Below are 144,179 nucleotides of genomic sequence, written 5' to 3'. Positions count from 1 at the left end.
AGACATATTTACCATGATGACTTTCTGGGGATAAGAATCTTGAACCTCATTTTCTGCTGGGGATCATTTCAACTACACAGAGACCACCACAAGCCAAATTGTAGCACGTATATTATGAGAGCACAGTCATTTTTGAATGTTTGCAGCTGTTTGGAAGCTTTCATTTTCCAACAGCATGTACTTTTTATAGTTTCATTTCAGCTATTAATTTTCTATACCTCTGCTTTTCCAATCTCTTTATTGTATTATTAGGAATACTTAAATTCTTTGTTGGGTAGAAATTCAATTTTTGTGAATTTGTTCTGTATATTCTTTGAAGAGTCACATCTTTAGGTTTAGAGCCTATAATTTGTCTATTAAGAGACAATGGACACATGCATAGAGCTATGATCAATTGCCATGGAGATGAGCATATCACCATAGCAACTTGCATCTTGTATATGTGTGTGAAAAATGCTAAGGGATGAGGAAGGAAGATATTATGTTCATGTGAGTATGTATTTTGAATTTTTAAAGGCTGAAAAAGAGTAATTTATCTTATCCTAATTAGTATCTTACCAATTCATTGAAGAAATAGATTTACATTCATCCTGCCAATTCTGGTGTTTTGCTGTGTCTAACACACACTCATTCTGTGTATGTGGTAAATTAATTCTTCTCTTGCGGATCCACTTATATTTCTGGTATTTCTGAGTTCATAGATAGCATTTCAACTATTTGAACAATAGGTCAACTTAAATAATAATAAAAATTACTGCAGGGCATTGGGAACACCATAAGGCAAGAGGAGATGGTAGAGATTAGGCAATTAAGTTATTTAGATAAAACAGAGACAGTGATATAAGCAGATATAGGCCAAAAACTCGAAATTTTCATTATATTTAATTTTTATATTTTATTGGTCAAAAAATTAGGTATATATCTAATAAATAAATATATATGTATATATATATACATATATATGTATATATATATATTTGATATTTTGTTTGGTTTTGTTATTTTCTTTTTATTTAAAAGATTTTATTTATTTATTTGACAAAGAGATCACAAGTAGGCAGAGAGGCAGGCAGAGGGGTGGGGGGGAAGCAGGCTCCCCGCTGAGCAGTGAGCCCAATATGGGGCTTGATCCCAGGACCCTGAGATCATAACCTGAGCTGAAGGCAGAGGCTTAACCCACTGAGCCATCCAGGTACCCCTTGGCTTTGTTATTTTCTAAGTAGGCTCCATGATCAGTGTGAGGCACAAATCCGATCTTGAACTCATGACGTGAGATCGAGACGTGAGCTGAGATCAAGAGTCAGACACTTAAACGACTGAGCTACCCAGGTACCCTAACAATTATTGTTATATTAAGATATATGAAAGGGGTAGACCTTCTTACTATTTACAATTAATAAGTGCCGCCCTTCCCTGTCAGAGGATTGATTAGACATCCTACCCACTGCCATGTGACTTCATTGCTGACACATATACATTCCATCACTTTGACCGTGGGTTAAATTTTTTTTAGCCTGCTCTGACCAATGAAATGTGAGGAGTTCATCTACATTATGTGTGAGCAGGAACTTTAAGAAACATTGTAAATATCTACGAGTTCTTTTATTCTTTTCTCTTTTACACAAAAATGACATGTCTCAAATAGAGGCTCTTCCTCAGCCTGAATTTTGGAAAAAGAAGATATATGGATCAGAGTAGCTGCAACTGATGCTTAGTTACCATTATATAATGTTGTCATAAGCTACAGACTTCTTTCTAACTTTTGCAAACCTGACAAATATATCAATTAAAATGCACCTTTTTTTTAGTCATTTATTCATCTCTCATTCTCCCTCTGTTCTTTTTATTAGTATTATTTTTATTATTGTAGTAAGAATACAACATGAGATCTGTTGTCTTAATTTTTAAGTGCACACAGCAGTATTGTTAACCATAGGCACAGTTCTGTACAGATCTCTAGAATGTATTCATCTTGCATAACTGAAACTTTATACCCACTGAACAATTCCCTATTTTCCCCTTCCTCAGCCATTGGCAACCAGTGTTTTACTCTGTTTCAATTAGTTTGTTTGTTTGTTTGTTTTTTCAGGTTCCACATAACAGTGGAACCATGCAGCATTTTTTCTATGGCTAATTTTACTTAGCAAAATATTTTCAAGATTCATCCACACTCTTGCTTATGGCAAGATTTCCTTTTTTCTTTTTTTTAAGCGGAATAATATTCCATTGCATGGGTACATAACCACATTTTCTTTATTCATTTATCTTTCAATGGAAACTTATGATTTCCATAAGCTGTTGGGAATAATACTGCTACGAACAGGGGCACCTGGGTGGCTCAGTGGGTTAAGCCTCTGCCTTCAGCCCAGGTCATGATCCCAGGGTCCTGGGATCGAGCCCCGAGTTGGGCTCTCTGTTCAGCAGGAGCCTGCTTCCCTTCCTCTCTCTCTGCCTGCCTCTCCGCCTACTTGTGATCTCTGTCTGTCAAACAAATAAATAAAATCTTAAAAAAAAAATACTGCTACGAACATGGCATTGAGTATATCTCTTTGAGTTGCTGCTTTAAATTCTTTTGAATATTTACTTAAAGTGGGATTGTTGGATCATTTGGTAATTCTATTTTATTTTTATTTTATTTTATTTTTGAGGGGATCTCCTTATTCTTACCATGCTTCCAGTAGAGCTGACTCTACTCCAGCTCTTTGGCTTATGCTGGATCAAACAGAATATGGCTTTTTTCATGGGGTTCATTGAGATAAGGGTCCCATCCAGAATTGTTATAAGAGAGTTACTACATCCCCCTACTGCCTCCTGGGGACCTAAACTTGGCAGAGTACAGGCTGCTTCTAATATGGCAACATGCATTAGAAAGAAGAGATTCAACCTAATGAAGGTTCTTGGATCAAGCAGCATTTTTGGTCATTAACCTTCAGTTAGGTAAAATAAATATTTCCTATTTTTCAATCCTGTTTGTTGGAGGTTTTGGTCATTTTGCTATAGAAAATCAGTAACAATTATATTTTCTCCAATTTTTTTGTTCTGTAAGAGTTTGAGTAATTATATATACTAATGCTATACTTGGCACATGATAATGACTCAGTCTATCTGGGTTTTGATTTATCAAATGAAAAATTCCTACTGTTGTTATTTATTTTCTTTTTACTTAGGGTTATTATTTTGAGTTCTATTTTGTTTGATGTAGGCAGTGCTACACATATTATCTCTATTATATTATGTTTTGTCTCATCCCCATGTCTTTTTTTTTCCTTTCATTTAATTTTATATAAGTTTCAAAAAAAAAAGTAAAAAATTGAGTTTTGTTTTTGAGTCAAAATGCAATACTTATCATGTCTTATCTTTACTAAGAACTTTTATTTAATATATATTTATATATTTATGAAAATATAGCATTCTTTTGTTTCAAATTTTTACTTAAATTCCAGTTAGTTGACATATAGTGTAATATTAGTTGCAGGAGTAGAATTTAGTGATTCATGGCTTGCATATCATACCCTGTGCTCATCACAACTTATGAGAACTTTTATTTTTTTATTTTATTTTAAAAAATAATTTACTTATTTGAGAGAGAGAGAGAGAGCAAGAGGGAGAGAGAGCTCAAGCCCAAGGTTGGGGGAGGCAAAGGGAGAGGAAGAAGCAGACTCCTCTCTGAGCAAGGAGTCTGATGTGGAACTCTTTCCCAGGACTCTGGGATCATGATCTGTGCTGAAAACAGATGCTTAACCAAACACCCAGGTACCCCTACTAAGGCCTTTTTAAAAGTGATCATGTGTTGTGGGGTTTTATCTTTTTCCTTCTGTTTTCATCTTTATGTTTCTTAAATTATACTATGTCCATGATTCTTTGCAATACTTTTTACCTTTTGAATAATTTGAATTATCTAGTTTTAATTTTTTAGTTAATTTTCTTGTCATTCTTTTCTTCTTCTTCTTCTTCTTTTCTTCTTCTTCTTCTTCTTCTTCTTCTTCTTCTTCTTCTTCTTTTTCCTTTACAGAATTGCTTAAGCGTTTATTTGGGATATATTAACAGGTGGAATTTCTGGGTTAAACAATGTTTGTTTACTTAATATTTAAATTTTTTTTTATTTTTTAAATTTCTTTTCAGTATACCAGAATTCATTGTTTATGCATCACACCCAGTGCTCCATGCAATACATGCCCTCCATAATACCCACCACCAGGCTCACCCAACTTCCCACCCCCGGCCCTTTCAAAAGCCTCAGATTGATTTTTAGAGTCCATAATCTCTCATGGTTCATCTCCCCCTCCCATTTCCCTCAACTCCCTTCTCCTCTCCATCTCCCCATGTCCTCCATGTTATTCCTTATGCTCCACAAATAAGTGAAACCATATGATAATTGACTCTCTGCTTGACTTAATTCACTCAGCATAATCTCTTCCAGTTCTGTCCATGTTTCTACAAAAGTTGGATATTCATCCTTTCTGATAGAGGCATAATACTCCCTAGTGTATATGGACCACATGTTCCTTATCCATTCGTCCATTGAAGGGCATCTTGGTTCTTTACACAGTTTGGCGACTGGCCATTGCTGCTATGAACATTGGGGTAGAGATGGCCCTTCTTTTCACTACTTCTGTATCTTTGGGATAAATATCCAATAGTGCAATTGCAGGGCCATAGGGAAGCTCTATTTTTAATTTCCTTTTTTTAAAAATTTTTATTTATTTATTTATTTGACAGAGAGAGAGAGAGAGAGAGATCACAAGTAGGCAGAGAGGCAGGCAGAGAGAGAGGAGGAAGCAGGCTCCCTGCTGAGCAGAGAGCCCAGTGTGGGGCTTGATCCCAGCACCCTGGGATCATGAACTGAGCTGAAGGCAGAGGCTTTAACCCACTGAGCCACCCAAGCACCCCTCTATTTTTAATTTCTTAAGGAATCTCCACACTGTTTTCCAAAGTGGCTGCACCAACTTACATTCCCACCAACAGTGTAATAGGGTTCCACTTTCTCCACATCCTCTCCAACACATGTTGATTACTGTCTTGTTAATTTTGGCCATTCTAACTGGTGTAAGGTGGTATCTCAATGTGGTTTTGATTTGAATCTCCCTGATGACTAGTGGTGATGAACATTTTTTCATTTGTCTGATAGCCATATGTATGTCTTCATTGGAGAAGTGTCTGTTCATGTCTTCTGCCCATTTTTTGACATGATTATCTGTTTTTGTGTGTTGAGTTTGAGGAGTTCTTTATAGATCCTGGATATCAGCCTTTTGTCTGTACTGTCATTTGCAGATATCTTCTCCCATTCCGTGGGTTGCCTCTTTGATTTGTTAACTGTTTCCTTTGCTGTGCAGAAGCTTTTGATCTTGATGAAGTCCCAAAAATTCATTTTTGCTTTTGTTTCCTTTGCCTTTGGAGACGTATCTTGAAAGAAGTTGCTGTGGCTGATACCGAAGAGGTTACTGCCTATGTTCTCCTCTATGATTCTGATGGATTCCTGCCTCACATTGAGGTCTTTTATCCATTTTGAGTTTATCTTTGTGTATGGTGTAAGAGAATGGTCGAGTTTCATTCTTCTACAAATAGCTGTCCAATTTTTCCAGCACAATTTATTGACATTCTATTTTTAAATTATATTAGTTAACACTATGAAAAGTGTTCTTCATGGTAGTTGTTAGCTTTAGAAAATAACAGAGCTGTTCTTTTATATTGAAAACTTAGGAGAAATATCTACATAATCATTTTTATAATTTCCTAGTAAGCTGGAGTTAATCATTCTCTCTTTTTTGGACATATGTCCTTTTTCCATTAATTTATTTTTAAAAGCAATGCTCCAATGAATATTTTTGTGAACTAATATTTCCTTAATGAAACTCCCTAAGAGTTTATTTTATGGGTTAAACAGAATCTTTGATACAAGGGTGCCTGACTGCCTCAGTCAGTAGAACATGCTGCTTTTGATCTCAGGGTTGTGAGTTTGAGCCCCACATTGGGTGTAGAGATTAATTAAAAATAAAATCTTAAAAAAATAATAAAATCTTTTGTACATATTGATAGCTCACCCTCTAGAATGATTGTACCAACATATATTGCCACTATTAATGCACATAAAAACCTTTCTCCTCACACATATCATTGCCCATCTGATGGGTGTAAATTATCTTAATGCTTAAATCATGTTTTCATTGATAGTTCTTTTATCTAAGTTATTGATGAGTTTCCACTAAAACTTCATTTGAATAAAGGACTATATCTAGAAAAAAGGTATAAATCTTGTGATCTAGTCTGATCAGTGTATGTTAGAGATGAGGAAATAGGACCCTTTGAAGTTAAGGATCATATATAAGGTCATAATGCACAATAAGACAATCAGAATCAGAGCACTGATGCCCTGATATCAGATCAATTTCTAGTTGTTCCATTTGTCAGAATGTGTCTGGGAATACACACTTGCTAGTTTCTGATGGGAAGGAGTTTAAAGTGTCGTCAGTATGGGAATAAGTATCACATGTGTTTAATATTGGCCTGCCTTTTTTGTTCTACAGGGTATAAAATATAGCCACTAAACAAATGGTAAGAAGGCAAGAAATTGGTGATTTCTCTATCAGTCTTGAGACTATGTGCCCAGGGACTCAGTGTTTAGGGAAACCATCTGCTTTGTATCTTTATTATTGACTAGTTGGGTTGTCTGGGTCTATTACTATCTATTATGTACTGGACTTTGTAAAGCAGTCATACTTAACATATTTTTTAAATATCAAAGTTTTTTTTCTGTTGCCTTTTACTTATATTATTATCTATAAGATGGTTTAACTGATTTTATCATGTTTATCTTTTACTTCTTTTATTCAGACTCTTCAAATGTATCTCTGTCTCATCTGTTATAATGTTATTTTACCTATGTTATATCTCATCTAGGTGATATTCTTAGTTATGTCTATTTTATACTGGTTTCTTATAATTTTTACAATTTCACCTTTAATTCATATTGTTATTTTAGTTTTACTCTGTCTTTTTAAACCTTAATGATTTTATTTTAGTTTTATTTCATGGTTTGTTATTCAAAATATTTTTAGCTTCCCATCCATTTTGATTACTCGGCTTTATAAATGCACAAGAGGAGGCAAAGCCCTAGAAAGAACTTCTATGAGAATCAGTTGGTTTCCATTGATTCTCTTCCAGCTTTGATTCCGTGACCCCACGTTGTCTCTAATGTTGAATCCCTCATCATAACAAATTTAAGTGAATAAATCTGGATTCACTCTCTCTTTTTAAAGTTTGTTAACAGCTGTATTGAAAGTGACTCATATGCCATGCAATTCACACATTTCAGCTCACACTTCAGTGGCTTGTTGCGAAGTTGTACATCCTCAACCATAATAAATTTTAAAACATTTTCATTATGGCAAAAAGAAACCTCACATCCCATAGCTGTCACCCCTCAGATCCTCCCTCCCTCTAAACCATAGGCAGCCACTATTCAATTTTGTTGTTTCTGTAGATTGCCTATTCTGGATATTTCACATAAATGAAACCATGCCATATGTGGTCCTTTGCAACCAACTTATTTTACTTAGCATTCTGAACTGTTTGCAAAGTGAATCTGTGGCATATTTCATTTTCTTTATTGTCAAATAATATTCAATGGTGTGAATATATTACATTTTATTTATCCATTCAGTAGTTGGTGGACATTTGGATTGTTTCCACTTTTTAAATAATGCTGCTGTGAACATTCATGTACAAGTTTTTGTATGGATATATGTTTTCATGTTTTCTTGGGCATGTACCTGCAGATGAAATTGCTGGGCTTTACGGTAACTCTATGCTTAACTGTTTATTTTTTATTGTTTTTTAAAGATTTTATTTATCTATTTGATGGAGAGGGAGATCATACATAGGCAGAGAGTCAGGCATAGAGAGGGGGAAGCAGAGAGCTCCCTGCTGAGCACAGAGCCCAGTGCGGAGCTCGATCCCAGGACTCTGAGATCATGATCTGAGCCAAAGGCAGAGGTTTAACCCCCTGAGCCACCCTGGCACCCCTATGTTTAACTGTTTAAAGAACTCCCAGAAAACTTTCCAAGTGTGTATATCATTTTACATTTCCACCAGCAGCGTATGGGGGTTCTGATTTCTTTATATCTCTGCTAATAGTTATTATTATTTTCTATTTCTAGTTTAGTCATCCTAGTGGGTGTAGAGTAGTATCTCATTATTATATGTTCTGATATACATACTCTTGATGGCTAGTGATATTGAGCATCTTTTCAAGTTCTTATTGGCCGCCTGCATATCTTCTTTGGTGAACTCTGTGTTGAGATAATTTTCCCATTATTTAATTGGGTTATGCTTTTATTATTGAGCTTTAATACTTCTTTATGTATTCTAGATTCTTGAGATTGCACAATATAGTCCCTTATCAGATATTTAGCTTGTGATTTTTTTCTGGTATGTATAGTTTACTGGTGCTCTTTGTGTTTTCATGTAGGTTTACTTGCTTTCAACCTCAAGAATATCCTTGAATATTTCTTTTTTTTTTTAAATATTTTATTTATTTATTTGATAGACAGAGATCACAAATAGGCAGAGAGGCAGGCAGAGGGAGAGGAAGAAGCAGGCTCCCTGCTGATCAGAGAGCCCGATGTGGGGCTCGATCCCAGGACCCTGAGACCATGACCTGAGCTGAAAGCAGAGGCTTAACCCACTGAGTCACCCAGGCACCCCTATCCTTGAATATTTCTTATACGGTGACTTTGCTAATATCATATTCTCTCAGTTTTTCTTTATCTGGAAAAAATTTTTTCATGTCTTTATATTTGAAAGATCATTTAGTCTATGGCCTCCCATTGTTTCTGATGAGAAGTCAACTATTGATCTGTTTTGGTTTCTTTGTATGTAAAGGTTATTATCACTGTTTATTTTAAGATATTCTCTTTTCCTTTAAAACTTTTTATGTGATGTGTCAGGATGTGGACACTTTTCCCTCTGCCTTAGCTGAAGTTCATTGAGCTTGGATTTCTGGATTAACATTTTGGTTTTTTTCATCAAATTAGGGAAGTTTTTAGCCATTAATTCTTTAAATTTTTTTCTTTTCCTTTTTTTCTTTGATACTTTCATATGCTCATGTTGGTATGCCCCTCGTGGTGACATAGAGTCACACTTGGCTGGAAGCTGAGGGAAGCTATATTTCTCATCACACCCAATGAGATTTGAACTTCTATCAACCTGAACTATGGGGATGGGCGAGAGTAGGTGGGTTGTAACTCAAATATCACAGATGCTAGCTATTGCTACTGAGTTTTGTTAGACTTTCTCGAATGCATATTTATTTGCTATATGCTCTCATAGTGATTTCCAGAAACTCTGAATTATATTTTTATAGCTTGTAACAGTTTCACTTGTGTTGCTGACAGTGAGTCCATAGAGCTCTTCATGCTACACCCCAGAAGTCTGTTTCACATTCCAACACTTAGCACAATAATGAGTTCACATTTAGTGATGAATTATTTGCATTATTTGCATTGCTGGATCAGCACATGAATCACATGCCCATTAACAAAAACCCTATTCATCTCCTCAAAGAGTTTATAAGCAACTACTGTACTATATGCCAGATACTCTTTAAGGGATGTAGTAAAGAGACCAAAACATTTGCTTCCATGTAGTTTATATTCTAGATAATTTTTGTGAGATATATATATACATATATCTGTATATAATGATATATAGAGGTAGATACACATATATAGATATATAGATATATAGGTATATCCTGTTTTTCATGCTATCATAAAAATACTTTCATCCTGTCAGTGAGCTCCATAATGATTGCCATTGTTTCTTCATTACTCATATGATGGTATCCAAAATTACTTTCCATCTCAAGGATTTCTATTTTCAGGTCCTAAGCTGCCTTTCCAGGTAAACTTCCCACTTCTTCCTGTTATGAAGCCTTCATGATAATCTCTTTTTTTAAAAAATTGAAATTACTTTTTCTTAATCATAGCAGGATAATCTTATTTGGCCATGTTCATATATGTAAACTCTTTGAAGGAACACAGTCATCTGTATCTATCTTAATTCTTGATTCCTTTCATCTTGCAAAAAGTAGCTTACCAATAACTTACCTGTAGTCCGCAGGAACTAACTATAGTCTCTTCTAGAGAGATTATACTCTCATGTTTTCTCCAAGAAGTCTTCATAGAATCATTCCTTTGATACTTCTTTGGAGCTTTCTCATATTCTTAGCCATTCCATTTTCATTGCCAGATTTCATCAAATAAAGTTAAGCCTCTTGAAGATAGGATTAGTTCTTACTTATTTTTTATTCTCTAATACAACACAATTCCTGTTCCGAAGATGAAACAATGTACATAATAATGAAAAGTGGTGATACAAAGGCATAAGGAGTAAATAATTTTCAAAAATTTAAGTTTTGTATATTTTGTTATTTTCACTTGCTACTTTATCAATAGGTGACTCAGTTTTTTATTGTTTAATATTTAAGAGAAGAAATTAAATTCATAGATTACTTAAAAACAGTTTTTGTGATATTAATTTGTGTTTTTATTTTTAAGTTTTATTGACTAATTCCCAAGATACCATTGGTATCTGAAACCCTTCCAACCTTGGTATTCACCCAAATATTTACATATTTTCTCTTACCTTATACTCAGGAAAAATGCATTGCCAAAACCAAATCTACATGGTTTATAGTCTTCCATAAGTTCTAAACAAAGCAACAGTATTGTCTGATTCTGAAATTAAGAGGTAAAACATTAGAAACAATTTTGATTTGAACCAGAAGACCATAAATCATTTTGGAGATATATTTTTGGGAAAGAATTATGTTGGAATTTCAGTAACTCAGACATTTATGGGGACAATGTGGTAGAAATACAGACTTTCTAAGAAAACTCAGGATAGATGTTCAAAATATTTATTGATCCTCTCCACTTTCCCTCCTTCCCCCAAATAATCTGATATGAGTATTTGTGTTGATGTTTAGAAAGTCAGTTTTATTCAAAGTAACTTTTTTGCTGAAAGAAATCTTTGTTACTTTCCACCAATATTAAATGACATTTTGAAATATCAATAAGATGCAGGCTTCTGGCAAATTTAATTTCAATCTGTACTTTAATTCAGAAAAAATATTTAACACACTAAGTCATGATTGTTTTTATTTTTATTTTCTTAAATCATTGATAAAAAGACATAGATATATACAGATAGAGGTATACAGGTACAGGTATATTTTTGGAAGTCACAGGGTCCTTTGGAAAACACTTTATGCTTCTTGATTTTGAAGAGATGTTTCCTGAAGCTTGACTATGTCAGAACATTGAACTATTGACAGACTATTTCAGGACAAGAGGCTATAATGCATAGTCCATGTTTCAGCAGGCTAAGGTCACTAGTATAGGAAGGAAGAGACATTAACATCATCAATTCTAAAAAGGTCATCTAAGAACGAGAAGAGCAACCTAGTTAACCTGTAGATGTCACAGTTCCTTACAGAGAAATAGACCTCTAGGATGACACTAATATTCTCAAAATCATTAGTGCATGGAATGGGGGTGAGAACCAGGTGTGCTGTACTCAATGCTGGTGGAGGTGAGGGTCAAACTGAAAATCCATAGGAGAATTTGCATTGTCAACCAATGAAAAGACAAACTTTGACACTCACTCAGGCATATCCTATAGCATGTACAGCAGGCTAGCTAAAGCAGGTTATACCCAAATTCGTTTTAGATGCTTGGCATTTCCTCAGCGTAACTTCAGGCTTAAACAATCAAGATAAAAGGAAAACCTTGCATCTGTTGTAGATTCCTTTTTCCCTTCAAATTTAATAAAATACATAATTTAATTATAAGTAAAAATAAGATACATGGAGGTATATATGTATTTCTGGCTAAAATGTCTGAAAATTAACTCTCAAAGTTTTATTTTTTTAATTTTTAAAATATTTTATTTTATTTATTTGAGAGAAAGAGAGGAAGAGAGTACATGCGGTGGGGGAGCAACAGAAGGATAGGGAGAAGCTGGCTCTCCATTGAGCCATATGCAGGGCTTGATCCCAGGGCCCTGGGGTCATGACTTGAGTAGAAAGCAGATGCTTAACTGACTGAGCCACCCAGGCGCTCCTCAAAGTTTTAATCTCTTTCAGTTCCCAGTGACAGGCAAACTGTAATCTCCTTGTAAAATTAAGACAAGCAATGAAAAATGTTAATAGAAATAAAAAAGATGGAGTCCCCTTGTAAGTACAGAAATCTGCATGGTCATTTAAGTAAAAAGTTTCCACATAACAGATTAAACATAAGATATAGAAGATGATTTGGGTATTATTTTATTATTTTAATTGATGTTTACATATTCGTTTATTATTACCACAAACGTACCACAACCCCTGTTCATTATTTCAAGGCTCTGTAGGTCAGAAATCAGGGCAGGCTTTATTGGGTTCTCCGCTCCTAATCTCGCAAAGCCTAAAGGTCTTGGCTGAGGTGGTCTGTTATCTGGAGCCTCTGGGGAATAATTAGCTTCAGGATAATTTGGATGTTTTAAGAATTCAGGTCTTTAACTCTACTGGCTTGAGGTTCAAGTTTCCTTGATGACTGTCACCAGGGACGACTCTCCACTCTTAGTAATGGCTCACATTCTTATGTGCTTCCTGCATTTTCAAAGGAGGAAACAGCCGATAGAATCCTTCACATGCTTCCAATCTCTCTAGCTTTCCCTGTCCCCACCTCCCCACTCCCCACACTGCTCCCTGCCAGAGAAAATTCTCTGCTTTTGAAGGGCTCATGTGATAGGATTGGGCCCATCCGACAATCTTTTTCTCCTCACAAACATGCTGCCTTTTCCCATTGGACTTCACTTATAAATACAAGTTGTAAGGTGAAATTACTGAGTTAAAGAAAGTGAAGACACAACATCAAATCAAACACAAAGCCGTTCTGAGTCTGGGACTCCGTTCAACGGCACTGGCATGCACTCCCATGAAACTGACTTAACTAGGAGAAATAAAAAAGCACTCTCTAAATTTATGTAAGAATATTAAAATTGTAAATTTGGATGACTGAATTATAAGTATCAAACTAACCAACAAAGAGGGTTGTGGAAGGGTAAATGAAGCAGTTTCAAAATAATTATAAAGCAGTATGGACTGAAATGATTTATTCCACGTACATAGTAGTTGTCGTGTCTAGAGTTTACAAGGTCAGAGTTGTGACTCAGATGAATTTAAAATTTGTCATTTTTTTATTTCTCCAATTAGAAAAATATGAACAAAAATTTAAAAATAAAGTATTTATTAATGTAAGTTGGTACTTGAATACTAATAGTCTTTATAACTGTATACAGATACATGTGTATAAAAAATTAAAACAAGTTTAAATCTCTGGTGATGGCCATTAAAAAAGAAATAAGAACAATCTCAAATATAGAATTGCTATACCAAAATTAAAATGAACAATAAAATCAATTAATCTTTAATGCATAATTTCATGTTATTGAGATGTTGAAACATTGCCAATGTGGTGAATAAATCCTAAAAGTTTTACGCATAATGCAAAAAATATACTATTAATTAACTGAACTCCACATTTTTCAGCATTTTTAACATAATAGTCCCGATATATTAAATGTTATCCCTCATGATTGTAGGAAATTTTTATAACATTTAATAATTAGATAAGGTTTAAAAGTAAATCCTGGCAGAATAGAAATAGAGGGAAACTTTCTTTTTTTCTTAGCTTACTGAGATATAGTTGATATATAATACTGTATAAGTTTAAGGTGTATAGTGTACAGTATAATGATTTGGTATACATATATTACAAAATAATTACTACGGTAGGGTTAGTTACTATCTCTATTACCTCATTACCATTTCAGGGTTTTTTTTAAAAAGATTTTATTTATTTATTTGACAGAGAAAGAGATCACAAGTAGGCAGAAAGAGCAGGGGAAACAGGCTCCCTCTGAGCAGAGAGCCCAAAGCAGGGCTGAATCCTAGGGCCCCAAGACCATGACCTGAGCCGAAGGCAGAGGTTCAACCCACTGAGCCACCCAGGTGCCCTACCATTTCAGATTTACTCTCTTAGCCACATACAAATATATAGTACATTATTATTATTTTTAAATTTTTAAAAATTTATTTGATAGAGAGATAGAGAGCACAAGTAAGCAGAGCAGAAGGCAGAGGAAGAGAGAGGAGCAGGCTGTCTGCTGAGTAGGGAACCTGATGGGGGCTTTCCAGGACCCTGGATTCATGACCTGAGCCAAAGGCAGCTGCTTAACCAACTGAGACACCCAGGTGCCCCATATATAGCACATTATTGTCAACTACAATCACCAGCTTTATTAGGTCCCCAGAACTTATTTATCCTATTATAGCAAGTTTGTAGCCTTTGAACAATATCTCCCCATTTTCCCCATCTTACTACTCCTGGAAACCATTCTGCTATCTTTTCTTATGATTTTGGCTTTTTTAGATTCCAGGTGTAAGTGAGATGTACTATTTGTCTTTCTCTGACTTATTTCACTTAGCATAGTGCCCGCAAGATCCATCCAAGATGATACAAATACCAGGATGTTCTTATTTCTTGTGGCTTTATAATATTCCATTGTATAGATATACTACATTGTATTCATCCATTCTTTCATAGACAGACACTTAGGTTGTTACTGTATCTTGGCTATTTGAATAGAACATGCGAATGCAGATAGCTTTTCAAAATACTGATTTCATTTCCTTTGGATATATGTCCAGAAGTTGGGCTGCTGGATCATATGGTAGTTCTATTTTTAATATTTGAGGAATCTCCATACTGTTTTCCATAGTGGCTGCACCAATTTTATTGGTAAATGATGCACAAGGGTTACCTTTTCTACACATCCTTGCCAACACTTATTATCTATTATCTTTTTGATAACCAGTCTAACAAGGTGTGAAGTAATATCTCATTGTGGCTTTGATGTGCATTTCCTTGAAGGTTACTCATGCTGAACATTTTTCCCTGTACCTGTTGCCCATTTGTATTCTTTGGAAAAAGAAATGTTGGTTCCTCTGCCCAATTTTTTAATTGCATTTTTTTTTAATTTTTAATTTTTTAGAAGCATATAATATATTTTTATCCAGGGGTACAGGTCTGTGAATCACCAGGTTTACACACTTCACAGCACTCACCAAAGCACATACCCTCCCCAATGTCCATAACCCCAGGCATTGTGTTTTTTGTTTGTTTGCTATTGAGTTGCACGAGCTCTTTATATCTTTTGAGTATTAGCCTCTTACCAAATATATGGTTTGCAAATATCTTCTCCCATTCTGTAGGTTGCATTTTCACTTTGTTGATTATGTCTTTTGAAGTGCAGAAACATCTTAGTTTGAGGCATCTTAATTTTTGCTTTTGTTGCTTATGTTGTGCACACCCAAGAAATCATTGCCAAGATTGATGTAAAGGACTTTTTTTTAAACGTTCCAGGAGTTTGTTCTTATGTTTGTTTTTAATCCATTTTGAGTTATTTTTTTTTTTGAGGCCCAATTTTATTCTTTTGCATATGACTGCCCGTTTTCTCCAATGTTGTTTATTTTAGAGATAATTCTTTCTTCTTGGGTTTCTTGTGAATGACTTATTGGCTGTATATGTGAGGGTTTATTCCTGGTCTCTTGATTTTGTTCCATTGGTCTATGTGTCTGTTTTTATGCCAGTACTGTACTGTATTCACTATAGCTTTATAGTATAGTTTACAATTATGAAGTGTGATGAGTCCAGCTGTTCTTCAGAATTGCTTTGACAATTCCATATGAATTACAGGATTTTTTTTCTATTTTGGAGAAGAATGCCATTGGAATTTTAACAGAGATTACACTGAATCTGTAGATGGCTTTGGGTAGTACAGACATCTTCATAATATTAATTTTTCTGCTCACACACATTGGATATCTGTTTGTATCCTCTTCAATTTCTTTCATCAAAGTTACCCAGTTTTAAGTATACAGTTCTTTCACCTACTTGGTTAAATTTGTTGCTGTTGATGATATTGTGAGTGGGATTTTTTTTTCTTTTTCATATTGTTTATTGTTACTGTGTAGAAATGCAACAATTTGTGTATGTTGATATTGTGTCCTACTAGTTTACTGGATTTATTGATTAGTTCTAACAGTTTTTTGATGCAGTATCTAAGGTTTAATTTTTTTTAAAAAATTCTTTTTAGGATTTTCTTACCTAGGAACATGGCAGCTGCAAACAAAGATAATTTTACTTTCTCCTTTTTAATTTGTAAGATTTTTTTTTTCTTTTTCTTGTCTGGTTACTCTGTATAGGTCTTCCAGTTCTTATGCTGAGTAGGGGTGGTAAGAGAGGGCACTCTTACCTTGTATTTGATCTTAGAATAAAAGCTTTGAACAGCCAACGCCTGTAATGTTAGTTGTGGACTTGTCATATATTGCCTTTATTATGTTGGAGTACAGTGCTTCTATACCACATCTGTTGAGAACTTTTATCAAGAAAGGATGGTGAATTTTGTCAAATTCTTTTTCTGCATCTATTGAGAGGATCACACGATTTTTGTCTTTCATGTTATGGATGTGCATATCACATGTTAAAGCATGCTTGCATCTCAAGGATGAATCTTACTTGATCATGGTGTATGAGTCTTTTAATATGCATTTGAATTAAATGGTTTGCTAGTATGTTGTTGAGGATTTTTACATTTTTATTTATCAGGATATTGGCCTATAGTTTTCTAGAGTGTCCTTGTCTGTTTTTGGTATCAGGCTAATGCTTACCCCATAAATTTAGTTTGGAATTGTGCCCTTCTATTTGATATTTTGGAAGAATTTTAGAAGAATTTGTGTTACTTCTTTAAATATGTGATAGAATTAATCAGGGAAAACAACTGGTCTTGGATTTTTCTTTGTTGGGAAGTTTTTGATTATTGATACAATTTCCTTAGTAATCTGTTCTGATTTTCTATTTTTTTCATGATTCAGTCTGGCTAGGTTTCATGTTTCTAGAATTTGTCCATTTCTTCTAGGCTATCCAACTTATTCGCTTATACTTGTTCAAAATATCATGATCATTTGTATTTCAATATCATTTTGTATTTCATTTGTAATATCTCCTCTTTCATCGTTGATGTTATTTATTTGAGTTTCCCTTTTTTTGTTAGTATAGCTAAAGGTTTGTTAATTTTGTTTATCTTTTAAAAATAGCTCATACTCTGTTGACATTTTAAATTATTTGTTTTTCTTTACTTCCTCTCTTTCTGCTCTCAACATCTGTTGAGAACTTTTATCACGAAAGGATGGTGAATTTTGTCAAATTCTTTTTCTGCATCTATTGAGAGGATCACATGATTTTTGTCTTTCATGCTATGGATGTGCATAGCACATGTTAAAGCATGCTTGCATGCTTGCATGCTCTGATCTTTGCTATTTTTCCTTCTGCCACCTTTGAGCTTGATTTATTCTTCTTTTTCTAGTGTTTTGGTATATAAAGTTAGATTGTTTGAGATCTTTCTTTTTTCTTAATGTAGTCATTTATTTCTATCAACTCCCCTCACAGAACCGCTCTTGTTACATCCCATATTCTATGTGTTGTATTACCATTTTCATTTGTTTTGATATATTTTTTTATTTCCTTTTTCACATTTTCTATGACTCATTGGTTTTTCAAGAATGTATTGTTTGAGTTTCACTACTTGTGCATTTTCCCAATTTTCCTCCTGTTTGAATTCTAGTTTCATACCATTGTACAATCAGAAAAGATAATTTGGTATGATTTCAACTTTCTTAAGTTTATTAAGACTTGTGTTGTGACCCATCACTGTCAGGAGTGTGACAGAGGGCTGGTCACAAAGAGGGTGTGTATGTGGGTGAGACACATGGGGCACTAAGGGTGTCCATATGTTATTTGGGGGATCCACAGGTGAGGCATCCCTAGTGCCTCATGAGTGGGTTTCTGGATAGAGTCCACAACAGAGTTACTAAGATCCACACCACTTTCATGCTTCAAGACTCTTGTCTGTGGCTCTCTCAGATTCTTCCAACCTCCCAATCATGAAGATCACAACCTAGACCTTTGCATAAGAGAGAAGTAGTCCTCTTTGGGACATCCCACACAACTGGGGAGGTCAGACACTCACTCCCATGTTCTTACTTCTCTCTATAGGAGATAACACAGGTAAGGCCTCATTTGGCACTGAGCTGTGCTGTGCCAGCAGTGCTGCCTTGGGTAAAGGGTGATATGGGTAAAGCCATACTATTCCTTTTACCCACTCCAGTGCATCCAAACTCATATTTTTTAACTCTCATGGTATGCTGGAATTTCTCTCCTGAAAACCTATACTTCCACAAAGGCTCTTACCTCTGCATGGTTGTCTAAGATGGTGTTCTCCAGGGGTTCCCAGACTGTGGCTGGGAGGACCTAGAGCTGGTTAATGGGACATGGAAGTGTTCACAACTGAGACCAAGTTCTGTATGCTTATTACCTGATACACAGGTGGGCAAGACTCCCTTTTGGTGTACGTTTTTGGATCCCACAGCTCCCATAAAGACACCTCTGTCTGTGGATGGATGCCAGATTGTTGTCAGGGAGGTATGATGAGGGACAGCTTGTTTAGCCATGTTGCTGATATTACTTTGAGGGAAATTTTCCTAACTTGTTAACTGCTATTTATTTAAATAATATCATACATGAGGGTAAACCTTAGGATTAGAACAAGAGAATGGTGCCAACTGTCACCACTGTGACTTAACATATGGTCAGTTCTGTCTAATTCTGTAAGAAACGAAAAGGAAATAAGAAATGTCAGAATTGAAAAAGAAAAAAAAAAACCCTGCCATTTTACATCTAATATGCTTATCTCCTAGAAAAAAAGTAATAGAATCAATAAATCATTAGCACTTATAAAAGTGTTTAGTATAAAGTTTCAGTTAAAAATCTTTTTATAAAAATTAGTTACTATATGGGTGCCTGGGTGGCTCAGTGGGTTAAGCCTCTGCCTTCAGCTCAGATCATGATCTCAGGGTCCTGGGATCCAGCCCTGCATTGCATCCCCTCTGCTCAGCAGGGAGCCTGCTTCCCTTCTCTGTCTCTGCCTGCCTCTCTGCCTACTTGGGACCTCTCTCTGTCAAATAAATAAATAAACAAATAAATAAATAAAATCTTAAAAAATTAATTACTATAACAATAAAAAAAGAACTAAAAATATTTTTTGTAATAGCAACAAAACCTATAAAGCCTTTTATAGGTTACAGAAGACCTCTTTGTATAATAAACATACAAACAGATCTAGAGCAAAACAAAACCTTTTATACTTTTATGGGATGAGTCAGTATTAAGAATCACCATTCCATTCCAATGTTTAAAAAGAAGAACTTAGTAAAAGGGTTGGGGAATTTGCCTACCAGATAGTTAGGACGAGAAAAGTAATAATAGACCAGTGTCTGTATTACAGTTTGGTTTATAACTGAGCAGAAAGCAAAGAGAAAGAGAGAGGGAGGAAAAGACAAAGGAAGGGAGAAACAAGACATCAGTGGGGGAAAGTGAATAATTCAATAGAATATTTTCCAAAAATAACCTCAACAATATCTCCTATCCCACGTGTTCTTCTGCATTGTGATCTGTGACTGAGTGGATAGTTAAAACATCACCCAAAGGGACTTCAAGCATATGAAGAGATGTTCAAAATCATTAGTAATTAGAGAAAGTAAATTAAAGTAATAATGAAGTATCACACTGTACCTATCAGATTGGCATTGAGAGCAAAGTTGCATAGCACCACTTGGTGGGGGAGTGGGCACAGAGGAGCCCTCGTTCAGGGTGAGAGGCTGGCACATCCAATGAATGTGGCAGTCCAGGGTCAAATTAACAGTAGAGGTACTCTTCTGACCCAATAATCCTGCCCCCACACAAGGATTCAAAAGAAAACAAGTACAAAGATGTTTATTGCAGTTTTATTTGTGGAAATGGGCATTTGAAGGCACTTGGTAGAATACCATTAGGGCTTAGTTTAAGTAAAATGTGGAGGGCACAGTCTATGGAACATTAAGCACCAGCTGGGTGCATGGCAACATAAACAGACCTAAAAACAGTGGAGTTTTTTTCTTTGTTTTTTTGTTTTTTGTTTGTTGTTGTTGTTGTTTTTTAAGAAACTGAATGGGGTTGTAGGCAAATATCATTCATGTAAAATAAAAATACATGCATACAAAGCTTTGTACCTTTTACAAAAATATACTGTAATATTAATTATGTTAAATATATTAGAATGTTTACACAGGGATATTGAAGTAGAAAATGGCAATTTTGACCATAAATAAACAAAACAAGACTGAACCATGATAAAATTTAGATACAAGGTGAGAGGTTGAGTTAACGATCTACTGCTTATGAGATCAAAACCAAATTTATGCATTTCACTCTAGGCTAAACAAATATTAATTAGTAAAGAAGATATCCACTCAAACCTTTCTGACCATAAAATTTTATCTATTTAATTGCTAAGTTGTGCTTCATTTTCCTGTTGTGATCGCTAGATCAGGAAGAAAATATATTTGTGTTTTGAGATTGCAGACCTAAGGTGACCCAGCACTGTTTGCAAGGTATTGGCTGAGGCAAAAGTTCAGATCTCCCTACACTACCCAGGCCAGGGCCTGCTTCTTAGGTGTTTTTGTCTTCCTTGTGTAGCAATTGCATTTGGCCCAGCACCTAGAGCAGAGTGGAACCCATTGCTCTTGTTCATTCATTTATTTCACCTCTCATATTATTTTGAGAATGAGGACATCCATAGCATATTAAGGAAATGAATTCTAGTCACCTTCACAGAATGCTGAAGTTGGAAGAAACATCATGGACACAAAATCAGAGCCAAAGCTTTTCAATCCGTAGCTTCACAGAGGAACAGGGAGTTAGTTCAGTAGCCCTCCTACCCCAGCTGCGCAGAGATTAGTTTGGCTTTCTATATTGTACCTACTGGATTACATGTACAGTTTTGCTAAAAAAATTTTTAAAAAACATCTGTTTCTACAAATACTTAGGCACATCTACTTTGGGCTGGAAACTCTGTAAGTCGGCATAATACTTCCTATTTTGAGAGAGCGTTTAAAAATTTATGTATAGTCTCTTCCCCTCTCTCTTCTTTTCCCCAACATTTACTGAGTATCTTTAATGTGCCTGGCTCTTTATTAAGTAGTAGAAACACATTTTTTAGTATTATACAGATTTTTGGCCATCAATACTGAGAAAAACACATGAAAATTATTGTTTTTAAAAAGACTTCATTTCTTTTTTTTTTTTTAATTTTTATTTTTTTTTCTTTATTTCCAGCATAACAGTATTCATTATTTTTGCAGCACACCCCGTGCTCCATGCAATCCGTGCCCTCTATAATACCCACCACCTGGTACCCCAACCTCCCACCCCCCGTCCCTTCAAAACCCTCAGATTGTTTTTCAGAGTCCATAGTCTCTCATGGTTCACCTCCCCTTCCAATAAGTCAAGCAGAGAAAGACAACTATCATATGATCTCCCTGATATGAGGAAGTGGTGATGCAACATGGGGGCTTAAGTGGGTAGGAGAAGAATAAATGAAAGACTTCATTTCTTTATTTTGAGAGAGAGAGAGCGAGTGCCAGCATGTGAGAGGGGACAGGGACGAAGGGAGAGGAAGAGGGAGAGAAGCCCTGTTGTGCGGCTCAATCCTAGGACCCTGAGATCACGACCTGTACTGAAGTCAAGAGTCAGATGCTTAATTGACTGAGCCACCCCAGCACCCCTATGACTAATTTTTTGAATATGTCTGGTTATAGAGATACAGATGTGGAAGTGCAGGTCTGTGGGTTTCAGATCAGGGGGTTGATACCACTCAATTCTTTTTTTTTTTTTTTTTTAAGATTTTATTTATTTATTTGTCAGAGATAGAGGGATAGAGAGCGAGCGAGCACAGGCAGACAGAGAGGCAGGCAGAGGCAGAGGGAGAAGCAGGCTCCCTGCCGAGCAAGGAGCCCGATGTGGGACTTGATCCCAGGTTGCTGGGATCATGACCTGAGCCGAAGGCAGCTGCCCAACCAACTGAGCCACCCAGGCGTCCCAATACCACTCAATTCTTGATAATAATAAACAACTGCAGTTCTCATACATTCTCTAACACAATGATCAGAACTTTATGGAAGAAGGAACAAAAAGAAATAGAGATAGAGATTAGATAGATAGATAATACATAGGTAGGGAGGTAGATAGGAAGAGAAGTGGCAGGGGAGAGAGGACAAAAACCCAACTGTTATTAAATGTCTACCTCATTTCAGTAACCATGTGAAGTTTACGCTTCTCTTTTGTCATACATGGGGAAATCTTTAAGATTCTAGCGGGTTCAGCCACTTCTGGAGAGTTAAAAAACACATGAGTGGAAGAACTGTGATCTCCAGAGCAACTTACAGCTTTTCTCATGGGCCAGCAGCAAGATCATCATCTGGGAGATTGTTACAAATGAGAATTTCAGGGGAGCCTGGGTGGCTCAGTGGGTTAAAACCTCTGCCTTCGGCTTAGGTCATGATCCCAGGGTCCTGGGATCGAGCCCCACATCAGGTTCTCTGCTTGGCAGAGAGCCTGCTTCCTCCTCTGTCTCTGCTTGCCTCTCTGCCTACTTGTGATCTCTGTCTGTCAAATAAATAAATAAAATCTTAAAAAACAAAACAAAACAAACAACAACAACAACAACAACAAAAACCAATGAGTTTTTCAGGCTTCATGCCTAACCTCTCAAATCTGAATCTGTGCGGTTGGGTCCAGAAAACTGTTTAAACAAACTCTCCACATGATTTGAATGCACATTAAGTTTTGAAATTCTCTCTAAAACTATGCTGATTTTCCTCTTTTATGTGGTCTCTCCATAATGCTAAAAAAAACAAAACAAAACAATAACAACAAAAAAACCCACAGGACTCCTTTGTGTTCTTTCTAACAAACCTGTAGAGCATTTTGGGGATACAACAGATCAAGAAAGACTTGAAATATTTTATATGGTATCATTTTGTTCATTGATTTTTCTGAAGAGGGAAAAATGCTGCTTGAATAACTTTATTATGCAGGGAAAGTCCAATGCATATTTGTATTAGAGAGCATAGGAAATTATATCTTTTAAATGATTGTCATTTAAGGAGAAATATCCTGAATCCACTTAAGCCAAAGTTGGGAATGAAAATTAAGTATGATTCTCATATGAACTGATGTGGTTGCCCACCTCTCATTAGTCCATTAGTTCCAGGATTAATTGTGTCTTTAATTTCTCTGTTAAGTAGTGAATGTTTAATGTTCAGCTGCATGTGAAGTGTAATTCCATTTGCAGCAGTTGCCAGTGTAATATTAGTCTTCTTGTTCATGAATTTCCCTTCAGCTGTAGTCATATGTTTAGAGTGATACATTGAATTTTTTTCTGCTCATGTAGGATCCAGAATTCTTTAACAGATGCTTACTGAGAATTTGCCCTAAGCGATTGTAGTTCACACAGTGGCTTCAACATAGTGAGACTGCAGCACTGGTAAATTTGGGGGGCTGGTTATGATTTTTAAAGACTTTCTCAAGGTAAATATAGAGAAACAAAAACATTGTAATTTGAAACTATTAAAGATGGCGTGAGGCCTGAAATTCTCATTTGTAAAGTCTTACAGATGATGATACATGCTGGGTCCTCTCTTTAACATCCTTTAATGCATATCATCCAACACTTCCCAAGACTAGTCCAACTGACTTTGTACTCCATTCAAGTTTTGACCAGTCCACAAATCATTACTAAGTTTTAATTATGTTGAGATATTATAGGCATTGCAGTTTTAGTGAGTGGTGGTCTATATAAAGTCTTTCACAATTCCAAGGTTGTAATGCCAAAAATTTCTTTGTATGCTTACAGATTTCAAGGTCAGTTCCATGACAAAATATAGTCACAGAATCTACTTTATAGCATATGAATATTCTGTAATAATAATATATACATATATAATATATTTATATATGTGATCCCATTTTCTCAAAACCTCTGCTTGATTGAAATTGTGTGTGTATGTATCTATGCATCTATTATCTATCTATAAATAACATCTCTGTCATAATTCAAAAATATATGTCACAAAATATTCATATACATATATGTAGTTTTCTTGTCTTGTTTTATTTTTCTTTAAAAAGAAATTGTATTTATAGACTTGAAACTTGACTTTTTACATATTAGTAAGTCATAAAGATTTTTTTCTAGCTTAATGAGATATGTTTGACAAATTTTTTTAAAGTGCACAATGTGATAATTTAATATATGTGTACATTGCAAAATAATTGCAACAATCAAGCTAATTAACATATCTATCACCTCACATAGTTACCATTTTTTTAATGGTAATAACACTTAAGGTCTACCCTCTAAGCAAATATCAAGCATACGATGCCATATTATTAAGTATAGTCACCATGATAGATATTCGATTCCCAGAACTCATTCATGTTACTACTGAAAGTTTGTATCCTAAGATTAACATCTCCTTATTTCTCCTACCTCCCAACTTTACAGTTATAGTTTTAATTCTCTGGTTCTGTGGGTTCAACTTTTTAGATTCTACATATAAGTGAGATTATTCATTATTTATCCTTTGAGTTTGGCTTATTTCATACAGCACAATGAAGAATTTTTTATACCAATATATTTAAGTTAACTTACAGGATAAAATAGAAATTATGTTTTAATTTTCCTTTCTCACTGTCTGATTATAGAGGTTAGGATTTAAAAAGTAGAATTGGTAATAGTCCATCCACTTTTTTTTTTCTTTTTTTAAATTAAATGTTGCTATAATTTTTCTCCCCTCTGAAAAAGTTCAGAATGAATTATGTTTTCATTTTTAGGGTTTATATTGTATATAGAATTTTGCTCAGAGATACAGTGAATTGAAAGATACAGTTGTATTAGTCAACATGACTTAGAAGATGTTCTGACTTATTATATTTGTCTCTCTATGATATATTAGGTGAGTACATTATAATTAGACTCCATCCCTTTGCCGTTGTATTAATAAGGTGAAAGATAAACCTCTACTTCTGATTACTGCAAAAGAAAAAGACTAATGAAAAATTGTTTTATGTGTTAAATAGATAACATTTGGAAATAAGGCACTGTTTGTGTTCTGATAAGGTTATATAACACATTCGACACGAGTATATCATAAACTCATTAACTTATACCTTGAACCTCAATACCTGTTTTGTTTTGGCAGCTTTTTCTGAAGTCCTGTTTGTAAAACCCACAGATTCCTGCCACGGTCAGAGGGAGGCATTAACATAGTATCTGATACCAGTCTATTTAATTAAAGAGGAAAATGATGAGATCTGAGAAAATACTTTATGCTAGGACAAAGTATGCATGTATAGAGGAGTAAAGATGATTTATTTATGCCATATCTGTATTTTTCCCTTTCCTGCACATCAACAAATGGGCCTCTTATGGTGTTCAGTGTAAGTACTTGATTTGATTGAGCAATATGAATCACCTAGGATAGTGGTCAGCAAACTTTCCATTAAAGTCTAGAGGGTAAATATTTTAGGCCTGCCAGGCAGTATCTTTGGCAACTATTCATCTCTGTATTGTGGCGTGAAAACAACCATAGACAATATATAAATAAGGAGGCATGGCTATGTTCCAACTTTGCTTACAGATGCAGATATTTTAATTTCATATAATTTTCTAGTGTCATGAAATATTCCCCTTTTGAGTTTTTAAAATTATTTAAAAACGTAAAACCATCCTCAGCTCATGGGCCATACAAAAACAGCACTTAAATAAGCTTAAATATGTAAAATGATTTTAGCCCAAGGGATCTATTCTGAAGGAAACACAACATATGCTTTGAAAGAATTTATGTCTCAGATTGAAAAACAGTGATGCATATCTAATAGGTATGGTAGGTAAGATATAGGTATATTATGTTACATACAACATTTTTTCATGAAACGTTTACTGATATGGTAAACGTCCACATGGACTGTGGAGGAAAAACGTAAGATAAAATTGCAAATGCCCTCAAGTTTTTCGCAGTTTGTTAGTTGAAGGTCAGTGATAAATAGGAACACAACAACAAATGTGACACATATTATAAAAGACATACAAATTATTTTCAAATACAAGAAAGACAAATTTGGGTTAATTTTGATTTTGTAAGGCAATGTTATATAGAAGGTAGCATATTACATAATTTAACAAATGCATAAAGCTTCAAAATAAAAAAAAGTATTTCAGACAGATCAAATAAGAGAAACAAAAGCTTTGAGGTATTTGAAATGTGTAGATACTACAAGCTAAATGAAGTAGAGTGTTGTTTGGAGTGTTGAGAATTGAAGACTAGAGAGTTTAAAATAATCTGAAATGAGTCATTGCTATTTATGAATGAAAAATTAAATAAAGACATAAGTAACTGGTGGGTGCATCAAAAATAAATGAGGATTGTGATATTTAACAAAGAAACACAATTAGAAAAATACTAATGTAGTGTTGGCAAGAGATACATGCTTATACTAGAGCAGTGCCAGAAGAAATAGATAGGTCAGCTTAAAGAAATGCTTTAGAGATACCATTTATTCCATAAAGAGACAAAGGAGAAGTAAGTGGAGGCAAAATCAGCTTTCAACCTTGGTGATAGGAAATATTAACACCATTAATTGCAGGTGTTTCAACTTTGCAGGTAAAATGCAGTTTTACATATGCTATCTCATTTAAACTGTAATGGATTCAGCAGACTAAACAAATCAAGCATATTTCCCTTTTCTTGTAAGAAAATTTAAGTTCAGTTAAATAAAATTTTGGATGCAAGGTACAATAAGGGCAGATAAATAAAAACAGCATGTTAAATCTAACTCCACTATCTTTTCACACCATTTGAATGTTCCCTAACAATATAAACTTCAGGTACATTCAGCTTAGCAGTTTAATGAGAGTTCCTGAAAGTTAAAAATGTGGAAAATCTGAGATACCGATTTTAATGCATGTTATCATAGAGATGGTAGCGGAAGTAAGGAGAATGAATGAAATTTCCCCTGGGCAGAAAGCCTAAAGTTATAAGAATACTAAAAACTTTAATTTTTTTTTTCAATGTTTGTGATGTGAAGCAAAAATGAAGTGAAAATATAGAGTGATGAGTGCCAAGGCAGTAGCTTGTTTATTGGCTTTGGGGCACTGCATGATAAAATCCCTGATGAACACTATATTAACCAAGTAGCATTTATGTGATCAGAGGAGATAGGCACAAGCCAAGCAGGAGACTAAGAAGAAACAACCACAAGCAAAAACAATTTAAAACAATTTTCTGTAGCTGTAGGGAACTGGAGAGGGCAGGAGCAAGCCAGTCAATGCTGCCATTAGCGACAGGGGAAGTTCTCAAAGATAGCCCCATGTCTCAGATAATACTATAAATATCTGTATTTTACCAAATCTAAGATAGCGATTTTCGTAAACTAGTAAAATAATTTAAAAAAAAAACTGCTGCTAATTAAATTCCAACAACATTGCACAGTGAATTTTAAACTTAATGAAAGAAGTCTTTTGATGAACCTTGATTTATATATCTTTTCTGTGCATACATACATCAGAAATGTCAGCACAGTAAATGTAAATATCATTAAAATGATTTCCCATTCATAGTCTGATCTGCAGAGTCACTTTTCAATTTAGAATTATCGTTTGTGGAAATAACAGCCCCTATTCTATTATGAAAGTTGATGATGCAGTGTTTCATTGAAAAAAAAAAAAAGTGTTCTTTTATTGTTTTTTAAAATTTTCTTCAAAACTGTTGAATAATGTAGCATATAGGATATGATATATGTGACATTCTCTCAGATGGCTCAGGAATAGGTAGAGGATGATAGATAAATAAGTAGGTAGATAGATAATAAAATGACAAAATAACTGTGGCATAGGGTTACCAATGCATGAATCTGGATGAGGGGAATTTGGGAGTTCTTTGACAATACTAGCCCCTTTTGTATATGTTTGAAACTATACCTTTTGAAAAACAGATGAGCTCAGATTTAGTAGAATTTGGGCAGGAGTATGGTTCCTGAGTTTCATCATATCTTTTTTTTCTTTTCTTTTCTTTTGTCTTCTCTTCTCGTTCCCCTTCCTTCCTTCCTTCTTTTCTTCCTTCCATCAATCCTTCCTTCCTTCTTTTCTCTTTCTTTCTCTCTCTTTTGAGTTAGAGAGGGGGGAGGGGCAGAAGGAGAGGGAGAATCTTAAGCAGACTCCATGCCCACCACAGACCCTAACGCAGGACTCATCATATGATCCTGAGATCATGATCTGAGCTGAAATCAAGAATCAGACACTTAACTGAGTGAGCCACTCAGGTGTCTTAGCATATCTTCTAAAAAATGTAGAAAGTAATGAGGAAAGATAACAAAACCACACATGGATCACATCTTCAACTAAATAATTAGGTATGTCTAGGAACCTCAAAATATGTGTGATTTTTGCCAAGGCACCAATAACTACTGAAGAGCTGTGAGTCATCACTATATGGACTAAGTAGGAGGATGAAAAAGGGGGGAGGCAAGAGATGCTATGGGCTATAGGAAGTAGATCCCAGAAATCACTAACAAATATTCAGGTCCCCAAGCCCAGGGAAAAAATGTGGAGTAGATGGTGTTTAGATCTGAGAACAATTAGTAAAACTGAAAGGAAATTGTGTCTTTTCTCTAACTGTGGATGACTAATAAAGCAGTTACTAATAATTCACAAGGGCATAAAAAGTATGTAATTCTAATTACTTGAGGATCTAGAAATATCTAAAAAATATATATACTTTCTACTAGAAACTCAAAATCTCACCCTTAAGAAACACTGTAGGAAGACTTACTTATCTTGATCAGGACAAGAAAACTGAGATCAATATAGTATGAAGGACAGGAAAGAGAGGAATGTGTTAAATGATAAATATGTAATATAATGCAATATATAAATATGTAATATCATATCAAGGAATAAATATGTAATGAATATCTACTATGATTAGTGAGTATGTTTGAAATATATCATATTTTCTAAAAATTTTTTATTTATTCATTTGAGAGAGACAGGAACAAGGGGAGGGTCATGGGAAGGGACAGAAACAGACTCCTTGCTGAGTAGGGTGGCAGACATAGGGCTTGATCCCAGGACCGCAGGATCGTGACCTGAACCAAAGACAGATGTTTAACTGCCTGATCCACCCAGGTGCCCCTGAAATATGTCATACTAAAAAATTTAAAAATAAGAAAAGAAAGTTCTCCATTCTCTGGAAATTCATCATCCAAGATATTTCCAAGAGCAGATGAGATTTAGGTAGTTTGAGACCTCTATATTTCTTTCTGTCTTTCTCTTTTTTAATGATTTTATTTATTTATTTTAGAGAGAGAGAGCATAAGCAGAGGGAGCAGCAGAGGGAGAGGGAGAAGCAGGCTTCCCACTACGCGAGCAGTCACACAGGGGGCTTAATCCCAGGTCCCTAAGATCATGACCTGAGCTGAAGGCGGACAATTAACTAACTGAATCACCCAGGTGCCCTGACACCTATATATTCCAAATGTTTGGAGAAATGGGAGAGTGCATTGAAAAATTGAAGACAAAAAAGGATGTTTCGTGCAGATTTGTAGAAGAATTAAGAAGTGAAAACTCTGGGAATGTAAACATTCAGTGGTTTCAGGGTACCTGGATGGCTCAGTTGGTTGAATGTCTGCCTTCAGCTCAGGTCATGATCCTGGAATCCTGGGATTGAGCCCCACATTAGGGTCCCTGCTCAGTGGGGAGTATGCTTCTCCTTCTGTTCCTTATTCCACTCGTGCTCTCTCTCCTCTCTCTATCTCTCAAATAAATAAATAAAATCTTAAAAAAAAAATTCAATGGTTTCAAAGGCTCCTAGGGAGAGAATTAGGGAAACGGTGAGAAAACTGAAGAATTTTGGTAATGAATGCAGGCAAATAGAAAGAAAATATGGAAGGAAAGTCAAATGTTAGAAAGAGTAAAAGGAAAAGATTTAAAATCAATCTAATAAGAATTATAGAGGAGACAAGATGGTGGGGGTATTCAAATAATGCCTAGAATTTTTCCAAAATTGGTGTAAGATGTGAATTTTCGGATTCAAGTAACATTACTAACCACAATTAGGATAAATGCATAGCTAGACACAGTGTCATAAAACAAACACCAAGACAAGGGAAGCCAATAAATACAATTTGCTTTTACTTTTTGGTTTTTTCTTCCAAATTTTTATTTAAATTCTAGTTAGTTAACATATAATGTAGCATTGATTTCAGGAATAGAATTTAGTGATTCATCACTTACAAATAATACCCAGTGCTCATCATAACAAGTGTCCTCCTTAGTGCCCATCACCCACATAGCCCATTCCCTACCCACCTCCCTATATTAACCCTCAGTTCATACGATTTCCTTTTAAAGGAATAGCAGTTAGTCTGGCAACTGAATACTGAGTGTAACCACAAGAGCAGGATATTGAACAATATCTTCAAGGCAATGAGAGAAATTACTCCAAAACTAAAATTATGCAGTTATCCTAGGAACCATTAAGAATTCAGAAAATTAAAAAAAAATTATCAGAAAAAAATGAGACAAAACAAACCTTAGACTTTAGTATCAATAGATTCTTAATTAAGGAACAATATTTCATTCAACTTAAGATTTAATTAATTTTAATATTGTAGTATGCACCAGTATTTTATGTTCATTATGAAAGAGAAAAGCTGCCAATTAAACTGTGACATATAAACAATTGCAAAACTAACTGTGATTTAAGTATTAGAAGGTTGTCTATGGGTATTAAAAAATACAGTATTCTAAGTAAAAGAAAAAAAATATCTCTGAAGGATGATTTGAGATATAAGAAAGAATGGTGCTTATTCCAAAAATAAAATATTTGTTACCTAATAATATGCATATCCTATTATTTCATTTTTGACTTTACATATATATGTAAACATATATAAATATGTATACATTTAAAGAGGTCATATAAATATGTACATGTGCATACAGTTATAGGGAGTAATATATGAACATATGAATTATTACAAAAAATCACATGTTTCTACATATTGTTAAAAAAATTTAACATTTAAGTTTTAAAATAGTTTCAGATTTAATTAAATATTGGAAAGATAGTACACAGTTTTCATTTATTCTCATATCCATTAGTCTCTTCTCGGTATCTTACATCAGTATAGTATATTTGTGATAAATAAGAATACAAAGAAAACCAATATTAAATTATTATTAACCAACTCTATTTTTAATCCATATTTTCTAAGATTTTTACTTAATGCTTTTTTTTCTTTCCACCTTCCTGTCTTTCTATTTTTCTTTCTATCTTTTGTTGTTCTTCTAGGATCCCATCAAGTGAAACACATTATATTTAATTTTTGTCTTTAGTCTTATTTTTCTTAGACTTTCCTTGTTTTGGCAATATTGACAGTTTTGAGGAATACTGGTCAGATATTTTTGTACAATGTTCCCGAATATGGGTTTGTCTGATATTTTTTTTTTAGGTTATACTGAGGTTATGTGTTTTTGAAAAGAAAATCATAGAAGTAGGGGTGCCTGGGTGGCTCAGTGGGTTAAAGCCTCTGCCTTCAGCTCAGATCATGATCCCAGGGTCCTGGGATAGAGCCCCACATCAGGTTCTCCGCTCCGTGGGGAGCCTGCTTTCTCCTCTCTCTCTCTGCCTGCCTCTCTGCCTACTTGTGATCTCTTGTCTCTCAAATAAATGAATAAATAAATAACCTTTAAAAAAAAAAAAAAAGAAAACCATAGAAGTAAAATGCAATTCTCATTACATCATATCCTGGGTACATACTGTCAACATCACTTGATGTTGACCTTGATTACCTGGCTTAGTTATTATTTGTCAGATTTATCTATACCATTATAAAATTATCCACTGCACCCCCCTTCATACTGTACTCTCAGAAAGAAGTCACTGTGTGAAGCTCACAATCCTTAGGTGGGAGATTTGCCCATCTCCTCCAGGACAGATTATCTTCATAAATTACATAGAGAGCTTTGAGATCAGAATTATGTTTATTCTTATTTATTTATTTAAATATTTATTTTATCAGTATGGGTTCCTGGGTATTAATTTTATAATCTAGATTGTAATGAAATTGCTATTTATTATTACTATTATTATTATTGTTCAAAATTTTCCAGCTTTGGACATTGAGAACACTTTCAGTTGACTCTTATCTTTTTGACACACCTCCCCTTTGCTGTGTATGCCTGTGTGTGTGTGTGTGTATATGTGTGTGTATGGTATTTGTTTTTTGTTTGTTTTGCAGTTCCTTTTTCCTGGCAGTATAAAATGCTCCAGAATCAGCTTGTGAGTTTTCTTCCCAACCTTAGAAGCAAGTTATTTCTCTAAGATGTCCTAGTTCCCTTTACTGGAAAATGGTATTAGGAATTAAGATCTGGGCAGTGGGTCTCCTCATTGCATGGCAGGATCTTTTATAACTCATTTATCCAATGTAATTTTTTTTTTTTTTTTTTACTCTTGGGCCCTTTCTCTCAGTTACTTCAAATTTCAATTATAACCAGACTTCTTTTTCTTTCACCTCATGGCATCTAGGCTGAGTACACAGCATATATTTGTATATTGATCATATTGAAATATTTGTCCATTTGTGGGTATGGAGTTTTTTTCTTCACTCCAAAGTTGTTTTCAACGTACATATGCTGAGTACTCCATCAGAATCCAAACCCTGGGAGAAAATGATTTCTTTACTTGGATATTCCTACAGTGTAATATAAATTTGAACTCAACACCCGCATGTGGTTAAGTAAGGATGTGGGCCTTTGTTTGTTTGTTTATAGCAGATTTAGCCAGCAATTTTTCTTACTTTCACCTCTGGTCTTACTCCCCAGAACCACTGATTTCACTCTGAACACCTACTTCCTTGCAAACCTACTTTCCCTCTCATTTCATCTCTGAATTTATCTTTGTTTAATTTAAGAACAAGTATACTCTTTTTAATACTTCCCTCTAAACCCAGCATAGTTTGAAATTTGTAATGAGGAGAATTTAGAGTTCCTTTAGCTTGCTCTATTTTTAGAACCAGAAGTCTATTCTAATAATTTATAAATTCTCATTGTAATTCAGTAAACTGATATTGTTACTAATGAGAATGACAGAGAATAGGGGAAAAATCCATCTTAGCTAAAAAACATGGAAATGTAAAGTAATTGTGAATTACTTTGGGCTCAACAATTCTAAAATCAGACTAAAGACTATGTCCCTTTTTTTCTATATAATAAACCATCTAATTGTTATTTATTGACTTGTTGAGGAGGTCTTTAGTTTTTTATTTAGATATACAAAAAATAGTGAAATATGCATCACACAGAATACAATTCCATTTTCAATTACAAAGAACATTACCAAATTAATTTTCAAATCCAGAAAGTTTTTGTTGTTGTTGTTGTTTTTAAAGATTTTATTTATTTATTTGATAGATCACAAGTAGGCAGAGAATCAGGCAGAGAGAGAGAGGAAGGGAAGCAGGCTCCCTGCTGAGCAGAGAGCCCGATGTGGGACTCGATCCCAGGATCCCGGGATCATGACCTGAGCTGAAGGCAGAGGCTTAACCCGCTGAGCCACCCAGGTGCCCCCAAATCCAGAAAGTTTTTAAAGTGAAAGAGGGGGATGCCTGGGTGGCTCAGTTGGTTAAGTGTTTGTCTTAAGCTCGGGTCATGATCCCAGGGTTATAGGATCAAGTCCTACATTAGGGTCCCTGCCCAGCAGGGAGCCTTCTTCTCCTTCTCCCACTGCCTGACACGCCCCACTGCTTGTCAATAAATAAAAGCTTTTAAAAAATTTTTTAAAAAGTGAAAAGAGGACAGTATAAATGATTAAAATGTTAGATATATGTATAATTTTTAAAAAAATTTTTATATGTATAGATACATGAGTATAATGTATATATGTGTGTGTATATATATATGTGTGTATGTGTGTGTATATATATATATATATAATATGTGTATATATGTATGTGTGTGTGTGTGTTTGTGTGTGTGTGTATATATATATATATATATATGGTTTACTGATAAAATATTTTATTATGAGTGCCTGCATGGTTCAATTGGTTAAGCATCTGCCTTTGGCTGAGGCAATGATCCTGGAGTCCTGGGATCTAGTCCAGGATCTGAGCTCCTTGCTCAGCAGGGAGTCTGCTTTTGCCTCTGCCCTTTATAGGGCTCATGCTCTCTCGCTCACTCACTCTCTCTCTCAAATAAATAAGTTTTTTAAAAAAGAAAATATTTTATTATGTTTGTAGACCAATAAAATACTTCTTATAAAATGTTTTAATACTTATTTTATTTTTTCCTCAAAAATATGCATTAAAAGACTAAAGTGAAATAGGTTCTATTATTATTTCCATCATACCTGATACTTTGAAGAAATTATGTAACCTTACCTACTGTGTCCTCACTGTTTTCCCAAGTACTGCATAGACATTGAAAAAGAGGTTTTGGTGACACAATCTAGAAGGTATTAGAAAAGAAACAAAAAGTTGTATCTGTTTATCTTTATTTAACTATGCATTAAAGTAAGAACTTGCTTCACTCCTTATGTGTTTCTTTTCTTTCTTTCTTTCTTTCTTTCTTTCTTTCTTTCTTTCTTTCTTTCTTTCTTTTTTTTTTCTTTTTTGTAAGATTTTACTTATTTATTTGACAGAGAGAGATCACAAGCAGGCAGAGAGGCAGGCAGAGAGAGAGGGGGAAGCAGGCTTCCTGCCGAGCAGAGAGCCCAGTGCGGGGGCTCAATCCCAGGACCCTGGGATCATGACCTGAAGACAGAGGCTTTAACCCACTGAGCCACCCAGGTGCCCTGCTTATGTGTTTCATATGCAAACAAGTGAAACCAGAGCAGAGGCATGAATTAAGAAGAGGTTCACCAATCAGTGATGGCTTAGCTTAATGAATCTAGCTGTAATAATTCTTATTTAACATGTAAAAATCTCTAACTATATGCAATATTAGAACAACAGGCATAAATGGATCAGTTTTAGGCAAATGAGGAAATAGGATCACATTGATTATATATTTTAGACTTTATTTACTGTTTCTGTACTTTTTTTTTTTTTAAGATTTTATTTATTTATTTGATAGACAGAGATCACAAGTAGTCAGAGAGGCAGGGAGAGAGGAGGAAGCAGGCTCCCTGCTGAGCAGAGAGCCCAATGCTGGCCTCGATCCCAGGACTGAGACCATGACCTAAGCCGAAGGTGCCTCTGTTTCTGTACTTTTAAAAGGTTTTTTTCCTTGAGAGTTAGCTTTCATATCAACTTAAGAACAGTTACATTTTATCAATGAGGTTATATTTTAGAATAAAATGTATATTCCTTTTACTTTTAAGTTTGTAGCTAATCTTATGTGTGAAGAAGAATTTGTTTTAAATAGTATTTGACTTTTTATGAGAGGGACTTTCATTTGTGATGGTGAATAATTATAGTTAAAAAAAAATTCTTCACTTAGGCTGAGATCTCAGGTTGGTAGGGCTTTAATGATACTTTCTTTAAAATTCACTCAATAATTTCATTCACTTGATGATGGAAAGGTAACTACATTACATCAGTGGTGGAAGCAAATGACATCTATTTTAACATAAGTGATTTGAAATGAAAAAAGTGTTACTCATTATGGCTTTTAGGAAAATGTGATTTTTTGTGAGGTACTATTGTCAATTTCCAAAATGCTAAGCAGAAATCAATAAATCATAGAATGGGATTTGGCAACAAATCAGTTAATCTTTCATTCCAAAACATCCAAGAAATGTTTTTTGCCTGTATACTTTTTCTTTACTTTTCTAGGTTATTTTTTAAATACCTATTTTAGCAAGATATATAAACACACAAAAATATATTTGTACACTTTACTTTCCTTAAAGGTTTTTTAAAATGTATTTACTTGAGAGAGAGAAAAGGATCAGAGGGGGAGGGAGAAGCAGACGCCCCACTAAGCAGGGAACCTGACTGGGGGCCCATCCCAGGACTCCAAGATCATAACTGGAGCTGAAGACAGACACCCAGTTGACTGAGCCACCAAGGCACCTTTGTGCACTTTTTCTTAACCCAGTATCTGAATTTAATATGCCTGCAGTATTTTAATTCATTTACAAAATTGTGATAAATCATATTTTGGATTTTACATATCTCCTTTTATGGATTAATTACAAAATCTTGCTATGTATTTTGTCATACATTTTAACATACGGACTATTACTTTGGTATTGTTTCTTCTTATGTAAATGGATTAAAACAATACACTTATCTTAATTGATGCTAAAGGCATTTGATAAATTTAAATGGACATTTCTGATGAAAGGATGGGAATTCAATTGATCAGCATATAAATAATAGTTATCATTAGAAGCCAAAAGCAGCAAGTATTTATTGAAAGACTTAAAAAATGAAGACCTTAACACTAAATTACAGAAGAAAACAAGGGAATTCAGTATTATAATATTGTTTAGAATCATTTGGAAATATCTATCTAAAGCTGGAAAATAGTTAAAAGAGAAATAGTTTGTTGATAAAGAGCAAGTGTCAGAGATGTGCATAAGGACAGGCAAACATGCCCTGTGGCAAGAATGTTCATAATAAGCCCTCTTTGGAGGCCAGTGATCTGGAGAATCAGCTTGACCAGACCAAAGATGAGTTCTATCTCTACTTCATAGGGAGTAGGTTTAAGAAATTTTTACCAATAACAGAGTATTTCAGAAGTGCTTCAGGATTCATAAACATTTAATTAAATTTTTAAAATAACATATAATTATTTTAAACTGTGTTTGAGAAATTAAACATACTACAATATTTTTTTATAAAGCCAATCATTTTTTTAAAGATTTTATCTATTTATTTGATGGAGAGAGACACAGCGAGAGAGGGAACACAAGCAGGGGGAGTGGGAGAGGGAGATCCCAGGGCTGGTCTCTGGGATCATGACGTGAGTGCAAGTCAGACCCTTACCGATTGAGCCACCCAGATGCTCCACACTAAAATATTTTTAATACTAAACTATGTAGCAGAATCTTCAGATTTATTGTGCATTTTCCTCACTGGTTAACCTGGGTTGACTTGAATTTAGTATAATTTGTCTGCCACTATCTCATGACATTTGCTCAGATTCTTGTTCATTAGATATTTATTAGAAAGATTATAGTTCTTTACAGAAATTTTCCTAAAAATCATTTCTGTTTATATTCATTCATAGAAAATTGGGCCACCTGAGTGACTTAGTTAAGCATCTGTATTTGGCTTTTGTCGTGATCCCAGGGTCCTGGGATGGAGCCCTGTTTTCATAGGGCTCCTTGCTCAGCAGGGAGTCTGCTTCTCCATTTCCCTGTCCCTTCCTCTCTGCTCATGCTCTTTCTCTCTTTCTCTCTCAAGTAAATAAATAAATAAAATTTTTTTTAAAAAGAACATAATGCAAGTCATTATAAACATAGACCCCATGTGTGCAATGCTCAAATCAAAGCATCATATTTGCTTGTTAATGTTGCTTTCCAGGTTTCCAGAATACCATTCAGTAAATACTTGTGCTCAAGAAATATTTGTTCAAAAAAGAATGAGGAGTGCCTGGGCAGCTCAGTCCTTAAGCGTCTACCTTCGGCTCAGGTGATGATCCCAGGGTCCTGGGATTGAGTCCCAGGAGTGGGACTGAGTCCCTGGGATTGAGTCCCTGCTCCGCAGGAAGCCTGCTTCTCCCTCCCCCACTGCTTGTGTTCCCTCTCTCGCTGTGTCTTTCTCTGTCAGAGAAATAAAATATTTTTTAAGAAAATGAAATTTGGGGCAAGGCTTAGTTTCTCAAGTTATGAAGATATCTTCTTCTGGTATAATAGAAGTGCAGTGAGTCGATTCATAATGCATTGAGCTATGATAATATAAAAATACAGATGTTGTAAGAACTTGTAACATTTGGTGCCACTGACATAACTTTTATATTTATAAATGGTATGATTTTAATGGTGGACTAAATGATTAGAGAGAAATTTGGAGAAGGATGACTTAGTACAAAATTTAAAAAGAAACAAATTAGAAACTGGAAGTATGACTTAAACAAGCTCAAGATAAAATGACCAGTCATACTCTACCAGGATTAATTATTTTTTCAGCTAGTTCAGATGTGTCTGATAAGGCCTTTCGATATTAAAAACAACGTATCAAAACTTCTCACACAAAAAGTAAAGATTACGAGAGTATAATGGTAACTAATTGGTCTTTCTTGTTGTGAATATGTTCCCAAGTCATTACAGTAATCCAGCTGAATTTAGAATTTAAGCTTAAAGTCAGAAGTGGAAAACAGGAATAAATGCAGAAGCAAAACTCCAGGAGGAGTTAGAGAATTTATGATGAATTGTGCAATCAGGGATTTTTAGATTTTGAGTTTTTAAAATTTTCATTGTATTATTCTTTTTCTTAGGAGAGATATGATGGGTCTTTAAGAGTAGCACTGAAGGGGCGCCTGAGTGGCTCAGTGGGTTAAAGCCTCTGCCTTCAGCTCAGGTCATGATCCAGGGTCCTGGGATGGAGCCTGCATTGGGCTCTCTGCTCATTATGGAGCCTGCTTCCTCCTCTCTCTCTGCCTGCCTCTCTGCCTACTTGTGCTCTCTGTCTGTCAAATAAATAAATAAAATCTTTAAAAAAAAAAAAAAGAGTAGCACTGAAGGGGTGGTTGTAGGCAAATGCAATCATCTCTGTGTCTGGACTTAGTGAGTCCTGGGGCTTCAGTGGTAGAGTGGATCATTGCAATTCCCCATGGATAAAGGAAGCCTAGCCTTGCTTTATATGTATGGCCAAAGAAGAATACAGAACATGGGGAGGTAGATCAGCCCCAGTAAAGTGAATTCTATTGAGTTATGGTGTTGTGAGAGAAGATTTTTTTTTTAATTAAAATAATTTCACTCAAAAAAGTTCAGTGTATTTTTATAGCCTGGTGGTGGGTATTATGGAGAACATGTGTTGCATGGAGCACTGGGTGTGGTGCATAAACAATGAATTTTGGGACACTGAAAAAAAATAAAATAAAATTCAAAAGTTAAAAAAAATACTATATTCATCGTATGGTACATGGAAATTCCCAAGTGTAAGAAGAAAAAAAAATTCAGTTGTTTCTCTACATATTTTTCCCTACTAAAGTTTCTCTACATATTTTAAATGTATTTCAACTTATCTACACAGAGAATTTGCTCTCTTTCAGACAACTTAATATGATATCAGAGACAAACATGACACACCCAACTGAAATGTTGATTCTTACATTAACTATAGATGACTATATTAGTAAGCACTTTTCTCAGTTTATCATTGGTGCCTTGGGAACTTTTTGTATCTTTATATGACTTATAATTGAAGTCTTGTATTCCATGGAGGCAATTTTGTTTCTTAATATCAAGTTTCCCTTTTTAAATTTTTAACAAAATCACTATCAAAGACACTAATGGGTTATTATCTTCTCTTTTCAAACTAGTTATGGGGCTTTAATAGCTTCTTCTTCTTTGACAGTATCATTTTTTTCTTCTCCCTGACAAGGAAAAAATTCAACCAATTATTTGTGAAGACATTTCTCTCTCTCCTTCCAGTTTCCTATTTAGAATGTCCTCTAAATTTAAATAAAGGGCAATCTTCAAATTTGAATTGGTTCTCAAAATCAATTTATTTCTCTGCTCCCCTCCTTTTATAATTGCTTCTACTCCCTAAGCACAAGAATTCTTTATAAATATTTTGATTTTAAACACTTTAAAAAATCAAGTTAAAGATTGATACTTTTGGGACAAGACATTTGACTCCCTTGAATATCTAAATTTTACTTTGAAATAACTCAATCAATATCAAAGGAGTCTGTATCATCATAAAGGAGTGTTTTCCAAAAGAAAAGATGCAGGGTGAATTGAGAAAAACGGAGCACAAACCAAATATATTTCATTGGGTACCAAAGGGAAATCCACTAGGATAATGAGTGAAATCTTCCCATCATCTTTCAAAACACTCTCTAGAATGCTATCCACTTGCATTCCATCAGAGCAGGAACCAGAGATGAGGACAGGGTATGGTGTGCTCAGTGGAGAGAAGTAAATCTTAACTATTGTCAGAACTTCCATCCCGTTTCACTGACTGTGGCAAATGGTCACCCCAGAATCTGCACACAGCTTGTTATCCACCCCCACTCCCACACTACATGGCCTTTTGTTCTGTCATTTCCTTCTGTTCCCTCTGCCATGCAAAACAGGGCTTCTTCCTTCTCCCTTAGCTCACACTTACTACAGATCAAAGCCATCTGTCATGTAGTCTAAGAGCATATCGCATCTCCCCTTAGCAGCACTGCTGAGAGTTACTGTTTGTTTGCATAATTATTTGATTAATGTCTGTCTCTTGCTAGAATGAAGCTTCATGAAGTTAGGGTTTTCATGTGTTTTTACTCATGACTTTATAACCAACCCAGGCTGTTGGATAGACAATGGACAATCAATAAATATATGCTGAAGCAAGGAAAGGTAGAGATAGGTTTTGAGATAACGAGGGTGAATGCGCAATAGCAAACAACTTGAAACTGAGAATTAGAAACCACTTCCTTAAAGTCCACCAGTAATTCCTTGCCACAGGCAATATTTTCATTGTGCTATTCTTAGACTGTGGATTATTGCAAGTTTATTTATCTTCTCTTCCAACTGCTACCTTAGGTTTTAGTCTGCCAAATCCTATTATTTTTCTTGCAGAGTAAATAATCAGTGTTTATTTTACTTTTTGTTGATTTTTTACTTTTGGATCTTCATTGTAGTGACATGGCTGTTAGGTGAGTAGTATTTCTTTACATTCATGATCATCACAAACCTGTTTCTTAAATTTAGTCCTATATTTCCCTGATGTAAATAAATAAAACAGAAAGCCAGAACAGTCAATATTTTTGTAAACAGAATGCATATACTTTTTATAAATATATTTGTATGTATAAGTATGTAAATATATAAAATATATCTTATATAGGTATGAAATTAAGAGCAGTTATCATTGACTGGTAAATATTTTATTATTATAGACATCTACAGTTTTAAAAATTTCTATGATGTGATACTTAAGTAATAATCAAAAAGTTACATAAAAAAGGGAAAAGCTAAGCTTTGATGATCTCTTTTTCTTCTTATTGTTTTTCAACAAACTAATCCAAGTATCTAATTTGATACAGATTTTTAAACATGACCTCAAATTATATCAATTTTGAAGTTGATTTACTTATCCTGAAAATTAACTCACGCTATTAAATTAGAATGGTCACATTATATCTTATTTTCTCCCAACCAGAGATTTAATTTACTATCTCTCCACTGTACATATGATTAGAAGAAAAAAGGCACTGATATTCCCATGCACTTACAATTTTTCTACTGACAATTGAAACATTAAAGGAGATAAGACAGGATGTTTTCCCATCCTCTGGTTAGTTTATTCACTAATGAAGCCATTCTGTAGTTCATGCTAACTGGAACCTCAGTTCTTTTGCCTTATCTGAAACAGAGAGGTCATTTTCTGTATAGATCCCATATGGAGCAGTGGATTATTCATGTTTTATTATGTCATTCACGAATCTGCACCAGATCTTCTCTCTATAGCGCTGGCATTAAGTAGACTTCACTAGCTTTCAAACAGACCATTCCATGTAGGGATGGGGGATGCAGTGTGGGGGGGTTGCATTTCTGCTTCAAAGATAAATTGTAATGAATAAAAATACCATGTGGTGAAAGCAGATGTCCTAAACTAGGTATTATAAATAACTAATTGTTTTTTTTCAAGCAATAAAATGAAATTCCTATATTTCAGAAGGAAAATAAAAAGGAAAGGAAACTAAAGAAAAGAGAAAACACAAACTAGAACAAAAAGCAGACTCTAAAGCTAACCTCAGAAAATAGGAGTATTTAATTTTGATGACCATTAGGGAGATAGAAGAGAGGGCTCAGGATTTGCAATACAGGTTTAGGGTTCAAACTGTATTATCCATATGGTCTGAAAAGCCCCAAATTGAAACATTTATCTAAGATTATCTGTGAGTAGTAATTCTCCAAGACATACTTATGTAATAAAACTATAAAAATAATTGTTTGGGAGAGAGAAACATCAAACACCGAATTCAGGAGTGTTTACCTTTGGCTGCATTGGAGAGGAATACAATTGGTAATATATTGGTGGTATTTTCTTAATCCACCTAAAATGGCCATAATGTTTTTTGTTAGAGTCTTTCAATCCTTTTATATATCTGGAGTGTCTTTTAATAATTTAAGTTTTAAATAAAAATCTAACTAAACAGTTTGTGTGGTTATACTCTAAATGCATCAAAAGACATTAAGAGAAAAGCTATTACTTTCCATAAAAATTTAAAATAATATTTTGTCTTTTAATTAAAAAATGAATGACAATCGGAAGAGTCTTTGTGCCACATAAAGAAAAAAAGCTAATAAGCATGAATTTATTTTATGTTTTTTATTCTTAACTTTATTTATATTCAAATTCTGTTAATTTATTTTTCAAATTTGTAATACATTTTTGTGGTACAAAGTTCAAAAAGTACAAAAAGAATAGTTACCATAAAAGACTGTAAAATACAAAACTGATTTATGGAACTAACCAATAATGAAAGGGGAAATGTAATGAACAATTTGCAAAACAAGTTATAATGGCTGATATATTCATGAAACTGGCATGCAGATTGGGTTTAAATAGGTAAACCTTTGTCCTCTCCAGTGAATTTAGAAAATGACATCATAATAAATTATAAAAATTAGAATAAGTGCTTGATGTTCAGTTTAGTATTTAGGGTTTAGCATTGTGAATTCAGGAGGTGCTTGAAGTTGCATTTAGCCTAAAGCAACAACTCACAGTTGTGGCCCTATCTAGTTCTCTTTGACCCTGTTACAAATTCTGTCCCAAAAGAGAAGCATGCCTATCTTACATTGCTTCTTCGTTTCTCATTATTTGTTTGCAAGGTCTTTCAAGGTTTCTGGCTCTTTCTATTTTTACATTTCTAGAATTTGAAGACTTATGTGAACATTACTCTGGTACTGCAGAAGCTACTCTGCCTGTTGCTTGAGGTTTTTCTTTTCCTACAGATTCTTGAGTATTAGTGCATCTTTCTGTGTTGAAGTTGATTACTCCATTCTTCGTTTTTCAAAACGTTCTTCTTTTCTCGTATTTCTCTTGGTGCACAGTCTAAGAGACTACCTTCCCTGCCTGCTTGCGCAGAAAGTGGCATGGGGAGAGCACAGTGGATGAAAATGTGAATGCTGGGGCCAGTTTGCCTCCAACGAGTTCTACCTGTGTCTTCATTTCTTGATACACAAGAAACATATAAATTGACACTTATAGTATGGTTTTGAGGATTAAATTTGCCCAGTTAAGAGTTAGCTAGTAATAATAGTAGCAATAGAAATTATAACGGTATTTCATATTGACGTAATAAACTCTTTAGTGCCCACGTCTAACTATTCTCTTCCCAATCACCTTGCATAAACTAGTTTTATGTGGTGAAGATTAGGCACACAGTGAATAGATTATTCATTATTTGTTTGCAAGGTCTTTCAAGGTTTCTGGCTCTTTCTATTTTTACAAACAGTGAATAGAGGCAGAATGGTGCTTCCACCGATTTCAAATAATTCATTTTTACATTGCACTCAAAGGAAGTATTGTTTTCTCATTTTATTTTTATTTATTTATTTTTAAAAACTCATGTATTTATTTTAGAGAGAGAGTGAGAGTGAGGGGAGGGACAGAGCAAGAGAAACAAGCAGACTCTGTGCTGAGTACAAAGGGCTCTGTCTCATGACTCAGATCACCACCTGAGCTAAAACCAAAAGTCAGACTATCTGAGCCAACTAGGCACCCTTCTCATTTTAAAAACAAAAAGAAGGGGTGCCTGGGTGGCTCAGTGGGTTAAGCCTCTGCCTTCGGCTCAGGTCATGATCTCAGGGTCCTGGGATCAAGCCCCGCATCAGGCTCTCTGCTCAGCAGGGAGCCTGCTTCCCTTCCTCTCTCTCTCTCTCTCTCTCTCTGCCTGCCTCTCTGCCTACTTGTGATCTCTGTCAAATAAATAAATAAAATCTTTAATAAATAAATAAATAAATAAAAACAAAAAGAAATGGCCTGTGCTAAAATTAAAACTTTGGAGTTACATAATTTTATTCTTTTGTAGTTGATTAATATTTTAGCATGTTAATAAGTTAAGAGATATTTAAACACATTACTATGGTGAAGATTTTGATTAATAGGGATGTCCTTCGGGACATATAAAATTTGGAAGGATCAAATATTAACATTTTTCGTAACTACTATTTTGTGGAATATTTTTTAGTGCATGTTTCTCTAGTTCACATAATATTAAGCCTATTTCTTAATTTTGTAAAGTTTCAGAAAATATTTAAACAATTAATATTGAAAGAATAGGAACATATGTACAACTAGTCCATTTAAGGTCAAATGAAATAAAATAGATTTAAAATATAGGAAAGTTAAATACACACACATGTACATACATTTTTATTCTCCATTATGAACAGAACATATATTCTTATATTTTATATATTAATATACAAGAAAATAACCAAACTTAATATTTGTATTATGAGTACCATTATAAATTCTAAAATTTAGCTTGTAGAACAACATTGTTTATGTTTGAAGACCAAAAAAAAAAAAAAAAAGATAAACTATGTCTGCCTTTTTCCTTAAGGCATCTTATAAGATCAAGATGTTTTATTTCCATTTCCCCCTATTTTCTAATTCTTTGTGCTCAAATTACTTTTCTCATTAAAATCAAATTAAATCATAATTCCTTCCAGGCAAAAACACATATACACATTAAAAAGCATGATTTGCATTACAATTAGAATTCTTCCCACATTTAGTCAAAGAAAATGAGAGTTAAAGGATTTGCACACTGGATAATACTTGAAATCATAATTCAAAATATAAATCAATATATCCAGTGAGTATTAAACATTCATTTTAAATATCAGCCCAAACTGTCAGGTAATTAAGCTACCATTTTATTACATGACATGATGATAGAGACCTCTGCATTCTTTGTTTTTCTGGCAGTAATAAAATGTCTTGACAACATATTTACTGAAAGTAATTGCCAGCAGAAGAAAAGTTAAAAAAAAAGTCTATTAAAATTAAAAAAAAACAAACACCTTTATCAACTGCACCAAAAATCTCTCAGATAATAATTTTTAAAATGTTAAATACTAAATTTGTTGTATGTGTGATACTGTATAGTTTTGAAAATATTTTTATGAGCATTAATTGATTTGATCTACCTAGGGACCATGCGTTAGTAGCAACGTGACCATCATTATTTGTAGGAAGATGAGTAAACAGATAACTAATTGAACATTAATAGATATAATAAATTAGATAAGTAATAAGCTGTCTCATGACAAAATTGCAAAAAAAAAATGCAGTGAAAATGAAGCTCAATAATTCCGAGACCAAATTGTTTACCATGAGTCCTTTTTAAATGCATATTCTTAAGTCCATTTCATTTGAGGCTTAAAGTACTTGTAGGTAAAAAAAGGAATAGGCCATCTTGACCTTGAATCTAACTTTATTTTTTTTAAACTGGATTAATATATAGAGGATTCTTAAATATTCTGGGCCCATTAATAATGTGTTTCAGATTTTAAATGATAAAATACTAATTTCAGTCAGTTTTTTTTTAAGATTTCTTTATTTGAGAGAGAGAATGAGAATGAGAGAGAGAGAAAGAGCATGAGTGGAGAAAGGTCAGGCGGGAGAAGCAGACTCCCTGCCGAGCAGGGAGCCTGATGCGGGACTCCAGGATCGTGACCTGAGCTGAAGGCAGTCGCTTAACCAACTGAGTCACCCAGGCACCCCTTCAGTCAGTTTTCAAATGCATTTTTTAAAAGGAGGTGAGATTTATCAGATTATGATGTTTGGAAGGCCAAGGGCATGAGTGCTAATTCAAAATATGACTGGGTTTAGACCTCAGGGACTCATCTACCCCGGGTCTTTCTCTCTACTCTTAATTTATCCTTACATAGAAAATAAACTTCATTCCCAGAAAGACTCTTCTATAAGAAATATAGTCATCACTAGCATTTTATTTCTTGTAATAGAAAATTATTTAAAAACACTCAACTCTCCCAATGATCCATGGAAAATCACAAGGAAACTCTTTTTGCCTCTGTTTTTACTTTAACCATATTTGAAGTAAACATTAAGCCATGGACTCTAATAATCTGATTGGCCAGCTTGAACCAAATCTCTTTTCTGTCGCTGCTGCAGCAGACATCTCTATATGATGACCATCTCCCTAAAATTATGATAGTAGAGGAAGATGAAAATATCAGATCCACTGCTGGACAAATAGTATACCAATACCACATTCTTCTGACTGGGAGCATATATAAAATTTTCTTTCTATGTATACATGTATACACCTAAAATTCCACCTCCTAAATGGTATAATAGGTACTGTCATCAAAAGAAGCTATCTTCATCAAAAGAAACTGTCTTCAAGTTTTTCAAGTAACTCACTCAGTTTCAAATCTAAGCAGTCTGGGTGGTGTCTGTCCTGGTCAATCTTGCTTGTCAAGTAACTGTTAAGAATGAACAAACTATTTATATGACAGATATAAAACATATATTTAATAAGAGGAGGAGGAAAACCCTGGATGGGTATGTATTTTAATTTACAAACATGCGTTTGTAAGAACCTAGCACATTCTTTATTTTCTATGAATCAAATTAATTTTTATTTCAAGCCTCCTTCACCTCAGAAAGGTAGGAAATCTTCCCACAGGCAGAGCTATGCCTCTTACTAAAAGGCATGGGATGCATAGGGTACCAAGACATTGGGGATGAGGGAGCCGACTCCCACTGATGATTAAGGAGAAATACAATCTTCTTTGCCTTTCCCCCCAAATATTACAAGTTCGTATTCTAACCACATTTTGTTCCCAAATGGAGATTCTGTTACCTTTTTTAACATGCAATGCAAACTTAGATATTTTTGATAATTCTCCCAAGATGCCAAAATCATAGGTAACTGAACCTATACAAAGGTTACTTTGTAAAACAAAAGGTGAGAAATTTCTTATTTTTGGAAAATTTTCTCTACCTTTTCTTGTGATTCATCTTTCTAAGAACTTTAGTTCTTTATTTCTTTAGAGATTTTATTTATTTGAGAGAGAGACAGCATGGTGGGGAGAGGTTCAGGGGGAGAAGCAGGGCTCCATCCTGGGACTCTGGGATCATGACCTGACGGAAGGCAGACACCCCACCAACTGAGCCTTGAGAATTTTACTTATTGTTTTTAAGGTTGTTGTTTTTTGTTTGTTTGTGTTGTTTTCTCTGTTTTGTTTTTTGAAGATTTATTTATTTGAGGGAGACAGAGAGAGTGAGCATGATTGTGTCAGGTGGGGCAGAGTGAGAGGAGAGGAAGGGATCACCAGCAGACCCCCCACTGAGCAAGGAACCCCATACAGGGCTTGATCCCATGACTCTGAGATCATGACCCAAGCCGAAATGAAGAGTCAGAGGCTTAGTGGACTGAACCACCCAGGTGCCCCAGATCTTTACTTCTTTATTGTATTTTGAAAGGAGTATTTTAAGATTGAAGGCTAATTTTCAAAATAAGTATCAGAGGAATATGGGAACTACATTGTTTCTTGTAATTATTTTGTAAAAGAAAAACTTTAATAATTGCTCATATTAAAGGACGTCTGGGTGGCTCAGTCATTAAGCATCTGCCTTCAGCTCAGGTCATGATCCCAGGGTCGAGGGATCGAGCCCCACATATGGTTCCCTGCTCAGCAAGAAGCCTATTTTTCCCTTTCCCACTTCCCTCTGCCTGCCTGTGTTTGTGCTTTTACTGTCTCTCTCTCTGTCAAATAAATAAATAAAATCTTAAAAAAAATAAATAATTACTCATGTTAAGATACATATGGATTTTGGAATTTATACCTTAGTTTTACGTTCCTTCCATTATTGCCCAATAATTCTGAACCCAGTCTAATTTTATTTTTATTGATTTTTTATTAACATATAATGTATTATTTGTTTCAGGGGTACAAGTCTGTGAATCATCACTCTTAAACAATTCACAGCACTCACCATAGCACATACCCTCCCCAGTTCCATCCCCCAGCCACCCATCCCTCACACCCACCTCCCCTCCAGCAACCCTCAGTTTGTTTCCTGAGATTAAGAGTTTCTTTTGGTTTGTCTCCCTCTCTGGTTTCCTCTTGTTTCATTTTTCCCTCCCTTTCCCTATGATCCTCTCTCTTATTTCTCAAATTCCACATATTAGTGAGATCATATGATAATTGTCTTTCTCTGATTGACTTATTTCAGTTACCATAGTACCATCTAGTTCCATTATCTTTGCAAATGTCAAGATTTTTTGTGTGGTTTTTTTTTTTAAAGATTTTATTTATTTGACAGAGATCACAAGTAGGCAGAGAGGCAGGCAGAGAGAGAGAGGGGGAAGCAGGTTCTCCACTGAGCAGAGAGCCCAATGAGGAGCTTGATCCCAGGACCCTGGGATCATGACCTGAGCCGAAGACAGGGATTTTAATCCACTGAGCTACCCAGGCACTCCAAGATTTTGTGGGTTTTGATGGGTGTATAATATTCCATCATAAATATATACCACATTGTCTTTGTCCATTCATCTGTTGATATACCTAGGCTCTTTCCATAGTTTGGCTATTGTGGACATTGCTGCTGTGATCATGCGAGTGCATGTGCCCCTTTGGATCACTACATTTGTATCTATAAGATAAATACCTAGTAGTGCAATTGTTAGGTCATAGGGTAACTCTACTTTCAACTTTTTGAGGAACCTCCATACTGTTTTTTGGAGTGGCTGCACCAGCTTGCATTCCCACCAACAGTGTAGGAGAGTTCCCCTTTCTCTGCATCCTCGCCAACATCCATTGTTTCCTCACTTGTTAATTTTAGCCATTCTGACTGGTGTGAGGTCGTATCTCACTATGGTTTTGATTTGTATATCCCTGATGCTGAGTGATGCTGAGCACTTTTTCGTGTGTCTCTTGGCCATTTGGATGTTTTCTTTACAGAAATGTATGTTCATGTCTGCCCATTTCTTGATTGGATCATTTGTTCTTTGGGTGTTAAGTTTGATAAGTTCTTTATAGATTTTGAATACTAACCCTTTATCTGATATGTCATTTACAAATATCTTCTCCCATTCTGTCAGTTGTCTTTTGGTTTTGTTGACTGTTTCCTTTGCTGTGCAAAAGGTTTTGATCTTGATGAAGTCCCAATAATTCATTTTTGCCCTTGCTTCCCTTGTCTTTGTTGATATTTCTAGGAAGAAGTTGCTGTGGCTAAGGTCAAAGAGGTTGATGCCTATGTTTTCCTCAAGAATTTTGAAGGATTCCTGTTTCACATTGAGGTCTTTCATTCATTTTGAATCTATTTTTGTGTGTGGTGTAAGGAAATAGTCCAGTTTCATTCTTCTGTATGTGCCTGTCCAATTTTCCCAGCACCATTTGTTGAAGAGACTTTTTTTCCATTGGACATTCTTTACTGCTTTGTTGAAGATTAGTTGACCATAGAGTTGAAGGTCTATTTTGGGGCTCTCTATTCTGTTCCACTGATCTATGTGTCTGTTTTTTGCCAGTACCGTACTATCTTGATGACTACAGCTTTGTAATAGAGCTTGAAGTATGGAATTGTGATGCCGCCAGCTTTGGTTTTCTTTTGAACCCAGTCTAATTTTAGAATTTTGTAACATCAAAACCATAAAATCTGTGTTCAGTAGGACAGAGGCTAGACCTTACTGTGTAGCCAAATGAGTTAAGTCAGTAAGCAGAAGTGTTAGTTCAATATGAGTGTGCCACAAATAAGTTTTTTCTTAGAGTACTCTCTTATTCAGACACTCTTTACAAGAGGTTGGATGAATTATAAAACAATATTGCTTTCTTTTAAAAAAAGGTTTTACTTACTTATTTGAGAGAGTGAGAGTGAGCACGAGCAGGGGGAGGGGGCAGAGGGAGAAGCAAACTCTCCACTGAGCAAGGAGCCCAATGCGGGACTTGAGCCCAGGACCCTGGGATCATGACCTGAGCTGAAGGCAAAAGCTTAATAAATTTAGCCACCAAGGCACCCAACATTATTGCTTTTAAGAACAACTAATTAGAAATTAGATTCTATATTCTTGTACTTGTTAATCTAAATTGTGAATAATCAGAAACTTAATGATGTTAGTGTGAAGGGTTGTGGTTAACTCAATCTGAACAGTCAAATCATTATTTCTATCAAATCCAGCTCTTGTCCATACCTTTATTAATTTTTTTTTTTTTTTTAATTTGGAAGTCCCTGTTGAACACCTTCTGCTTGGAGAAATAAAGCGACATTATTCTCCATTCCACTCAAACATATGCTGCTTCATTATGACCATTGAGGGGAATTTTTCAACTGTCAAGGGAATTGTTGTAGGTATTTAATAAAAATGCATGTTAGATTTTTGGCAGAGTCAAGGAATGGGAAATACCTGGGGAGGATTTGTCATGTGTGATTTATGGTTTCTCAAGTATATTTTGTTGATGATACAGGGAATTACACATAATTAAATTAGTCTTGGGAAATGAGAAATTAAAGAAAGACAGATTCTGTTCCATCATATTTATTAATGTTTTTAATAGGCTGAAGTGTAACTTGAATCTTCAAGAGGAGCAAATGGAATTTCTGTATATCTCAGAGTATTTGACAGTGAGCCATATTTGATGACACACTGTACTGAACAATCTTGGGAAATTTCAATATAGACTTGTATTATATTATATTAGAGTTGTAAGTATCCTTAAAAATTATCTGACTGAACACATTTATTTTACAGATGAGGAAATTGGGGCCCAGAAAGAGCTCTAAATTTTCCTAAATTCTATTTAATGGTAGATAGAGTAAGGAATTCATATTCATGTTCCAGGTCAGAGATTTTTTTCCCCAATACATTATGCTCAGTTTTAGTAGTTAACTTCAGTGCCTTAAAATATTCAGTTATTGGCCAATAGTGAATTTAATAAAAATTAGCCTTATTATTCAAGTAAGGGTGACAAATGAAGCAAAATATTGAAGACCCTGTTGTCAAAGATTATAGCCTGCCTATAGTCTGGGGAAAGGTGACCTTTACATTTTCAAACCTTGAAAGAATTTCAGTCAGACATGTAACAGGTGAGGTAAGACTAGAGGACACTTCCTGTAGTGTTCATTCTCACTTGGGAAATAAGGGAATGGAATTTTAGTAGAACTCCAAAAACAACTCTAGCAGAAGAGAAGAACTGCTAAAAGGTACACAAACAGTTGAAAGGGAACTGGGTAGCTCAGTCGGTTAAGCTCCTGCCTTCAGCTCAGGTCATGATCCCAAAGTCCTGCATCCAGATCCTTGCTCAGCAGGGAGCCTGCTTTTCCCTCTGTCTCCTGCTTTCACTGCTTGTGCTCTCTCTCTTTGGAAAGTAAATAAAAAAAATTTAAAAATAAAAAAAAAGGCAGGGGGTGGGGAACTGATTCCTCTAGACTATGAATGATGTATCACCAACAAAAGCATTCATTGTTGTGAAGTGAGGAGAATTCTTGCTTTAACTAACTCTTAATGAGGGTTAATTTACCAATCTGTAGTTTCAGTACTAGGTAAATAAACTCTTTATGTCTTTGTCCTAGAAAGAATTTGTCAGAAATCTAGTATACAGAACCCTAAATTCTATGCCCCCATGGCCATTGATCTACGTGTTGCCACCAAGATACAGCACTGAAGAGAGGTTAGACATTTCAATATTTCTATGAAGGTGAACAAGGACAAGAGAAAGGACATGAATTGATTTGCTTTTCTGTTCTTTCTAATACAATATGTAGTGAGGCCCAGAGACTACCAGAGATATTTCTGTAATCTCTTGGTTTTGCCAGTGATTTCATGGTACAACTTCCCATAAATCCACCTGGTATAAATTCAATTGAAAATTGAGTCTCTCTAGGCCATTACAGAGTCTCTTTGATTCTTCCTCAAAAACCTCTGAAATGCATCAACATTGGATATTACTTTGATTCACAGGTAAGCCAGCTATACACTAGGTCAATAAGCCAGTCACCTTACTCTTTTTTTCAAATCCCAACCATATGTACAATGCACATTAACATGACTTGCTGTATATGCATTTACCACAATATCAGTGGCAAAAATTCCCCAAATTTTCTGTCACCTTTTATAAAAACAAGTCCCTTGACTCCCACAAAAAATAGCCTTTTTCTCAACGAAATCTGTCATTCATTTTTGCAATCTGTCATTCATTTTGTCATTCATTTTGCAAAATATATTTCTCATTATTTTCCCAGAAAGGTCCTTGTTTGGAACTTTCATCAATGGGAACTAATGAAACTTTTTTAGCATATGTGTTTCCCTGAACCAAAACATCTTAAATATAATGATTTCTAAAGATCTAGAACTCAACACATTGTTAGTCCCACAGACCCTCAACTAGAAAACAAAGCAAATCCTTAGCATCAAATGTGAATGTCACAGCAATTGATGCTCTACTAAACCTCATACAATAGCATCATCCTTAAAGACAAGTTATTCCAAGAACCAGTCCTTAGTATAGTACACATGAACAATGCTCCCAGTCTAGATATGGTATTATTTGGGGAGGAAAAAGAGAAGAGAAAGATAAAGTTTATATTCTCAGGCAATACATGCAAATTATCCAAAGTCCCACTAATGAACATAGTCTTAGATGTTAATTGTGACATTAAAAGTTCCTTATACTAGGCAAATTTTGTGATAATTATACTATTTCTTTCTCTCTGAAATCAAATCTTGCACAATTTAGAAATTTGTAAAATGTCAGTAATAGTTTGCTGATCTTTCTTGAGTGCACTTTCTTCATTTATTTTTCAATCTTTAAATATCCCTTTTCATGTCCATTTTGGGGGGTCCCTCTTCCATGAAGGAACTAAAAAAAAAAATCCCTATCACTCATACCTTTTCAGTCCTGGCTTTCTTCAGATCCAGCATTGCTAATGAAAAGTCTGATATTGATAAGATTCTCCTGTCATATTATTTTCTTCTTTATATGTTTTTATGATCTTCTCTTTAACCTTGTTATTTTTGTTCCTTACAAAGTATTTATTTATTTATTTATTTGGTATATATGTGTATCTTCCATCATCTCCAGCACATTTGCTTGAGTGATTTCTTTAATAATTTCCTCCTCTTTGTTTTCTCTGTGGTCTCTTTATAGAATAACTAATAGTTCATTATTAGACTTTTTACAATTTTTCAAAAATCTTTTATCTTTTATAGGACTTTTATCTCTCAGACTTCAGTTCTTTAGTTTTGGACTGGACTTTCCCGAATTTAATTTTTCAATAATTTGTTGATTTAAATAATGGAAATCATATTAATTTATAATAATACCTCTTGGTTTAATTTTTTAAATTCCTTTTAGATCTCATTTTGGTCAAGTTCAAGAGATGTGGTAATACTTTTAGTCTTCCTTTATTTACCAATAAGAAAGTTTTATCTCATTTTTCCCATCGTTAGCTAATTCTTTTCTTTGTTTATCTAGGGTATTTGTTTGCCATAATTTCGGCTTTTCAGAAGTGTATGATGATTCATGGTTCTCTATTCATTCTTTAAGAAGTGGAACAGGAAATCTGCCTTATATTTTAGCTGGAATTTTCACTTCAGTAGACAGAAATCATTTGCGTTTTTTTTTCCCCTGCCTGAAAGTCTGTGTTTTCATCTGCTGTTATCTCATTTTAAAACTGTTTCTTGTATTATTTTTATCTAACATGGATTTTTGGTTTCTTGTTTTGTCCTCTATTTGTCTTTGTAGCTCTCTGTCTCTTTGTGCCTTGTATAGACACACTTGGCTTTTGTATTTTACCTAGCCACCAAGTGCTCTCTTGTGATCTCACTGTGGTCTGTGTGTTTAATTATGTCACAAACTTGTATTTATTGTTATGGAGTAAGTGGATTTTATCTCTCAGACACCTTTTGAGCTTCACAATGGTGAGTCGGTATTGTAGAATCTCTTTCTATCACCTAAGTTACTATGATTAGTGAGTAGGGATTTCAGCTGTGAAAGTAGACCTGAACCATGATCTTCCCCTTGAATTTTTACTGAAACTCATACAACAGAACTCATTCCGTCTTAGTGGGATGTATTCTGGGGGATATGATCTTACTCTGAACTATTCTCAGGCAACAATCAGTTTGTTTTTCATAACTGAACTAATTATTACTTGAAAGCTGTTCCCATTTGTGACTCTTTTGGAGAATAAATAAGGAATTTTGGGGGACATGGTTGGGGGTTTGATTCTAGTGTCATTACTGGAAAGGTATAAATGTTGTTTTAAACAAGTAAGACAAGAATTTCTTTCTGTGTTTCATCTATGTCTTTTTCACCCATATGCCATTATTTCATAAAATCTTAACTTACGTATATTTTTGCTATTAGCTTAGTTACTTAATTTTTTATCAAAGTTATTACCTCTAAATAATATACTCTTTCTGCTTTTCCTTTCTATGTTTGCTCCTGTCTCTTCAGTTTTTATTTCTGTCTTTGAAGAGCTATTGAGGGAGAAAAAAAATGGACTTTTGTCCTCATGGAAAAAAGTTTTCCTTGATTTTTTCTAGATTTAGACATTTACCTGTTTTCCATTAACAGAGGCCATGGTTTTTACTTCCGGTACTTTCCATGGGGAGGACCAGGAGTGAATTGATCTTAAGCGCTTATTTCAGCAGTCTAAGGTTTTTGACTCATTTAAAGGAAGTAATAGGATTGTCTACTTCATGAGGTTGTTATTCTGATTAATGGTTCATGTATTATAATATAATGTCAGAATTTAAAGACATGAGGCCAGGGGTGCCTGGGTGGCTCAGTCAGTTAAGCATCTGCCTTGGGCTCAGGTCATGATCTGCCCTGGGCCTAGGATGGAGTCCCACAATGGCTCTCTCCTCAGTGGGAAGTCTGCTTTGGCCCCTCTGTCCTTCCCCCCACTACTCTGCTTGTGCTCTCTGCCTTCTTTCTTGCATTCTCTCTCTCTTTCAAAAATTTTTAAATTTATTTATTTGACAGAGAGAGAGAGATCACAAGTAGGCAGAGAAGTAGGCAGAGAAGGGGCGGGGGAAGCAGGCTTCCCGCTGAGCAGAGAGCCTGATGCGGGGCTCGATTCCAGGGCCCTGAGATCATGACCTGAGCCGAAGGCAGAGGCTTAACCCACTGAGCCACCCAGGTGCCCCACTCTTTCTTTCAAATTAATAAATAAAAAATATTTAAAAAAACGTGAGGCCAATGTAATTTTATTTTAATTTACTCATTTTTGGTGGTAGGAACATGAGGATTTCCTGTATTCTTATATTTATATTTTTAAACTAAAAGAACAGATGCATCAAAACCTCTGAGTGAGGGGTTAAAAATAATATTCAGTGTCTATATCTTAATATTTTTGTGTGTAGCATATATTCTATTTCTGTCAGAAAACATAATTAAATAGTACTGATTGCCTATTTTACTATTCAGTAATATACCTCAGCACAGGTATATGATATACCTTTTGAAGGTAGGTATGACTAAAAAAAAAAAGCAACTATTTTTAAGCAAAACTTATCTGAATTAATTATCAAATCAAAAACATTTTCCTAAAAAGCTAGTATCAAATATTTTATGGTATAGGGGATATGCATTAAGAGCATATCTCTTTCAAAAATTAAAGAAAAAAATAAAAAATTGAAATTATTTCAAATGAAATGCTAGATTTCATTTCATAACTAAAATTCCACTACCCACAGCTTCCATAAATTTTGTTCAGATTATTCTGGAGATAGTTAAAATGGGAGGCCTTAAATTAATTTCCCCCATATAGTATCTTTAGTATATTTTATAAGCATGTTTCTTTCCAACTGTGTATGAAACTATTTTATCAATTTTTCTTGTGTTGTATCCAGTGGAAGTAGAACATTATATTACAAAATGAATTTTTAAGTGGGAAAGAATAAGAAAAATTTGTAATCTTTACCATTTCTGCCAAGCTCATACAGGGAAATCTTAGACAATAGATAAAATTTTAGAGCTAAAGCCTCCTGATCTTCTAGTTCTTCTGAATCTCACTAACTTCAACTGAACATCCTACTAGTACAAAGCTCTGTGCAATGTTGCATGACATAAAGGTTAGCATCTGTTACCCTCCCCTCACCTTTTCAGGAAGATTTTTATTATCCCCATGTAACAAAGGAAAATGGAGTAGTTTGGGTACTTAATCAAATTACCCGAGGAATTATAGTACAAAGGTGTAAAGTGGAGAATGTCACCCCAAACCGTATCCTGTGATCCCAAGATTAGTGCTGGTTTTATTATACCTTGATACTTCTATTTTTATAATATATGTTCAAGAGAGATAGGTGACTTGCCTAACATGTATTTTAAAAAGAGCAGGTGATATTGAAACAGGCACTCTTCTCATTCCCAGGCCAAGTTTACTTCACTGTGTATCAAAAAACTGAGCCTCCCTACATGGCAACTGAGGCAGGGGAATGGTAAAGGAGGCCGGCATTGAAAATTAACTATAGGAAGTCACATCATACATGCTTTGAAATTAAGTGCAGTTTAAATGCTTGGTCACAAAGCCAAATATTTTCAGTTCTATGCATTGTAGCCAGCCTGTTTGTGGTATTTTACTGCAACTATAATAGGAACTGTAACAGATGGGATGAAAAGTTGATAACCAAGGATGGCAGATCCAGTTATCCCTAAGGAAATGTGATTTAACAAGCATCTTGATAAAGACAGGAAGACCAACTGAGCTAAAACAGCTGCAATTGCAAAGCAAAGTAACAACTCAGATGTATCTTTTTTTTGATGTGAGTTCTCTTGACAATATAACTGTCCACCGAAGGAACTGAAGGGAGTGTGTGTGTGTGTGTGTGTGTGTGTGTGTGTGTATTCTGCAGACTTTAGGCAAAGTGTGCACAAAGGGTATCTGCAGCGACTATTCTTCTTAAGCTGAAGAGTAAGGCTTTTTCCATTGTTCTTCCTTCTTCAAGTCTCCCAGTCATACAGACAACATATTGGCTAACTTTATTGTGAGCATATGGTTAAAGAGTGCCTCTTCATGAGGATGAATTAATTTATGTCTGCACCTGGTAAGAGCAGCTAGAGAATCTTCTGTTTAACAAAAAAAGTTGGCTAGACTAATGGAAGTGGAAATTAAAGTTCAACATTATTTTATAAAACATTGTTGTTATTAATAGATATTAATCAGAACCTTAAAGAGAAGCAACATTTTAGCTACTTAAATATAGTAGATTAAAAATATATAAAATAAAATAAAAACAACCCCCCAAACACTCTTTTCTTCATTGCCAGCACTTTGCAGAATAAAATGGCCAAAATACTGGCAAGGAAATTTGCCAAACTTCAAGGTCTGACTCCACCAGAGATATATCTATATCATTTTAATTGATGTCCTCCATAAACATCTTTTTCTCCCATATGTTATTTTACAAGCCAATACACCTGACCTTAGATCAGGCACACTATAGCAGAATTCTGAGAGACAAGGGCAAACTTGCAAAGTAATCTTGTCAGCAAATAACCCGTAGGGGATCTTGGAGATATGTTGTCACTGAACTTCCAGATCTTTAACTTGCTACTAAAGTTTGTCTTGTGATTAGAAAACCCAGTAAAAGGTAGAGTGGCATTTTACTAGCTGATTATGGATCAAAATAGTTCTATTTCAAGGAATCTAAGCTGAGTCAACAATTGTCAGAAAATTTATATCCAAAAAATATAATGTGAAATAGAAGGGGAGGCATAAAATGAATAAACAATATAAGAAAAATGCTTTGCTTCACACATTACCCAGGAGACAAGAAGTCTTGAAAAAGTTTTGCATCTGTCTGAAATGTAGAAAATGCAAGGATATTTTATTCACTACTCTTAGAACCTCTTCAGTGTCACTCCCAAGTCAACATTTCAAATCTCTCTGTGGAATTACACTGTCGCATTTTTATATTTGCTTTTCCTTTTGCTAGAATTAATTTAAAACTTAGAAGAAGTTGCTCTATATTGTAAAAGTAAAGGACATTGTAATTGAGAGCAATATTCTAAACTTAGCTCTTGATGCTGAAGATAGGTTCAGGGCTAGTGATTGAAAGTGATGGCCATGGGGCACCTGGGTGGCTCAGTGGATTAAAGCCTCTGCCTTTGGCTCAGGTCATGATCCCAGGGTCCTGGGATCCAGCCCTGCATCACATTGGCTCTCTATTCAGCAGGGACCCTGCTTCCTTCTCTCTCTATGCCTGCCTCTCTGCCTACTTGTGATCTCTGTCTGTCAAATAAATAAATAAAATCTTTAAAAAGAAAAAAAAAAGTGATGGTCATGTATGTCCCTAACAAAATGTGGTGATAATATTTTCATAATTCTTTATTTTAATAAGTATTACTTCAACCAAAAAAAAAAAAAACACCCAAAACAAACAAAAAAACCAAGCAAAACAAAACAAGAATTCTAGGCTTCAGTTAATAGAACATTTATTTCTTTATACAACACTTTTTAAAAACTTTTGCTTTTCACAGAAGGTATAGTTGTGAGTTATTTTCTAGGTTAATAACTTGTACATAGAAAGTTCCTTGGGATATTGTTATTAGTTGATATATATTTTTAAATTTATTAGAAAGAAAGAAATACACACATTATGTCTTATCACTTGTTTTGGAGACCACTGAATTCTATAAAATTCGCAGTATTTATTATATACATTAAACATAATAAGTACCTAAAAACATGCTATCAAGATTTCTGTTTGATATATGAAATAAAACTGATGATATGTATTTATTGAAAAAGTAATACCATAGAACATATTATACAAATCATTGGAGGTGGATGAAGCAAGTAATAATAAGGACAATGATAATAATGATATAATTATAATTGTTAGGCTTCTCAGTAAAACTGGAAATCTGAACATTTTTTCTCTTTACAATTTCCCCCTAAAAGCCAAAGGGAATATATTGAAAAATTAAATGGCACACATTGCTTAAACCAGGTAGGCATGACTGCCTAATAAACATCAAGGCTTTTCTACAATGTGTTCTGTAGGTATGATGGGTTAAAAGTAAAAACAACACACCTATTCTGTTTGACATGTAATGAAAATAATTACAGTGAAATTAAGTGGAGGGAAACCCATTAAAATGGGAAGGTTTTAGGCTCAAATTCTTGCTCAGAAACCAAGAAGGATACATGGCATGGATACAGAGGGTCAAATTCAAACAAAGGTTCTCTTGTAGTGGTGCTTCCTGGCTACTTTCTGTATACTCATGACAACAGTGGTACCATTGGAAAAGAGAGTTTTGCGTTTCTATCATGCTGTTACTATCAACATTGAAAATCTGAGGGAAGTACAACATGAAAGCGCCTAGTGCTGCACAAGTAATTGCACAATTATATGGAGAAGAAGAGTTTGTAAGATATAAAGGTGCTGGTTAAAAGGACCGCATGTCAGGAAAGGAAGAAAGTGGTTACCCAAGGACTTGGGTCCAGCACACTGCTCTTCTTTATCCTAACACAATGACAGGTTTTAATTTATATCAGAGTAACCCAAGATCCTCTTCAAGATTTTTCTTGATGATTGATACAAATGGAGATGCTTTCTAAATTTCAACTAAGGAAGATAAGACATTATATCCCTTAACAGGGGAGAATGGCACCTGTACTAAAAGTTATCAAATAAGAAAGATGTTTTTGATGTTTTATTTCCATGAATAAGCTTCAAGACTTTTTAGAACTTCAATGTTATACCCTCTTTGTTCTTAAGAACAAATACTGTTAACTTCCTTTATTTTCACATATAAATCTGACCTCTTCTGAAATGCATAGCTGACCCTTTTAATATACGTTATCAGTATACCTTTCAAGAAGACTCTTTAAAGTTTCATAACTTGTGACTGTAAGGTCTATTTCCCACCCACCCTGAAGATCTATTCATTTATGTGGAAGTGGTTTTTATCACACTCTATAACTTATTAAACTAAAATAACTACAGACATAAAATCTCCGTTCTTCATCTAAAAGATTTTAATAGGGATGTTCATAGACTGACAGAACCCATAACAACTCAATTCTGGCAATTATATTCATGTCCCTAAGAATAAGCAAAGAGAAAAATAGCATTAGAGATATGAATATGAATACACTAAACTGTTAAATATGTGTAGAATAACTTGAAATTTTAGAACAGATATATCTCCATAAAACATTCTGCAAAGTATAAGTTAAATCTTTTGAAAATACTTAACTTCTGCTTGCAACTGAAATCTTGAGAATATTTATACTGCATATGATACCAATTTAAAATAATTATGATGTAGTATAAGTGATTATCAGAATAGAAACTATAAAAAAATCAACTCACAAAACTCAAAGACAAAAAATTTTTTCCAAGAAATCATATGAAATAATTCAAACATTAAAACTAAATCTGAGAATAGCCAAAGGCAGAACTGAATATAGGGAAGGAACCAGAATAAGTACAGATGCTAATAGCTATGAATAAAATTTTTAAATTAAGAAATAAAGAATACAAAAACCAAACAGTGAACACTGTAAGAAGTGAACAATGTAAAAGAAGGAACTAATCCTGAACTAAAACACAGTGGGGAGAAGGAAAATTTTCATACACATATACTTGAGAAAAAAGTATATTGCACAGGTAGGGACATAGTGAGAAAATCACAGAAGTTCCAGCACAGAGTAAAAAATAAGTAAATAATAAGGTACTAAAATAAATGAAACAGATTATTTAACCCCTTTCTTTCCATCCCCCAAGCCTCAAAATAATCTGGTGGGCAACAGACTTGTCTATAATATTAAATATTTTGAGGTAATTGTCTTAACTGATTTGGGCTGCTATAGCAAAATAGCGCAGACAGGTTCAGATCCAAGAAGTGGACATAGCAACTTTCTGAAAACCAGTCTTCCCCTGCAGGCACTTTGAATCTACAGCTATACACACAGCAACTCTGTGTGGAAAACAAAACAAAACAAACAAACAAACAAACAAAAAAAAACAAGCGCAAACTAGCTGAGCAACTCCTACATATTAGGCATGTGGGAATATACTCATATCACCCACTTTGAAATGGGTAAGAATGGCCGAGAAACACTCTTACAATAACCCACAAGCCCAGCATAGAGCCATACAACCTGGGGAGAATCCCAACTCCCAGCTTCTCCTTGGGGAATGAAGTGTTTGTGTCCAACATCTAATATTCCAATTTTTAAGATTGGGGATGGGCTCCCAAAACACCCAGGTCTGTAAGCCAATGGGGCTATGTCTGTGAGAATAACAAGACTAGAGCAAGCACAGAAGTAATTTTAAAAGACTCCTGAAGACTATCCCCCAGGCTTAGCACAGAGGGAGCAGACAAAAAATTCCTAGCTCCCAGTCTTTTCCTAGTAAAGACCTATTTGTGTACTTTAAAAAGAACAAAAATAAAAAAGAAAAAGAGTGAAGATAGCTTAAGGGACTTAACAGGATATATCAAGCAGACCAGTATACACATTACAGAGAACCCAGAAGGAAAGAAGAGAAAGGGACAGAACATTTATTCAAAGAGATAATGGATGAAAATTTCCTAACCAGGGAAAAGAAACAGACACCCAGATCCAGGAAGACCAGACTATTTCAAATATGATGAAACCAAATGGACCCACACAAAACACATTATAATTAAACTGTCCAAAGTTAAGACAAGGAGACAGTCTTACAAGAGAAAAACAACATCTTATGAGGGATAAATAAGGGAGCCCCCATAAGACTATTCCCAGATTTTTCAGCAGAAACTTTCCAGGCTGGAGGAAGTGGCATGATGTATTCAAAATGCTGAAAGAAAACAAATGAAAAACTGCCAACCAAGAATGCTTTACCCAGTAAAGTTGTTCTTCAGAATTGAAGGAGAAATAAAAAGTTCTCCAGACAAACAAAGAACTTCAGAGGTTCATCGCCACAAGACCAGCCTTATAAGAAATGTTAAAGTGAATTCCTTAAAAAACAAAACAAAAGGGTGCCAAATAGTAACAGGAAAACATACAAGAGCAAACATGTATACTCTAATGTTGGCACACCATCACTAGGAAATCTAGTATGAAGGTTAAAAAATAAAAGTATTAAAAATAACTAAACCACAATAATTTATGATAACAAGGTAAAACAATGTATATTGTGACATTAAAATCATAAAATATTGGAGAAGTGCAAAAATAACTGTGTGTTCAAAATTAAGTTCTTATCAGTTTAAAATGGGTTTATAAATATAAGATGTTTTATGTAAACCTGATGATAACCAAGAAGCAAAAACATATAATAGATATACAGAGGATAAAGAGAAAGGAATCTAAGCATACCACAACAGAAAATCATCAAATCACAAGGGAAAAAAGAAAGAAGGAAAAAACAATAGAATTACAAAACACCAAAAAAACAAGCGACCAAATGGTAATTGTAAGTCCATACTATAAAGAATGAATTTAAATGTAAATAGACTAAGTTCTTTATAAAAAGTCATTGAATGGCTGACTGGTGAAAAAAAGAAGGCCCAACTATGTACTGTTACAAGAGGTTCACTTCAGCTTTAAGGAAGCACACAAACTAAAAAATGGAGAGATAGAAAAAACTATTTCGTATAAATGGAAACCAAAAAAGAGAAAGAATAGCTATATAAGAGTAGCTAGCTATACTTATATCAGACAAGACAAACTTAAGATATAAACTATAATAAACAGCAAAAAGGTCATTACATAGTGAAAAACCAGTCAATTCAACAGGAAGACATATCATTTTAAATATTTATACAACCAAAATGGGAACAACTAAATATATAAAGCATATTTTAATACACCGGAAAGGTGAAAACAGCAGCAATATTAAAAAAGTAGGAGACTTCAATTCTCAATAATAAATACCCAACTCTCAACAATGGAAAGGTCATTTAGACAGAAAACAATTTCTGGACAGAAAATCAAAAGGGCACATTTGGCTTAAACAACACATTATACCAGATGAACTTAATGGACATTTACAGAATATTCTCTCCAATAGCAACAGAATACACATTCTTCTCAAGGGCACATGAGTATTCTTTGAGATAGATTATATGCTGGGCCATAAAACACATTTAATAAATTTAAAAAGATTGAAAGTATATCAAATATCTTCTCCAACCACTGTGTTATTTATGAAACATAAGGAGGCTGTTCTTGGAGATTGGTTGGCAATGATTTTTGGATTTGACACCAAAGGTAAAGGTAACAAAGGGAAACATAAACAAGTGGGATCATATCAAACTAAAAATGTTCTGTACAGTAAAGGAAACCATCAACAAAATAAAATGGCAAGCTATGGAATAAGAGAAAATATTTGCAAATTACGTATCTGGTAAGAGGTCAAAATCCAAAATATAAAAAGAGCCAACACAACTCAACAGAAAAAAATTAGATTAAAATATGAACAGAGGAACTGAATAGAGATTTTTCCAAAGAAGAGCTATAGGTGGCCAATAGATACATGAAGATGTGCTCAACATCACCAATCCTCAGGATTGAGATCTTATTTCATGGCTGTTTGAATGATTATCATCAAAAAGAGAAGAGATTGTAAGTTTTGGTGAGGGTGTGGGGAAAAGGGAATACTTCTGTGCTATTGCTGGGAATACATATTGGTACAGCCACTGTGGAAAACAGAACAGAATTTTTTTCAAAAAAATTAAAAATAGAACTTCCATTTGACCCAACAATTCCACTTCTGGGTATATATCTAAAGGAAATAAAAACAGAATGTCAAAAGATATCTACAACATAAGTAGATAACATCAGCTTTAACATCAGCTGACGGATGGAAAATGATTTGTTTTATCTACACAATGGAATATTATTTAGCCCTGAGAAAGTAGGAAATCTAACCATTTTTGACATCAATGAAACTTGAGGGCATTATGGAAAGTGAAATTGGCCGGACATACAATGACAAATATTTCATAGTATCACTTATATGTGGAATCTTAAAAACAAAACAAAACAAGTCTTACTCAAAGAAACCAAGTAGGAGAGTGACTGCCAAGAGCTGAAGGTTAAGGGAAATAGGGACATTTTAGTAAAAGATTACAGACTATCATCTATAAAATATATAAGGTCTCAGGATTTAATATGTAATATGGTGACTATAGTGAGTAACTGTACTGTACAGTTGAAATGTACTAAGAATAGAACTGAAATATTCTCATAAAAAGATAAATATTTGATATTAATGATGTATTAATTAACTACATGGTAGAAATCCTTTGACATATACATATATTAAATACATCAAATCATCATGGTATATATTTCAAATATCCTATAATCTTATTTTTAGTTGTACTCCAATAAAGAAAACACCGTAAACTGGGTGATTTACTAATAGGTGATTTACTCTTATTTTTAGTTGTACTCCAATAAAGAAAACACCATAAACTGGGTGATTTACTAATCCTCATGGTTCTGGAGGCTGGAAGTTCTACACGGTGCCAGCACGTTTTGGTTCTGGTGAGAATCTTCTTCAAGTTTGAAGATTGCCAATTTCTCACTGTGTATTCTCATGGTGAAGGAGTTAGGGAGCACAGTGGGATCTCTCTAATCAGTGCACTAATTGAAAATAAGAGTTTTGGGTGGACACATTCACATGAATGCAATGATTAATCAGATTCAGGATTTGTTGTTACAAAATAGAAGTTTGTAACCTAAACGTAGTAATGTTTGTAACCTAAAAGTAGAAATGTTCCTTCCATTGTAGATTTTCAGTTTTAAAAATAGTTTTGCTTTACAGCACATGTATGAAAATGTAAGCAAAATGCAAATATTTATCAAAAAGCCAACACATTATTCTCCACTCATATAATAAATAATGTCCAGCATCTCTAGCCCTCTTTACACATCAACCTGATCACAGTTCTGTCTGTTGTAGAGTTAACAGCATAGTAATGTTTGAAGCAATTACTTCCTTCCTTAATAGTTTTACCACCTATGGTTATACCACCTGTTATCATTTCAAAAATTATTTTCCCCTTTTTTATACTTTTGAACCTTAAGTAAATGGAATCATAAAGTACTCTTGTGTTTTTAAGATTCACATATATTGTTTTGTTTGAATGTAGTTTATGTATTGTATTTCAGTATTCCAAATGATACAATTTATCCCTTTGCCTAAGGATAACTGAGTTGCTTTCTTTTATAGTTATTGTGAGTAATATGCTTTTATAATTACTTCTGGTGAACACAAGCACACATTTCTGTAGGGTAGGTAACAAGTATAGGCTAGGTAACAGGATATATGATACTCTCAGTTTCATCAGGTGATTTTCAATTCCCTGATTAGAAAGAGTTGAGCACCTTTGATTGTAGTCATTTTACTTAAGGATTTATAGTTGTTTATATTTTAAAGTCTATTCTAAATAAAATCTTTTGTCAATTTCATGTATTATAAAAACCTTTTATTATTCTGTAGTTTGTCAGTTTTCTCTGCTAATAGAGTTTTTGATCAATAAAAGTTCTTAATTTTAATATGAAATTTATCAATATTTTTCTTTAAAGGAGTCTGTTTTCTGTCTTTTAATCTTTTTATACCCCAATTTCAATAACATAGTCTCATATCCATGTCTCTCATTCAGCTGGAATAAATTTTAATTTATGTATTAAGTATACTTTCAGTTTTATTCTTTTCCATGTATACACCAATTGTCCAAATACAACTTGTTGGAAAAAATTATCTTTATTGGTTCCATGCTATCTCTTTTGTTAATAAATATCTCTGTATGTATGGATTTGTTTCTAAGCTTTCTTTTCTTTTGATTTTTATCTAAGCTTTCAACCTTTCCATACTCTTTCAATAATTTTAGCATTACAAGTCTTCAAATCTATATTTTTTTAATCTCCAAGAATGCCTTGGATATTCGTAGCCCATTACATCTTATTTATTTATTTATTTTTATTTTTTATTTATTTATTTGACAGAGAGAGATCACAAGTAGGCAGAGAGGCAGGCAGAGAGAGAGAGAGGAGGAAGCAGGCTCCCTGCTGAGCAGAGAGCCCGATGCGATACTCGATCCCAGGACCCTGAGATCATGACCTGAGCCGAAGGCAGCGGCTTAACCCACTGAGCCACCCAGGCGCCCCAGCCATTACATTTTAGAATCAGTCTGCCATCTTTGATGGAAAATCAAACACAAAAGTCCTTTTGTGTTTGAAATTTTGTGTGGTGGTGCTAAATGACAAACAATAATCAAAGCTAAGACTTCAGTTTTCTGTATGTTTTGTTTTGACTGCGTGACTATCCTTAGGAATAGAGTTTGGTGTAATTTTTGAGTACTATATTTCATTGCATTATTTATAAATATAAGTGGTCAATTAAAACTAAATAATCATAATATGGATTTTATAGGCCAAATCATTATACTTATTTATCCATTCATCCATCCATGTAATTTGTATACATATATGTGTACATTTTGTGTGTGTGTGTGTACAGGATCTTGAGATCATGACCTCAGCTGAAGGCAGGGGCTTAACCCACTGAGCCACCCAGACGTCTCATGTCTGTATATTTATAAGCATTGCATACATATGTACAATATATGAAACTATAGTTATATCACATTATATCTGTGTATCTATACCTATCTATATATAAATACACATTGTATATGCATGTATAGAAGATAGATACATAGATAGATGAACAGATAGACATATAAGTAGTTAGATATCGAAAGTAGTGACTTTTAATCACATTTGAAATTTCATACAGACTTAGTGTCATTAATTAATATTCAAGGATGACTACAATAAAAAATACAAATAGTAACAGGGGTTGGTGAGGATGTAGAGAATTTGGAACCCTTGTGCACTGTCAATAGTACTATAAAATGGTGTAGCATCTATGGAAAACACTATGGAAGTACCACAAAAAATTAAAAATAGAATTGCTATTTAATCCAGCAATTCTTATTTTGGGTATATACATCAAAGAATTGAATGCAGGGTCTTAAAGAGATATTGGTAGCTCCATGTTCAGAGGCACATTATTCCCAGGAGCCAAAAGGTAGAAGCACCCCAAATGTTCATTCATGGGTGAATGGATAAGTAAAATGTGTTAAATATATACAGTGAAATATTAAGTTTAAAAAGGAAGGAAATTCGGACACATACTGCAACATGGATGAATCTTGAGGACAGTATTCTAAGTTAATAAAGCCAGTCATAAAAAAGACAAATACTATAGGATTCCATTTCTTGTAGGTACCTAGAGTAGTCATATTCATAGAAACAGAAAGCAAAATAGTGGTTGGGGGTGGGAGGAATGGGAATTGTTGTTTATTGGGTATTGAGTTTCAGTCTTGCAAGGGTTCTGGAGATTTGTTATACAACAATGTGAATGAACTTAACACTACACGCTTAAAATATTTAAGATGGTAATTTTATTATGTTTATTTTATAATAATTAAAAAACTAAAAAAATCAATTATAAATGGAAAAATGGAAAATGAATTTTAGAATATGCAAAACAGACTGCATAATCTGTTAAATTCTTGAAGTTTGGAAGCTAGTGGGAATGTACTTCTGACTCAAATTCCAGAGGTTCGTATAATTAGAAAATCAGGGGGATCCTACAGCATAGGTCATCCACATGTTATCCAAATCTCTTTGCCTTCAGAAATATAATTAACTATAATCAGTTTGCATCCCCACCCATAGATTTTTGTAAATTTTGCAATATCTTTTCTTTTGGCTTACTACAATTTGTGATTTCAGTTGAGCCATTTTGTTTGACTGAAATATCGATCCAAAAACCCAATGTTCACTTTTTCAAAATCTTCAAAATACCTATTCTACAAAGCACCTGTGATTAGAATGACATTCTCAAGGTTTGTTAAGGAGGGGAATCATGGCAACACAAAAGACTGCTAAAGGTTTTTAAGGCATAGCCCTTTTAAAAATGTCCATCAACAGTTCTAGACTATGTGGTAGCATTTGCCTTTCAATCCACCCTGAGCTCTATTTTGTTGTATAATTCTTTCTGTTCTTTCCTTTTTCCTTCATTTGTTCTCTACATTTTTTAGGATCATAAGAGCAAAATTTCTTATGTGTATCATGCAGAGCATATTTCTTTCCCTATTTCTCGAGCCACACATTAGGTGAAAAGCTGTGGGAATTTTGCAGGAAGGGCTCACTTTTTAACTCAAATCTATAGCATTTTTTCAAACAAAGGCAGTGTTATTCTTAAAAGGAATCTGATAGAATTATTTTCACATAGTTACTGTACAAGAAAAATGTTCTAAATCAAATATTAGTAAATGACATTCAGCTATCTAGGAAAAGAATCCATAATCCCATTGGGATGTTACAGAAATGCTCAGGCATTAAAATGAATGAATGAATGAATGAATGAATTATATGCAGTACTTTAATTTAAAAAAAAAATACTCTAGGGACGCCTGGGTGGCTCAGTGGATTAAAGCCTCTGCCTTCGGCTTGGGTCATGATCTCAGGGTCCTGGAATCGAGCCCCACATTGGGCTCTCTGCTTAGCAGAGAGCCTGCTTCCTCCTCTTTCTCTCTGCCTGCCTCTCTGCCTACTTGTGATCTCTGTCTGTCAAATAAATAAATTAAATCTTTAAAACAAAAAACCGGGCGCCTGGGTGGCTCAGTGGGTTAAGCCGCTGCCTTCGGCTCAGGTCATGATCTCAGAGTCCTGGGACCAAGTCCCACATCGGGCTCTCTGCTCAGCAGGGAGCCTGCTTCCCGCTCTCTCTCTCTCTCTGCCTGCCTCTCTGCCTACTTGTGATCTCTGCCTGTCAAATAAATAAAATCTTTGAAAAAAAAAATAAATAAAACAAAAAACCTTTCAAATGTAAAATACTTTAGATTTTAAAATGTTAAATACTTAAAATTAAAGGAAAACACATGATTTTAATAGATCTGAAAACAAGTGGCATAAAATAAAAAAATAGTAGAAAAATACTACAATTATTTTTAGTATAAAAGAGTTTCACATCCTAGCAGTATGATTTTTTTAAAATCATACTAAATTATTAGCCAGCATTTTGTTTTATTTGAAAGACAAGACTTTTTTTTTCTGTTAAATAAGAACAAAACTGGAATAGCTGCTATCACTGCTATTATTTAATTTTTTGGGATCATTCCAGTCAATTTATTTTAACAACTAAACAACTAATAGTTACAAATATCTGAATGAAGGAGGCATCTTACTATTTCTTTTTAAAAATTTTATTTATTTATTTATTTGTTTGTTTATTTATTTATTTATTTGACTGACAGAGATCACAAGCAGGAGGAGAGGCAGGCAGAGAGAGAAGGAGAAGCAGGCTCCCCGCTGAGCAGAGAGCCTGATGCAGGATTTTATCCCAGTACCCTGGGATCATGACTTTCGCCGAAGGCAGATGCTTTAACCCACTGAGCCACCCAAGGTGCCCCTGCATCTTACTATTTTTAAGTGATTGTTTAATTCAAGAGAAACAAGCAAACAACTGATTTATTATTCAATGCTAAAAAATAAGTGTATTAAATTGTGTATTAAATCAGATTTCTAAGAATTCAGTGTTATTATTGTTTTTTTAAGTTTCTAAAATCTTTATCCCTTTTGAAATACAATATCTCACATTAAATATTTGGTATGTTAGAGATTATACTGAACATTGAAAAAATTATTTTATAAGTAGGTATTATTATCCACATTTTACACATAAAATATTTTTCAGATAGTTTAAGAAAATTACTCATGTTTACATAGTTTTCTAGTTGTATTTCAAACATTCTAAGTTCAGAACTTTTTTTTTTTTTAATAATTCTGTCCCTTTCACCAAATCTAAATGGATGAATAGAATTATTTTTGACACAAGATAAATTTAGGACCTTACATAGATTAAGTGATAGTAAAAGTAAGGATAAATTTAAAATTGCCCTTAATTCATTTAAAATATGACTCATTTATAATTTTTCCCATTTACCTCAGTTCTGTTTCTTAACACCGGTGAGGGAGATCCTTGTTTTAATGTGTGATATTAAAGAAATAATGCAAAATGTCATCTTAAAGAAAAATTGCTTGTTTTCTTTCAGTTAGTAAGACATTTGGAATTCTCATGAATTTAAACATATAAACATGAAGCCAAAATATTTTTTAAATGTATCCTTCAACACTAAAGTTGTTAAGGAGTTGTCAGAACCTGTAATGCCTACCTACTTTGAATCACTAATGTCCAATGTCCACCATCCTGATATGAATATTTCAGTAAGCCTTCTTCTGGTCATTGTCTGTGTGAAAGCATTTTCAATTTCCACCTAGAACAGGAAGTACAAGCAGTAGATATGGCCCAGAGAAACCTTAAGGGCTTAACCAGGAAACTAAAATTTTCAAGTTTTAACTTTGCTAGTAGTTCCAACAATTTGTTTCAGAAATAAGATTTTAGTCATAAATTATTTTAATCAAATGGAGGGCAAAATCCTTAAGGTTGACTCTGATCCTTTGTATATATCAGTGTGATGTTACAATAAGGTCAGGATCTGATTCTTATCCTCAAAGCTTCCAGCCACTTGTGATATCCGTCATAGGTCCAAAGCTTTTAATTGCCGAACACAAAGACAATTACAGTCTGAAACAAAAGAGGAGAAAACTTTATATACAATCTATATTCTGGTGGTGTTTTTTTGCTATATCTGCTAGGCAAACCCATCATTTTTTTAACTCCAAAATAATTCTCCTCTTCAGAACACTCTTTCAATTGAGCTTGTATGTATTTTACCTTCTTTCTATTTATTTTTTTTCTTTTTCAGGGTTTAATCATACAATATCTTAATTAGGGAATTACAACATTGGTTCTAGTGATAGCTCTTCTATTGTGGATCAAAGGTCTCTTTCATGGTTTTTCCTATCTAGTGCAAACCAATTTACGTAGCCTTCAAAGTATTGTGTGGTTTGACTTCAATGTGAAGAATTCTAGACTCCTAAGCTATTTAGTGACTTACCTGCTACTGTATTAAAGTTCCTAAATTACTACCAGGCAGCCTAACCTCAGTCTGAAATCATTCTCCTAATGTTATTTCTAACCATCTAAGCAATAGTTATATCTGCTTCCCCACTTTCTCTTGCTATCATGATTCAGCTGGGATATTATTGTATTAATTTTATAGTATTATACCAAAAAACTAAAACCTTCCTATTTTAAATGATTTCCTATTTTAAATGACTGATTCACAACGTACATCCTCAGTTCTAAATCATTTGGTATTTCAGAAAGAGTCTCTGCAGAATCTGAGTTTCAAAGGTCTCAGATCTTCTACAACTTGTCTGTGAGGAGGTGAGAGAGTGATAAGTGAAGGTAGTCATCTGCAGGTACAAGAACTGCCATTAGGCAAGATTATATGGTCAAGACCAGGACTTTGGCCCCACACCAAAGACAAGCCGGTCAGGCAAACCATGAGTTGATACAGAGCCTGATCCTTTGTATATATCAGTGTGATGTTACACATCACACTGAGCCTGATTCCCAACATGCCCCAATGTCATTTTTCATGAATGTATACCCTTGAGTCCATATTCTCCTTCTTTTCCACCTGCCTTCATAAAATTACCTGTTATGTTTTGAAGTTCAAAAATTATCTAAGTAAAGAGTTTTTTTCCCCATGTTCTCTGCTTGTTCCTTGGCCCTTTCAAGTTAATAATTTGTGTTTTTCCTGTCTGGGAAATTCTATTTTTATTTGATATTTTCTTTCTATTGATTTTCTTTTATTTTTCTAGGTTACTATCTTACTTTCTTTGAGCTGCTATATAGAAGGACCACAAATTGGGTAGCTTTACTAAAAAATTTTACTAGAAAAATTTACTTTAGCTTTACTAAAAAAAAAATTACTAGAAAAATTTACTTCTTACAGTGCTGGAGGCTGGGAAGTCCAAGATACGGTGCTAGTATGGTTGGGTTCTAGTGTTGGCCCTCTTCCCATTTCTTTTTTTTTTTTTTTTTTTAAGATTTTATTTATTTATTTGAGAGAGAATGAGTGAGAGAGAGCATGAGAGAGGAGAAGGTCAGAGGGAGAAGCAGACTCCCCAAGGAGCTGGGAGCCCAATGCAGGACTCCATCCTGGAAGTCCGGGATCATGACCTGAGCCGAAGGCAGTCACTCAACCAACTGAGCCACCCAGGTGTCCGCTCTTCCCATTTCATATGCAGTGTCTTCTCCCTGTGTCCTTACATTGTGAAAGGGGCAAACTCACTGTGTGTGTGTTTTGTTTTGTTTTGTTTTTCTTTTTTGAGGACATCAGTCCCATTCATGAGAGCTCTTCTTTCACGTCCTAAGTGCCTCTCAAAGTTTTACTCCTTATCACCTTGGTGGTGTCAGTTTCAGCATATGAATTTTGGGAAACAAAAAAATTCAGTCATTAGCAATCACCTTTAACTTCCCAGAATAATCCAGTTCTGACCTTTTCTCTCAGGCATTTTGGCTCTAAATTCTGGGAAATGTTTTTCAAAGGCATTCATCTTTTCTTTTTATTAGTCATGTAAAAACTTTCCAATGCTATTACTTTTCTCAGTTATGTCATTTTTTGTTACATATTTCATGAAAGTAGTAACATCTCAGATATCTCAGAGTGCCTCAGTTAATTTATGATCAGTCTTTATTTGGCCATTCTTATGTTATTTATACTTTTATCTAATTTTTTAACATATATAATTTTTTAAAATTCTAGAATAGTTTTAAATTTACAGAATTATTACAAAGATTAAGAATTTCCATATACCCCACAACCTGTTTCCCTGTTATTGACATCTTATAAGAATGTAGTACTTTTATTGCAATTAATGAACATCTATATATGTATATATATATATATATATGTATATATATCACTTACATAGTGATATAGTGATATGTTATTATTAACTATGGTCTATATATTATATATTCCTACATCCTCAATATTTTCCTCATATCCTGTTCCTCTTCTAAAATCCCATCCAGGAATGCTTGTTTTGGTAGCACATATACTCAAATCCCAACCAAGATACCAAATTACATTGACGACTCATGTCTTATTATTCTCTATCTCTGTCTGCTTCCTGGGAGTACTGTAGCAAATTACCACAAACTGGTGGCTTAAAAACAACAGAAATTTATTCTACCACCATTCTGGAGGCTAGAAGTATGAAATCAATGTGTTGGCAGGGCTCTAAGGGAGAATATGTTTGATGGCCTTCATCTTAGCTTTTATTGTTGCGGGCAGTCCTTGGCATTCCTTCGCTGGTAGATGTAACACTCCAGACTCTGCCTCCATTGTAACATGGCCTTTTCCTTGTATGTCTTTTTCTTTTCCTTTATAAGAACACCAGTCATATTGGAGCTTTGTCTAGTACCGTAAATTGGAGGCTTAGATTATTTCTTTCATAACATTCTTTTCTTTCAACATATGACTTTAATATTACAGATTTCCCTCTAGGTACTATGTTCTATGCATCCCACAATTTTTAATAAGTTCTATTTTTTATTTTTATCCCTTTAAAAATACTTTTGAATTTCACTTGAGACTTTTCTTTGACTGTTGTGTTATTTAGAAACCTGTTGTTGAATGTCCCAGTATTTGCACATTTTCTATTTATCTGTTATATTATTGATTTCTAGTTTAATTTTGTTGGGGTGAGAACATACTTTATTTGATTTCTTTTCTTCTAAATTGGTTAAAATATATTATGTCCCAGAATGTGGTCTGACTTTCTGAATGTCCCATGAGAGCTTCAGAAGAATATGTTTTCTATTGTTGTTGGATACAGTAGTCTACAGATATCAATTAGGTACAATAGATTAATAATGCTGTCCATGTCAAGTATATTCTACTAATTTGTCAGTTACTGAAAGAGGACCATTGAAGTTCCAACCGTGTTTTATCAGTTTTTACTTCACCTATTTTGACACTCCTTTTAGGTATTTACACATTTATAATTATTATACCTTCTTGGAGAATTGATTCTTTCATTATTATGTAATATTGACATCTCTGATAATCCTCCTGATCTGGAGTTGGCCTTGTCTAATGTTATCATACCTAATACAACTTTTTGGTTAATGATAACATCGTACATCTTTCTCCATGCTTTACTTTTCACCTTTATGAGTGCTAACATTTAAAGTAGATTTGTACACAACATATAATTGGGTCTCTTTTGCTTTGTTTTCCTGTCTTGGCAATCTCTATCTCTTATTTGGCAAATTTAAATGATTTACATAGAAAATGATTATTGACATAATTATATTAGTATTTAAAATGTTTCTATCAGTTAATTTGTCATTCTTTTTGTTGTTCTTATCTTATATCTTCTCTGCTGTTGAGTATTTTATTTGATCCCATTTACCTCCTCCCTTAATATATCAGTTATACTTATTTATAAAAATGTCTTTATTGATTATCCTTTGCAATATGCATTTTTAATTAATCTAGTTTATCTTTAAAGATTTATTTATGTATGTATGTATTTATTTATTTTAGAGAGAGAGAGAAAGAGAGCACGAGTTGAGGGAGGGGGAGGGGGAGAAGGAGTGAGAGACTCTCAAGCAGATCTCCTGTTGAGCATGGAACCAGACATGGAGCTCGATTCCAGGACTGTGAGATCATGACCTGAGCCCAAATCAGGAGTCAGAGGCTTAATCAACTTAACAACCCAGGAATACTTTTAGCTTATCTTTTTAGCTTATCTTTAAGTAAGACTGTATCATTTTACGAGTAGTGTAGTTTCCTTGTGTGGATAGCTCTCAATTTCTCATACACATTTCTTTAGTCATTACTGTCATTCATTTCACATATTCATATGTTATAATCACCCAGCACATTGATACTATTAATTCAAACAAGCAGTTATATTTAGGTTAATTGAAATAATAAAACATTTTAAAAGTTATTTTATGATCTCTTATTCTCTCTCCTATACACTTCCTTTCCTTATGTAGATCTGAGTTTTATTCTATATTATTTTCCTTATGCTTGAAAAAAGTCTAACAGTTCTCACAGGCAGAAAAGATATAAGATGGGAGTAAGCTTTTTTTTTTTTTTTAAAGATTTTATTTATTTATTATTTGACAGAGAGAGATCACAAGTAGACCGAGAGGCAGGCAGAGAGAGAGAGGGAAGCAGGCTCCCCGCTAGCAGAGAGCCCGATGCGGGACTCAATCCCAGGACCCTGAGATCATGACCCGAGCTGAAGGCAGTGGCCCAACCACTGAGCCACCCAGGCGCCCCGGGAGTAAGCTTTTTACATGTGAAATTTTTACAATAGAAGTTAGTGCATTAATTTGTAAGCAGATAGTTTCCAGAATCTCTTTTTTTCTTTAAGAACTTGTTTCTTTTCAGTTTATCTTCGTGTTTCTCTTTCTTGACTTATGTTTTCCCTATGTGGTCTTTAATATTTATATGTTAGTTTTAATTTAAGAAAGAGTGACTGTGTTGGTTACTTTATACATTGGTATGCATTTTCTCTGCTATTATAATACCAGTTTGTTTCACGAAAAAGTTTCCTCCACAAATTAGAATACTTTACTGGGACTCCATGGAAAGGCATAATGGCTCATGAGCTTTCATTAAATAAGAAGGCTGGCCTTACACTGATTCCCCTCAAGTACTAGAATGAAAAAGGTAATTATTCTAAATGTGCCAATACCGTACCAACAATATTATTTTTTGAAGATAGTTAATTTTATTTATTTAAAGAAAAGCCTTTTGGTATTTGCCTAGTTGATAAATGACACTGTAATAAAGTTCTGTTGACAGAATTTCAGTTAATGAAAATATTTCATAACCTCTTCTCACTTCATACTCATATCCAGTCCAAGTCTCTCTGAGGTTTCCCCTTCTCCAATTCTTTCCTCCTCTGCTAGTGTTCTGTACTTAAACTTCTGTTTCTTTTCCAACTTTTGGGAATGTGCTTATCTTTCCATCTAATCTTCTACCTCTGCTTTAAACTTCCCCAAATCTGCCACTCCCATTTCTTCTTCTTTTTTTTTTTTAAGATTTTATTTATTTATTTGACAGATAGAGATCACAAGTAGGCAGAAAGGCGAGGGGGTGGGGAGCAGGCTCCCAGCTGAGCAGAGAGCACCATGCAGGGCTCCATCCCACGACCCTGGGATCATGACCTGAGCAGAAGACAGAGGCTTTAACCCACTGAGCCACCCAGATGCCCCTGCCACTCCCATTTCTATCCCATCTCATTTGCTTAGCTTTTAGGGATTTGACCACATTTTTATTTCTTCACTATCATATTTGAAGAGAATAAAGTTGAATAGATACAAAAGGGCTCACACCTTCTATCTGAATATTCTTGTAATTCTTGACAGGAATTTAAGTGACATTCTTTGGCCATTCTATATCTTGTAACACAGTCATGTTGTATAGACATAACAAAAATTACCAAGGCACAAGGCTGGATTTGGAAAAACAAAATTACATTTGCTAGGGTATTGACTCTATGATATATAATGTTTCATTAAAATGTTTTTAATGTTTCATTAAAAATATTAGCATTGAATTATATATTCTATCTCCTATTAAATTGTTGGTGCACATTTACTTTCCTCTACTTGTAGCTACAAACTGAAGAGTATATGATAGACTCGCATGCACATATATATTACCTTTCCTTTATTACCTTTATTTCCTTTATTACCTTTCCTTCTAGGTTATAAGTTCTTAAGGTTTTGGATCACATGCTCTTCATATTTGTAAACTACAGAAGTAAAGGATTTAATATTAAAAAAAAAGTTCTAATGCAGATAAGTTTTCCAATGGTAGGGAGAAAAACAGAATTAGAAATAGCCCTTTTAAATTTCCACTCACGTGGTGTATTAATAATAAGCTCTTAACAAAAGATCTCCTAAACAAAATTTATTATGTGTAGGGGCGCCTGGGTGGCTCAGTGGGTTAAGCTGCTGCCTTCAGCTCAGGTCATGACCTCAGGGTCCTGAGATCGAGTCCCGCATCGGGCTCTCTGCTCAGCAGGGAGCCTGCTTCCTTCTCTCTCTCTCTCTCTGCCTGCCTCTCAGTGTACTTGTAATTTCTCTCTGTCAAATAAATAAATAAAATCTTTAAAAAAAAGTTTACTATGTGTAGTATAAAAAGAAATAAGTTATTCTGCTTCACAAAGGTTTTACCCTTTTGCTATCAGATTTTACACAACACTGATGCTCTTCCTTCCACAACTCCTGCCCTCCTGTACTACCATTGCTTATGCCAAGCAAAAGATCGTCACAGTGCCTGAGTTGCCTTTATACAGACCAATGTGCTTGACAGTAACCATGATATTCATGATTCCCATTGGGTCCCGAATTGACTGGTGCTTTCTTCAGTTATGTGTACATGTAAACAAAATCATAGAAGTGTGAATGGATTTTAGGCATTATATAAGCATATCTGATATGCTTGATAGAAACTAATTCTTCCTTCTGCTCTGTCCTAGAACACAATGTCTGGCATTTGGGGTTCATTTCTCCAGCTTCTGTCACACCAGAATGATTTCAGCAACTTCTTTTCATTTAAAAATTTATTACAGAAAGCAGGATTCACCCTTTTAGATTGATGATCTTCACTCTGTTTAAGGAAGAAAAAGTTGGGTAATATCACAAACTGAAATATTATGTCCAGGTCTGAAAGATGAAAAGTTAAAGCATTCTCTTATTTATTTACTCAAAAGAACTTACCATAGTTAAAATATTTTAAATAAATGAAAGAAGAATATAAACATATTTTGTATGATTATCTTTCTCCATTTGGCAAAGTAACCAGAAACAACTTTCATTTAAAAAGTTTCATATTCTAGGGGCGCCTGGGTGGCTCAGTGGATTAAGCTGCTGCCTTCGGCTCAGGTCATGATCTCAGTGTCCTGGGATCGAGCCCCGCATCGGGCTCTTTGCTCGGCGGGAGCCTGCTTCTCTCTCTCTCTCTGCCTGACTCTCCGCCTACTTGTGATTTCTCTCTCTGTCAAATAAATAAATAAAATCTTAAAAAAAAAAAAAAAAAAAAAAAAAAAAAAGTTTCATATTCTAGGGCTGCCTAAGTGGCTCAGTCATTAAGCATCTGCCTTCAGTTCAGGTCATGATCCCAGGATGTTGGGATCAAACTCTGCATCAGGCTCCCTACTCAGTGGGAAGCCTGCTTCTCTTTCTCCCATTCCGCCTGCTTGTGTTCCATCTATCACTGTGTCTCCCTCTGTCAAATAAATACATAAAATCTTTAAAAAAAAAGAAAAAAGGTAGGACTTCTGTGCAAGATAGCAGAGTAGAATGATCCTAAACTCACCTCATCCTATAGATTCAACTAGATAAGATCCTCATCAGTTTAAACAATCCAGAAGACAACCCAAAGACTGGCAGAACAGGCTCTCCACAGCTAAATGTAGAGAAGAGGCTGCACTGAACATGGTAGGAAGGACAGAGACATGGTTAGAAAACAAGATAACCTGCAAGACTGTCCATGGTGAGGAGGGTCACAGCAAACATGAAGAGTGGAGAAAAGCAGACCACACTTCAGGCACCCCAGGCACAAGGGACTTGCACTGGGAATAGCAATCCCCAAAACATTTGGCTTTGAAAAGTGGAGGGACTTAATTCTCAAAATCAGTGAGGCTTAACACCTGAAACTTTAAAGATCAGTGGCTCTGCTCTGGGAGAGCAAAAGAAAGGAAACTGAATCTCTGCCCTTAAAGAGACAGTACAACAAACTGCCCCACTGAAATACAGTATAGGAGCAGCAATTTGAAAAATGCCTGGGGTATGGGACATCGAGGCTCAGTAGGTTAAGCCGCTGCCTTCGGCTCAGGTCATGAACCTGGGGTTGAGTCCTGCATCAGGATTCTTGCTGAGCAGGGAGCCTGCTTCTCTCTCTGCCTCTGCCTTCCACTCTGCCTGCTTGCTCTCTCTCTCCCTCTCTGACAAATAAATAAATAAATAAAATCTTAAAAAAAGAAAAAGAAAAAGAAAAATGTCTGGGGTATGTGAAAGGGAGATTTGTTTATTAATCTCAGAGGTGTGCTGGAGGTGCAGAGATCTTTGGGAAACTTCTCCAAGAACCAAAGAGCTGACAGACACTATTTCCCTTTCCTGCCCCTTAGCTGAGATATACAGATGCTTTCAGGAGCCAGCACAGCACAAACACTCTCCACCTAGCTTGCTAACAGCATCTTCCACCACGGCATTCTTTTATGGATTAGCCCCCTTGAACCCAGCCTCAACAGAAATACATCCAAAGTGAGGTCATAAGTGTGGTATTGTGCAAGCAACCCTGGCAGAGGCCATACCACTCAAAGTGACTTCTGCACTAGGGAAAGGGGAAGATAACCACACACACACACACACACACACACACACACACACATACAAACACACACACCAATTTGGTGCAGCCCTAGCTTTAGGCTGGGGGCAGACATGTGGTCTGACTGCACCCCCCCACCCCCAATGAAAACCTCCGAGGGGACAACACAAGGAGAGCACTTTGCAGTTTGGTGCAGCTGCAGCTCTGGAAAATACCAGTTCTGACCCCACTCGAGCCCAAGGCAGCCCAAGATTGGCCCATTAATAACACAAGGACCAAACATTAACCACAACAAGTGAAGAGAACCATTACAGATGACTGGACTGAAGGCTCAGCCACAACAGTAAGGTGTGTGCAACACACATAGCAGAAACCCCTGAAGTACCAGGTTTTGGTGAACAGGGTACATTGCACTGCAGGGGACCCCAGGACCTCTTCTTCTTAAGGCCACTACTTTCAAGAGTAGGAGACATAGCCAATTTTCCTAATGTATAGAAACAGACCTAGAGAATTCTTCCCAGAGGACATGGAAGAATATGCCCCAAATGAAAAAGCAAGACAAAATTGCAGCAAGAGAGATAAACAAAATGGATATAAATAATATGCCTGATAGAGAATTTAAGGTAATAGTCATAAAGAAACTCATTAGATTTGAGAAAAGAGTAGAAGACCTCAGTGGGACCCTCAATAAAGAGACAGAAAATATTTAAAAAAAAAAGAACAAATCAGGGATGAAGAACTCAATAACTGAAATTAGAAATACACTAGATGGAATGAGTAGTAGACTAGAGGAAGCAGAAGAACAGATTAATAACCTGGAGGACAGAAGAAAAAGAGATTAATAAAGAATAAGAATAGATTAAGGGAGCTTAATGACACCAGTAAGCATAACAAAATTCACATTATAGTGATATCACATGAAGAGAGATAAAAGGGAGCAGAAAATTTACTTTAAGAAATAAGAGCTGATAATCTCACAAAACAAAACCATTGCCAGGGAGACAAGGGTAGGGAGAGGGTGATGGAGTTATGGACATTGGGGAAGGTATGTGTTATGAAATATGTAAACCTGGCAATGCACAGACCTGTTCCCCTGGGGCTAATAATACCTTATATGCTAATAAAACTTTTTTTTTTTTTTTAAAGAAAGAAAAAAAGCTGAGAACTTCCCAATTCTGGGGAAGAAAACAGAACTCCAGATCCAGGAAGCACAGAAAGCCCCAACAAAATCAACCCAGGGAGGTCCACACCAAGACACACAATTGTTAAAATGACAAAAAGTAGTGATAAGGAGAGAATTATAAAAGTATCAAAAGGAAACACATGTAAGTGAAACCCCATAAGGCTATCAGCTGATTTTTCAGCAGAAATTTTGTAGGCTGGAATGCAGTGGTATGACATATTCTAAGTGCTGAAAGAAAAAAAACCTTGCAGCCAAGGATACTAGGCTATCATTCAGGTAAGAAGGAGAGATAAAATTTCCCAAAGTTAAAGGAATTCATCACCACTAAATAATCCTTACAAGAAATGTTAAAGGGGACTTTATGTGTGAAAAGAAAAGATGATAAACAACAGTAAGGAAAGTAGGAAGCACAAAAGCAGTAAAACTAAGTATATCTATAAAAATTAGTCAAGAGATTCACAAATATAAACGGATATAAAGTGTGACAGTATATACCTGAAGTGTGTGTGTGCGAGGATAAGAATTAAAATTTAGTGCTTTTAGAATTAGTTCAAACTTAAGTGAACATAATATAGCCTGTTATTTGTACAAGATAGTATATATAAACCTAACTGTAACCACAAATCAAAAAGATAGCAGATATGCAAAAATAGGGAAAAGTAATCTAAATATATCACTAAAGAAGCCAGCAAACCAATAGAAGAGGGCAAGAGTAAAAAGGAACAGAGGAAATCTATAAAAACAACCATAAAACAAGTAAGAAAATTGCAGTCAGTACATACTTATCACTAATTACTTTGAATATAAAGTGACTAACTGCTTTAATCAAAAGACTTGGGGTGATGGAATAGATTTAAAAAAAAGCAAGACCCATCCATATGCTGCTTACAAGAGACTCATTTCAGACCTAAAGACACATGCAGATCGAAAGTGAATGGATGGAAAAACATTTATTATACAAATGGAAGTGAAAAGAAAGCTGGGGTAGCAATACTCATATTGGAAAAATAATAGAGTTTAAAATAAGACTTTAGCAAAAGACAAAAAGTATACTACATAACCATAAAGGGAACAACCCAACAAGAAGATATAACACTTGTAAATAATTATGCATCCAGCCTGGACACACCCAAATACATAAAGCACCTATTAACAAACATAAAGGAAGTAGTAGTAGTACAGTAACAGTAGGGGACTTTAACTCCCCATTTACATCAATGGATAGATTATCCAAACAGAAAATCAGCAAGGAAATAGTGGCTTTGTATGATACATTGTACCAGATGGATCTAACAGATATATTCAGAACATTCTATCCTAAAAAACCCAGAATACACAGTCTTTTCAAGTGCACATGGAATATTCTCCAGAGTAAATCACAAATTAGATCACAAAACAAGTCTCAACAGATTCAAAAAGATTGAAGTCATGCATGCATCTTTTGTGACCACAATATTTTGAAACTAGAAATCAACCACAAGAAAAAAATCAGGAAAGAACACAAATGCGCGGATGTTAAGTAGCATGCTACTAAATAATGAATGGGTCAATCAAGAAATCAAAGAGGAAATAAAAAAAATACATGGAGATATATGAACATGAAAATTCAGTGATTCAAAATCTTTGGAATATAGCAAAAGTTCTAGGAGGGAAGTTTATAGCTGTACAGGGCAAGCTCAAGAAGCAAGAAAAATTTCACATAAACAACCTAACCTTACACCTAAAGGAGCTAGAAAAAGGACAAGAAAAATCCCAAACCAGTAGAAGGAAGGAAATAATAAAGATTCGAACAGAGATGAAGGAAATGGAAAATTTTTAAAAAATCAGTTAAATCAGGAGCTGTTTTTTTTTTTAAAGATCAACAAAATTGATAGACTGTTAGCCATGTTTATCCAAAAAAAAAAAAAAAAAGAGGGAAAGAGAGAGAAAGAAAGGAGAAAGAGAGAGGACTCAAATAAAATTAGAAATGAAAGAGGACAGAGATGTCGAGTGGTTCCATCAGTTAAGCAGTTGCTTTTGGCTAGGTCATGATCCTAGGGTCCTGGGATGGAGTCCCACATCAGCCTCCTTCCTCAGCAGGAAGCCTGCTTCTCCCTCTGCCTGCCACTTCCCCAGGCTCATGCTCTCTCTCTTTCTCTCTGAAAAAATAAATAAAATCTTAAAAAAAAAAAAGAAAGAGGAGAAATAACAACCAACATCTCAGAAATACAAAGGATTATAAAAGAATGTTATGAAAAATTATATGCCAATTTCCACGTTTATTGTAGCATTATTTACAATAGCCAAATTATGGAAGCAGCCCAGATGTCCCCTGATGGATGAATGGATAAAGAAGAGGTGATACAGGAGGAGGAGTCAAGATGGCGGAGAAGTAGCAGGCTGAGACTATTTCAGCTAGCCAGAGATCAGCTAGATAGCTTATCTAAAGATTGCAAACACCTGAAAACCCATCGGCAGATCGAAGAGAAGAAGAACAGCAATTCTGGAAACAGAAAAACAACCACTTTCTGAAAGGTAGGACCGGCGGAGAAGTGAATCCAAAGCGACGGGAAGATAGACCCCGGGGGGAGGGGCCCGCTCCCGGCAAGCGGCGGAGCAACAGCGCACAAAATCAGGACTTTTAAAAGTCCGTTCTACTGAGGGACATCGCTCCAGAGGCTAAACCGGGGCGAAGCCCACGCGGGGTCAGCGTGGCCTCAGGTCCCGCAGGGTCACAGAAGGATAGGGGGTGTCTGAGTGTCGCAGAGCTTGCGGGTATTGGAACGGGAAAGCCGGCTACAGAGACAGAGCCGACAGTAAGCTCACAGCTCGGTGTTACCTTGAACTAGTCGCAGGCTCAGTGAGCTCGGAGCGCGGCCGGAGGTCAGGCAGACGGGAGTAACTGGGCGCTGTTCTCTGAGGGCGCACTGAGGAGTATGGCCCTGGGCTCTCGGCTCCTCCGGGCCGGAGACCAGGAGGCCACCATATGTATTCCTGTCCTCTGGAACTCTACGGAAAGCGCTCACGGAACAAAAGCTCCTGAAAGCAAACCCAAGCGGATTACTCACCCGGGCCCCTGATAAGGGCGGTGCAATTCCGCCTGGGGCAAAGACACTTGAGAATCACTACAACAGGCCCCTCCCCCAGAAGAGCAACAAGAAATCCAGCCGAGACCAAGTTCACCTACCAAGGAGTGCGGTTTCAATACCAAGGAGAGCAGCAGAATTCCTGAGGAGGAGAAAGCAAAGCACGGAACTCATGGCTTTTTCCGTGTGATTTTTTTTAGTCTTGCAGTTAATTTAATTTTTTTCTTTTTCATTTTTTGTTTTTTTTTCTCGCCTTCTGGTTAAATATTTTTTTAACTTTTACCTTTTTCTTTTTTAACGTTTTTTAACCAGTTTATCTAATATATATATTTTTTCTTTTTTACATTTTTCTTATTTGTTTTCTTTTTTTTAATTCTTTTCTTTTCTTTTTTTTTCTTTTTTCTTTTTTTTTCTTTCTTCCTTTTTGAACCTCTTTTTATCCCCTTTCTCCCCCCTCACGATTTTGGATCTCTTCTAATTTGGTTAAAGCATATTTTCCTGGGGTTGTTGCCACCCTTTTAGTATTTTACTTGCTCCTTCATATACTCTTATCTGGACAAAATGACAAGACGGAAAAATTCAACACAAAAAAAAGAACAAGAGGGAGTACCGAAGGATAGGGACCTAATCAATACAGACATTGGTAATATGTCAGATCTAGAGTTCAGAATGACAATTCTCAAGGTTCTAGCCAGGCTCGAAAAAGGCATGGAAGATATTAGAGAAACCCTCTCGAGAGATATAAAAGCCCTTTCTGGAGAAATAAAAGAACTAAAATTTAACCAAGTTGAAATCAAAAAAGCTATTAATGAGGTGCAATCCAAAATGGAGGCTCTCACTGCTAGGATAAATGAGGCAGAAGAAAGAATTAGTGATATAGAAGACCAAATGACAGAGAATAAAGAAGCTGAGCAAAAGAGGGACAAACAGGTACTGGACCACGAGGGGAGAATTCGAGAGATAAGTGACACCATAAGACGAAACAACATTAGAATAATTGAGATTCCAGAAGAAGAAGAAAGAGAGAGGGGAGCAGAAGGTATACTGGAGAGAATTATTGGGGAGAATTTCCCCAATATGGCAAAGGGAACGAGCATCAAAATTCAGGAGGTCCAGAGAACGCCCCTCAAAATCAATAAGAATAGGCCCACACCCCGTCACCTAATAGTAAAATTGACAAGTCTCAGTGACAAAGAGAAAATCCTGAAAGCAGCCCGGGAAAAGAAGTCTGTAACATACAATGGTAAAAATATTAGATTGGCAGCTGACTTATCCACAGAGACCTGGCAGGCCAGAAAGAGCTGGCATGATATTTTCAGAGCACTAAACGAGAAAAACATGTAGCCCAGAATACTATATCCAGCTAGGCTATCATTGAAAATAGAAGGAGAGATTAAAAGCTTCCAGGACAAACAACAACTGAAAGAATTTGCAAACACCAAACCAGCTCTACAGGAAATATTGAAATTGGTCCTCTAAGCAAAGAGAGAGCCTACAAGTGGTAGATCAGAAAGGAACGGAGACCATATACTGTAACAGTCACCTTACAGGCAATACAATGGCACTAAATTCATACCTCTCAATAGTTACCCTGAATGTTAATGGGCTAAATGCCCCTGTCAAAAAACACAGGGTATCAGAATGGATAAAAAAACAAAACCCATCTATATGTTGCCTCCAAGAAACTCATTTTAAGCCCTAAGACACCGCCAGATTTAAAGTGAGGGGGTGGAAAAGAATTTATCATGCTAATGGACATCAGAAGAAAGCAGGAGTGGCAATCATTATATCAGATCAATTAGATTTTAAGCCAAAGACTATAATAAGAGATGAGGAAGGACACTATATCATACTCAAAGGGTCTGTCCAACAAGAAGATCTAACAATTTTAAATATCTATGCCCCCAACGTGGGAGCAGCCAACTATATAAACCAATTAATAACAAAATCAAAGAAACACATCAACAATAATACAATAATAGTAGGGGACTTTAACACTCCCCTCACTGAAATGGACAGATCATCCAAGCAAAAGATCAGCAAGGAAATAAAGGCCTTAAACGACACACTGGACCAGATGGACATCACAGATATATTCAGAACATTTCATCCCAAAGCAACAGAATACACATTCTTCTCTAGTGCGCATGGAACATTCTCCAGAATAGATCACATCCTCGGTCCTAAATCAGGACTCAACTGGTATCAAAAGATTGGGATCATTCCCTGCATATTTTCAGACCACAACGCTCTAAAGCTAGAACTCAACCACAAGAGGAAGTTTGAAAAGAACCCAAATACATGGAGACTAAACAGCATCCTTCTAAAGAATGAATGGGTCAACCGGGAAATTAAAGAAGAATTGGAAAAAATCATGGAAACAAATGATAATGAAAATACAACGGTTCAAAATCTGTGGGACACAACAAAGGCAGTCCTGAGAGGAAAATATATAGCGGTACAAGCCTTTCTCAAGAAACAAGAAAGGTCTCAGGTACACAACCTAACCCTACACCTAAAGGAGCTGGAGAAAGAACAAGAAAGAAACCCTAAGCCCAGCAGGAGAAGAGAAATCATAAAGATCAGAGCAGAAATCAATGAAATAGAAACCAAAAAAACAATAGAACAAATCAACAAAACTAGGAGCTGGTTCTTTGAAAGAATTAATAAAATTGATAAACCCCTGGCCCGACTTATCAAAAAGAAAAGAGAAAGGACCCAAATAAATAAAATCATGAATGAAAGAGGAGAGATCACAACTAACACCAAAGAAATACAAACTATTATAAGAACATACTATGAGCAACTCTACGCCAATAAATTTGACAATCTGGAAGAAATGGATGCATTCCTAGAAACATATAAACTACCACAACTGAACCAGGAAGAAATAGAAAGCCTGAACAGACCCATAACCAGTAAGGAGATTGAAACAGTCATTAAAAATCTCCAAACAAACAAAAGCCCAGGGCCAGACAGCTTCCCGGGGGAATTCTACCAAACATTTAAAGAAGAACTAATTCCTATTCTCCTGAAACTGTTCCAAAAAATAGAAATGGAAGGAAAACTTCCAAACTCATTTTATGAGGCCAGCATCACCTTGATCCCAAAACCAGACAAGGATCCCATCAAAAAAGAGAGCTATAGACCAATATCCTTGATGAACACAGATGCGAAAATACTCAACAAAATACTAGCCAATAGGATTCAACAGTACATTAAAAGGATTATTCACCACGACCAAGTGGGATTTATTCCAGGGCTGCAAGGTTGGTTCAACATCCGCAAATCAGTCAATGTGATACAACACATCAATAAAAGAAAGAACAAGAACCATATGATACTCTCAATAGATGCTGAAAAAGCATTTAACAAAGTACAGCATCCCTTCCTGATCAAAACTCTTCAAAGTGTAGGGATAGAGGGCACATACCTCAATATCATCAAAGCCATCTATGAAAAACCCACCGCAAATATCATTCTCAATGGAGAAAAACTGAAAGCTTTTCCGCTAAGGTCAGGAACACGGCAGGGATGTCCATTATCACCACTGCTATTCAACATAGTACTAGAGGTCCTAGCTTCAGCAATCAGACAACAAAAGGAAATTAAAGGCATCCAAATTGGCAAAGAAGAAGTCAAATTATCACTCTTCGCAGATGATATGATACTATATGTGGAAAACCCAAAAGACTCCACTCCAAAACTGCTAGAACTTGTACAGGAATTCAGTAAAGTGTCAGGATATAAAATCAATGCACAGAAATCAGTTGCATTTCTCTACACCAACAGCAAGACAGAAGTAAGAGAAATTAAGGAGTCCATCCCATTTACAATTGCACCCAAAACCATAAGATACCTAGGAATAAACCTAACCAAAGAGGCACAGAATCTATACTCAGAAAACTATAAAGTACTCATGAAAGAAATTGAGGAAGACACAAAGAAATGGAAAAATGTTCCATGCTCCTGGATTGGAAGAATAAATATTGTGAAAATATCTATGCTACCTAAAGCAATCTACACATTTAATGCAATTCCTATCAAAGTACCATCCATCTTTTTCAAAGAAATGGAACAAATAATTCTAAAATTTATATGGAACCAGAAAAGACCTCGAATAGCCAAAGGGATATTGAAAAAGAAAGCCAACGTTGGTGGCATCACAATTCCGGACTTCAAGCTCTATTACAAAGCTGTCGTCATCAAGACAGCATGGTACTGGCACAAAAACAGACACATAGATCAATGGAACAGAATAGAGAGCCCAGAAATAGACCCTCAACTCTACAGTCAACTAATCTTCGACAAAGCAGGAAAGAATGTCCAATGGGAAAAAGACAGCCTATTCAATAAATGGTGCTGGGAAAATTGGAGAGCCACATGCATAAAAATGAAATTGGACCATTTCCTTACACCACACACAAAAATAGACTCAAAATGGATGAAGGACCTCAATGTGCGAAAGGAATCCATCAAAATCCTTGAGGAGAACACAGGCAGCAACCTCTTCGACCTCAGCCGCAGCAAATCTTCCTAGGAACAACGCCAAAGGCAAGGGAAGCAAGGGCAAAAATGAACTATTGGGATTTCATCAAGATCAAAAGCTTTTGCACAGCAAAGGAAACAGTTAACAAAATCAAAAGACAACTGACAGAATGGGAGAAGATATTTGCAAACGACATATCAGATAAAGGACTAGTGTCCAGAATCTATAAAGAACTTAGCAAACTCAACACCCAAAGAACAAATAATCCAATCAAGAAATGGGCAGAGGACATGAACAGACATTTCTGTAAAGAAGACATCCAGATGGCCAACAGACACATGAAAAAGTGCTCCATATCACTCGGCATCAGGGCAATACAAATCAAAACCACAATGAGATATCACCTCACACCAGTCAGAATGGCTAAAATAAACAAGTCAGGAAATGACAGATGCTGGCGAGGATGCGGAGAAAGGGGAACCCTCCTACACTGTTGGTGGGAATGCAAGCTGGTGCAGCCACTCTGGAAAACAGCATGGAGGTTCCTCAAATGTTGAAAATAGAACTGCCCTATGACCCAGCAATTGCACTATTGGGTATTTACCCTAAAGATACAAACGTAGTGATCCAAAGGGGCACATGCACCCGAATGTTTATAGCAGCAATGTCCACAATAGCCAAACTATGGAAAGAACCTAGATGTCCATCAACAGATGAATGGATCAAGAAGATGTGGTGTATATATATATACAATGGAATACTATGCAGCCATCAAAAGAAATGAAATCTTGCCATTTGCGACAACATGGATGGAACTAGAGCGTATCATGCTTAGCGAAATAAGTCAAGCAGAGAAAGACAACTATCATATGATCTCCCTGATATGAGGAAGTGGTGATGCAACATGGGGGCTTAAGTGGGTAGGAGAAGAATAAATGAAACAAGATGGGATTGGGAGTGAGACAAACCATAAGTGACTCTTAATCTCACAAAATAAACTGAGGTTTGCTGGGGGGAGGGGGTTTGGGAGAAGGGGGTGGGATTATGGACATTGGGGAGGGTATGTGCTTTGGTGAGTGCTGTGAAGTGTGTAAACCTGGTGATTCACAGACCTGTACCCCTGGGGATAAAAATATATGTTTATAAAAATTTAAAAATAAATAAATAAATAAAAACAAAAAATAAATAAATAAAAACAAAAAAAACCAAACAAACAAAAAAGAAGAGGTGATACACACACACACACACACACGCATGCACGCGTGTACGCAGAATATTACTCACCCCAAAAACAGAATGAAATCTCGCCAAAGGGTGGATGGTTCTGGAGATGCTAAATGTAATAAGTCAGTTAAAGAAAGACCAATAGTGTATGATTTCACTCATATGCAAAATTTAAGAAAAAAATGATCAAAGAAAAAAAAAGAGACAAAAAACCCCAGACTTCAATATAGGGAACAAGTTGGTAGTTCTCAGATGGGAGAGGGGTGGGGATATAGGTGAAATAGGTAAAGGTGTTAAATATATTTGTCATGATGAGCACTGAGTATTGTAAAGAATTGTTGAATCACTATATTGTACACCTGAAACTAATATAACACTGTACATTAATTATAGTAGAATTTAAAAAACAAATAAATTTTTAAAAAGTTTTCAGTCTAGGGATGCCTGGATGGCTCAGTGGGTTAAGCCGCTGCCTTCGGCTCAGGTCATGATCTCAGGGTCCTGGGATCGAGTTCCACATCAGGCTCTCTGCTCAGCAGGGGGCCTGCTTCGCTTCCTCTCTCTCTGCCTGCCTCTCTGCCTACTTGTGATCTCTCTCTGTCAAATAAATAAATAAAATCTTTAAAAATAAATAAATAAATAAAATAAAAAGTTTTCAGTCTATATTCATTCAAAAGAGTGAATAAATCAGAAATAATTTTTAAACGTCTTTTCATCACATGCCAGACTCATAAGAAAAGCTTAATTACACACATACATGCACACACACACATACTTTCCTTTTTTTAATTGGTTGTCTGTGTGTTTGTCCAGAATTAGAGTCATAGGATGTATATTTAATTTTTTTCCATACTTCTTGACCCATCAGTACTTAATATGAACCTGGGACTTTATTGATTCAATTATTTTTTCCCTCAATAGTTCTGTCATTGGTAGCTTTGTACCTATTTTACTAGATATATATGTTCCTATTTTACTAGATATATAAGTGCATTTATTGAACCTATTTTACTAGATATATATGTTCATGATCTTTTTGACTTATTTTTACTTATACAGTATGTATTTTCCATCTTTATTATGATGTTTTTCATCTTACAGTGTTATTTCTTCTCTTAAAATGACTGTATTATTCTCCTTGTTTTTGTTAATATTTGTCCTGTATTTTTTTTTTAAGATTTTATTTATTTATTTGACAGAAATCACAGGTAGACAGAGAGGCAGGCAGAGAGAGGAAGGGAAGCAGGCTCCCTGCTGAGCAGAGTGCCCGATGCAGGGCTCGATCCCAAGACTCTGGGATCATGACCTGAGCCAAAGGCAGAGGCTTTAACCCACTGAGCCACCCAGGCACCCCTGTCCTGTATTTTTGTGTGAGTGTTTTTATTCAGTTATTTAAATGTGTCTCTTAGATATTATGATGTTGAATCTTTAATAAAACTTAATTTAGAATATTTTTTGTTCATTTATTTTATATTTCTATGGTACAGATTTCTACTATGTTTATTGTTATATTTCTACTATGTTTAGATTCTAATATGAGACAAAGACAGAAGAAAACTGTGCCATAATGCTAAGAGGCTAAGGCATAGGTGAAAAAGAAATACACATTTTGCATATGTAGAACAGCTTTTACTTATACACATTTTGCATATATACATGTACACATTTTGCATATGTAGAACAGCTTTTACTTGTTTAGGTTTTTTTTCTTCCCTTTGTCCTTTTTCCTCTTGTGGCTTTGTATCTTAGAACTCACTGCCTATATAATCAGAATTATTGTAAAAACATTGACCCACCTTTTACATGAAGTTGGTGCCAGTGTGGGTCCCTAGTTTTAATGAAAGGAGACTCCAGATTATTTATTTCCTAACTCATTTCTCCAGAAAGAAGCCATTCAAGGGTTAAGGCCAAATAACTCTTCTTTTTAGTGTCTCTCAAAAACATGCTGTTTTCAGCTATATGTGATAAAGGGATTTTTCTGATGTTGGACAACAAATTACTACAAAATACACAGCTTTAAATAACGTGCATTTATTACCTCATAGTCTCCATGAGTAATGAGTATGGATAAGCTAATCTGAGTCCTCTGCTCAGGACTGCATTCAAGGTTTTGATTGGGTTGTTTTCTCATCTGGAGACCTGACTCAGGAGACCTCAGTCCAAGCACATTCAGGTTGCTGGGCAGAATCTTTTCTTTGCAGATATTTGACGGGGGAATCCAGCATTCTCTTCTGGCTGGAGAGCACACTCAGTTCCTAGAGGCCACCCCCAGTCCTTAGAGGCTTCTGTTAGTTCAGTGTAATGAGGACTTTCTTAACACATTACATATTTCAGCAAGCCAGGAAGGAGAATCTAATTTTTCAGTCAGCTTATTAAGAATCTTATATAGTATAACAAACAATTTCTTGTAATCAAAAAAGTGACATCTGAATGTTATGAAGATGATATTTCATCATCTTTGCCATATTCAGTAGGTTAGAAGCAAATTACAGGTCCCACCCACACTCAGTGGGAGAAATTATATATGCTACAAACATGAAATTATCAAAGGGTCTGTCCACCACAACCTGTTGGGATTCTAGTTATCAGTCCTGAATCCTGACCATCTGTGTCCTTTCATCAGAAGTATAACACTCCCTGTTTATCATCCATTTGCACCCATGTATGAATAAAACATTTTAATTTTATGGGAATGAAATCTCCGAGAGCAAGATGAATAATTGTTGACAAAATCGCACATAGAGTTTTCAAAATAAATAAAAATTTTCAAAATTTTCAAAATTTCAGGTTTCAAAATTAGGGCAAGGTCTTGGGGTTACTGGCAGGGCCACAATACAGATCTACACATCTAGTACATTTCTTCTTAAGGAGGAACCCTGTTGTCAGAGAACTGAACTAATTTTAATGACCCAGGCCGTCTCAATTAGAGGATGCACTGTTTACATGCGCAAGCACTTGAATTGATGAGTGATGTATTGTCCCTGTTGTCAAGGAACTGAACTAATTTTAATGACTATGATTTTACATTTTTTTATGTAGTGAGAGCTAAGAAACTGGAAGTGCCTCAAGCCTTCAGTATGCTCAAATATATGTAGGATTCAAAATAGGAGTTTAAACATAATATATTTGAGAAAGGTTGACATGTAATACACAGATAAAATAAGTGTCAAAAATAATATGTATATCCCTTAATACTGAGATGAAGAAAAAACATTGGCATTATCACACGTCTAAACATCAGGAAAGAAGTTTGAGGACCTGTTTTTGGAACACTTTGACTCAAAGAATTAGATTTGTCAGGAGGCAAAAGGAAAACCACAGTTAGCAGGTTTAAAAAAAAAAAAAAAGAAAAGAAAAGTCTTCAGAATTTGGTATGTGAACAAAAAGTAAAGTTCACACTTTGAAAAAAGAACATCAGAAACTCAGGAAGATATATAGGATCAACTTAAAAACAAATTTTGATCTTGTGGTCAAGACAAAAATCTGGGATAGAAAGGGAAAAGAGGATCCAACAAATTCTTTTAACCTACATGTGGTAGAAGAAGAAAGGAACCAAGTTAAGAAAGAGGTAAAATTTTTAAAACACAGATAAACTTTCATAAAGAAGGTAGATATACACCATGCAGAAATGAATTGTAACAGAAAGTTTTTGCTTCTATGTGAAAGAATGTAGGCATGGGAGTGTTTATAGTACTTTCAGTATTAGAAAGTTTTATCAAGGCTTTTGATATTCATCTTCACACCTGTGTATCAGAGCCCATGCTAGACATGCTTTCCCTTACAGCTTTAGGGTGCACACAATTACATCTTCAATTCACAGTTTTATTGTTGTGAATTCCAGGTAGGAAAAGTTGGGAGCTAAAGGTATTAAAATTCTTCTGATAGATCATATTTAAAGGCTAAAAGAATTAAGAATCAGAGACACAATTGCAAAAGTAGTAGCAAATGAAAAGAAATTCAGATTTCTGTTAAAAATTTAAAAAAAAAGCAGTGTTTGAAATAAGCTAGAGTTGACTACTATGGGAAATGCAAGGCGTTGGACGTTGGAGAGTAGATTGTGGAAAATGTGAGTCATCTTCCAAGAGAGAGGGGGAGCATGAGAGTATGAGATAGAGAAAAGAAGTTTTAGGGAGATAGTTCAATTCAATCTTGAAAATAAAAGAAATGCAAAGATGAAAATGTAAAAATGTAAAATGTAAATATAAACATAACAAAATAGAAAGGGAGGGGCCCCTGGGTGGCTCAGTCAGTTAAGCATCTGACTTGATTTTGGTTCAAGCCATGATCTCAGGGAGTGAAATCAAGCCCAGAGTCGGGCTCCTGCTGGGGGTGGAGTCTTTGTCTGTCTGTCTCTCTCTCTTTCTTAAAAGAATGCAAAGGGAAATTAAGCAGTTCTCATATTTAGCGTAATGCTTACAGAAAATGTTGGGAACTGACCTCATCATCAGAAACTCCTATATTCTGTCATGGAAAGGCAATCTATATCAATGGTAAGTTTTTCTCCTAGATACAGAAAACACAGTTGTCATGCTTTTAGATATTTGATGATACATGACTCCAAAGTGGGCATTTAAGATCAATGGGGTACGCAAAAGAAGTGAAACCTATTAAGACCTCTTTCTTTTCCTCCTTCTTCTCTGTCTCCTCTTCCTTTTTCTCCACCTTTCTTTCTCTTTCCCTTCTTCTTCCTCCTCCTCCTTTTCTTCTTTTTGTTCTTCTTCATTGTAGATCCCATTTTCCCAAAACATTGAAGGTGTGTCATTAACAGTCACAATACAGGATCCACAAAACTCAGGATAGGATGTTTTTGCATGTAATGAAAACAACGGAAATTGTTTTGACTGGTTATTGGATTTTCCAATATAATATTTTTACCGAGTTTATTAAGTAAATTATTAAGTAAATTTCAAGTGATATTTCTTGGAATCCGTGATGGGACTTTCATGCAAGCATGAGTATTGTTAATGGCATAGGAACATTGATTTTGGACCCCTTAAATAGGGTTAAGTGTGGTTAAATGGTTAATGTAATGTAAGTTAGTGGTGGTTTTTCTAATAGTATTGTAGGAACTATGAAAAGTATCAAATCATATTATTAGTATTGTATATTTTAATATGCGTAAATTTTTTAAGATTTTACTTATTCATATGACAGAGATCACAAGTAGGCAGAGAGGCAGGCAGAGAGAGAGAGAGGAGAAAGTAGGCTCCCTGCTGAGCAGAGAGCCTGGTGTGGGGCTCAATTCCAGGACCCTGGGATCATGACCCCAGCCGAAGGCAGAGGCTTCAACCCACTGAGCCACCCAGGCACCTCTTAATATGAATAATTTTTATACGGAGAGACTAATGGCCCCTGTGGGAAGAGATTTGCTAGAAGTAGAAAAATGAAATAAAAAAGTGACATTAGGCCTAACTGACAATTTGAACATTGTCGTGATTGAGGGGTTAAACCATTTTCCTGAGTATATCGGCGTTTATCTGAGGAGCTGATTTTTATATCCTTGATGAGCAGTTAATTGTCCATGAATGAAAATGGCACTTTATTCTAATGTTGCATGGGATTTTTCCTTATTGTTTTACTGTTTTGAGTGTTTTTAATTGAGTTCTCTACTTCTCATTAGAGAATCTTCAAATGAAAACACAGATTTGAAAAAAAAAATTAAAAACTATACTGAATCCACTGACATTTCTTTTAGTTCTTAAAGGATCTTATCATTATGTACTCCCCCTTAATTTCAGAGGTTGATTACCTCCCAGTTAATTTTTAAATAGAACAAAAACATCCATCATTGTTTTGACAACATTTTCTTTTAAAAACTCTACTCTTATGCATAATGAGCTGTAGAAAAAGAAATCTGTGTTCCTGGTCTGTGCCAACATAATAAATTAAAATATGATCACATAGGAGTTGTTTTTTATCAACCCTTGAAAATAAAACTTGCACAAATATAATTAAGTCCATTGCATATTGTATACCCAATTCTTTTTTTTTTTTAATAGGTTTTCTCAATCTTTACACTATTGACATTTAGGACTGGATATTTCTTTATTGTAGAGGACTGCCCTGTACATTGTAGAATGTTTAGCAGCATTCCTGGGTTCTGCCCTCGATGAAAATAGAACTTCCTCCAGTCGGACAACCAAAGATGTCTCCAGAGATTGCAAATTTTCCCTGAGGGAGGGTATCACCCTCCTTCCCATTAAGAATCTCTGCTTTAAGTTGACCATGTAAATACCAGTTTTAAATTCATAACACACTTAAAATAATAGTGGAGGTGAGATTTCATAAAAGAAAAAAAGTTTCATACAAGAAATAGTTATTTGCTTTAGGATTAAACTGGTTGGAATCTATGTATTTAAATTACTTCTCCAAATCCTTTTGAGGTAATGAATACAAAATATAGAAAAACCTATCTCAGCTCTGAAAAAAGGGAGTATCATTGTCTGCTAGTTAGAATCTTTTACAATTATCTTGTTTGCTGTTTTTGCTTTTATTTTAGTACAGATTACATGAGCTGTCCTCTATTTTTAAGGTAGTTTAAATACATTTTTGATTTACTATATGTGATATATCTCTGAGTTGAAAATGAAAGTGATAATCAACAGAATTTCACCAACATCAGATAACATAAAGGACCAGGAAATAGATGATACCACGGGTCAGTGGGTGCCAATAACAAAGCAAATATTGACATTATGAGGGGTTTCAAGACATGAAAAAACTCAGCCCCTCAATAATTTACTCTTAGTTCATATTTGATGTAAAAAGCAAGCAAAGTAAGTGGAGAGCTTTATCAGATGGCATCTAGATTTGAACAGTGTGCTAAATAGGGAGATAATTTGCATCCTCTCTCTCTCTCTCTCACACACACACACACACACACGCACACATGAACCTATACAATAATGAAATTACATGAGTGTTGATGGATCTTATACCACTTTCCCATGAACAAGTTGAATTTTTCTTTGTAATTTATTGGAATTATTTGCATTAATTCTATATTTTCCTTACTCTTTAGATGGGATTGATATCTTTAAATACAGACTGAAAACTACTGCACAGGATTTAGCTCCTGATATTGCATAAACTTAGATCCTCATGGAAGGAAATTCAAAAAGAGAAAAATCAGACAAAGAAAACTAAATCTAATTCACAGTCTTTCAAACTAATCTGAGGGATTGGAGAAAATATGCCATTATGAAACTGAGTTACTCTGAGAAAGAAGTCCGAAAGAGTGGATAATAATTTTTAAAACTTCTAATTTGTATTTGCTAAGAAAATTTGAAATGACATATCTTTTCTGAAATGGAATAATCTGAGATCAGAAAAGATCGTGTTTTCAGCTAACAGCATGACTTCAGTTTCAGAAGGTATAATAACAAAAACAGCACATTGTTTCCTACAGAAATCCACATCAGTGAATTGTAGCATATTATAGGATAGTCTGGTTAGTGTTTCTCATTTATCTCCATTCTCATATGCCTCCCTTTCAGAGCAAGGTCACCTTATAGGTAAGCAAGTGTGTGTTGCTAGACTACAGCCCATCTTTTTATCTTTGTTACTTAAATTCTTAGGAATTGATACTAAGATCTTACTTTCAGGATGCAAGCTTTCACAAACAGTTTGCATTTTACTTCATCTCTATTGAGCACCTACTGTATTCAGGCATTTTGCTAAGAGACGAGAATAATCAACATAGCATATAAAGTCTTCATTCTTGTGGAGCTTACATCTCATTGGAAGGAAAAAAAAAGTAAAAAATAAATAAGTGTAGACCATTTATACCAATGTGGAAAGCTGAATAACTTCCTCGCTACTTTCCAAAAGTGTCTGTGTGCTGATCCCTGGAACCCGTGACTATATTACCATAAACTGTAAAAGGAAAGTTTCATTTTTGACTGAAGTAAGGATTTTGAGATTGTGACATTATCCTATATTATAGAGATGTGTTCAGTGTAATCAGTGGATCTTTACAAAAAGAAGCAGAAAGGTCAGATACACAGAGGTAGAAGGAAGTAATTCAAGAAGAGAATATATTACATTACTCGTGATAGAAGAAGAGGTTACAAGACAAGGAATGCAGTTAACCTCAATTACCTCAGGGGAAAGGTAAGGCATGGATTCTCCCCTAGAGTCTCCAGGAGGAATGCAGGCCTGCTAACACCTTGATTTTAGTCTAGTGATACTTATTTCAGACTTCTGGCCTCTGGAACTGTAAAGTAATAAATTTACGCTGTTCTAAGGCACTAAGTGATTTGTTATAATGATAATAGGAAACTAATGTAATCAGGTCTAAATGCTGTTAAGAAAAATTAAACATAGTACAGAGTAAACAGTGGTAGCTATTTTAAATGGACAAACAGAAAGAACTTCCTGATAAAGTACTATTTGTACACAGGCATGAGTGAAGTGAGGAAATAAAACAATAACCAGAACTATGTTCCAGGCCAAGGAGGTATAAATTCTCTGAGGCCAAGGTATGGGTGATTGTATTCTGAAAAGAGCAGAAGTGCCAGTGTCAGCATAGTGAGGTGAACAACAGGGAAGTTAGGAGATACGTGGAGAAGGTAGGAGATCCAGATTGCTCCGAAAATCCATGGGCCATAACAAACTTCTAGCTTTATTGATGTGTGACAAGAAAATACTGAGATGTTTTGAAAAGAACAATGACACATTTAAAAGAGTATCTTAGCTACTCTGTAAAGAAGAAACTATTCCATCCAAGAAGCCTGGTGCAATTGCCCTGACAGGAATTACAGAAACATTGTTGCAACCCATATAAAAGCACTTGTATTTATGCACTTGAACATACCTTAATTTAACAAAGCAGTCTTAAAGCTGACATTAATAAAGACAATATTTAATTTAGTAAATCTGGTGAAAAGTAAAAATTCTGTTTTGCATATTTTTGTAGTGTTTGAAAATATATCTTCCACATAGAGTGGAAAGTTCCTCAACACAGTAACTTTAATAAAAGAATTTATACATAAATAAAAACAAGAGAACAAATCTAATATAAACACCCACCTCATGTACAGTAATCCTATTTGTGTCAGGAAATACTTCTATTTTAACAGAATTGAAAAGATACATAAAGATGTGAAATTAAATTATTTCCTGAACATTGAAATGTCATAATCCTCTGAAAAATACATTATTTTTCCTAATATTTTATTTTTAAAAGAGTATGGACACCCTATTCAAGATGAATATATGAGAAACATATTTTGCCATAACCCACCTATACTTCTTTTAATTTTGTTTCAAAACGAACAATACTTGGGGTCCCTAGGTGGCTTGGTCATTTAAGTGTCTGCCTTTGGCTCAGGTCATGATCCCAGGATCCTGGGATGGAGCACCACATCACATCAGTCTCCCGGCTCAGCAGGGGTCTGCTTCTCCCTCTGTCCCCCACCCCCCACTCATGCTCCCATGCTCTCTCTTTCTCTCTCACTCTAAAATAAATAAATAAAATCTTTTTTAAAAAAGAGAAAAAAAGAAACAAAATAAATAATTATCTATCTGTCATCATTTATAGAACATTTATATCCTCAGGGATTAAGAGATTGGAAATGAAGGCAGTTTTTGTTGTAGGTAGAGAGGCATAAAACCCTTAATCATGGACCACAGAAAACAGAGAATGTGTATTATACTAGGCAAAAATTGGGGCACTAACAAGGGTAATTATGCTAGTTAAGGAGTGTAATTTTTTCCCTCTTATGTTCTAGCTCCTAATACAAATCCAGAACAGAAAATACTCATCATCTAGGTAAAAGTTCTCCTGCAGAAGATATTTACTTGCTTCTCCAGTCTTTATTTCATCCAAGACTTCCAGATTTATGCATCATGACTACAGTGGGTGTCTCATAAGCCTCTGAAACTTAAAACTTGGTGTCATCAAGGGATATCTTGATTTTCTCAAAAACATGCTCTTTCTCAGGTCTTTGGTAATTTAGCACTTGTTTCCATTATGCCCTCAGTTGTTTAATTTAAAAAAGAGAAAAGTAATTATTTTCTTTTAAATTGTGGCACAATTTACTTTCTGTAGCATAATATCAAAAACAATGCTTAAAATGTTTTGTATAGGGGTGCCTGGGTGGCTCAGTGGGTTGAGGCCTCTGCCTTCGGCTCGGGTCGTGATCCCAGGGTCCTGGGATCGAGTCCCACATCAGGGCTCTCTGCTCAGTGGGGAGCCTGTTTCCCTTCCTCTCTCTCTGCCTGCCTCTCTGCCTACCGGTGATTTCTGTCTGTCAAATAAATAAATAAAATATTTAAAAAAATGTTTTGTATATGTATATATTCATGGATCCCCCATCTATATCATGATGGAGAACATAGCTCTGTGCTCTTTCCCATCAAGACAAACTCCCACCCCAGAGAAGTCACTACTCAAGTCTCTATCCTTACTTCAAATAGAGTTGTTTTGCTGTTCTCAAATTTTAGGTAAATGGACGTATACCATATTCGTGTTTTGTATCTTCTTTCCCTTAACATAATGTTTTGACACCTATCCCTGGTTTTATCTGTGTAATATAGAATTCATCCTTTCTTATTACTACAGAATATTCCATCATGAGAATAATCTGTAGTTTGCTCCTATACTTTTGTTGACTTTTAGTTTGTATTATTATTAATAAGGTGTCCATAAACATTATATTACTGTTTTGGGGAGACATAAGATCTCATTTCTCCTGGTCATATACCTAAGCTTGAAATTGTTGGGTCATACTACATTACATTTAGTATTTATATCTTCTTAGGCAACTCTTGGATGAAACAGTTTTTCAGACTTCTTTTATTTTTGATGACCTTGAAAGTTTGTGGATTATGGGTCAAGTATTTCCTAGAATGTTTCTTAATTAAGATTTGCTGATGTTTCTCATTAGTAGACTACTAGACTGGGAATATGCGGCTTGGGGAGGAAGATCACATAAGTGAAGTGACATTCTCATCATAGAATACCAAGTGCATGTCCTATTAACACGACTGATCACTGTTGATGTTAATCTTGATGGCCTGTTTGAGGTAGTGTTTGTCCTGTTTCTCTATTTGACTCTAATTGACCCTCTAATTTCTCTAATTGACCCTCCTTTTTTTTTTTTTTTTTCGTATTATACTCATTGGGAGGAATTCACTGCAATCAGGCTGTATTTAAGGAATAAGAATTTGTGCTTTCACACTTGGAAGGCTGAGTATTTACACAAATTATTTGTAATTCTTCTATCTTGGAGATTTTTAAATTCTCCATTTACTTACTTATTCAATCATTGATTGATAGCAGCATGGACTCATGGATATTATTTTATAGTTTGGTATACAGTCTAACACTAATTAATTTATTTTGTTGTTCATATTGTTCCAGCTTTGGCACAGCTCCTAATGGAGTTCTTTCAGTTGAATCTGGTATCCCCTTTAATACCCCATATGTATGTGCATATGTGTGTTTATGTTTAGTACTTATTTTATTTTCTGACATTATAAGATGCCCAGGCTCATGTTATATATTTCCTGTTAGTCTTACAATTAGTCCTTTCTATAAGGCATCTTTGTTCCATTTATTGGTATTAGTGGTATTAGAAACCAATATTTAGGTATTATATATCTTTACTGCTCTTGTGATTTTCTTAGTACTAGGCCCTATCAACTAATAGAGCAAAGACATGTATGCATAACTCATATACATGTGGCAAGCATTTGTGCATATGACCTGTATCTGTAGGAAACTAAATATAAATTCATACTGATGTCATCAACTCTAATCCATTACCCTATGGGCCATTCTAGCTTTTTCCCCTTGCTTGTATTTGATTTCCCACTCCAACAATGAAGAACATGGTTCCTGCTATCCATTTACTTACTATTTATATTCCTGTATACATATGTAGTGGTTTCAGAATTGATAACCCATACCTCCTTCTGGAACAATTTTATCAACTGGAGTACAAAATGTATTACAGACCAGATTCCACTAACATTAAAAATTACTTAAGTTGATACCTGTTTGCCCTAATACTATTAGTGAGTTTGTTACATACATTTGTAATAGTTACATTCATTTATTCCTTGAGAGTCCCAAGATCTTAAATAACTTTTTTTTAATTGCATACATTAAGATATTTGTACTGTAAATTCTAGGAGTCTTCAAGTCTTCTATATGCCGTCACGCAAAAGCAGTATAGTTTCAGTGCCTTAAAACTCACCTACACTTTAGCTGTTCACCATCTTCCCACCCAGAAGACTTGGCAACCACTTATCTATATAGTATCAATTTAGCTTTGCTTTTTCCAATCTGTCCCATAATCAGAATCATACAATATGTGGCTTTTTCAGAACTGTCAGTTTCATTTAGTATGCATTTGATGTTCATGTGAGTCTTTTGGCAGTTTGATAGGTTTTTATTGTTATTGAATAATATCTCATTGTATAGTTTTTTTTTTTTTTTTAAGATTCATTTGTTTGAGAGAGAGAGAGAGAGACAGAGAGAGAGAGTGAGGAGAGGCAGAGGGAGATGGGAAAAATCTCAAGCAGACGCCCTACTGAGCACAGAGCCTAATGTGGAGCTCAGTCTCACAAACCTGAGATCATGACCTGAGCCAAAACCAAGAGTCCAGGTCTTAACTGACTGTGCCATTCAGGCATCCAGTATTTATTCACTTATTAAAGAACATTTTAGTTGCCTTCAGTGTTTGATGATAATGAATAAAGATGTTATAAACATTCATGTGCATGCTTTGGGTGGCCATAATTTTAAAAATCAGATGGAGCATAATTGCTAGATAATATGGTAAGGCTATGTTTAGCTTTGTTAAAAAAAATTGTTGTCTTCCAAAATGGCTATAATTTTTGCATTTCCACAAAAAAAAAAATGTGGGGGATGAGAATTCCTGTTGCTTCATATTCTTGTCAACAATTTGTATTCTCAGGTTTTTAGATTTTAGCCATTGTTATAAGTGTATAATGCTCTATCATTTTTTATTAATTTGAAGTTCCCTAACGAAAAGTGATGTTGAGCATCTTTCCATAAACTTATTTGCCATTTGTATAATTTCTGTTCAGATATTTTCTTATTTTTAATTGGGTTGTTTTCTCATATTGGTGAATTTTAGAGTTCTTTGTATAACTTGCATATAAGTTCTTTTTCAAATATGTGTTCTGCAAATATTTTCCTATAGTCTATTTTTTTAAAATTTTCTTAACAGTGCCTATTTATTAGTATAAAAATTATAATAAAATCCAGTGATCACTTTATTCTTCCATAAATTTTGCGATTTTTGTTGTATTTAAAAACTCATGATCAAATATACCATTATATTGATTTTCTCCAATGTTTTCTTTGAGCTTTATGGCCTGCAGTGTGGTTTGTCTTGGTGACTGTTCCATGTGAGCTTGAGAATAGTATATATCTTTTTGCTGTTGTTGGAGGGAATATTTATAAAAGTATGAGACAAACTGATTATTTAAATCATTGTTATATAAAGAAGCTATTTCGGTTGGAGTACTTTTGACCTTTCTTCAAGCTCACTGACTTTTTCCTTGGCCATATCAAGTTTACTGCTTAGCTCATGAATGGAATTCTTCATTTCTAATTTTTGTGTTTTCTAGCATTTCCTTTTGATGGTTTCCTGACAATTCCATCTTTCTACCTATAATATAAATCTGTTATTGCATGTTGTCTCTTTTCCATTAGAACTTTGACATTTTGATCATGGTTCTTTTTTTTTTTTTTTTTTTAATTTATTTGACAGACAGATCACAAGTAGGCAGAGAGGCAGGCAGGAAGAGAGAGGAGGAAGGAGGCTCTTCGTGGAGCAGAGAGCCCGATGCGGGACTCGATCCCAGAACCCTGGGATCATGACCTGAGCCGAAGGCAGAGGCCTTAACCCACTGAGCCACCCAGGCACCCCTGATCATGGTTCTTTTATTTTTGTTTTGTTTTTATTGTGTTCTGTTAGCCAGCATATAGTGTATCATTAGTTTCTGGTGTAATGTTCATCGGTTCATTAGTTATGTGTAACACTCAGTGCTCATCACAGAATACATGCTCTCTCTAATACCCATCATCTGGTTACCCCATCCCCCAACCCCCTTCTTTCTGTAACCCTCAGTTTGTTTCCTGGATTCCAGAATCTCTCAAGATTTGTCTCCCTCTCTGATTTCTTCCCATTCAGTTTTCTCTCCCTTCCCCTGTGGTCCTCTGTGTTATTCCTTATGTTCCACATATGAGTAAAACCATATGATAATTGTCTTTCTCTGCTTGAATTATTTTACCTTGCATAATCCCCTCCAGTTCCATCCATGTCAATGCAAATGGTGGGTATTCATCCTTTCTGATGGCTGAGTAATATTCCATTCTGTATATGAACCACATCTTCTTAACACTCATCTGTTGAAAGGCATCTCAGCTTCTTCCATAGTTTAGCTATTGTGGACATTGCTGCTGTGAACACTGGGGTGCATATGCTCCTTCTTTTCACTGCATCTAATTTCAGTTCTTTTAAACCCATGTTTTATAATGCTAACATCTGTGTCATATCTGAGTCTTTCTCTGATGCCTGCTTATGTCTTTAGACTTTCCCTCTTCTTGTCTTTAGGTGTACCTTATGTGGTTTTTTTTTTTTTTTAAGATTTTATTTATTTATTTGACAGAGATCACAAGTAGGCAGAGAGGCAGGCAGAGAGAGAGAGAGAGAGAGAGAGGGAAGCAGGCTTCCTGCAGAGCAGAGAGCCCGATGCGGGGCTCGATCCCAGGACCCTGAGATCATGACCCAAGCCGAAGGCAGCAGCCCAAACCACTGAACCACCCAGGCGCCCCGACCTTATGTGTTTTTGTAGGACAAGTTGCACTGGTTAATATGATCTGAATTATGTAAGTAATTATTATGAGGATTTATGTTAATCTGGATGACAGTTGTATTTTGTTTAATGTTTGCTTCAGGAATAGTTGCCAAAAGGTTCAGATTTCTCTAGTGTTCTTGTTTTTGTTTGCCATTTTGATTTTGGATTTCCCTAGGTGTTCCTCCTTAGAGAAAATCTTCCTATTGCAGTACTTTAATCTACAATCCACTATTACTGTACTGAAACCCTTTTGTGTGGTAGTAAAATGTGAGGGAGAGGAACCATTATATCATCTTAAGATTAAAACTCAATCCTTTTATAAACCTGTGTCTCTGGGATGGAACCTGCACAAGTGTTTCTCCATTAGAATTGCCTTTTTTTACCCTGAAAGAGATAGGTAGTTGGAGAGGGCCTGAGTGGGTGGGTATAAAGCACCTTCACATGTTGAAATGAAACTATGGTAAAGTCTTCTCTCTTGAAGGGTAGCCCTTTGGTATGGAGAATGTTCTGGGTATATTTCATGATGATTATCTTCCCCTTCTGACAGAATATTAAGGAATGCTTTCATCCTAAAAACATGGAGGGGTCCCTGGAGGTAAACCCCACAAATATGTCAGACCTTGTATGACTGTGAACCCCAGGAGTTTCTCACTGCCACACTTCATCTAAATTACCATTTAATTTTTCCTACCAGCTCTCAGTTGTGTATCTCTGGGTATACATTCTTCAGATTTCTGCAACCTCATTTCTCTGATAGATTTTTTTTTTTTAATCACTAATTTTTATTTTGTTCAGCTTTTTCTCGTTGTAAGGACAAGACTGAGATCTTCCAAAGTTCTCACATTTCTGGGTTTAAACTGAAAGTCTGTCATACAGTTTTTATTTTCATTTCCCTGCTGCTAATGATATTGAGCACTTTTCATATGTTTAGCCATTTGGCTGTGTGTGTGTTTGCATGTGTGTGTGCGCGTGCATGCGCACAAGAAAAAAGTGCTACTCAAAGGTAGGGAGATGACATTTGCAATTCATATTGATAAGAAGAGACTTGTTTCCAGAATAAGCTCCACATGTCAGAAAAAAAAAAAAAAGATAATTCAATGAATAAAATGCTCTTGATAGAATTCATTTCTCTTTCATTAAGACTTATTACCATATATATGAATGATCCCTTAAGTCTATCCACTTATCTTACTCTGTACTTTTTTCATCATAATCCAAAATGCCATCACCTTTTATTTGAACACTGTAATTTTATCCATGCCATCACCTTTTATTTGAACACTGTAATTTCGTCAAAATTAAGTCTTTTCTTCCAAGCCCAATCCTCCAATTTCTATCTTCCAAAGTTAGAGTGATTTTAAAATAATAAGTATCACTTAATTTCCCAAATTAAAACTCTATAGTAGTTTCCAACTGCAGATAAGATAATATCCAAAGTTCCTACCATAGTCTCCAAAGCCCAAGATGGTGTCACTCATTGCTCTGTTTCTTACACTATCTTCTCATGGATTGTGCTCTATTAATTCTGGCATTCATTTTGTTTCTTATGTATCCTGAGAGTATGCCTGCATTACGTTATTCCCTCTGCCTGAAATAATTTTTGTGTTTTGAGCTCTTCTTGTCATTTAAGTTTCAGTTTACATGTCGTTTACTAAAAGAGATTTTTTTTTCTTACCACCTAATTTAATATAATCTTCCATATCAATTCAAATGCTTATTGGTATAAGTAAGAGAAATTTTTATTCAACTGGCTTAAATCATAAGAATGACAGATAATTTCACTTAATATCAAGTTCTTATTAGGATTAGCGGTGCATATAATTTCTGAAATGACTCAGAGATGTCATCATGGACCCCATTTTTCCATCTTTCTTTTATGGCTTCAGCTCAGTGAGTATTGAAGAGGGTGGGCATGCTGGATAGGGGCAAATGGTGCCAACCAACTGCAATTCCTTCTCTCATAATTGTTCTCTTTAATAGCCTCTTGTTCTATATCTTAGCTTGACATTTTACTATTTGTGGTGTTTTCCTGTTTATTATTAAGGGGAATTGCATTATGATAAAAATTACAGGCTCTCAAGTTCCCCTGCTGTAATTGAATTTCTTATTCCACTTCTTCCCAACTGTTTGACCTAGGAAATTTACTTAACCCCTCTGGGCCTCAGTTTTTCATAATAAATAAGAATCATTATAATAGTACCTATATCAAAGCATCATTGTAAGGATTAAATGACTTAATGTATGCAAAATGCTCAAAATAGTTTCATACACTGTATGAAGGTCTACTATTTTTTCAATGTAATTTGCGGCTTTTGTAGCCTCTCCCTCCCCATTCATACACATACACCAGAAAATAAGTTCCAACAGAACAAAGACTTTATGACTTTGTGCAGAAGAGTTAATTTAGCATGTCTAAGATGACTATGCTTAGAAAGTCTGCTTGCAAGGTAGGCCCTTGTCTATATTTGGAAACTTGTGTTTCAGGAGGGTTCCCATGATTCCCTAACTGATAAGAATGGCTCACTCACCTTAAACTGTACAAGCAATATGGTTTATGCTAAACACCTGTTTCCCTTCAGGGAGTCTGAAATGTTCATACATGTTAGACAGAGATTGCCTATGTGAGCTGCACCCAATAAAAGCCTTTGTTACTAGATCTTTAATGAGCTTCCTTGGAGAACATTGTTTTGTGTGTTGTTGCAGCTTGTTACTGTAGGAATGTAGAGTGTTCCATGTGGCTTGACTGTAAGAGGACTCTATAGCTTGTGTCTGGTTTCCTTTGGACTTTACTCTGTATACCTTTTGATAACATCATTTTATTTTGTTTTGTTGTAATAAGTCATAGCTATGGGTATGACTATATACTGAGTATTGTGAGCCCTCCTAGAGAATCCCTAACTAACCCTGAGGGCATCTTGGGGACCCTGACACAGACTTGTTTACCAAAATCAAGAATGTCTTACAGTAGATTTGCAATGACAGTTGAAAAAAGTTTACAAAATAAAAAAAAATGAATAATTATAATTTAATTATAATTATAATATGGTCACACAGGTTTAGGAAAAGATAAACTTTAGCAGAGAAGAAGCTCCTTTCCATCAAAGAGATGATGTTCCTTGATGGCTGTGTACGTACCACAATTTATCATAAACAGCTCAAATGTCAGAATAATAGCCATGAGGAAATTGTGGAAACGAACAAATTGTGACTCTGAACAATATCATATGTCCACCAGCTATTTTGGTCGATATCTTAATCATCACATAAAATTGGTGTGGAATATAAATTCTGGAATGCTATGATAAAAACCCTACTAATAAAATTATAATAGATATTATGGCTAAATCTGAGACATTATTTCCACTTCAGGTGGTTAGTGTGAGGTAAGTAGAGTGAGATAAGTAAGTTAAATAGGAAGCTTAGTTTATTTTGAATGCATTGAGTGTAGGAAAAGAAACACCCTATATGTTACTCACATGCAAAAAAGCAGGGATTCTAGGGAACCATTGGAACAGTATCAGTGTTCTATGCTGGAGTCCTGCACAAGACTTAAACACTTAAAAAACAACCCACAAAATACTCTTTTGTACATTTCCCCCCCCTTTCCATTTCTATTCCCTAGCATAGTGCTTGGCAGATAGTTAAGCACTCACTAGAAGAGAGTTTAGAATTGTGCCTACCATGGGATAGGTAAGTTCTCTTGACAAAGATTTCCAGGGGAAAGAAAATAAGCAGAAACAGAAGTATTTTGGGGTCCTTAATATAACACTGTCTTTCTCTTTTATTTTGTATTCCAAGTACCTACTATAGTTTCTAGGACAAGGAAGGAAACCAGTAACTACTTTCTGAAACAATTTTAAGATCCCTAGTTTGGAAAATGTAGAGCTAGTCGTGCCATAATGGAAAAATTATTAGGCTGGGGTCAGAAGATGTCAATTCAAGTCAGGACACATTCAGATGATATTGATGAGTTATTTATTCTGTAACTTTCCTTTTTAATCTGTAAATTGAAACTAATCATAGAGAATTTATAAGAATTAAATGAAATAGTGTAACTTGGGAAAGCAATTTTGTAAGCACTTTAGAAAGGCCCAGGCAGTATTATTAAAAATCTAAGGATGTGGTAAGAAATGAAAAAGTAATATTTTATCACATTTTGCAAGGCCTTGAATGTTGGAGTTTATTTATTTATATAATAGCAACGGGATTTTTAGCAGTAGATTAGAATGATTTTGTGTGTTTGTGTGTGTGTGACTGAAATTAAAAAAGATTTTCCTTTTCTATGGCCAAGTATTTTAGAGCAATGAGAAAAAAGTTGCAAGTTTATTGCAGAAATTTAGGTAAGAAATATATATTGATGGTGATTACAAGAATGGAAATGTAAAGAAAATCACGAGTGGAGGGTTTAAGAATTTGTCTATATTTCTTCCTAATTCCTATTAATTTAGTCTTTCATTTCCAACTAAATAATATTCTGTTTATTAATTTGTAAGTCACATTTACATTCTTTAATTTTTTTTTAAAGATTTTATTTATTTATCTGACAGAGATCACAAGTAGACAGAAAGACAGGCAGAGCAGGGAGTGGGGGAAGCAGGCTTCCCTGCTGAGCAGAGAGCCCCATGCAGGGCTCGATCCCAGGACCCTGAGACCATGACCTGAGCCGAAGGCAGAGGCTCCAACCCACTGAGCCACTCAGGTGCCCCTTTTAGTAATTTTTAAATTTAAATTAAAAAAAAATTTAAGATTTTATTTATTTATTTGAGAGAGAGTGTGTGAGAGAGAGAATGAGCATGAGAAGTGGGAGGGTCTGAGGGAGAAGCAGGGAGTCTGATATGGGACTCCATTCCCGGACTCCAGGATCATGACCAGAGCGGAAGGTAGTCGCTTAACCAACTGAGCCACCCAGGTGTCCCTGAAAATGTTTTTAAAGGTAAAATTTGTGAGATTTCTTCCACTCTATGTCAAAATTCCTGGAAACAGTAACTATTTGGTTCTCTATCACTTGTTTCTTTGAATAATCTACAATCTTTGGAAAGAGATTTTAAAGAGTCACATTCGACAAAGAATTTTTGATGGAAAGAAGAAATGAATAATCGATGAATTGAATCACTGATGTTCCAAATATTACCTCAGGAAGCTAATAGGTAAAAACCAAATTCTAGTACTTCAGAAATTAATAATGCATTATAAAGTCCAGCATTTTTAGTTTTAAGTAAATTTTAGCTCTTTTTTAAAGGAAAAAACACATTTAAAAATGTTTTGCCAGGGAGTGCCTGGGTGGCTCAGTGGGTTAAGCCTCTGCCTTCGGCTAAGGTCATGATCTCAGGGTCCTGGGAGCAAGCCCCGCATCGGGCTTTCTGCTTAGCAGGGAGCCTGCTTTCCCCTCTCTCTCTGCCTGCCTCTCTGCCTACTTGTGATCTCTCTCTGTCAAATAAATAAATAAAATATTTAAAAAAATGTTTTGCCAGTTTTTTTAAGTTTTTGTTTTAATTCCAGTTAGTTAACATACAGTGTTATATTAATTTCAGGTGTGCAATAGTGATTCAGGAATTCCATTTGTCACCCAGTGCTCATCACAAGTGCACTCCTTAATTCCATAGCTTCATATTTAAAAGTTTTGAGAAAGGGTTGTACCCCATATTTTCTTAAAAGCATTTTTTAAAAAATTTTTATTTATTATTATTATTTTTAATAAACATATAATGTATTTTTATCCCCAGGGGTGCAGGTCTGTGAATCGCCAGGTTTACACACTTCACAGCACTCACCATAGCACATACCCTCTCCAATGTCCATTTTTTAAGGTCATTTGAATTGTGATTGTTTCTTACTATTGAAAGTTGCTGTTTTTTTCTGCATATTCAACTGTTTGAAGAAACATGACTGAAAGTCAAATATGGTAACATTTTCTTTCACTTAATTTAAAAGGCCTCTGGAAAGTAATGAGATTTATTCTTTGAATTACTTCATAATTGTTCTTTAACTACACTGTGGTATTTGATAATGTCAAAATGATTTTGCTTTAGGGAAAGTGATTTTAGCCCTTGAAGAAAATTAATTACCTTTTCCTAAATAAAGAGCATTTTATATATTTTATGTGAACTAAGGAAATATTTTTAAGGTTAATTAATCTGTCTTCTGACAATTACAGAGAAACTTTGGAGAAAAAAAATTGCTTATGTATTCAGGTCAGTTTTGCTTATGCTAATACATTGACACACAAGGAAAGTATCAGATTCTTTCAATCATACTTGAAGAAAAGGAATTACACTTATTCTCAGATATAAGGTATAAGAGCAGAGTTACTTCAACTCTATTGTATGATCCAATTTGCTTTCTTTAAAATCTTTTGTCAGGAATTGTGCTAGTGAATTTAACAAATGCTTCGTTTACTCTAAAAATAACAACTCTGTTGTTTTTTCTGATGTTTTCATTTGTTAATGCTCGTCTTTATATTAGATGAAGCTCTCCAAGACTTTGTAGATAGACATATGGAAAAATATGTATATGTATCTTGAGAAGCGTAGATGGTTAGTAATCCACAGGAAAAGATGGAAAAGAGTAACACCAACCTATTAATAGTGGTTACCTCTTGGGAAAAGGAATGAGTGCAGGAGAAGTAAAGTGGATATATATGGGCTTCTACTATTTCATATTTTTCTTTTTGTATTATTTCCTTCTTATATTATTACTGTTCATTCTATTTGAGTAGTTGAGAATTTATACACCTTTTACATTTATTATTCATCTACATTTGTAGGACAGTAAAAATAAGAAAACCTCTTCTTCCCCAACCCCTAAAAAAAAAAAAAAGTCTATGACAAAAAAAGTACAGGGCAAGTACATAAATAATTATAGAAGGCTTAAATACACAATTCTAGAACTTACAATGTAGTCATTATGGCCATGAAACACTATAATGAATTATATAACTTAAATCACTTAAATATCTTTGCCGATGCTTTAAAAAAAATAATTATTGAGTGTGCCAGGCACCATGCTTGGTACATGAAACACCATTGTCAAAAGAACAGACCCAGTGCTGAATGACAGAGCTTCCTTTTTAGTGGAGGAGAGCACTACAGAGACTTACATAGGAACAAATCACTGAACAAGATAATTGTAGGGAGAAACAGATTCTATGAAAGAAGTTAAAAGGGATGATGAGAGGTATAATGCCAGTTGACAGTTGGAGGTCAGAGGGTAAGTGGAGTGCTTTGGAAAGATGGTAAACCATACAAGACTTGAATGATAAGACAAAATTAATGTAAAGAGTTAGAAGGCCGAGGATCCCAGGCTGAGGAATTAATAACCAAGTGTATGTTTTGTGAGACATAGTTCCAAGACCTGTATGAAAATAAGGGCAAATCATTTTGACTATTCAGAAGAGGACTGAAAGTGTGGAATATAAGGAAGCAAGGGAGCAGTTGTGAGAAGAGAAGTTTAAGTAAGAAAAAATCATGTAAAACTTTGAAATCTATGATAAAAAGTTTAGATTTTATTCTGGTCACAGGAAAAAAAAACTGGAGATTTTAATCTAAGACATGAGTGGTTTACATTAAACAATTAATTTGGGACTTTCCAGAGAAGACAGTACAACTAGAAAATTGTGGACATGGGCCAGATAGGAAGCATTGTTATTATCCCTATGAAAGATAATAGTGGTAGCAATGCACACAAAATGGGATTGATTTGAGATACTAGGTTTAATCAAATGAAATTGTCATTTTTGAACCTCAAAACGGTTCACAAAAAAAAAATGATCAATAATTTTATTATAATTAATACTGATCTTTAGGTGATCCAGGAAAAATAATTAGGGAAAGTGCATAGGTAGTAAAAGGTGTCAAGGGAAGTAACGAAACCAAGAACTACCTCTGGGTTGCTGGCTTGATATCTAGGTAGTTTGTCCTAAAGTTAAGATTTGGATTAAATAGGTTGGAGAGTGAGGGGCCAGTAATTCTACTTGGGCATGATAACTTGGGATGATTATTGCTTATTCAACTGAGATGTCAGATAGGCCATGATACAATTTTCTAGAATGCAGTGAAGAACTGAAACTGTAGCACAATAACATTTCAGTGCCTTTATTTAACCTTGTGCAATTGGGGAAAATTCTCTTTCAGCCTCACAACTTTTAAAAGATTGTTCTCTCCCTTGCTTCAGTAGTGGCAATTGCTCTGAACTTACTTACATTTTGATTCTCCTTCATTTCTTAAAAAAATAAGTCAAAATTTCACATTCTTAAGTGATTTTCTTTAAAACCATGAAAGACTAGAAGCAGATACTCTAACAGGCTAACCCATTTCCACATTCGCATTTCTTTCTTTTTCTTAAAGATTTTATTTATTTGCCAAAGAGAGAGTGCACAGGCAGGGGGTGTGGCAGGCAGAGGGAGAAGCAGACTCCCTTCTGAGCAAGGAGTCCCATGCAGGACTCCATCCCAGGACCCTGGGATCATTACGGGAGCCGAAGGTAGACTTTTAACTGACTCTGCCGCCAAAGCATCCCTTATATTTTGCATTTCTTATCAGATGCTTTTATCTACTTGAACTCTTACCCTCATTTTCCAGGTGATGGAATTACCTACTGTTATATTCAGTCACCTACAACAGCATGCTATATTTAAGAATGAAATTCTGGGGGCACCTGGGTTGCTCAGTTGACTGAGTGCCCAACTGTTGATTTTGGTTAAGGTCATGATCTCACAGTCCTGGCATCCAGTCCCAGGTCAGGCTCCACTCTGGCATGGAACCTCTTTGGAATTCTTTCTCTCTCTTTCTCTCTGCCTCTCCCACCTGCTCATGCACTGTCTCTCTCCCTCTCTCAAGAAAGAAAGAAAAAAAGAAAGAAGGAGGAAGAATGAAATTCTGTTCTGAAATATAGCTTGTATACTTGTAACTTCAAATAATCCAAAATTATGTTTAAAATTCTAATTCTGACCTTTTCTATAGAAAAAAATTGGAAAAAATTAAATTTAGATAATCTAGAAAACATGTCATCTTATTTATTAATAAAAAATAATTCAGTTTGGATTCTTTTTAAGTAATTCAGACATTTGTAAATATTCTTGTGTGTTTTCTAGTTTCTAAATTTTTTTTCAATTTTATTTTATTTTATTTCTTCTCAGTGTTCCAAAATTCATTGTTTATGCACCACACCTAGTGCTCCATGCAACGCATGCTCTCCATAATACCCACCACCAGGCTCACCCAACCCCCTACCCCCTCCTCTCCAAAACCCTCAGTATCTTTGTATCTCAGAGTCCACAGTCTCTCATGGTTGGTCTCCTCCCTCTGACTTCCCCTAACTCACTTCTCCTCTCTGTTTCCCAATGTCCTCCATGTTATTCCTTATGCTCCACAAGTAAGTGAAACCATATGATACTTGACTCTCTCTACTTGACTTATTTCATGCAGCATAATCTCCCAGTCCTGTCCATGTTGATATAAAAGTTGGGTATTGATATGCTTGATGGAGGCATAATACTCCATTGTGTATATGGACCATATCTTCTTTATCCATTTGTCCATTGGAGGGCATCTTGGTTCTTTCCACAGGTTGGTGACTGTGGCCATTGCTGCTATGAACATCGGGGTACAGATGGCCCTTCTTTTCATTACATTTGTATCTTTGGGGTGAATACCCAATAGTGCGATTACAGGGTCATAGGATAGCTCTACTTTTAATTTTTTGAGGAATCTCCACACTGTTTTCCAAAGTGGCTGTACGAACTTGCATTCCCACCAATAGTGTAAGATGATTCCCCTTTCTCCACATCCTCTCCAACACTTGTTTACTGTCTTGTTGATTTTGGCCATTCTAACTGGTGTAAACTGGTATCTCAATGTGGTTTTAATCTGAATCTCCCTGATGGCTAATGATGATGAACATTTTTTTATGTGTCTGTTAGCCATTTGTATGTCTTCTTTGGAGAAGTGTCTGTTCATGGTTCTGCCCATTTTTTGATGTGATTATCTGTTTTGTGTGTTTTGAGTTTGAGGATTTCTTTATAGATCTTTGATATCAGCCCTTTTTCTGTAGTTTCATTAGCGAATATCTTCTCCCATTCTGTGGGTTGCCTCTTTGTTTTGTTGACTGTTTCCTTTGCTATGCAGAAGCTTTTAATCTTGATGAACTCCTGAAAGTTCATTTTTGCTTTTGTTTCCTTTGCCCTTGGAGACATATCTTGAAAGAAGTTGCTGTGGCCCCGATGTTGAAGAGGTTACTGCTTATATTCTTCCCTCGAATTTTGATAGATTCCTACCTCACATTGAGGTCTTTTATCCATTTCAAGTTTATTTTTGTGTATGGTATAAGAGAATGGTCGAGATTCATTCCTCTACACATAACTGTCCAATTTTCCCAGCACTATTTATTGAAGAGACTGTCTTTTTTTTCCTCTGTATATTTTTTCCTGCTTTGTCAAAAATTATCTGACCATAGAGTTAAGGGTCCACGTCTGGGCTCTCTACTCTGTTCCACTGGTCTGTGTGTCTGTTTTTGTGTCAGTACCATGCTGTCTTGGTGATCACAGCTTTGTAGTGAAGCTTGAAATCAGGCAACATGATGCCCCCAGTTTTGTTTTTCTTTTTCAACATTTCCTTAGCAGTTTGGGGTCTTTTCTGGTTCCATACAAATTTTAGGGTTGTTTATTTTAGCTCTTTGAAAAATGTTGGTGGAATTTTTATTTGGGATGACATTGAAAGTATAGATTGCTCTGGGCAATACAGACCTTTTAACAATGTTTCTTCTTCTGATCCATGAGCATGGAATGCTCTTCCATCTGTTTTGTGCTTTCTTCAATTTCTTTCATGAGTGTTCTGTAGTTTCTCAAATACAGATCCTTTACTTCTTTGGTTAGGTTTATTCCCAGGTATCTTATGGTTCTTGGTGTTATAGTAAATGGAATCGATTCTCTAATTTCCCTTTCTATATTTTCATTGTTAGTGTATAAGAAAGCAGCTGATTGCTGTATTTTGATTTTGTATCCTGCCATATTACTAAATTGCTGTATGAGTTCTAGTAGTTTGGGGGTGGAGTCTTTTGGGTTTTCCATATAAAGTATCATGTCATCTGCTAAGAGAGAGAGTTTGACTTCTTCATTACCAATTTGAGTATGTTTTATTTCTTTTTGTTTTCTGATTACTGTTGCTAGGACTTCTAGTACTGTGTTGAACAAGAGTGGTGAGAGAGGGCATCCTTGTCATGTTCCTGATCTCAAAGGAAAGGCTCTCAGCTTTTCCCCATGGAGGAGAATACTTGCTGTGGGTTTTTCATAGATAGATTTTATGAAGTTGAGGAATGTTCCCTCTATCCCTATACTTTGAGTCATTATAATCGGGTACCGATGCTGTATCTTGTCAAATGCTTTTTCTGCATCAATTGAGAGTTCTAGTTTCTAAAATTTTTAACTCTGTTCAAATATGTGAAATTTGTTTGGTTCTGCATACATACTTGATTACTCTTAAACTGAAATAAGCTAATTATTTTCTCACAATGTTTATGCCTCTGTTATTTACTGAACCAAACCATACAGACAAAAGATCACATTTATAATTTTATGACATTTTAAAATAGCAGTAACATTACTTACTATCTTATTGGAACATTTTGAAGGTGTTTCTGGGGAGAATTTACAATTTTGATACGTACCATGATTGTAAAGAAGCTTTTTGCTATATGTAAAATAGGGGCAAATACAGAAACAAATTTTTCCAGATGTTAAAGTCAGTCAATGATACTTTAAAATCAATCACTGTCAATGGCTTTTAGTTGATAATTTCATTTCAGTCTTCCATCTTTGTTCAAGGAGATTTGAATTTTCTCTTTTTGGATTATAAAATGGGTGTCCTATGCATCCTTTTGTGTATTCTATTAATGACTTATACATATTAGCTTTACACATACATAAATAGCTGCATTTATAAAAGACAAAAATATATCACATATATTTTCTGTGTGCAATAGATGCTAATTTGATGTGTTTGTCAAAAAGATATTCATGACCTTATGAGAACATTCTAAAATTTTTTAAAAAGAAATTTTTAAAAAACTATTTTATAGATAGGAAATTTCAATATAATAAAAATACAATGTATGTGTATACTTATGTATATATACATAGTTAGTAGTTAGGTGTCCCATGGATTCAGCCTAAGAGTCTCCCAAAATTTACTTCATTCCAGGCATATAGGAATCATGAACAGGTTGCAATAAACAACATTTTATTTAATAAATGACTGTTCGCATTATAGACTAATGATGAAAGATAAACTATTTTAAAAAATTCTGCCCAAATTAATTATACATATGAAGTAATATGGAATTGGATCAGTAATTTCTTCCTTATACTATATACAAAAATAGGTGATATGTGTATTAAAGACATATCATGAAAAGCTATTTTATAAAATTTTAAAAGAAAATATAATGGTAAATCTTTTTAACGCAAGACAGAGAGCTTTACAAAAGAATATATCAAAAGTGGACCACAAAACAAAGACTTAAAAATATGATTAACATTACCATTTATTTTCAATAAAATCAGTTATTGTTATTGAAAATAAAGAGCACATAGTGGTAGATTTTTGGCAATAGATAGCTAGAAAGATAAGTAGATATCCAAGAAAAGGTACATTTCAGAATAAATAAAAACTTTTGGAAATCAGTAAGTAAAAGACAATTAATTTGTACAAGAGTAAACCTTACTGGCTAATAAATGGATGTGAAAAAGATTCAACTTCAATTTATCTATTGAACTGAAATTTAATCAATTTAATGAAAAGTATTTAAAGTGTGACAATAGCATATATTGTTGAAAATATAGAACACCTGGGTGGCTCAGTTGGTCAAGCATCTGACTCTTGATTTTGACTCAGGTCATGACCTCAGGGTCACAAGATTGAGCCCTGGGTCAGGCTCTGTGCTCAGTGCTTGAGATTCTCTCTCTTCCTCTCTCTCTCTGCCCCTCCCTCCACTTGTGTGTTCTCCCTCTCTAAATAAATAAAATCTTCAGAAAAAAAAAAAATAGAACAACAGAAACTTCGGGAAACTGATGTGTATAACTGGTTCAATGGTTTGAGCAAACAGTTCACAGCCTGCCATCCAGTTAAATGAAGACATAGCTCTCCTATGACATAGTATTTCCACTTCTGGGTATATAACCAGCGGTATAATGCTAAGTCATTAACAACCCAGCTCTTTGGCAGGGGTGGAGGTGTACAGTTGGTAATGTTTGATAGTTTCTTTGTTGTAAATACAACATGGCCTCTTTTAGGCTATCAAAGTTGCATCACTAAATGTGGAATTTGGAAAAGATACATTTGTTGTTCTTTCCACATTGGCGCCAGGTAGCTCCAACACACATTTTTCATGTGTTTATAGGGAGATATATACCTCAAAGTCCATGACAGGGTTATTAGGCTAGCAAAAATGTGGCATTTTTATACAATGCAGCACTATACAAGAGCAGGGAAAAAAGAACCCAGACTGAGTGTTACCAACAAGAATGATTCTTACAAACAAAATTTTTTAAAATAGGCAAGAAGCATAAAAGTGCATAGAACACAAAAGAAATTATAAAAACTTTTAAGTACATATCAATATTATATATTGCTTGGAGGTATCCACAAATATTGGGATATATAGGTGCCCCCTGATGGCACATGGGAGAAGAATGAGGCACAAACAAGTGAACTGTAAGAGAATGGGAGCTGAGGATGACAGTAGAAAAGACTTTCGCCCAGAACAACTCCTCAGTCTCATATTTATTAGATAGTGAGTAACAATCAACAAAGCCGGAATAGATTACACACTGACCATGAGTCTTGTACATATGTAAGAAGAAAGGCAAAATATGTCTGGTTATGTAGTACCTAACCTATAGCGAGCAAGCTCAGACAAAAGGATTGTCTGACTAACTGCTGATGCTCTCTGGGGAAGGGGAGATCATGGAAAAATGAAGCAGGCGGCGTTCCATCCTGAGCGAGCCAGGCGTTCCCAGCTGCTCAGCTTCAAGGACATATATCGTCCTCTCCCCCAGAGGCCTGTTGCCAGTATGTGTTTTTCTTAAGGCTATATCTAAGCATGCTTGGCAACTAGGATAATTTCTCATAGGTTATATTTTAAGCAATATGTTGTTCTGAGGGATGGTGACAATTAGGAGTGTAAAAAAATAGGGGCGCCTGGGTGGCTCAGTGAGTTTAAGTGCCTGCCTTTGGCTCAGGTCATGATCTCAGAGTCCTGGGATCGGGCCCCTCATCAGGTTCCCTGCTGGGGAGCCTGCTTCTCCCTCTGTCTCTGCCTGCTGCTCTGCCTACTTGTGATCTCTCTCTCTCTGTCAGATAAATAGAATCTTAAAGATATATGTGTTTCTTACAGATACAAATGAAATGATACATCTAGGGTTTCCAGGCAGCTAGAGGTTTATGAGGTGAGGTGTATATAGGTGAGATTGTATTACCTCCTGTCTTTTTCCATAATTATCTATCTATCTCTATACAGAAATAACCATAGATAAAATATATAGAGAATTATTTATAAATAATTATATTTTTAAATAAAATCTATCTACTTATCTAGATATGTAGATTTACACACACATTGCACACATAGGCACAAATGCATTAGATACTCTCTTCTTCTGTATGCAAGTGTTTGTAAAATAACAAAACAAATTCAGGACTATGTTTATCTATAAAGATACTAGAATTTTTATTTAATGTTGTTCTGAAAATGCTCACCAGTACATATTAAGAAGGTATTAGAATAAGTTGTATCAATGTTGATATATGAGAAAATGTAATATCACTGTTTATACCCAATAAGATTGTAAAGCTGGGGTCCTGAAAACATATTTGAAGGCTGATGATGGTAATATCTCTTTAAATATGAGGTAACTAGTATAAGATTCCAGTTGAAATATTAGAATTGTTTAATTGCTATCTATTGAAAATGATTAAAGCTCTGGAATAATTAAGTGTTTGAGGTAGACAGGAGGCACATAATTTTTTTTGGAAATACTAGCTTTTTCAGATAGTTACAGCCTGTAGCATGCTTCAGTTACCAAAATGGAATGATATTGTCACAGAAATAAACACATTAATCAAAAGGAAGTATATAGATGGGTTTTATGATAAAGCTGGTATTTCAGATCATTAAAGTAAAAAAGATGAATTGTTCATTAAATTGTTTTGGGAAAGATATGAATCAGATTTCAACCTTCTAAATTCCATATAGAAGAAAGTTTTCTGTTTAAGAAAGAATGTATAGAACCTGTAGTTAGGTGTCCCATGGATTCAGCCTGAGATTTTCCCAACAATTACTTCATTCCAGGAATATAGCAATCATGAATGGATTACAGTAAACAATCAAAAACATATAGACAATTCTGTGGATCTGTGTCCCCACCCCCAAAAAGTGACAATTATGTCTAAAGTTATAGGGAGGATTGAATTAGATTTATATAGAGGGCACCCAGAGTCATATTTTCTGGAGTCCCTTATGGTGATGATAGGAGCCAAACTCCATATAAACTTGGGACCTGGCTGAAGTTCTCTGCTCAGGGACAGAAAATGAGGGGGTTTGAAAAAGGAATGCACTCTCTGCCAAGTACTACAGCTGTTGTCAAGCACCTATTGGGGGGTGGCTCAAAGCAGAAAGCTATTCATCCAGGACCTGGCCTGATAATACATTGGGCTTTGGTATCTCCTGAAGGTTGAGGCCATTTACCACCAATCTGAGATCTTGTAAGATTATGATCTGGTAAGCCTAAAGGATTATATGAAAGGAACTTAAAATTACAGTGGTGATAAGAAGGAATCATATCTTATTCAAGATAGTGTAGCAAACACCTTTCAAAACACATGTGAAAAATTAATCTTATGAAAATAGTTAAAAAGAAACTTCTTAAAAACAAAAACAAAAACAAAAAAACTCCTTAAGTTAGAGAATTCATACCCCAACAGGTAAATGAGAGGAACCTGAAGCAGACTTGATGATAATTATGTTTTAAATTTTTATGACAGAGATAAAGGACAGCATTAGTTAAAGAACAAATCAATAGAATATTATGAAAAAAATATATGAAGAGAAAATCAATAATAAAAAAGATAATGTTTATACTTCAAGGCAGGAGAAGAAGAGATGAAAAATATTAAAAAGTAAAATAAAATTTAAAATTAAAAATAAAACAGCATGAAAATTAGAGTCATATATCCAGAATAAGTAATAGAGGAACAAGTGGGAAGAAGCATTTTCAGAGTAATGGCTGCAAAATTTGCTGTATTAGAGAAAGAGGTACATTCAGTTGAACACATAAAAAGAAAACCAGTTTAAACAACAACAGATGCATAACAGAACATGGTGGTGATATAAAATAGCATGGATAAAGAAAAAAGCTTGAAAGTGCCTGTGTAGCCCAGTTGGTTAAGCATTTGCCTTTGGTTCAGGTCATGATCCCAGGGTCCTAGGATCAAGCCCCACATTGGACTCCCTGATTGGTGGGGAGCCTACTTCTCCCCTCCCGCTGTTGCTCCCCCTGCTTGTACTCTCTCTGTCAAATAAATAAAATCTTAAAAAAAAAAAAAAGAAAGAAAGAAAGAAAAAGAAAAAGAAAAAGCTGAAAAGCATCCAGAGAAAAAAGACAGATTATCAGTGAAAGAAATGAGCATGACAGCAAGCTTCTTGCACTGATTACAGATGTCAGGGTTAATCCAGTAAAAATTCCAAAGTCCGAGACACAGTAACTATAAACCCTTAAATCTAAACTCATATCCAGTAGCATTCAAGAGAGTAATGTTGATTCAATTCAAAATTGTATCACTCTCAGCAATGACTCTAAATGGTGTCAGCAGAAATGTCAAGAGTGAGAAGAGAACCAAAGAGAAAGTGGTGGGAAGAAAGAAGCCACAATGAGCTACATAACTGCAAAGAAATAGGTTATTAAATCTGATTTGGTATTGAATCTGAGACTTATTATTTTCTTCTTGTAAAAACCAAATCACTATTTTTGCTTTCAATAACATGAAAGGCAGAGTAGTTAAGAAAGAAGAGCAATTGTCAAAGAAGTTGGTAAGTTAATTTGGTTCATTTGGTAAGAGGACAGAGATGTTGAGTAAACTTAGAATGTCTGAATAAAACATAAGTAAGCATTTTCAAAATTTGTGGTTAAATTGTAAGAGAAAGTAAATGCATTCTTTAATTTCTAAACAGATAATATTAAAAAAAACCTTTCTTAGTCCTATACAAGTGCGATATAAAAAAAACAAACAGGGAATAAACACAAAAGGCATTGATATTAGAAGCCCAATAGTAGAGTCTGAAATATATTAAAAGCATACAGTTGTGGAGCTATAAACTTGTTCAATTAAAGTAAATATCAAATTATAATTAAAAATGCATGCCTGAACATTTGAAAAGATAACACCACAAAGTACAATTTTTAAAACAACCAATAAAAATCAAAATATTGGATTTGTGAACAAAACTATCCTGATCAAAAATAACAGACCTTGATTATTTATAGCAAGTTTTCCCATAAATTTTAGAAAGTTAATGACTTTTGTTTGAATTGTATCTGTGTATTATAAAAGGGAAAACTACCTATTTTATGAAAATAGTGTAATATTGATTTTAAAAATGAATAAAGACAGTTTAATAAAAGAAAACTAAAAGAAAAGTTCAAATATTAATGTTTGGCCTTCCTTCACATTTGTGGAGCTCCAAGCCAGAGTACAAATGCAAGTGAACGTGATAGATAGATAGAGAGATAGGTATTTGAAAACTGCAAAACAAAATTAAAACTAAAATAGTATGTAGTCTTTGTTCCTTCCTTGATAAACATACCCATATAAGGATCTGGATGCGGCCATATTGAAATTTAGAATTCAGTGATTCATTTGAATTCCAGGTATAGATATGTTATCCCAAGGAGAGCTAAATCCTGTTCCTGGCTCATGATTTGTCTGTCCCTTGTTCTTCTGCCAGTATTTCCATACTGCACTAAGTGGCTTCTTATGTACTGTTGATAACATCCAAGCTTGCACATCAAACTCTGTCTACATCCTCTCAAAACAGTTGTCTCTTACAGATGTCTCTGATCCAGGGAAGAATATATGCCTACATTGTAGTTCAGCCTCAGCAGGAAAGACATGGAAAGAGGCTTTCTCATTCCTGGTAGCAGGGGCAAGGCCATTGCAGAAGGCCATTCATGGATCCTGTGCATCCAGAAATGGTTTGAAGGGTTATGGGCTTTATTGGGGGCACATGCACTTGATTCTATACTGTTTTACTATTGTGAAAACATAGTTTGTTTTGGATATAAGGATGTTTGATACATGCTGGTACAAATAAACCTAATAAAATACTTGGTAAATTAAATTTAAAATAATAATACATCATGACCAGGCAGGGTTTAAGATAGAACATGTGCTTGTATAATCTACTATATTTATAGCTTGAAGAAGTAAACCATCTTAAAAGGTGTGAAAATGCAAGAAAAATTAAATTCTTTCATGATTGAAAAGATTTTTTTTTTTGTAAATTGGAAGTTGAAGAGTACTCTATCAACTTGTTAATTATTTATACACATAAGAAACATCAAACAATTTACGCATTTCCACTAACAATGCTTCCTTCTGCTCACATTTTTCAAAATTGTATTTTGGCCTTTTTTTTTTTAAGATTTTATTTATTTATTTGACAGACAGAGATCACAAGTAGGCAGAGAGGCAGGCAGAGAGAGAGGAAGAAGCAGGCTCCCCGCTGAGCAGAGAGCCCAACGTGGGGCCCGATCCCAGGACCCTGGGATCATGATCTGAGCTGAAGACAGAGGCTTTAACCCACTGAGCCACCCAGGCACCTTGCGGCCTTTGTTAATTAAGTAAGAAAAGGAACAAAATTGGAATCATTTGCAGATTTATTTGCAATTGTGTATGCAGAAAATCCAAAATAATCTGTAGAGACTATTGAAATTGGTAACTTAATTCATCAAGATTTTGGAAAAGAAAGAAACATAAAAATCAATAAAGTTGTTATATACAAGCATTAATTAAATTTTTAAAAGATATAATTTAAAAAGTATATAATCTATAACAGCCAGAAGATCTAAATTACATGAGGAAATTTAGTAAAGGATATTCAAGAGTTCTTTGAAGAATGTAAATAAAAGTATCTTAATTCATGGGAAGATGTATCATGGTTATTGAGAGTAAGAATTATAAGAAAATTAATTTCTAATATATAGAGAGAACCCCCTCAAGCTTAAAGTTTATTAATACAATAAATGGCAAGAAAGGGGAAAAAATGGGAAATAAAGCAAAGAAAAGGGATGGATAATAGAGAGCCAGGTGTTCCTTCTCCCTCCAACTTTATCTATAAATATAAAATAATTTTCATCAACAATCCACTAGGGTTTTCAAAATTCAGATGCAAAACAAAGCATGCCAAAATAGCCAAGGCATACTGGAAGGAGCAGGAAATTCTTTCTCCCAAGATATCAAAATTTTTTAAATTAACATATAATGTATTATTTGTTTCAGGAGTATAGGTCTGTGGTTCATCAGTCTTACACAGTTCACAGCACTCACCATAGCACATACCCTCCCCAGTGTCCATCCCCCAGCTACCCCATCCCTCCCACCCCCTTCCCCTCCAGCAGCACTCAGTTTCCTGAGATTAAAAGTCTCTTATGGTTTGTCTCCCTTCCTGGTTTCATTAAAATATCAGATATTTGTTTAATTTTTAAATGTTATTTATTTATTTTAGGCACTAAGAGAGCATGAGCCAGGGGAGGGGTAGAGGGAGAGCAGGAAGCCAAATACAATGAGGGGCTGGATCCCAGGATCGGTCTTTATCTATCTATCTGTCTATCTATCTATCTATCTATCTATCATCTGCCACATCTTTATCCATTCATCTTTGACGGACACTTGGTCTGTTTCGATGAATATGGCTATTGTAGATAATGCTGCTATAAATATCAGGGTGCAAATATCCCTTTGAATTAGTATTTTTGTATTTTGGGTAAATACCTAATAGTGCAATTGCTGAATTATAAGGTAGTTATATTTTTAAGTTTTTGAGGAACCTCCATACTGTTTTTCACAGTGGCTGCACAAATTTGCATTCCTACCAATAGTGCATGAGGGTTATGAGGGTTCTCCTTTCTCCACTTTCTCACTATCACCTGTTGTTTCTTATGTTATGTACTGAATTCCTTAATGAAGAAAATTATTTAAAAAATTAGGAAATTTTAAAATAATACTTAATTACAGAGCATTATATTATTGTCATAAAGAGAGTTGGTATAATAAAAATATTTATATGGTACAATTTTTTTTCTATAGATTTGATGAACTGTAAATCAAAATGTAAAAGGAAATTATTTGGGGGTTTTGATGTATTATCCAACTTTTATTTGTAAAAGACTATCAATTATTAGGAAAAATGATTTTGAAACTATGTTAATTAAGATATGGTGGCACTGAATCAGAGATAGACATATACAGAATATAGAGCTTCAAAACACAGGTTGAAAAGTCCTCTGGGGCAGCAGTGCTATTGGAAAACAATGAGAAGAGGGTAGTCTGTCGCCAAATGGAAAATTGCTGCACAATACAAAGTTAATTCTAAGTGGACAGAACTTAAATATGTACGGTAAAATCTATATTTTTCAAAAATCACTAGAGTAATGTCTTAGAAATGTGTAATTGTGAAATAGAGAAATGTTTTTTAAAAATAAAACAAACACAAAAGCAATATAGGAAATCATTGATAAATTTGATGGCTGTCAGAATAAGAACTTCTGTTTTATGAAAGAAACCTTTAGAGAATTAAAAGATGTATAGTAAGGCTTCTGGACTTATTTATCATGTGTAACTGAAACATAGTGCCATGTGACCCTCACCTTCCCATTTTCTCCTTTCCCCAGCTCTTGGCAACTACTAATCTAGTCTCTGCGTCTATGAGTTTATGATTTTAGATTTCACATAGAAGTGAGAACACACTGGATTTGTCTTGCCTGGCTCACTTCACTTTGCATAATGTCCTCAGGTCTATTCATGTTGGGAATGGCAGAATTTCCTGACTTTTTAATCCTTTTGATTTAATGGGAAGTCCCTTCCTATTGTGTGTGTGTGTGTGTGTAACAGTAAATCACTAAAGGATCTGTATCCAAAATATAAGACTTCCAATGAAAAAAATTAATAATTAAATTTGAATAATTGGCAGGAGTAATAAAAGATGCATCAATAATATTAAGGGACATTAAGCTATAATAATCCAATAAAATATACTGTACTCTCACTCCACTCACAAATTTTAATGTTGAAAACATGAAATGTTAGCAAGGAAGCAATGAATGGGAAAAATCTTAAACATTACTGGGTGGAAGTATTTATAAATTCATACAGTACTTTTGGAAAATTATTTGGTGTTATCTAATGAAGTTGACAACCCAGCAGTACCTATAAAATCTGTTATAAACAATGGTTGTTGGGGCACCTGGGTGGTTCAGTGGGTTAAGCCTCTGCCTTCAGCTCAGGTCATGATCTCAGGGTCCTGGCATCGAGCCCCGCATGGGGCTCTCTGCTGAGCAGGGAGCCTGCTTCCTCCTGTCTCTCTGCCTGTCTCTCCGCCTACTTGTGATCTCTGTCCATCAAATAAATAAATAAAATCTTAAAAAAAAAAAAAAGAAAAACAATGGTTGTTGAATGGTAGAGGTAAGTGAAATCAAGAGACAGGACAATATAGGAAAGTACAGTCTCTTTGCACGACTTTACTCATGGAGTTAAAATTATGAAAGCAACTTGATTACAAGTGTAGATAAAATCCCTAAATTCTGGAAGCCACTAACTGGGAGCCCAGTTTTGAATGTCAGAAATGTACTCTTATTCATGGGCTAAGAAGGAGCCACATGGAAAATCAATTCCTATTTTCAAGGATGGTAGAGGAACATAACCTTTGAAAAGAGAGTAATTAACAATTGAGTTGCATGTATAATCCTTGCAGGTTTATCCCACAAAATACTCAAAAGATGTATTTCTAACACCATTCTACCTACCACCTTTTCTTTTGAATATTTGACAGTTTTTGAGTAAAGAGTATAGTTATTTTCACATGTAATAATGTGTAATATTGTAAAAATTGCATTGTTTGCTCCCCTAGTCTTGCTTAATTTGAGAGTTATAATTAGCTTCAATTTTCTTCAACAGAGTGAATGCAAAGTGTATTGGATTTTAATTTAAAATGCTATTTCATAGTTGATTTAAGTAGTAAAATGTAACACACAAATTGTACTTTTAGTCAAATGACTCTGAAGTATTTTTTGAAGTGCATAATTAAAATATTCAAATGTGTACTGATAAGTCACTTTCAGAAGCTCTGGAGTACTCCTAAAGGTGACTTGGAAAAAACCCAAAACCAAACTTCCTCTGTTCCTGCCTTCCACAACACCTGGTAGACACTTTGAATAATTTGTTTTTGAAGTACTTCAGAATAAGATGCTTTTCACTAGTTATTAACATAACTCAGCAGAATTAGTCTAGTTTGCATTTTATAGGCATTTAGAAGTAGGACATATTTTCAAATGACTACACCTCATTACCTTTAATAAGAGCAGCCTTGTGCTACTTCACAACCTTCATTGGCACATGTGATTTAATAAATGTGTTTATCTTATGCACATAATCATTGCTATCTCATCATAATGAAACCTTTTAAGCCCTTGACTTTTCTTCAAAACAGCCTATTTTTAAAAAATAAATAACTTTATAACTTGAACTGTTTACTTTCTGCATTTTCTTGAAGAACTCAGAATGCCTGAAAGATACTGTTTTGTCACCTAAACCACCTAGCCAGAGCTGAAAAAGGCAAACACGCATTTTCCTATGCCACATGGTAACAGTAAGGTTGAAAGATAGTTGTTCCCATTTCTTCTCTTGCTCGGGAATGTACTGTTTGTTGCTATGCTGTATTCTGTGTTGCTCAGTAATCTCTTGCACAATGTACATTAGTTGTAATGATTTTTCACTCTGTGGTTTATACCTTAGCCTGTGGATTCGAGTTTCTTTTATATATCTGTAGGCGCTTACAAATCATTTTCCTTTTTTCTGATGCCAACATAATTTAAAAAATCCAAATTTTCTTTTATTAATGTGAATGACATCAGTGTCTTTATGGTCAAATGTGACATAAACATTTTCCTTTTCTAGGACAGCTAAGAGCACACTTGGTATATTATGGGACTTTTTTTTCCCCCCATAAACACAGTGTGCATACCAGCCCTAATTCAGACTCTCACCATTTCCTCTTAATGTACTACAAAAATCCGGAAGACTAAGACTCATAAGACAATCCCAACTCTTTCCCTACCAAATGGAAACCTTTGTTTTAAAATGTTTAGGGGCACCTAGTGGCTCAGTGGGTTAAAGCCTCTGCCTTCGGCTCAGGTCATGATCCCAGGATCAAGCCCCACATCAGGCTCTCTGCCAAGCAGAGAGAGCCTGCTTCCTCCTCTGTCTCTGCCTGCCTCTCTGCCTACTTGTGATCTGTCTGTCAAATAAATAAATAAAATCTTTAAAAATAAATAAATAAATTGACGTTTAGATCAAACATGAAAATATTTAAAAGAAAAAATATATATACAGTTGATAATGAGTATAAAATGCTTTTTTTTAAAAGTTTAAAACTCAGCATTTATGGCCTAGTTGTATATTTTTACCAAGATATAAAATGGGCTTGTTTAAATATTATGTATGTACTATTACCTGTGAGTCTTTATTGCTTGCCTCTAGGCTCATAAATTAGCAGCTAACACTCAAATGCAATATTTTTCAAATTGTGGTCAGTGGTCAGTTTGAATGAATCTCCTGAGGTTTTTGTTAAAAATGCAAACTTCTTGTATGCTCTCCAGGCCTACAAAATCAAATACCTGGAAGGAATACTCACTAACCAGCTACCTTGGTCATACCAATATGCAGTGATGGCTGAGAACTATGACTCTGCTCCACAGATTCTGCTTTGTTCCTTTTCTCAATATTTATCCTTTTGTCTACATTCTAGAAAATATTTTGGAGGGATGTGAGTGACTGAGAATAAGTGGGAAGCTTGAATCCTAAAAGAAAAAAGCCATAGTAGGGGCAGAGGAAGAGAGAGACATAGTGACCATGACATCCTAGCACCAATGGTTTTTCATGTACCATCTGCTGAAAGTGTCAGAGAGCCCAATGATGGGGCTCAGATAAGAATCTATCTTGGGGGCGACTGGGTGGCTCAGTCATTAAGCAGCTGCCTTCAGCTCAGGTCATGATCCCAGGGTCCTGGGATTGAGGCCCACATCGGGCTCCCTGCTAGGTGGGAGGCCTGCTTCTCCCTCTCCCAATCTCCCTGCTTGTGTTCCCTCTCTCTGTAAAAAAAAAAAAAAAAAAGAATCTATCTTGGACCATCATTCTCCTGGATGAAAGCCACAGGATCAGAATAAGAACCATGTATATCAACCTGCCATCCAGCTGCAGATCTGAGATTTGAACATCATTCAAGTGAATAGGAGGTAGGGTAGAAAAAAAATAATAATAACACCAATCAAAAAGCACAAAGTGAAGGTATTTTCTGTTTCTGACATATTTGAAGATATGTTAGAAACATCAGCAAAAGCAAGTAAACAATTATGACAGGACACACTTGAAAAATAAAATACAACAAAGAAAGGAATGCTATGCTGAAAACTGCCAGGACAGTCAGAATTTATAGAAGCTGAACAATTTAGCATCTCTCTCTGATATATGAATCAATAATTGCTGGGAAAGAAGTGGGAGACTTTCTGAATACATGAGTATAACACTCCTTTTCTTCAGTGAGTCTCATGGAAATGCCCCCCCTAATTATGAATGTTGGGATTTAGGAAGAAAGACAATCAAAAGTCGACCCTAAAACTGCAATGACTATTAGCACCTTAGGGTGCAGACAGGACATGATGCAGCCATGGATTAGTGTTTCTGTCCCACAGGCACATCTATCCTGGGTGTCTCAAAGGGAGAGCAAGCACAACAAACAAAACAGGTGCAGAGGCTTCTAAACTGGGAAATGGAAAAAATAACTATAACTGAAAAGATTGGAACCACTTTGAAGAATCACTGGAAGTGAATATCTTTTGAGGCTACATAAGGAAATAGAAAGCATTTTTGGAAAGTGTACAGTTTCTGTTTTTTTTTGTTTTTTGTTTTTTGGTTTTTTTTTTTAAAGATTTTTAAAGTCCCTTTATGTTTTAACCTGAAACAACAACGTACCAAAAAAAAAAAAAAAAAACCACCTAAGGATTTTTTTCAAAATGTGACCTGAAGATGTAGCTCAGGATCATAGAATTTTATATCATGATAAAGAATGATCATTTTTCAAACATGAAAAAGAATCAGATAAAAAAAGAAATGAAGAGGAAGGGTAAGTGTGCAGATTTTTTTAAATTATAAGGAATATAATCTGTTTTTACTTATTTAGTGACTATTTTGTTTTCTTACTATCAGAGTTGCGCTTTTTCTTTAGTCTTTGATGGGCATCCGTTTTCTTTTTTGATTTCTACTTGCTTTTTTGATGTAAATTATTTTAAATTTTCAGAGAATCTTTGTTACAAGTGTTTTCTGAATGTTTATATTTGCCTTTTACATGTGTTCATTTTATTTGTTATAAAAGATCCAGAGGAAAATGCTTCTCTCCTATCCCTGTTCCTGAATGATCCAGTATCTTTTCAGAGCAACTACTGTTGCTAAATTCTTAATTAAGTATCTTGAAAGGCACACAGTATGTTTACATAATACAATCCTGATGTGTGTATACGTGCATGGGCATGTCTGTATCCATGTTTATATATACTTTTGATTATAACAGCACAAATTACAATGTACTCTTGCACTTGCTTTTTAAAATTCATTTATATTTTTCAGATTTGTTCCATATCAACAAATCAATACATTTTAATAACAGCATAATATCCCTTTAAAATGAATATACCAGAACTCATTTAACTAGTCTCCTACTGGGAGACATTGAAGTAATTTCCAATCTTTTGATACTACAAACAATGCTGAGATAGTATCTCTATATGTAAGATATTTTGCATATTTATGAATGTATTAAAATGATACATTTGTGAATGCCTCTGTAATATCAACTCCTAGAAGTGGAGTTGCTGAGTTAAAGAGCACTGAGTTGTTTGCCAAATTGTTTTGTAAATGTTTTGATATTTTATAATCTCACTAATAATAAGATTTTTTATGCCCTCACACCTTTGCATTCAGTGTGATAGTATTGATGTCTGCTAATTTGAGAGACAACTACTATCTCATTGTATGTTGGTCTTTTGTTCTTATTTTGAGTGTGTTTAAGTAAGTTATTTTGTTCTTCTCCATTGTCTAGATTGTTAAAATTAAGTAGAAATTGGGACACTTGGGTGGCTCAGTTGGTTAAGCATCAGCCTTTGGTTCAGGTCATGATCCCAGGATCTGGGGGATTGAGTCCCATGTCGCTCCTTGCTCAGTGGGGAGCCCACTTCTCCCTCTGCCTGCTGCTGCCCCTACTTGTGCAGTCTCTCTCTCTCTTTCTGACAAAGAAATAAAATCTACAAAATTAAGTAGAAATGGCAAATATTTTTATAGTTTCTTATCTTTTGATTTTTATTAGTATTTGTTGTATTTTATGCTGTATAATTTTTCTTTTCTTCTCTTAATCTCAGACCACACTAGTGATTGGTTGCTTCTCTAGCTCAAAATGTTCTCCACAAAATAAATTCCATTCCCTCAAAGCCTTACTCCTTGAGTGGTAATTGTGTCCTAATCATTCTCAGTACTTTATAATCAGTATTTTATCTGATATACAGAATATGTAAAATAAGAATTTCTTAAAGGGGTAATTTAATTATTGATGAAGTTTTTTCTTCAGTAATTGAACAACTTTGAAAATTTTCAAATTCACAGTGAAGTTGAAAGAATAGTACAGTAACTACCCAAAACCCTACCTCCAGATTTACTAACTTTTCACATTTTGCCACCCTTTCCATATCTATCTGTACTTATGTTTATATCTATATTGATGTCTATCTATCTGCATCTACTCTTTTTCACTAGTTTAGTATACAAAAATTCTGAAGGTATGACAGCCCATCTTGAAATGCTCCCCTCAACAATGACATTCTTCTACAAGAGCATATCACCATGAAGCATCTAAGAAAATCAGTATTATTTCAATACTGAAATAAAGAACCTCAAAATATCTTTCGTGGTATTCTTTATTTAATCCAGGATTCACTTAATGTTCACACAGTGCATTTGGTATTATGTCTTACCTCTCAAACTAAAAACAAAACAAAACAAAACAAAAAACAACCAAAACTTATTGCTTCACATCTTTTGAAAAGTTCAGACCATTTTGTTAGTTTGTTTGTTTGTTTTTGTTTTCAGAACATACAGCTTGGGATTCAGCTGTTTCCACTTGATTAAATTGAGGAAAATAATTCACAGGAAAAGTACTACAGAAATGATGTGCTCCTTTCACTGCATTACATTACAAAAGCAATGCCAAACTTGACCACTTAGTTAAGATTGTGCCACCAAATGTCTCCATTGTAAATACACATTTCTTCTTTATAATTAAGATGTAATCTGTGCAGTGATGCTTTAATCTGGTGTGAATATCATTTTCCAACGTTTGCTCATTAGTCTTAGTATCCATTGGTGAAATTGTCTGATATAGTTATTACATGGGTTATTGCAAAAAGGAGATTCAGTTTTAATGAACTAAAAATGCCTTTATGTATGCTACAATTCACTTAACAAAAGAGATAATGTTAGGATGACATCTGTATCATTCATAATGATAAATCATCATGAAATTTAAAGTCTTTATGTTAAAAGTCATTTAAGAGAAAGACAACTATCATATGATCTCCCTGATATGAGGAAGTGGTGATGCAACATGGGGGCTTAAGTGGGTAGGAGAAGAATAAATGAAACAAGATGGGATTGGGAGGGACACAAACCATAAGTGACTCTTAATCTCACAAAACAAACTGAGGGTTGCTGGGAGGAGGGGGTTTGGGAGAAGGGGGTGGGATTATGGACATTGGGGAGGGTATGTGCTTTGGTGAGTGCTGTGAAGTGTGTAAACCTGGTGATTCACAGACCTGTACCCCTGGGGATAAAAATATATGTTTATAAAAAATAAAAATAAACAAAAAAAAAAAATCTTATTGGAAAAAAAAAAAAAGTCATTTAAGGCCATGACCAACAAAATTCCCATTCAATAGATGCATTTATTTTTGAAGCCCACAGCTGTTTTAATAGTTTTAAAACTATTTATTGTTTATTTATTGTTTATTCTATTTCATAGATTTATTCTTTTACTTTAAAAATAGATTTGCAATCACTGTACGAAAACTAAGTTACAGAATCAAGCACAATATTCTCTTGTGTTTAAATTTTACTGAGATAATTCACAACATAGATAATACTGATGTATATAATCAATAATTTCTAGCCATAATCGGAGAGGAATAACTTATTACAGTGGCAGCAAGAGAGCCATGAGGATTTTCCCAGGGATGGGCGGCACTGATAAATGCTCTGAAAAAGGAGAATAGCTTTAGGGCAACAGAATATTAAGGTGTGGGAATTTAGAGGTGAAGAAAGGGAAATGGATCAATATCTGAAGGTGGATACAACATATACAGAGCCATGCATCGTTGGGATGTAGATAATCTTTGCAGTTCTGCAACCAAATGAGCAGAGACACTATGATTTGAGTACATCATTCACTTCTAAGACATTGATTTATTCCATTTTGCCAAAATTGAATGACCAGTACATAATTCTTAGCTGGATCTTTTCTTGTTAACAAATTGAAATACTTTAGTTAGTAACTAGCCATGTGAAAAGCTCATAAATATTAATGCAATGTTCTGAAATGTTCCGTTTATTGTCCATGAATAGTCGTGAAAGATAGTAAAAGAACTTGATTGAAAATAAGCCTTAAACTTCTGTAATAAAGACACACTTCATTGGAAATTTTCCTGTAATGTCACGGTTTTATCTTTTGTTATTCTTTTTTATCAGTAATATAGAGAATTACAGTGAGGGTGACTGAGAAATAAAGGTGTGAGACTACCAAGCATAGCAAAATTCATTGCTTACATGAGGCTTAATGATCCCTACATTTGTTAAGTATTTGAGTCTGTATACAATTCTTTACAATACTCAACAGAAATATGACACTTACTTAGATTCACAGAGCAAAGAATTCATCTTAAATGTGGGAACAAATTATGATGGTTGACAAAGAATTGTATTTTAAATGTTCAGAATTTTATTTTTATAAAGTTCTAGAAAGTTGGGACATAGTATAATGAGAATCAATGTTATAAAGGAAAGTATGTTTGAGAAGGCTAATGTGGGTATATGAATCAGTCACACTTTATTATTATTTTAGTTTTCCCCTAAACTTCACTAGTCTCGGCCTTCTTGTGAAAATGGAAAGTTTAAATAAACTATGAGTGAGGTAGATGTTACAGTTTTGGTCAGTGATATGATTATCAGAGTAACACCTGTAAAATGCTCAGTAAAACAGCTTGATTTCATAGATTTGTTCTTTTAAATCAACCTGCCATTATAAATAGGAGTATCATAGCAATAGCTCCATTTCATGAATATTTCCATATGCAGTGACTATTTCAGGTTTTCCCCATTCTTGTTAATCATGGATATAGTAACTATGAACTGTACAATAGTGCTCAAAGTACAAGTCCTATAATACAATAATTTTTTGAGTTAATTATGTCTCAATTTCGCAGACCAGATTATCAGGAGTAACTCTATTATCCCTAACCACAACCCCAGTTCTGGAATGGGATGTTTCATATATATATATGTATATATATATATATATACATATATATATACCCCCCAAGAAGTGCAAGGAACTTATGCTATCCGAAGGGGTATCAGTCTGATATCCATAAACCAATTAGGAAGCTCTGGTGTCTGAATCATATGACCCCGCTACTGATTATTGTGGTATACAGTATTATTTCTGAGCCCTAGTCAACACTGTGATGAAATCTAAGTAAAGTAAAATGAAGGAGGGTGATCCCACTGCCTCAAAGTGAAATTAGAGAAAATCTTTGTGACCTCGAAATAGCAGAGATTCTCTCTGTGTACATATACGTATGTACAGAGAGAGTACAACTCTCATGAGTAATCATGTATATATATAGAGAGAGATAGAGAGAAAAAATACACATGATGTGTATATATATATATGATATGTATATCTGTATATATGTATGCATATATCATACATATGTATACACACACACATACACACACAGAGTCATCAATTATAAATTTCTGCTGTTTGAAAGATACTGTTGGGGTTCCTGGGTGTCTCAGTGGGTTAAAGCCTCTGCCTTCAGCTCAGGTCATGGTCTCAAGGTCCTAGGATTGGGCCCCACGTCGGGCTCTCTGCTCAGTGGGGAGCCTGTTTCCCCTTCTCTTTCTGCCTGCCTCTCTGCCTACTTGTGATCTCTCTCTGTCAAAATAAATAAATAAAATTAAAAAAAGAAGAAAGATGCTGTTATGAAATTGAAGAGATAAGGTAAACACTGTAGAGAATATTTGTGAAACACATATTTGATAAAAAGACATGTATTTAGAATACATGAAACACACAACTGTATAGCAAAACAAACAATAACAAAGCAAAATAATGAAATGGGCTACAGATTTGAACAGAAGATACATAGATGACAATTTAACACATTTAGGATACTCAACATCTTTGATCATTAGGGAAATGCAAATTGAAACTGCATGAAATATTATAGTATACATATTAGAATGGATTAAAACAAACAACAAGCAAAAATCTGGCAAAATCAAATGCTAGCAAGGTTGAAGAACAGTTGGAATTCTCACACACTGCTGGTGGAAAGCAAAATGGGACAGCTAGTTTGGAAATATTTTGGCAGTTTACAAAGTTAAACATGTTTAAGAAATAAGAAGGACATCCATGTGGCTTTTAAATAAGGCAAATAAAAGAGAAACTAGTTGGAAATTTTAGGACAATTACCTCTAGAAATTTTAGGCAAGGCAGATGTGTAGGCAGGAGGAAATGGAAGAATTTTAGGTGTGTCTTGAAGGAATTGGGCACCTAGGTGGCCAGTCAGTTGAGAGGCCAGCTCTTAATTTCAGGCTCAGGTCATAATCTCATGGATCCTGGATCCATGATCTCATGGATCAAGCTCCATGTCTGGTTCTGATTTCAGTGGGGAATCTGATTGACATTCTTTCTCCCTGCCTTTGTCTCGTTCCTCATGCTGCTCATACGTGCTCTTTCTCAAATACATAAATAAATCAATAAAAAAAAGAGTAAGATATAAGATTTTCTGATTTACCAGGCTATGGATGATTATCAGCTTCTGGGATTTAACAACTAATAGTGTATTTAATGAAAAAGGACAAAGGAGAGAAGAAAGTGTTCAGAGAACATGGGATTCTAGTGTCAAACAAGATTTGAAAATTCTTCCTTTTATTAAACTATGTTTCTCAATGATTATGGATGGACCTGGAGGACATTATGTAAGTGAAGTAAGTCAGAAAAACAAATATCGTATGATCTTGCTTACATGTGGAATTTAAAAGAGTCAAACTCAAAGTAGAGAGTAAAATAGTGGTTGCTAGAAATTTAGGGGAGGGGAGAAGTGACGAAAATGGGAAGATGCTGGTAAAAGGATACACATTTTCAGTTATTAGATGAATAAGTTTTGGGGATCTAACATTCATGCAGATTCTTGACAGTTTTCTAGTCATGTTTACTATAACATCGGTGGCCTTGGCTATGTCAGGATTATGGAATATTTTCTCGGAAAGTACTAACAGACCACTGGATGTCGAAATCCTGTATCATATCCAGACTGCAGTGTGAAAACAGAGTCAAACGGAAATGACATAAATGGAGTCTGGGGGAAAAAGTGTATAGTAAAGACAATTAAGTCTGGAGGAGTGAATTGACAATAATATGTTTTTGTATTGTCTAGAGTACAATTTACCCAACTGCACTGTATATCATGTAAATGAGTAATTAAATATAAAAATATACCCATACCAATTCAACTGCACTTGGCATGGCAAACTCAAGTTTTCCCTTGTGTACCCAACAGAAATCCCTAATATGCTTTGACACTTCTGATGGGGAATTTTGGCTCCTCACACCTCTTATTTGGACTGTAGAGATCTTTGTATTTTCCTTCTATCTTACATAAGTCAAAAAATTGTGGAAATTAAAGATGGAAAGTAGAGTTTAGTTGGCTATATTTCACTCTACATAGATAGCTATTTAATATTATAAAGCGATTTCACTGATTAAACTTATTATTTAAGGGTCCTATGTAACAATCTTATAATTTGTGATTTCAGTATGTAGAGGGAATATGTTTGCATTAAAAGTAGGTAATCTATCCCAGGCTATTTTTCTAAAATGTAACTCAGTTTTTCTTTATATATTGGGTTAAGCCTTGGCAAGATGAAACATTTCTTTCAAGAATGATGCCATAAAATGAAGGTGTGGGTTTTCTAGAGTAGGCTTCCATTGTTAAATAACCCTTTTGCTAGTTCTCCTAAAAGATGTTCATGTTTTATGTGTTGCAAGTCATCTTTAAGACACAGACAGACTCAGGCTTGTGAATACAGTGATGTTGAAGATATATATGAATAACAGATATAGACATGTTGTTGCATGACTGTCACTACTACTTTGGGTTCATCAGGAGGAAAGGGAAATTGTCTGCATTAATGAGCTGTTTTAAATTTAGACCACTACCCACATACCGAGTTTTACTAAGATTGGGAGACCATAAGGCATAATGATTTTAGCCTCTTTTTCTAGGGTATGTTGTTATGATATCTTCTCTCAACTGGGTACATGATGTGTGTAGTATCATTTGTAGAAATGTAGAGAAAAGAATTGGAAACACATGGACAACTGGCTGTTGAAATTACCTATGCTGAAGTTGACCACCTTTCATTTGACAAGATGATTTAATATCCTGATCAGTGCTGTTAAGTGATTCCAGTATTCTCAGAGAGGTGATATGCAGGCAGTGAGGCATACAATCCTTACGCTCTATGTTTTCAATTAAGAAGTAGAAGAGAAACATGACATTCTGTGTGTACCTGGAATTTAACAGCATTGACCGAAATTCTCAATCAGAAAATAAAAATCAAATCTCACCCTCTTCCTGTCCAGGAAAAAAAAGAAAAAAAAAAAAAAAGGTGTTTGTTCTTCATTAGTTTGAAGAAATGGTGGTATCACATTTGGAAACTAAAAAAATAAAAAAAAAAAAAAAACAAAGCGTGATATTGTCAGTGCTCAAGACCAAAATATGCTGATCTGTTTATTTCTATCAGTGACACATGAAGTAATCTTATATATAAAATCAGAAAATGATTGGCATTTTACTTTTTCTGAGACAAAGAGGTATAGAATTCTCAAAGAAATGAATACCATAAATGATTGTCTTCTTTGTAGGTAAATGAGAAGAAGATTATAAAGTCTAACTGATGGTATTTTTATTTATTTATTTATTTGAGGGGGGTGGGCAAGAGGGAGTGGGGTAAGCAGACTCTGTGCTGAGTGCGGAGCCCAACGTGGGGTTTGACTCCATGACCTTGAGATCGTGACCTGAACCAAAACCAAAAGTCAGATGCTCAACCAACTGAGCCACTCAGATGCTCCTCTTTGTGGTTTTTTTTTTTAAACTCCAACTTTTAGAATCTCTGTCTCCTAGTATTCTAAATTTTCTCAGTGATAATTCTGGTGTAGATTTTATGTTCATTCACAGTAAGCCAAGTACTTGGGAGGCGCTATCAGTCTGACTACTAATGATTATCATTTTGAAAAAAATTTTGGTGTTTATTACATATTTTCTTGTCTAACTTCAGCCCACCTGTTTTCTTGCATTCTCTTTCTGCAACTCCTTTTAGTTGGACTAGGTAGAACTTATAATTTTTATATACATCCTCACTTTTTCTCTGTGTATTCTTTAATTCTAATTTCTGAGAGAGTCCTCTTCCAAGAAGTTCTATAGATTTTAAAATTGAAGTTGTCATGATATTCTGAAATAACTTTTCATTGATTTTCTAATTTCACCATTATCATTATGTTAAATCAATTCTCTCCTTTGTATCATCATTTGCATTTGTTTTCCCCCAAATAACATTAAAAAAAATAGAAACACTACATGGGTCACAACTTACAGAAAGTAGCATTATGTTTTATCTTTACTTGTAATTGATAATTTGAAGTTGTTGCTCAGCTTCTAATTCTCTCTGCTTATAACCTCCCACCATGTCATGTCACTGTCCACATCTATAAAACCCAGAATCACTTCACTGGTCACCTTTGCAGATTGACTTCCTCCTCTGCTGGCAGTCTTTATGGCATGTCTTTATTCATCCTTTTATTCCATTGTTCTGTAAGGTTGGCTATTTAAGAAAAAACAATGTAATCTACTCTAAAAATTATTTTTTCATTGTTGTTTCTGAAAGCAGATATTGGGATTGGGTCGTATTAAGAATGATATCTTATATCTTCAGAATACCATTTTTCAAACATTATAGCATAAACTTGAATTATTACTATCGTTTTACTGCCAGTACTTTTTCAGCATTTTACTATTTTTAAAATTTTATTTATTTAACTTGTATTGCTACAGAGATTCTGTGATACAGCATCATTTCTCCATCTTTGGCAGAGTATAAATTTGCTTTTAAACAAACAGAAAACCCTAAACTAGAAATTATACTTGCACTCCAAATCTAACAATTATGACATAAATCCACTTCTTAATAAGAACTGTTAGCAAATTTACTCATATTTTCTTATTTAAATAGTATCATTATGTACTCATAGAAATGATCGGCAAAACAACCCATAAAAACTTAAATCATGCCTGTAACCTTGAAAGAATAAGAGAAAATGCCAATGTCATTGCTAAAAATCATCCCATATCACAAGTAGGATTATTATAGAAAGATCACTACTTTTGTTTCTACTCTTAAACATTTGTCAAAGCTTACAGTTTTGGGGTACCTTGGTGGCTCAGTGGGTTAAAGCCTCTGCCTTTGGCTCAGGTCATGATTCCAGGGTCCTGGGATCGAGCCCCGCATCAGGCTGTCTGCTCAGCGGGGAGCCTGCCCCCCCCCACGCCTACTTGTGATCTCTCTCTCTGTCAAATTAAAAAAAAAAAAAAAGCTTACAATTCTTACACCATACAAAATAAGTACAATCATATTAAAACATGGAGAAATATAATTAAGCACATCACATTCAGGCTGATTAGGCATGTACACTAACGATCAATACATTCTGAAGAGAGAAAGAAAAAACTTTCTATAGCATTATATACAAACTAAATAAAATTATTTATTTAGAAGATGTTATCACAAGCAATTATCTTGAAACTTCTAAGCTCCATTTTATCAGTTATTGCCATTTCAAAAAAAGATTTTATTTATTTATTTACTTGACAGACAGAGATCACAACTAGGCAGAGAGGGGGCAGAGAGAGAGGGGTAAGCAGTGTCCCTGCTGAGCAGAGAGCCCGATGTGGGGCTTGTTCCCAGGATCCTGGGATCATGACCTGAGCCGAAGGCAAAGACTGACCCACTGAGCCACCCAAGCACCCCTGTTATTGCCATTTTTAAACCAAATTTATTTCTAATTAATTCACAGAATTACTGAAAGTGTTAGTATTTTAAACATCTAGTTAGAGTTCAAACATTCTATTCAGAGAAAGGGAAAGATTGGGTTCTTCTTGGCAAAGAGTAGTTCTTTATCATTGACATTGAAAATTTTGTAAGGCTTTATGGATCGTTCTCTATTTATAATTATATGCATCATTGTCTAAGGATGGTAAGCCAGTGAGGGAGTGGTAAGACAAAGAAAGCTCCCCACTTTCCCTGACTGACCTCTTCTGGGAGTTTTTCAAGTAGTAGTAGTCTGCCTCCTTTTATTTTTTTGCAGTTTACTAGTTCATAAGTTATTGATTAGGACACATAAAAATCCAATTCTGTGTCCTCATTCATAGATTCTAATATTGAAAAAAATATTCCATATAGTGAAAGGGATGCGTGTTTATAATCATGAATTGTTTGAATTGTTGGTGACGTTCACATCCATTTGTTTTATTATTCCTTTTTTTTTAAATAATCACATAATCCTAGCTCCACGTTATGTCATTGTAAAAGATATGTTTGATAGCTTTTGATTTTCGGATTAAACACAAAACCAGAAAATAAGGAGTATTCCTCAGTGAAGAGAGATTTCTGTTCTTTGAAAGATGAGTCCTTTACTCTCTCATATTATATATCTAGGGTGGGAGTGGAGGCATGGCAAGGAGGTTGACTGAATTTGGAAGGTAGCATGATTGTATTCCTGTTGCTTCCTCATTTTATTCAGCACAAAATAGTGTATCTTCATGTTTTGTTAATGGCATTTGAATATCTCCTGGAATATGCCAAAATATATTTAATATCTTTCTCAGCCACAAAGATGTCTTTGTGTATCAATAAAAATATAAATTTGGTTAGCAAATGGCTTTCAGAATAGTTTGCTTTAATAAGAAATCTTCATTATTAAAATTATAATATTTGGGCTAAAGTAAAAAGTATCTGCATTTTAAAGATGGTATATTTTTGAGATGTGCCCTTTGAGCAACTTATTTAAAGTAATGGAAATACTCTTTACAAGTATTATCAGATGATGAAGAAACTCTATGTGCTGTCATTTTTTACTGTATCTTTTTCCTCATTTTAAAAGTGTGAGTACCTTTTCTCTGCAGATCAGTTGTGCATCCAAATGAATTTAAAATATTCATCTATTTCTTCTTTCTATGCACAAAACATAGGAGAGACAATTTGTTCATAGAAAAATAATCTAAGATTAATGTCAGCACTGAAATAACAAAATGGAGAAATGATAACTATCTATTTTCTGTGAATAAATACTGTTCAGTAGGCATCTTATTGCATTTTTATTTACAGGCTAACACTCTTTCTGCTTTACACATATTTGATACTCCAGGAGCATTAACATCAAACATCTATTAAATCCACATAACGGTTCACAGTATAATTTTCAATTAAATGGAAATTTATCCCCACTGTAATGTAGTTCCACTGATAAAGAATACACAGACATTCATCAAACTCATTGATGCCCAAATTTATCACTCTTATGTTTTCTATTTCTCTTATGCTTTCTATTTCTATTCTTTCTATTCTATTTTCTTTTTATCACTCTTATGTTTTCTATTCTGCATACTTGAGGTTTAATCTGCCTGTACAGCAAAATATTTACTGTGCATCTATCTGTAACTGCTCTTACAAACTGTGTGTCAGTGAAATTATGGATTGAAAAATAATGTCATGTGATGATGATTTTTTTTTTTTTTGCCAATAAAACCGTATGTTTCCTTTCCAAACACACAAAAGCACAGTACTTTTCATTGATTTTGTGATCAGTGGCCAAATGTGTTAAAAAGTACATAATGAGTTATGTAATATAAGCCTCTAATTTTTCCTTGGAAATACTTAGGTTTTGTACAGAAAATAGTTCATGGTTGTTCTGCAAACTTAAAGTGTATTAAATTTTATATTCCAAAAAGAGATCCTTTTGTAAAAATAGAGAAATTTTACATTCTTTCTCCTTTTTTGAGAGATTTTTTTAAAAAGATATATTTACTTAATTGAGAGAAAGAGAGAGTATGAGCAGGAATGACAGTGGGAGAGGGAGAGAGAATGTCAAGCAAACTCCATGGTGAGCACAGAGCCTGATGCATGGCTTGATGTCACAACCTTGAGATCATGACCTGAGCTGAAACCAAGAGTCAGATGCTTAGCTAACTGTGACACCCAGGTGCCCCAAGAAAAGATCTTTGAAATTAGAACAATCACAAGATTTAATTCTCCAAGCCCAAGATTCATAACCTAGTTAACACAGAATCATTTTAATATGTGCATTTATCAAGTATTTTAATTTATAATGCTTGCATTCATATTTACATCTCTAGTTTCCCCTATATTGATCCAGATTTTTAAAAGTTGGGAAAAATTCACAGGCCTAACAATGAAAAATCTAAACTTAAAGAACAAAAATTATCTAGTTATTCATTTTAAACACTTAGAAAACTAATCCAAGTTATGACATATGGACAATAGACAACACAGGAATCTAATCCCTGAGAGAAGGGAAACACAAAGTGGGATTTATAATTTCACCAGATGACTGTCTAGAAGCAATCCCCAGGCAACAGTGCAGGAAGGAAAAGGTCAGAGGGAAAGTATCTGTGATGGTTAATTTTGTGTGCCAACTTACCTAAGTTAGGGTGTCCAATTGTTTGGTCAAACACTGATCAAGTTATTTCTGTGAAAATATTTTATATATGTGATTAACATTTAGAATTAATTGACTTTAAGTAAAGGAAAACTACCTTCCATAATGTGGGTGGCTCTCCTAATACTAAGTTGGAAGCTATAAGAACAAAGGTTGAAGTTCCTTGAAAAGAATTCTGCCTTAAGACTAACAGATACAATGCCTGAGTACCCAGCCATCTGTGTGCTACAAATTTCAGACTTCTCATCCATCATACTCATGTAGGCCAATTTACTAAAATGAATCTATAAAGTGGATAAAAAACACAAATATGATGAGGAGAGAAATAAGAGATAAGAAAGAGATTAAAAAAAAGTTCTGGAGATTAAAAAATATGACACCTGGGATTAAAAGATGTAATAAATGAAGTTCGCATTTAGCAAAATATCAATTAAAGACATACCAATAGGAACTACCCAAAATGAAGCAAAAAGGGGGAAATTACAGAAAAAAAAATGGAGAGGAACAATGACATGTGGAACAGTATCGATAAAATGTGCGTCATTGGAATCACAAAATAAAGAAATAGGGTGTAAAAGAATATTTGAAGAAAAAAAAAGGCCAAATGTTTTCCAAATATGTTAAAAATACAGATCAACACATCTTAGCTGAATGAAACCCAAGCAGAATATACATAAAGAAAATCATACCAATACAATTTAATAGAAGTGCATATATCCACTAACTCACACACAAAAAAAGTTACAGCAGTGCAAAATAAAAATATTATATACATAAGAAATGAATAAGATCGATAGCTGACTTATCATAATATATGCAAGTTTGAGAAAATGAAAAACATCTTTAAGTCACTGAAAGAAAAACGAAGACTTGTCAACTTGGAATTCCATACACAAGAAAAATATCTTTCAAAAGTGAAAATAAAATAAAATCTTTTTCTGACAAATAAAAGCTGAGAATAATCATTACTTATATAACTTGTCTCTAAAAATACTAAAGAAAATTATTTAAGCAAAATAAAAATTATATATGGAATTGTGAATCTGCATAAAGAATGGAGGGCCAGCAATGGGAAAATAGTTAAGTAAATATAAGAAAACAATTTAAAAATTTTTTGAAAAAAATCTCTTTAGAAGTTCATGGAAGAGTTACGAGTTATCTACAGAAATGGAAGAAATGTGAATCTGATATTCTTGATTTCTATTCCCCAAAATAATGAAAACTTTTTCACATTGACACATTGGATATTCATATAAATTACTGGAGGAAAATTCAGACTCCGGAAGCAAGGCCACAAATATCCACTCAGTTGTTTTTAGCAAATATATACCTAGATAATTAAATTGGAAAACAGTGTTCTTTCATCAGATAATGCTGGGGGGAAAATGGATATTCTTATCCCCCCACCCCCAAATTAAATATGACAGCCACCCTCCACAGGAAAATAAGAATAGA

This window comes from Mustela erminea, chromosome 7 (genome assembly GCF_009829155.1).
Source record: "Mustela erminea isolate mMusErm1 chromosome 7, mMusErm1.Pri, whole genome shotgun sequence".
NCBI classification, from domain to species: domain Eukaryota; kingdom Metazoa; phylum Chordata; class Mammalia; order Carnivora; family Mustelidae; genus Mustela; species Mustela erminea.
This window is presented reverse-complemented; position numbering follows the sequence as displayed.